Source organism: Sceloporus occidentalis, unplaced genomic scaffold (assembly GCF_023333645.1).
Source record: "Sceloporus occidentalis isolate IW3139 unplaced genomic scaffold, rSceOcc1.0.p SCAF_270, whole genome shotgun sequence".
Lineage (NCBI taxonomy): Eukaryota > Metazoa > Chordata > Lepidosauria > Squamata > Phrynosomatidae > Sceloporus > Sceloporus occidentalis.
In genome coordinates this window covers 68,685-191,766 of record NW_028317250.1, presented here as the reverse complement: position 1 = coordinate 191,766, position 123,082 = coordinate 68,685, and the positions used below count along the sequence as shown (strand labels likewise).

The 123,082-nt window shown below is 41.1% G+C and overlaps 3 protein-coding genes across 4 annotated transcripts; 2 read left to right on the top strand and 1 right to left on the bottom strand.

The window, feature by feature from the left end:
• Window positions 1-1,478: 1,478 nt before the first annotated feature.
• Window positions 1,479-52,173, top strand: LOC149275701 (ATP-binding cassette sub-family C member 8-like). 2 transcript variants are annotated; one of them, XM_089504400.1, is made up of 39 exons: window positions 1,479-1,626; window positions 10,560-10,701; window positions 13,232-13,353; window positions 16,218-16,384; window positions 18,817-19,059; window positions 20,215-20,403; window positions 22,728-22,892; window positions 24,379-24,534; window positions 27,872-28,006; window positions 28,319-28,481; window positions 30,500-30,540; window positions 30,660-30,805; window positions 32,066-32,171; window positions 32,319-32,429; window positions 33,392-33,467; window positions 33,728-33,833; window positions 34,482-34,514; window positions 35,195-35,230; window positions 37,253-37,351; window positions 39,153-39,237; window positions 39,642-39,722; window positions 39,951-40,088; window positions 40,207-40,332; window positions 41,036-41,135; window positions 41,466-41,707; window positions 42,054-42,220; window positions 43,550-43,619; window positions 44,014-44,171; window positions 47,270-47,362; window positions 47,567-47,669; window positions 47,969-48,082; window positions 48,180-48,300; window positions 48,532-48,662; window positions 48,962-49,040; window positions 49,128-49,236; window positions 49,689-49,792; window positions 49,900-50,033; window positions 50,372-50,434; window positions 52,036-52,173. In XM_089504400.1, exons 1-39 carry the CDS (start codon window positions 1,479-1,481, stop codon window positions 52,171-52,173), a joined length of 4,740 nt encoding a protein of 1,579 aa, XP_089360526.1. The 2 variants fall into 2 exon arrangements, with proteins under 2 accessions (XP_089360526.1, XP_089360525.1); XM_089504399.1 differs by having other exon boundaries at window positions 34,479-34,514.
• A 7,682-nt stretch (window positions 52,174-59,855) lies between these two features.
• Window positions 59,856-61,022, top strand: LOC149275700 (ATP-sensitive inward rectifier potassium channel 11-like). The gene has a single exon (XM_089504402.1). The coding sequence runs from the start codon at window positions 59,856-59,858 to the stop codon at window positions 61,020-61,022; it is 1,167 nt and encodes a 388-aa protein (XP_089360528.1).
• Window positions 61,023-104,137: 43,115 nt separating this feature from the next.
• LOC149275699 (nucleobindin-2-like) lies at window positions 104,138-115,159 on the bottom strand. Its single transcript, XM_089504404.1, has 13 exons — window positions 114,806-115,159; window positions 110,530-110,673; window positions 108,724-108,831; window positions 108,365-108,491; window positions 107,074-107,177; window positions 106,674-106,859; window positions 106,272-106,362; window positions 106,041-106,099; window positions 105,750-105,842; window positions 105,550-105,639; window positions 105,134-105,304; window positions 104,912-104,993; window positions 104,138-104,247 (listed from the first exon to the last, which is right to left on the bottom strand). Exons 1-13 carry the CDS (start codon window positions 115,157-115,159, stop codon window positions 104,138-104,140), a joined length of 1,719 nt encoding a protein of 572 aa, XP_089360530.1.
• Between the last annotated feature and the right edge of the window lie 7,923 nt (window positions 115,160-123,082).

Below are 123,082 nucleotides of genomic sequence, written 5' to 3'. Positions count from 1 at the left end.
AACTCGCTGGAAGGTCAGCGCTTTAATATGTAATCGTTTTTTGAGTTAATTCTGTGTTGGGAGAGGTTTTATTTGTTTTATATAGATTTTAGGATGTGTCGGGTTAAATTATTAAACCCCAGTTGCTGTTTTTGGGGCAGAGGTTGCTGATGCCAACACCAGCCCCCATCACTGAATGTTCCATGAATGTTACCATTTTGGAATCCCAAGCAATTCGAAGTCACACGGCCAGAAAATTCAATATAATGCCATGCTGAAAATTTGCAAAGAGGCTTGGATTAAAAGATGGACTTTTAAGTTTATTTAGGTTTCCCTGGAACATTTATGATCTAACTTAATGCACAGGATAGGGTGACCGCTATCCTCTGTGGACCAAGCCTTGGGTGGGCCCTTTCTAAAAAGCTATTTTGCTATTAAAGTTCTTGTCAAACAGACCCAAATGAATCTGAAAATCTGCCTGCCAGCTGAACAACCCCGTCCCAGGAAAGCAGTTTAGTTTTAAATTAATTTTCTGAAAATTCTTTCCGTTCGATTTTTTTTAATAAATGAGTTTGATATAATTTACATGGACACAGAAAATGGTGTCACTCTGGTGTACTGGAACACCCTACATTTTTTGAGCTGTACTTTTTCTACCACTAAGATTGGGCGCATAATTCGATAATGTAGAAACAAGTTGGCTTTAAAAAAAAAAAAAAAAAGCTAAGCTACAGTTCCTGGCTCTCACATGGTTAATAACCTTTTACATTAATCCCCTTTTCTGTGCAGATGAGGGTCTCGTGTTGGCTTTCCCTCTGTTACAATGTATCAGGCCTGTGGGTTAATGTGTATTATACATGCATTAAAAGATGTGTTTTATCTGGTATTATTCATACAACAGATGGCAGCTCAGTGACACAGATCTCTCCCAGGGAGCGCTGCTGTGCATGTACAGTCCTGAGAGGGGGGTACTGTCCCTTTAAGAACAGCTTGTGCTGCTCCTGACTCTTGCAAGACAAGCAGCAAAGGGCAATGTTCTGACAGCTGGGAGGAGGGGGGCAGACCCTGTGCCTCTCCTCCCTCTCCATCACCTCTAACAGGCAAAAAGCATCCCAGCAGAGGGGCAGCTATTTCCAGGCTGGAATTCCAAGCAGACACACAGTACATGCCTGGTCTCTCTGTCTGCCCTCTGCTGTCCCTTCTCAATGGACTGAAGGTGTCTTCCTACACCAGCCAAGTCATCTCACACAAGTGCCTCCTTCCCCCCTCCTCCACTCCACCCCTTCTCTCCCCCCTCCATTATACCAGAGCACTGAGGCTGTGATGCAGGCAGCAGGATTTGGCATCCCCCTCTGACCAGTGATGGACCCTATAACCCTGCAGTCTGCTCCTTGCACCTATGACATGTACCCTAGGTAGTCTCCATCCTTCCTGAAGAGCCTGAGGACCTCCTTGTGGATTGGGTGTCTTTGTGAAGCCCCCCTGAGCCAAGCTCCACCATGTCCTTAGCATTCTGTGGCAATGACAATACTTCTCTTGCATACAATGTGGATAAAGGGGTCCTCAACAATGGGTGCTTTGTGGATGCTCTCAATGTGGTACCCCATGTGTTCCTGCTATTTATAACCTTCCCCATATTATTTATAGGTAAGTACCGGGGGGGGGGGGGGGGTTGTTGGCTGCTGGCTCTGTCATTGATGTCTGTGTGCAGGACCTGGAATCCTATACCTCATACATGCATTAATGTATCTCCATTCACTCTTCTCTTGATCTGTCCTGTCAATCAGACAATTACCCACTTGCTACAGACAGAGGGGCAATGAGAATCCCCTCTGATAACCCAGGTGCCCCTTGTGATTTTGACAAGTTCACAGGGAATTCTCCAAGTTAAAATCCCTTCCATAAACAATGCATATGATAACCCCCCCCCCAGCTCCAGTGCTGCATTGCTCACTGCCTTCCAGGACACATATGGTTAACAGACCCTGTTTATATTTCTGTAGAATAGGAAATAACTGTATCCTTATTATTTGTAAACATTGTATATTTATTTTTATATTGAGTTTTTGGCAATCTTTATATGCTCAATGAACAGGAGTCGTGCATTTCTATACATGGAACAAAGAATTGCAGTTAAATTCTCTGCAGGAAAGTTGATTTTAAGCTATTTATGTATGAAATAATGTATTTTTGGTTGTAAGCAGTCAATGTGACAATGTAGGTGGCCTATAGCTTCTGGGATACTGCATTGGAAGACAATGTGGGTGCTTTGTGTATAACACATGATGGGGGCTCTGAATGCTGCAGTGGGAGACACTCCTATCACTCACAGCCCACATCACCCACATTAACCCTGAGATCGCTCATCCATCACCATATAGGCTTGTAATGGAGTGGAAGCCATGTGTTGGCTGCCATGCCAAGAATATCAATTCCTGGATATGTGAGATGGTTGTTAATTAGTTCAGTTTATGTCTGGATCAATCTGTCCTCAATTCCCAAAGCTGCTCCCTGTGACCGTATCAATCATTTTAATAAATAGTGGTTAAGGCGTGAGCATACCTCTGATCTGTCTTAGGGCTTTTGCCCCAGTCTCAGGATGAAGGGGAAGATTCTCAGGGTCACACAGTCTGGACCCGACTCCTTCTTACCCCCCCCCCCCCGTGATTATATATAGAGCCACAGTTGCCGCTTTTGTTATCGGTATGTCATGGTTGGCATCCCTGCTTGAATGCAGGTGGCTCAATTAAGTATATGTTTAAATAATGACAAGCCAAGGTTTCCACGAGGGCCGGCGTTAGGGCCATTTGGGGAGACGTCTTTCGAGCCACTAAATAGAATCTTCACGACGGGCTATTAAAGGGTTAACATTTCAAGGGTCAGGTTATTTAGAAAGTTGCTTATTTAGAAAGGTATATGTTGAGAACACTCAGAAGTGGCCTAAGGGGTTAACCTCTGGAATTCTAGAAGTGCGTAAGAGATATATATATATATATACATAAAACGCACGTCCTTGGGGCTTAAAAATGGTTAAAAAAAAAAAAAGGTCAGAGCGGCCAAGGACTTCCAATTCTCCATCTGGATGTTAGAAAGCGATCCTGCTCTACGATGACCGTAAAACGAAGTCAGAAGGACAGATTCCCACATTAACTAACGAATCGCAGGGAATTCCGTCTGTGCCAAGAAAGCGAGCCTTGGAAGTTCATATTGTGAACCTTCCAGGAAATTGTAACTTGAAGGTCCGGATTTAACCGCATAATAAACACTTACTGCAGAAGAAATGTTAATTGGTCGGGGTTTGCCAGACGCGCCGGGCCGTATAAAGCGCTTTTAAAGTGATTTTTGGGGGCTGCAGCGGGGAGTCACCTCTGAGAACACACACGCTGCGGCGCCTTGGGGGTCCGGAGACATGAAATCCCATCAAGCGACAAAAAGTTGGGCTTTTTTTTAATGATTTGGGTGCTTTAGCAGAAAGTAACACCATTATAAAGCAACAGTTCTATTCCGCAAGAGGTTCCGCATCAGCGGAGGCTTGGCATTTCTCCAGATCCCCTTTGGAAAAAGGATCTAGTGGATTTTGCTGGGTATACAATGTGGCAGCGCATGGTGACGTGGAATTGGTTAACGTTTGGCCCTCTGGCTGTTGATAACTAAAAAAAAGCATGATGGGAGTTGTATGTGGCTAGCAAAGGTCACTAACAGCAAGCTCTTGGGGCAAATTAGTGAGGGCCTTCATTCTACCAACGTTCTTGCAGAATGAAGGCCATTAACTGGTTAAGCTGACATATTGCTCCGCAACGCGCTTTAAACAGCCTTTTTTTGTAGTAAAATGTATTTAACCCTTTAGCTTTTCTGTCTTCCCAGCGAGGAGACTTGTGTCTGACTATGAAAGACTTGATTACGTCGGCCTCCGAGCAGCGAGAATCTCATCCTTTTACTTTTAACAGCCACGAGGTTTTGGCCATGGCTGGGAACTCTCTAAATGAGACTTCAATATTAACCCTTTAATAGCCCATCGTGAAGATTCTATGTAGCGAGTCGCCAAATGGCTCTAATTCCGGTCGTCATGGAGTCCTTGACTTGTCGTTATTCAAAGATACACTTAATGGAGTCACCTGCATTCAAGCAGGGATATCAACCATAACATACTGGGGTCAAAAGCACCCACTGGGAGTCTTATATATGATCACAGCGGGGAGGATATATGAAGGAGATGGCTCCAGACTGTGTGACCCCGAGAATCTGCCCCTTCACCCTGAGATTGGGGCAAAAACCCTGAGAGTTCCATGCCTCCCAACTGTCCCGCTTTTGCCACTCTATCCGGCCAAGCTCTACCCCGTCCCGCTTTTCTGTAGAGCTCAGCAGGGCGGCGGGGCCGCTGTAGAGATTTAATAAACATAGAACGTTTTAGGGGAAATCTTCCAGACAAAAAAAGCTGGATATTGTGAAGTACAACTCACATTATTTCTGGCTGCGGGTAATGGGAGTTTCAAATAACTGTTGGTACAAAGAGGAATATTTTTATGAATTCCCAGCAGAGGTGGTAGAGGGTAATACAGTGAGGGAATTTAAACATGCATGGGATACGCATTTGGCCATACCTGGGTACTTCTGGGCTCCGGCTACCCGGGGCCTACCCTTGCAAAACGTGGCCAGGGGTGCCCACTGATATCAGTGGGTGGTCCCGCTAACGTCGGTGAGCGGTCCTGCTGACGCTGGGGGTGTTCCCGCTGATGTCACTGGGCATTCCCGCTACCGTCAGTGGGCGTTCCACCACTGATTAAGGTTTGAGTCTTCACAGCAGGAGAAACGGGCGACTAGACGGGGGGCCGAATGGGGCCGATGTGCCAGCAGACACTATGTTTCTACACTTCTGGAATCTTTCTGCTCCATCTGAGTCATAATTTGGCTGTTGCTTGAAAATGACTCTTGATGACCTGCCGGCCGGGCTTCTTCCTTTCCCGTAATATCTCGGCTCCGACGTTCTCCAGGAATACTTGGTGGAAAGAGTCCTAACGTATAAGCGGAGTGGTCACAGTCTGATCCTCCTCGTCATGTTTTCTCTAAATTCAGAAATAAATGTCATTATCGTGATAAACGGCTTCGGTTTGGCCCCTGATTGCTCCTAATTGTTCTCCTTCCTGTAATTTTGTTTTTTCGATGGCGGGGTGTTGTGTCCTGGACGGGTTTACAATCAATATAATACCGTGTGACTTGATTGCGCTCGTACCGTTCGTATGCGCATAGATCTGACGGCCGTATAATTCTGATGAGAACGGGGCCAGCTGAACCAAGAAAGGGGCTTCCAAACCCCGCCGCGGGAAAATCAACATTATTTGTTTAGAAAGATCGTCTGAAATGTGGAGCAACCGACATGCATGCGCTTAGACTTCAACCTTTATGTGCAATTTATATCATACCTCTTTTCTGCCCTGTTTAATTTTTTTTATTCCCTCTTTGCCCCCCAAGTCCACGTGCCTCTCTCTCCTTGCCTCTCTTTCCTCCGCCAATGCCCCCCTTTCCTCATTTGATGCCCTTCTTTTCTAGGAGGTCAGAGTGTTTGCTGGGTATGAGGGGATCGCAGGGTTCTACAGCCCTAAAAGCCCCGATAATGTGTATAGAAAGGGCAGCAAATGGCTTTATAAATTAAACGGGGTAAATAAACCCCATTATTATTCTTTTAAATTCTTTACTTATGTAAACAGCTGTTAATCGGTCACAAAGTCACTTTAAAAGTCATGATAAAGCCCTGGAAGGCATTGAAAGAATGTATCGAGTATCCACTATTAGAAAGCTGAAGACACATTGTAGACGTAGACCGTCGTTGACCGATGGCTATGCCTGGCACTCCATGACATCATAGGGTTAACAGAATCATTAGGCATCATCCCTGAGATTATAAAGTAATGCCGTTTATGGACTTTTGTTTGGGTAATTAGTGGGGGTTTGGCGTGGAGCTGGAAGGAATTTTCAGATAAATTAGCTTATTCTGCATCATTTCACTTCGCTGAGTCAGGCAGGAAGAAAAAAGTTAAGATATTCCGATGAGTGATCGCCGGATCCGAATATTAGAATTCACATAAATTATTTATGTCCTATAAATCTATATTTTTGGGGATTATCTGGACTTTAGGTTAATTCTGATGGGACCACTTCACTTCCGAAACACTTCACTAACAAAAGCAAACAGCAGGTTACCGTTTTGGAGACTAGTTATGTTGGCAGCATCATGACATCATAACAATTTCAGTATTGTTGGCACCCGATTGGGCCAAAGGTGAGCAATAATTAGTTAATTGCATGGAATAGATATGAAGATCGGGTTAAGATCGATGCTCCCATGGTTATTACATCAGATACATATGAAGATTCTTTAATATTTCGACAACGAGGATAATAAAAATGATCTGGAATCGGCTCAATAAACGAATTAACCTGAGCCGATAAAAAACGAAAAACATTTTAATATGTAAAAAATACATTTTAAAAGTTTTAAAAACTGAGCAGCTCCAGGAGTGGTTTTGGGGGTTATTTCAGATGCGTACACAAGGCTTTAACCCATTGCGGCGCTGGAAGGGTTAATCTGTATACATCCACCATATGTTTATAGTAATATGCCGGTACAGGCAGGGAAGGGCTGGCATTGTTAATCCGTCACGACCTCAGCAATAAATAAATAAAAATCTGAGTCATTTTAGGAGAACCATCAGGGAAACTGAAAAAGGCTGCGCAGTTAACACTTTCCGTGCCAGAGCCTGCAGAGCCTGACACAGAAAGGGTTAAGTAGAGTTTATTGCGCGTTTTCTTGTGACACCAGCTGCTGGGAGCCGGTTGCGAAAAATAAACATTCTCGAGTTTTCAGGTGGAAGAAAGTGGGTGTTTCCACCATGTCGATGGTAACCATGGCAACAGATAAGAAATTCCAAGCCTAATTTTATTTTTATTTTTTAAAGTGCAAAATTTGACTAAAATGAGCTGGTCTTTGATTTTGCACCATTGGAAATATTTGCAGAAGTTAGTGTCTCGCAAAGGATTTCAGGGACACTTTGCCACCGCGCAGGCACATCACAGGGGGTAACATTACACACTAAATTACCTTTAAAAGAGTAAAATCTGCTCTTTTTTTAACATGAAAATAGCGTTACGGAGGGACCTGGGAACCTGGAAACAATTTCTAGCGCTAGAGGCGGGAGAGAGAACAGGAAGTGGCTTCCAACTTCCTGTTTAGGCTGATAGGGGGATTCCGATACAGTCTGCACTGAGGGATCACGGGAAATGGGGTATATGTGTGTGGCTCTGTTGGCCAGCGGCCCACCAGCCATTTGTCAGGCGTGCCAGATGTGCCCGTGTACAGTCTGATTGACCCTCGGCGATGGTCATGCGCCATATGGAGATCTAAGACCCCCCTGCAGCTTTCATAGAGATCTGAAAACATTAACGATCACTAGCTGAGAATTCCACTAAAAAATAATCTCATAAAGATATATTTTTACCCACTCGCCACCCCCACTCATTGCCATGTCAATGTCCAACGGCACGTAACACGTTCATGGATCACGTTTCTTGGGGAGGCTCATTGAATTGTGTGATGATGTTAAATAGGGGACTCACTGTATTTCACATACATGACTCCTTTCTGTAAATTATCACATGCGTGACTCCTTTCTGTAAATTATCACATACATGACTCCTTTCTGTAAATTATCACATGCGTGACTCCTTTCTGTAAATTATCACATACATGACTCCGTTCTGTAAATTATCACATACATGACTCCGTTCTGTAAATTATCACATGCGTGACTCCGTTCTGTAAATTATCACATGCGTGACTCCGTTCTGTAAATTATCACATACATGACTCCGTTCTATAAATTATCACGTACATGACTCCTTTCTGTAAATTATCACATACATGACTCCGTTCTGTAAATTATCACATACATGACTCCGTTCTGTAAATTATCACATACATGACTCTGTTCTGTAAATTATCACATACATGACTCCGTTCTGTAAATTATCACATGCGTGACTCCTTTCTGTAAATTATCACATACATGACTCCTTTCTGTAAATTATCACATGCGTGACTCCTTTCTGTAAATTATCACATACATGACTCCGTTCTGTAAATTATCACATACATGACTCCGTTCTGTAAATTATCACATACGTGACTCCGTTCTGTAAATTATCACATACATGACTCCGTTCTGTAAATTATCACATACATGACTCCTTTCTGTAAATTATCACATACATGACTCCGTTCTATAAATTATCACATACATGACTCCTTTCTGTAAATTATCACATGCGTGACTCCGTTCTGTAAATTATCACATGCGTGACTCCGTTCTGTAAATTATCACATACGTGACTCCGTTCTGTAAATTATCACATACATGACTCCGTTCTATAAATTATCACATACATGACTCCTTTCTGTAAATTATCACATACATGACTCCGTTCTGTAAATTATCACATACATGACTCCGTTCTGTAAATTATCACATACATGACTCCGTTCTGTAAATTATCACATACATGACTCCGTTCTGTAAATTATCACATACATGACTCCGTTCTGTAAATTATCACATGCGTGACTCCGTTCTGTAAATTATCACATACATGACTCCGTTCTGTAAATTATCACATACGTGACTCTGTTCTGTAAATTATCACATACGTGACTCCGTTCTGTAAATTATCACATACATGACTCCGTTCTGTAAATTATCACATGCGTGACTCCGTTCTGTAAATTATCACATACATGACTCCGTTCTGTAAATTATCACATACATGACTCCGTTCTGTAAATTATCACATACATGACTCCGTTCTGTAAATTATCACATACATGACTCCGTTCTGTAAATTATCACATACATGACTCCGTTCTGTAAATTATCACATGCGTGACTCCGTTCTGTAAATTATCACATGCGTGACTCCGTTCTGTAAATTCAGGGCAATTTGCTGCTTTTCCAATCACAGTGAAAGGGCTTCTTCTATCAGTCCATTGAAAATCAATAATTCTCATTGACTGCCACCTGTCGATAAGAGACCCAACACACGGGGGGGGCTGTGCTACAATATTCATGACCTCCCCGTTACCCCCCCCCGCACTCGCTGACATGTCCGATGTGATGGGGGTGATGGGGGTTTCCATTACCCAACTGCGCAGCTGATGTAGCTGCACCCCTGTGACGTCCGGACACCCCAGCCCTATAACCTCTGGCTGATGTTATTTTCTGCCGGATAACACAATGCCCTTCGCACGCGTCTAGCAGATACGATCATCTTATCTGGACAGCTGGGATTTTGAATACTATATAGAGAAGACGGACGGGGAAAGGGAATAAGAGATGACGCGTGCCAGGCGATCGGACAAAGGAATCTTAAGTCTTCTTCCAAAAAGTAATTTCTAGTTCTCCGGCATGCATGTGAATTTATCGTCGGGATGTTACATTCCAGAAAACACCGGAGCTTTGTATAAAATGTATACAGCGCATTAGCTTTACGCTGCCAAGAAATGTCCGACGGAGAATTTCTGGGGTTTCCTATTTGGTTCTCGTTCAGCAACCCAATAATCTTGGCATATTTCTACCCCTCGCCTTGTGCTGTAATTGCACGGCCGCCCGTTATTCTGGCCGAGGTCTGATCATTCATCAGACACTGAAAATAAATGATTCTCGATTGTAGTTTATGGATTATCGTACTGGCGACATTCCTGGAAAACCCATTATTTGTAAAAAATGGTTTTCCATCACATGACGAATGGCGTCCATTAATAAGACACAGTTTATAGGCATAAGATCCGATCCGTCTGGGAGGTTCAAGCAGTCCGGGGTCACCAGATGTTCTTCTAGGTACGACAGACGCAAATTTAATAAAAAGTATGACTTTAAGTGGTATAAATTGATTTGCCTTTGGTATAATCCTCGTCCAATAATCTTTCCATCGTGCCAACAAGGGTTTATTTCCTTTATTAACCACGATGCTTATTTTTCAGAATTGATAGCTTAAGGGCTAAACATATCCAATAAAAGGGTTACAGAAACAGAAATTACACCATTATTACCACACTGGGGGGGACTTAGACCCTTGGTTACATATTTAATTAGGTTAAAGGCAAGTGCCCCAACGTCAACCATTCACAAATAATTTGTTAATCCGGGAATCGGGAAATCAGATTTTGTCTGGATCAACATAACTTGTGCTAAACATAATTATAAAAACACTGAAAACAAGTTTTCTAGAAAAATATTCAGCTTTTTCACTTATTTGAGTCAACCAAATAATCGTATTTGGCGGTGAATTCCGCATCTTTACTGCTCTAACTTCCAGTTTCCTTTCCCACGTTGACACCGTTTTTCTTTCTAATCTCAGAGAATTCTCCGTATGGTTTTTAGGTATCTGCTATACATAGAATGATCCGCCGGATATTTGCAAAGCTGTATCTCTTGTGTTCTTTATTTTCCTTCTAGAACGTTCGTACAATTTATATATTTATATTTTATTTACGCAGAGCTTATGTAGCTTCATTTTTTGTTTTGTTTTTGTAGGATGGGGGAGTCAGAGTTCCAAGGTGCACATCCATCACAGTACGTGGCTCCATTTCCCTGGACACAACCTGCGTTGGATCTTGACTTTCATCCTCCTGTTTGTGCTGGTGTGTGAAATCGCAGAGGGCATAGTGTCAGACGGGTGAGTCGAAAAATAGCTTTTCCAGATAGCGGGAACTATTTTTAAAGAGTCTCTATAAAAGCACCAAAGTGTTCCTTAATCTGTTATCCAAAATACTTCGCTTCTTTGTGCGCACGCAACCTGCAGCCCATGTCAGAAAATTCCATCGCCGGTGCCAGCTGCGTGGACATCAGACGTTGTAACAGATTAATTCGGCGTGCCATGGATGGATTAAGTGCTTCTGGACGTCTGATCTCCTATCATCTGTACATGATTTTTTTTAGACTTGTATCCCTATACAATAAGAATTAAAGCCATTGAGCTTTTTATTTTTTTATTGGGGCACAAATATGATGTCATCAAAATATTTCCTTAAAAATCTGCCTCTTGTAGCCACATCGTTAAGGACTCTAAAGATCTCTACGTAATACTAAGTATCTATTTTCGGTGGTTATTGAGTTACTTTTGCAGGGTTTTGATGGATTAAATCATTTTAAGAGACAAACTAATACAGTTCTGATCTTCCAAAACAAATATTAGTTTCCCGCGACCCTCGCCCAACTGTCCATGAACTTCTCATCATGAGATCATTAGGTCTTCTAATTAGACTGGTTTTAATAATTTAAGATACCCTTCCCACTGATTTACTCCTTCAGTTACCCCCTCTATACATGGGTTGTGGGTCCAGAAGGGGCAGAACAAACATTGTCTTCTCTTGTACTCTCAACGTTGTACATCAACATCACGAGAGAGATGGAGCTTGGGTTTAATCTTATGTTTGATGTCATAAGAAGAGGGATTAGAACGAACTTCCCCCCAGTTTACCTACAACATTAAATATGTCGATTTGCTGCCTAATACAGAAATATAAAGCGTAAGATTAAGTTACATGATGATGCCAGCGTTGGCGGCAGGATTGGGTCATCCACCCGGCGAGGAGGCTGCCAGAATGCATCCAAGGAATGGCAAATCAGAATTTTCAAGTATAATTTAGTAAATAAAGATTAAATATTGTTACCCGGCATGTATGACAGTTTGACCCCGGTTTGTTTCCATTTCCAAGCTGAGATTGGAAGACTGTATTAAATAAAAAGCACATTAATAATTCACAGGATACAATGTGGCCCAAAGACTCTCGCGGAATGTAAATCCGTCCAAGGCTCGTATTTTCACAGGTCCAATGTTTGTAAATGAGAAAATAAGGATAAAGTGGCTTTCGGTATGAATACACAATTAGCTCTCCGTGGGAATTCATTGTCTACGGAGGATTGGTAAAGCTGCTGTCCCACTTTCTCCGCTGAATTTAACGGTTTTCTAAAGAAATATCATTCCTAGTGCTGTTTAAAGACTATATTTATTAACTCATGTGTCATGTTCTCCAGGGAATATCTCCTGTTTGTCAACTTCACTCTTTAAATTAAAAATATTTTATATAAAATATATATATGATATATATAGATATATATATATATCGATATATATATATATCATATATATATATATATATTACGATATATATATCATATATATATATATATATATTATATATATATAATTATATAATTATATAATATATATATAAATTTTTACCTTAGCAGGATATAAAATAAACAGAATAAGGTACAAAAATTCTGCATTTAATCAAATCTATTTGGTTAATGTACTGGTTTATTTATTTATTTGTGGTTATTATTTTCCCATGTATTTGCTATTTATGTATCAGTGCTTTAGCTGGTTTCAGACTGGAACCAATAAATGTAATTAAATAAGAATAGACTTTTTTTTTCCATTTTCCATTAAATAAGGCCACAGTTCCCACAGAATTCTGTTCTTTCCATATTGGTCGTTGGTCATGTATGCCATGGAGAAGGATCCCAACCATAAACCGAATAGGATGAGATGTAAATGTGTCCAGATGGATGCATCGAGTAGGATGGAGTGGGGTCCTCTTTGTGGTTGGATGCGGCCACCTGGCTGGTCCTCAACTTTTGTTGGTAAACCGTGGAATTTTGATGTAAAAGGTGTTTAACAGTAAGAGGTTTCTGTCTCATATTAAATCATAATTGGTAAAATAGCAAAGAAACCACAAGGGATTTGAGAAGGTCAGGAACCAGGGTATGGGGGCTTTCAAAACATATGGTCTTGTTAGCAGGTCATGGAGAAGGACCCAAACCATAAATCACATATGATGAGATGTAAATTTGCTCAAAGGGTGGCAACGAGTTAAGAGTAGAATTGAATCACAGTCGTCTTTATGGTTGGGTTCCTCCGCCTTGGCCTTCAAGGTGTGCTGAGAAACAGTGGAATTTTGGCCTCAAGAAGTCTTTAATAAATAGAGGTTCCTACCTTACTAATAAGATAACTCAGAGAAGAACCCACATGGGATTGGAGAAGGGCAGAAACCAGACTATGGTGGGTTCCAAAATGCCTGGCTGACGCAGGTAAATAATAAAAAAATGTAAAAAAAATTATAAGTAAAAAATCAATTTTAAAGGAACCTTTACTGGGCTACAAAAATAAATCGTGTCTTTACATGTCTTTATATTTTTAGGTTTTCCAAGACCCATCACTTGCACCTCTACATGCCGGCTGTCATGGCGTTCCTCGCCGCCGTAACGTCTATCGTCTACTACCATAACATCGAAACGTCAAATTTTCCAAAGTTATTAATAGGTATGTTCCAGCCTAAGAATAGTGTCCGTTGGTCTTATCTGCCCGCTTCGTGACAGAAAGTATGTGAGAGCCAGGATAATATCATCATTTTGTCTTCACCGGGCCAATCGGGTGTTACGTCAGAGCAGGGTTTAAAAAAAAATCTAATTATTTAAAAAATGATACATTGTCTCTTATTTTCCAGCTCAGCAAATTGTAACCACAACCCCGCGTATTCTTTGGACATACTGTTTTCTTGAAGTCATTTAAGGGACCCCCAAAATAAGAAAAAAAAGCTATTTTTTTTGTTTAAAGTAACAAAACATCAGAGAACATAAGATTTATATATTGTTTATATCCTTAAAATTGTTCACCGGTTTTTAATATATTTGAATAGTATATTTCACATGATGCTACTTTTTTTATTGCAATACTACCCTAAGAAAATCTAACTTTATAACTTTAAAAAAAAAATAAAAAAAAATTTATATGAAGAAAAATTGGGATGACGGAGGGGGTACGACGCACCCAAGAAACAAATTACACCATTTATCCCCCTTTAAATAATGCATTATTATAAAGGTCAAGCTGCTGTCATGCTGACATTTAGATGCTAAAAACCTTTTTTTTTTTTTTAACCCTTTTCACTAAACTATAGTATGGCGGGTAAAGGGAATTCATTCGAATGACACGTCTCTCATTTCATCGATAATGGTGGTCTCCGACATTACTGACTTTTATCAATAAATAATGAATTCCAGTATCTCTCTGTACACAGAGGAACCTGTCTGTTTCAGGAAGAGCATAGCAAAATAAATTAAAGTTTTTTGATACACCAGTATTTTTATAAAGTCCCCAAAATTCTGAACCAATATCTTAAAATATTCCGCATAAAATTTAAGTGAAAAATTTTGTTGTTGGTCAGTAAAATGGGGGAAGACATTTTGGACGTGCTTTAGCCCTTGTTGAATAGGAAAAACAACAGGAAGTGAAAAGTGCACTGGCCAATTGCTTCCCCCTTGTCAACAACATCTGTAAACGCAGATATGATATGTTTTATACAGGTGCGCTTGTTAATAGAAACCATAGCATTCGCAGTGATTACTAAATAAAGATAACCCACCTTCTATAGCTAAAACATCGGCTGTATAACGGTTGGCTTGGTCTTTAATGCTAGTACCACCTATCTACATGATAAAAATCGGTAGCATCAAAATACTGTTTTTCTTTTGCAGTTTTGTTATTTTCATGTTAGCATGATATGATAATTACTAGGGTGTTTCAAGATGATTGGCAGGTCTAACCCCAAAAGGGGGAGGAGCCATGCAGATCCTAAACACTGCCTCCCCAGAGGTGGGCTTTGGTGTGCAATGAAAAAATATATAATTATTATTATTATTATTATTATCATCTTTTTATCTTATATATTGTTATATTTTAAAATAATTATTATTATGTAAATATTATAGTGATGAGTAAATAATCTGATAATCTAATTTACCAGACGCTCTCTGTAAGTGTTAAGAAAGCCTCTAAACCCAGTATCCTCCATGATCCAGATACGTTATGACTTAACCACCTTACGTTCTGGATAAAAATGATTTCATTAATTTTTAATAAAGTTCACCACATTCTAATATCCTCTCTGCAGGAAAATGAGTTTAATAGAATTCTGAAGAGATTACATTTAAATTAGAATTTTAGTCTGGGCTTCGTAATTTGCATTAACGATAGGGAGGCTGGTGTGTGTGTAGAATCCGCATCTAAATGAGTAACGAGTACCAATTCCTGGCGTATGGCCAAGTGACACATCAGCCACCAACAATTCATTGATATTCTTTCCCATTACCAGAAGGTAAATGAATGCGACATGAATTACCATTATCGGGATGTCAAAACCAGCCATCAATAGCCATATTTGAACCCAAGTTTGTAGATTACTGTAATTAAGAAGTAATTTACTAATTGACATTTTCTATCAATTACCGTGCGCTAGGTATCAGCTGACAGCCCGGTGTGTCCAGCGTCCGCCGGCTTGATTTGAACAGCCCTGTTCTATGTGCGATATTTAACTAATTGTTAAGCAATGCATTTGTTTATCAATGTAAAGTTATATAGGCTTTTGGACCTCAGAGGTCTCTCCTTCATATGAAATTCTGAAGAAGAAACCTCCGAGGTCCAACACATTGTGTTCTAAACACGCATATAATACATTTTTACTATAGGTCTCTAATTAAAAAAAAGGTATCTAGGAGAAAAAGAGGGGTTTTGTTCTGTTTACTACAGTAAACTTCCACTTGGAAAAATAAATCTTTTTATTGCATTTTATTCTGCTTTTGTAACAGTTTCCAGTTGCTGGGATGCGCTCACCTCACATCATTGCTCTGTGTTATACGGCTCTAAATTAGCTCGTAAAGGGCAGCCGACACATTATTGGTAGATGCTAAGAGCTGCCGGTTCAATTGGCTAATTAAGCTCCTAACGGCCGTGCAAGGTTCCCTGATTAATGACCAAATCACGCAGCCGTCATCAAAACTTCCGCTTCGCCGCGTTTTATGTAGCACTGCACCTTTATATAATTCCAACGAGTTACAGGCAAAAGGGCAGGAAGGATACAATGTATTCGGTGGAATGAAAATGAAAATAAATGTATCAATTATAAAGAATACCAAAATAACTAATTTCTAGCAAAACAAATGCATAACTTAATTTTTGATCATGTTGAACATCCCTGTCGTTGTTATAAAGGGTGATATTCAATAAAATGAATTATCTGGTGGGATTTTTAGAATGTTGCTGACCTTGATGATCACCCGTATCGCCCCTTTTAAAGAAAACAAGAAGATTTCAAAATACTAATTTGTTGGCTTCTGTCTTTTTTTCAGCCTTGTTGGTGTATTGGATGCTAACCTTTGTAACCAAAACCATCAAATTCTTCAAGTTTTGTGATAACGGCGTTGGATTTAACCAGCTGCGGTTCTGTCTCACCGGACTGTTGGCCATTCTTTACGGAATGTTGTTAGCCGTTGAAATGAATGTGATCAGGTTAAGAGTACGTTTTTCTTCTTACTATTTTCGTTCCTCCGGGGTTTTCTCCAGATATGATCAGGGGTTTTATTGCATTTTACACAGTATGGATTTTTCATGTGTTTTTGGAAAAATACTATATAAAATATGAGGATTGTTTTGGTTTTTTTTCCCATATTATCTTGGCTTTATGGGCAACTGGCTCTTCTTCTGGGGAGGAATTTGCCAGGGTCTCTGCAGATCTCATTGAGGGTCATCAAGAGCTTCAACAAGTAGCTCGACCGATAAAAGTGCAAAAAAAGAGCAAAAAATGTAAAAAAGTTTGTGTTTTCTTTGTTTTTTTTAACCTTTGTTCCATATGCTCTGCTTGTATTCCGCGTTGCACATGGAATCCGTGTTAATCTAATTACACTTTGTACTCGCAGACTGTAGATGCTTCTAAAGCACTTGAGTTGTCCGCCTCTTAGGCCGCAGCTCGTGTGCCTTTAATGGATTTGGCGAGCAGTAAATGGCAACGGAAATAACTTACAGATCATTACATGGGAATAATGGAAAAACAGCTGAGGTCCGGGGGTCACCAGCCTCGCAAACTATCACAGTTTTCTCAAAATGTTAATAAGAAAATGTAATTCTCCCTTCTCACCACTTCGGCTGGGTCGCAGATCTTACAAGTATCGTGTTGCAAATCGCTGCTGATTTATTCTCCTTGGTGGTGTCCTCCTATGTGTTATTGGGTTACTGCTCTGAACACACTCAGCCGTCTCCGGCACGCATCTAAAAAAAGGCCTTAGGAGTAATTATTCCCGGTGGTTTCAAAGTGCGGTGTAGCAAAAGTAGCAGGATGACTGACTTTGCAGCGAGCGGTTTTAGCTTATCACGGCACTTTCTAAAAGCGCTGACCTTAAGACTCCTTAAGTCTCTAAATGTAACCATTTAATACCTCATCGCACAGATCCCATTGTAGTGGGACAACCACATGATTCGAATAAGGATCCTTATGAATATTGACTTGCCGGGAGGTAAAGATTTTCAGAACGAAGTCACCTGTATTCAAGCAGGGATTCCAGCTGTGATATAGCAGGGAGAAAAGCACCAATCAGGATGATCATTTATCTTTAAGTCAGATGAGAATATGAGGGGGTCAGCTCCAGGCTGTGTGACCCGTGGAATCTGCTCATTCACCCCAGACCCTAGGATTGGGGTAAAAAACGTGAGAATCTGCTTGTTTAACTGAGACAGGGGGGTAAAAACCCCCGAGACTTAAGCCAGACTCTGACAGCTCACAGATGTGGGTATCGGAGCCCACCCATGTTCGCGTATCATCGGTGAGACCTCAACGCCACGTCCACCTCTGGAGACCTCATATCCAGAAGTCTGAGAATAAAATGGGGGTCACTAACCTGGTCTAAAAACCAAAACCTAAAAAAAAGGGAGACATCCGATTCTTAAAGTTATATTTTGAGAGGCAGAAGACTGAAATGAACTCATTCATCATATCCGCGTAGATCGATGAGATACATTGTAGCACTACGTGGTTTAGCGTTGCAGAAACCGTTTGGTTTATAATGTTCTCTACTGGCTGGAAGGTTTCCATATCTCTAAAATATGTTCAGGAAAACCACACATTTTCACTTAAAACGAGGCACCGTACTGTGTATTCCTCTGTTTAACGAGCTTTGTCACTGACATGATCCCCAACTTATTACGTGACAGTTCATTCCCCCCGGCAATTATTTCTCTCCCTGCAGTTGCTGTCACGTAGCCAACGTCGCAGGCGTGTTAGTGACAGTAATTCCTTATAATTACATCCTTTGTACAGTCGCTGGGTACAAGCAGCAATCGGCTGTCTTTATTACAAGAAAGTCAAGGAAAGTTAAATGTTATTTTTTTAAAAATTGCTTAAAAGATGACAAAAGCCCATACTCGAGTAGGACATAGAAACCTTTAATTGGCTGGCAGATCGGCCCCATTCGGCCCACGTGTAGTCTACCCGTTTCTCTTGGTGTAAAGACTCAAACCTTAATCAGTCGTTGGTCTCGTCTTAGATTCAGGAATGTATCTGATGGCTTCATCGGTGTCTCTCTATCAACTAACTCCAATGGGGGCTCCCGACCCAAGATATTAGGAATATAGAATGGGAAAGCAGAACATTCTCTCTAATGCTTAACAGAAAGTATATATTCTCATGTTGGTCCCACAGAAGAAGGTCTATTTGGTTTCTGATACTTTTTTTAGATACTAATGGACCTTCGAGGTCTAGAACTCCACATCTTCTTCTGTGAATACATTGACCATTCTTTCCTCCGCATTCTTTTGTTCAGCTCTCTATCCATGTTTGTTCTTCATGAGATCCTGATAACCTCAGGGCTTTGTCTTCTAAAATCATTCTCTCTCTTGTTCTGTCAGACACAGATAACCCTACGTCTTTTCATGTGATCTCCGTTCCGTTTATTACAGAGATATGTCTTCTATAAATACCCCAAAGAGGTGAAACCCCCCGAGGATCTGCAGGACCTGGGAGTTCGCTTCCTTCAACCCTTCGTCAATCTCCTTTCTAAAGGAACCTATTGGTGGATGAATACGTTCATAAAGACGGCTCACAAGAAGCCGATCGACTTAAAAGCGATAGGAAAGCTCCCCATCGCAATGCGAGCCATCACCAATTATATCCTCCTTAACGAGGCGTTCGAGGCTCAAAAGGTTAGTCATTAATAAGGATAGGGGAGAGGTGAATGATTAGTATTGATTAGAATGATTAGTATTGATTAGAGACCTGACTACAATCTTGCAATTATGGAATATTGGAATCCGTCTTTATAAAACTCTGCAAATGACATTAAGTGACCTTAATTCCTTGCATTGCGCCCTACAGCAAAAATAATTGGGGTTTTTTTTACCCACTCGGATATTTGGAAATACTAGAAAATATCTGTTTGTTTAAGAAAGGTTTGTATCTTCTTGGTAAATATTAAGATGAAGAACAAGCAGAATTGGCAGTACAAACCCCATGGTTCCTGATAGAATCTCGAATGCAGATACGGAACGGGATCATGGAACGGAGAGCGCTGTCCGTGGTCCTGAAACGCCGGCTTCTCATTCACCTGCCGCACTGCAATTTTTTTTTAATATAATGGAATCTAAAAGGGTTAATGGCTTGGAACCTATAGAGACGCTTTAGCCCTGAACATTACGCTCGTTTTATTTTAATGGAATGCTGACCATCACTTATTTATTCGATGTATAGTAAAAGACTTATATATTAATAGAATTTACTATTGCTTCCTCTCTATATATATTATTTTCCGAATGATCGTAAGTGGAGATTCTGCATGTATTAACCCCTTAATGGCTCTAGATTCTATCGTAGTGGCTTTTTTAATGGTGGCAACCATATGGTTCTAATATGAAACCCAGGACTTGTCGGTAATGAGATTCTGAATGAAGTCACCTGTATTCTAGCAGGGATTCCAGCTGTGACATAGCAGTAATATAGTCGGATTTGAATTTACACAATTAATTATTATTGTATCTGTCTGTAGAATAATATATATATATTTCTATTTCTCTTATATATATATATATATATACTGTATATATTATAAATTTGACATCCCTTTTAGCATCCATCAAACGTATGAATGACTGCGCGAGGCTCCGTTTAGATTCCGAGTGACACGTTTTTAGACGTGATGCGCTATTGCGTTGGAGGTGCCTTATTGCGTCAGCGCATGTATGATCATTTAATATGAACCACTTATTAGACACCGCGATGCATACTAATAAAGAGAACGAGGGAGAAATCTCTAGAGAGACACATAATCAGAGTCTAAATTAACTCTTTCATTCTTTCCATAGAGCAAGTCGTCTCCGTACCCCGGAGGGTCCAAGTCAATCTGGTATGCCCTGTGCCAAGCTTTTGGGAGACCCCTTATCCTTAGTAGCATATTCCGTATTCTCGCGGACATCCTGGGGTTCGCTGGTCCCCTTTGTATCTCTGGAATCGTCCACCACATCAGCCTGGAGAATAAGACTTTCCACCCACGGGTACGTCTTTCATTCTTATCCTTGCTCGCTGTTTAAACATTAAGATAAAGTCTCTGTGGCGTATGATGAATTACATTTTAATCTGAGATTTGATTATGTCAGAATGCCCTGGGTGTCTTATGAATACGTTAGTAGATTCCAGGAATACATTCTGATGTCAGACTCTGTTCCTCGTCTGTTGGGATCTCAAGAAAACATCGGGTTTTGTAATGAGTTTGAGAAATAAATGGCAGCTGGTAAAACTACCCCAGCAACAAATAAGGGACATTTTTAATTTGGGAACAAAATTTGTTACCTGGTGCCCACATTCACTCTCACTCACTCACTCTCTCTTAGGCACTCTAAATTTTTCCATACCTTCCCTGTCGACCGCTTCCGCATCTTCTTGTCCTTCATCTTCCTTCTTCTATCTTCTGTTTTCCATCTTCTCTATCTTATCTTTTATCTTCGGCCCCATTTCTGCGGACATAACCTGGTGTGTCGAGGGAGAGGACGTCAACGAAAGGGCCACTATTTGGGCAGAAGTCCATGCCAGGTTATGTCCAAGGAGATGTGGACGAAGATAGAAGATAAAAGATAAAGGAGAGAAGATGAAAGACAGAAGGTAAAGAACAAGAAGATGTGGAAGCAGAAGTGATCGGCAGACAAAGGTAGGGACACATTTAGAGAGCATGAGAGGGAGAATGAGCGAGAATGAGAGAATGAGATTGTGAGTGAAAGGGCCTACAAATTTCAGATGAAAATTCTGAGCTTTTTGCTTTGTTTTCTTCCGCTTCATGGGGGGTCTGGCCTCATTTTAGTGGCTTTGTACAAATTGCCAAATTTGACAAAATTCAATAAATTTCCAATTCGTGCGAATCCGAATCCATAAAGTCTAATGGATAGATGCAGCCTTGAGATAGGATTGAAACATTGTTACCCATCCATAACATGGATCCTTGCTCCTGCATCGCATACAATATATCAGAAAATATCCCACATAGACAAGTCTCTTTGATTTGCAAGGACCCCCTGAGTTACGGTTCGCACCCCCATTGATTTTCCAGAACATTCTAATTAGGAACTTTATCACTGTCAGGGCAATTGTCTGTAAGTGACTTTATTACTGTGATCCATAACATTATTATTGTATCACCGTGTGAGTGATGACCTTCTCTGTTGGTCACTCTGACTTTATTATTTATCTGCCGGATACTAAAAGCTAAGAGAAAATAGAAAATATATAATTTATTAATTTTGTAATATTGGTAACCCAGGAGCACAAAATATATAAAGTTTCAAATACATAAGCATCAAAAACATTCACATTTTTATTTATAAATAAATGATCTGGTATTTGGTTAGTCAATTTCAAACTATAAAATAAAATTACTTTTTTGAGAGTTTTTCTTTTGTTATTATATATAATTGCTGTATCCTGGCAGAAAATTTACATGCAAAATAAAAAATAAAATAAAATAAAATAATATTTTTTAATAGAGATTCAGCAGGTGCAACAATAATACAGCGCATTAGCGTGAAGGTGAGATGTGCTTTACCATTTGAGGTCACTTAGCTTTTTTCAAAACGAGCAAATTTCTGGCTAACATAATTGCGAAAGGGTTTTCTAACCATCAATTAGCCTTTTAAACTTAAACTTGGATCAGCGAACACAACGTGCCATTGGAACCCAGAAGTGATGGGAGTGATAAAGGGCCATTGGAACCCAGAAGTGATGGGAGTGATAAAGGGCCATTGGAACACAGGAGTGATGGGAGTGATAAAGGGCCATTGAAACCCAGGAGTGATGGGAGTGATAAAGGGCCATTGGAACACAGGAGTGATGGGAATGATAAAGGGCCATTGGAACCAAGGTGTGATGGGAGTGATAAAGGGCCACTGGAACACAGGAGTGATGGGAGTGATAAAGGGCCATTGGAACACAGGAGTGATGGGAGTGATAAAGGGTCTCTGTATGCCTGTGAAGAGATTCCATAAAAAATCAGCCGTTTCCAGCTACAATAGTCATTTACAGCATTAACCCCGTCTGCGCTGGATTTCGGATCCATTTCATGTTATTTTAATGGACAAAATGTGTTGTTATTTCAAAACAAGGACCTGTCTAAGTGACCCCAAACTTTTGAATGGTAGATACAAGCCTGAGGTCAAGTTGTGGGTAACCTGTAAACTTAATGGAAATTGATGGACCCCTTTTTTGAAATTACTATGTGACCCCCACCTCTAATAAGTTGACCAGCAGAGTTTGAGTTTGGGTTCATGTATCTCCACAAAGTACAACGAGGTCTATCAGGTGTCTGAGGTAACCTTGTTGCTTTTCTCTTCAGGTCATATTTTTTGGCGTTTCCTTCATTTCATCCCAGGAGTTCCTGGCCAACGCGTACGTCCTGGCGGTCCTGCTGTTTTTCGCCCTCCTGTTACAGCGGACGTTTCTGCAGGCCTCGTATTACGTCGCCATCGAAACGGGGATTAATCTGCGTGGAGCGATACAGGTGAACGTCTCTCCCAGACCTCCGTAACTCCGAAGGTGTTTGGTGGGAACTCAAGTGATGAAAACGAGTCTCGGCTCCAGCAGCTCCTACGTCAGATGTGGTCGACACAAGTGTTATACGGCAGAATTAGTTAAACTAACTAGGTTTAAGTAACGAGGTAGTCACATAAAATGTTGGGTATTTAAGTTCTTTTGGGTCTCCTAATAGTTACCGACACTGCCCTGGGACTCAAAGGGTTAAAAACGGCCACCCAGCACCCAGCCCTTAAAATAGATGATATTTGATTTACGACAAACTGAAAATGTGCTGTGTGTGCCCGGTGTGTCCCGCGATGAGCAGCAGGCGCTCGGTACATTTATCAGCCCTTCACATGTTCCCCTGTAAGAAAAAAAAAGTTTAAATGTTTCTCTTGCTGTAAAACCCATTCAGTAACCCCTTAATGACAAAATGCATTGTTTTCAATGGGTTTAGGGACCGCCCATTGTCCTTAAGGGGTTAAATAACCAGAGAATGATATACGTCCTCTGATTAATTTTCAAATGCCCCCCCACACACACACACACACCAAATTAAAATCATACAATACCCCCAAAAAACCTTTTTCATAATCGCTAAATTCTGTAATTGCATGAACTGGATGGAGGGGTTTGACTGAGTAAAAGGCTCTGTTGCCATAGCAGCAGAAAACAACTTTTACGCTTTTATGTGGGGTTTTTTTTGTAGTCTTCAGATTTCCTTAAATTTCACATCTGTTTTATCTCTCAGTCTCTGTTTTTTCTTTAAAACAATATTATTATTTTTTGCTGTTTTTCATCTACTAAACAAGGTTTACTATTCGTGCCAAGCACTTCTTCAAATGTCGTTATATTCCGCATATCGCTTTGTGAAAGAGTAAGAAATGTTGTCCCTAATGTGAAGCTCTGTTTACATGACAAGTGACATGCGCTGCGACATAAACCCCCCATTGAGCTTCGGAACAATGTGTACCGGGCCGAGAGACCTTATCTCCAGCGGGAACCTGGATGTGTCTCTCCATCTGTCCAAAATCATTCCAATTTACTGAACAAACATCTAGAAGAACTTGCCAGCGATTACTGTTCTTGCTGTTACTTTGTATCCATAAGTGGCCTCCTCGCCTCTGCTGGAAGGCAATTCTAACTATACCCCAATTCCATAAAAAAAAAATCTTCATCATATGTTTTATCGTTGATCTAATAATCCGTTCTCTGCCGAGAATAAAACAAAATATTTCATAAATAATACAGACTAGAAATAGGATTTTGTGGACAACATTTCATTTTCATTCATGGATTATTAATACTTCATTTGCCCTCAGATCTTAACCCCTTAATGACAAAGCCCGTACACGTTTTCAATGGGTTTAGGGACCGCCCATTGTCCTTAAGGGGTTAATTTTGTGTTTCAAGGTTTTTTAAAGATATTTGCTAAATTTTTAATTATTTTTACCTTTTTTTTTTCTCGCTAGACCAAAATATACAGCAAGATTATGCATCTCTCGACCTCCAACATGTCTATGGGGGAAATGACTTCTGGACAGATTTGTAACCTCGTCGCAATCGATACCAACCAAATGATGTGGTTTTTCTTCCTGTGTCCGAATCTGTGGGCCATGCCGGTGCAGGTAGGTTAGCCCAATAATATGTATAATATAATATATTTCTGTAATTCTTATTTGACTGTTTTATTAGAAGTGTATCCATCCTTAGTGTTTACAAGACATTGAGATTTTTTTTCTTGTTTTTCATAATTTTGCACGTTTATGTATTACAAAAAAACTGACCCTAAAAAACATTGTCTGCCCCATTAAGAGCTTTTTGGTTGCAATGTGCTGTATGAAAATTGACTTTTTCGCAAGTGGCTCACTTAGGTCTATTTACTAAGAGGTCTGAGTGGTCAGTTAAGGGTTAACTCAAATGACAAGACTTCAGTCCCATGGCAGCACTCACAAAAAACACACAAACATTCCCATATCTGGGAGTTGATTGCGTGGCCCCATGACTTTGAATGTTGCAAGTTACAGTGCATGCGATTTCAATGTGACCTCGTATGCCCTCATCCGTAATTTACAAAATAACACCCATTGCAGTAAAATTAAAAATAATAATAAATAAATAAACAAGTTAAACGGAGGTCACCTCCTATTAACCAGGGGGGGGCAACAGTTACCCTCCTCTTTTGCCCCTATCGGTGCATTACATGCAGGTAATTAAATAAACATGGGGTAAATAATTTTAAATTAGAATAATGTCCTATTTATAGAGCATTTAGTGCTTCTTTTTTTCTTGCATGTATATATGTACGGAGGATGTGTCCTCTTTCTGCACCCTTTCAGTGCCAGGGCGATTGTGTGTTAGACGCTGCTGCCCCTTTAAGTTGTGTAGATTCCTGTGTTTTAAGTATAAGTCAAGCTATTAGCCATCCATCCAGGCGTAATACGGGCGTCAGGACAGGAGCAGTAAATAGGAGCCCCGCGGTAATTGGAAACTGATTTGTATCCGATGCGTCGCTGGCTTTGCAGAGACCAGCGTATTTATAGATTGTCGCATGTTCGTGGTTCAGAATTCAAAGATCTTGCCCAGTATAGGTTACATGCGCAGCTACCGATACACCCCCTATCACCCCGTCCTAAATGGAAAGAAATGCTTTGCAACATACGTGTGCGTGTAATGTATACATGTGATCCAGGTTATCCCTAATGGTTCTTTAAGCCCTGTCTGGCTTGTGACATTTATTATAATTATAATTTGAGCCTCTACGCAGACAGCTGCAGTAACTGTTTGTAAGCTATGGCTAAGTGTCTTGAGAGTTGTTAGTCTCAGCAGTTAGAGCACCTATCCCCTTTCTCACCAGTAGATTTAAAAATGAAACTGTATTCTTAATATTCTAAATATTTTTGTTAGAAAAAGAGAAAAGTATCTTTTATATACATTGTATTAAAACATTTAAATACATAAAGAAATCTAATGAAGGACAGGAGGAAAGTTTATTTCAAAGGAGGAAAAATGTTAGACTAAGAGGACATAAGTAGTAGAGGGTAATACAGTGAGGGTATTAAACATGCATGGGATAGACATACGGCTCCTGAATCTAAGACGAGACCAACGACTGATTAAGGTTTGAGTCGTTACAGCAGGAGAAACGGGAGACCAGATGGGGGCCGAATGGGGCCGATCTGCCGGCAGGATCTATGTTTCTAATCCTTATATTTTTTAACCTTTTCCGTTTTTCCAACAAGTATTAAACATCTTGCCTGCTTGGATTTTACATAACGTTACTGAGTTTGTTTGAAGTAGTAGTTCAAACGGCTCATCCTCCCAGAAATGTCTCTGAGCGAAATTCATTCACAGGGAGGACTCGTAAAGATACTTTATCCGCGTATAGAATTTCACTTTTATTGCTTCAGGTTAAAGAATCATCAATCACTCCAGCTCTCCTTGGCGGATTAAAGAACATAATCTAGGAATAGCTAAACAAATTGTTTTTCATTAAGTGACAGCCGGGCTCTGCGCACCTTTGCTTTTTTTCCTCCAAGTATCCAATTAATCTCCAAGCTCAGGCAGAAGCTGCAAGAAGAAGCTTCAAACCTCATTTTCTCCATGAATCTCAATGTAAAATTTACAAAACCCATCTTAAAACAATCATTACAACATTTATTTCTTAGTACGAACAAAACATACTCCTCGGGGGTGGGGTTTCAGCTAACGGGTGTGTCTGGCAACTGCCGGTGCATACGCAGCTTATAGACCTCTACGTTACAGTATACGTTTTTGTTAGGACAGGCAATAGATACAATGTGTCATGTTTAGCCAATGAAGTGCCCTAGAGATCTATAATTGGGAGGATACTACGTAAAAAAACATTTTATTAAAATCATGTTTCTCACCACATTGAACAGTTACATTTTACTAAAAAAAAAGTCTAATTTCCTGATAAGGCTTCCCTTTTTACAATACAAAATACAAAACAATAAATACAAAAAATAGAAGCTTCCCCGTCAATGTTATCTCTCTCTTTCTCTCTCGGTTTCTTTCTCTCTTGTTCTTCCTCTCTCTCTCTCTCTCTCTCTCTCTCTCTCTCTCTCTCTCTTATGTTCTCTCTCTGCCTATTTGGCTCTTTCTCTTGCTCCCTCTCTTTCTTTCTCTCTCTCTCTCTCTCTCTCTCTCTCTTTGTCTCTCTCTCTCTCTCTCTCTCTCTTTCTCTTTGTCTCTTGCTCCTTCTCTCTCTCTCTCTCTCTCTCTCTCTGCCTATTTGGCTCTTTCTCTTGCTCCCTCTCTTTCTTTCTTTCTTTCTTTCTTTCTTTCTTTCTTTCTCTCTCTCTCTCTCTGTCTCTCTCTTTCTCTTTGTCTCTTTGGCTCTTTCTCGTGCTCCTTCTCTCTCTCTCACTCTCTCTCTCATCATTGCCGAGGAGCCTTTGACATTCACATCTAGAAAGTTAATAACAACGAACATGATTAATGATTGTGGTTAAACTCGAAATAAAAAGTATGAAGTAGAGATAGTGATATGAACTCGGCGTAGGTGGCCGTCTGCCAAGAAGCGACAAGCAGGAAATTATTCACATAGTAACATCGCGTTCCATACGAGAGCCGATATCATTCTAGATTTTCTCTGAACCGCGCGACATTCCGCAGCCACCAGATCCTTCAGATTTCCAGATCCGGTTCCACTCTTAAGTATCTTAAGCAGGCCTTAGGAGATCTGTAATTTTCTTCTTTCCTTTATCGATTCTATGGCAACAACCTATCAGTGCCTACTTTTTATCACATGACAATCATATACTATGTTCCGAGCAAACATTATATATTAATAATGGCAATAATGTTAGATTTTGGACCCTAGACACCCTATAGATATTATGCATATGGGATTATACACCAAAAATTGTATAGAGCTTCTTCCAATATATGTTTTATATAGTATCCAGAATAATAAAACGGTGTCTTATTTGCTTGTTTTAGATCATTATAGGAGTAATCCTCCTTTATTATATTCTGGGAATCAGTGCCTTTATCGGTGCGGCGGTCATCATTGTGCTTGCACCCGTTCAATATTTTGTAGCCACAAAACTTTCACAAGCCCAGAGAAGCACGCTGGTAAGTATGGAAATGTGCATTATTTTATTGCAGTTATTTCTAGAATTATCGTACCCTATAGATTTCATTAATTACTTAAAACATAAGATCTGGACTTTTAAAGGGCTAGTAGCCTTTAAATTAAGGGGATATTTATAAGGGGCTATATATATATATATATATATATATATATATATATATATATATTGTTCAGCTTTTTTATGTTTTCTGGATTCAGGGTTTTTTATTAGATTTGTTAATTTTATTTGCGTTTTTGCCAAATATTTACATTTCTGATTAAATTGTAACGAGCCGGATATTGACCCATTCCAGGAATATTCGAACGAGCGACTTAAGAAAACGAATGAGATGCTTCGTGGGATTAAGCTCCTGAAATTGTATTCTTGGGAGCACATATTCCACGGCAGCGTGGAGGAAACCCGGCAGAAGGAAATGACCAGCCTGAAAGCGTTTGCGCTCTACACCTCCATATCCAGTGAGTACCACCAATCCTCAGCGCCTTACGCCGCGGCTTTCAAGATGGTGACCTAATAAAAATATTAAAATATTAACAATTTTTAAACAAAAAATATATATTTTTTTGTTTAAAAATTATTATTTTTTTTTATTTAAAAGAATAAAGTTATTAAATTAAATTATTAAATATAACATTTATAGGGGAAAACCCTTCTCAGCACAAGAATGGAGAATCGTTATAAATAAAACGCAGTAATTTGATAAAGAAAAAAACTAAAAAATATTCTGCACACGACTGGTGAGAATTTATTAAATAAGACTTTCCACCTTCACTCTCATAGGCCCATGAGATCTATAATCCGATGCTGACGTGTGATGCGATTGGCTGAACGTGTTAGCGAGATTCTACGTTTCTCGACATTGTGTTAAAAATCATACTTTGTAAAATTGTTCATTTCCACCACTTTTTCTGCAAATAATCCCGCTCCGATGGGTCAGACTTCACAATACGCTGTATTCTTCTTAACATTAAATGGATTTTTTATGTTTGAACAAAAAACTCTTAGAACCTTTTGTTCGGCTTCTTCTTCAGAAAGAAAAATATACTTAACCCCCGAGCTGATCCGTAGCCCCCCGGAGACTTCCTATCTCACAGTTTAGAGCTCTAAGGCATTAGAGAGTCAGTTCTGTTGACGACCAAGGTTCATAGGCCCCCATAATTCAATCATTGATGTGTTAGAACGTATCTAATAAAATTCCATTTATTGATCATTTAACCCCTGCATGTATTCGAGTAACCAAACTGGAAACCATTTCAATTTTCCGACCATAGAACACGAGCAACATTCACAAACGATACATATAAAACACAGAATAAGTTACTCCAGCGGCCCTAGGGATAAGATTCTCCATTTCATCTCAACAAGGGACCTCTGAGATCCTGAAAGTTTATGAATTTTTTTTGGTGGCCAAAAGTTATTATTATTTATTGATTATATAGCGCCATCATATTCCGTAGCGCTGTACAATATGATTAAATACTCTGGAAAACTAGATTTTTTATTATTATTAGATTTTAATTTATTTTTTTTATTATAATTATTATTATTTATTGTTTTATATAGTGCCATCATATTCCGTAGCGCTGTACAATATGATGAAAGACTCTAGAAAGCTAGATTCTTAATTATTATTATGAGATTTTTAATTTTTTTTTTTTTTAGTTACAATTATTATTTATTGTTTTAAATAGTGCCATCATATTCCGTAGCGCTGTACAATATGATTAAATACTCTAGAAAACTAGATTTTTTATTATTATTAAATTTAAATTTATTTATTTTTAATTATAATTATTATTTATTTTCTTATATAGCGCCATCATATTCCGTAGCTCTGTACAATATGATGAAAGACTCTAGAAAGCTAGATTCTTAATTATTATTATTAGATTTTTAAATTTTTTTTTTTTTTAGTTACAATTATTATTTATTGTTTTAAATAGTGCCATCATATTCCGTAGCGCTGTACAATATGTGGAATATGACTCTAGAAAGCTCGATTTTTTTATTTTAATACCATGTCTGTATGGATGAAAGAATATTTTAGTTTGGTTGGTAAATGTATTCCGGAGCGGTTGTTATTATATGGAACGGTAACTTTTTTTGGCATCGGAGCGCTAATTCATAAGCAAAGAGTTTAATCAGAGATAATTGAAATTCCGCATGGAACGTTCTGCAAGAGATGAAATGAAAAGCTTTTTATTTATTTTATTTTTTTAGTTATTTCAGAATCCGTTACAGAATATATAATATATCATGGTAAAGCCGGTTTATAGGCTCGTGGTAACAGGGCTGGGCTGAGATTAGTGGGAGTTTTGGTTAAATGATGTTTTTAGGAGGTTGTAGTCTTTGACCGTTTGCCATCCCCGCGTTTTATTATTTCGCTCGTGTATCACTGAGCAGTCTTCCTTGTATCATCCCAAAAATCTGTGTTTAATGCCTGTTTTTATGTTGTTTTTTTTTCTTTTTGCCGCAGTTTTCATGAATGCCGCCATCCCGATGGCAGCGGTGCTTATCGTAAGTGTCATGTTTTAATCCGCCTCTCTATGGTCCCTTTAATTACCTTGTAACATCTCGGACCCCCAGCGTTGATGGCGATACATTGTTAACCGGGTGCTCTCTCTTGTTTCGTGAAGACGTTTGTGGTCCACGTGCACCTCCTTAGCCACGATGACTTCTCGCCGGCCGTGGCTTTTGCGTCGCTCTCTCTGTTTCACATCCTGGTGACGCCGTTGTTTCTCTTGTCCAGCGTGGTGAGGTCCACGGTCAAGGCTTTGGTGAGGTAAGAAAGCACAGTGGGTGAAGACGTCCTCCTGATCTTCTAGACAATAACCAGGCCGTGTTTTGACCAGATTCCACCGGAAAATGAATTAATGACTCCGATTAAGTCCCTCGTTACTCTAAACGGCTCCCCGCAGATTCGATTTCACCGGCTGATGGTTATGGACGTGATTGTATTTTGATTGCTGCCTTCTTTCCAGGGATTCGCACAAAATCGAGCGATCCGCAGTCAGTCGCAGAGGGTTGGTAGATACTAATAGAGTTAACTTTGTAAGGAAAGCACTCAGAGCTTGTTTGTTTCTAAACGTTTAATCGGAGGCATTGATTGCGAGGTTTTAACAGTTCCCGTATAAAATGTCATTTATCCAGGTTTATTGTACCCTTCCCGGTGCAAATAGTGCAGGAAACTTTGGTGCTCGATACAATATTTATAGTAGAGACAGGATGGGGAGGGGCATATGCTAAACTGGGTGGAGCTACACTAATGAGCCATACCCAATAAGCTGCCTCTTAAAGGGACAGCAGCATCATAAGCTGTTCTACTGCTGGTTTAAGCATGAAGACGTATTCATCGGACTGCTCTTTTAAATGTAACATGTTAAATTTCCTAACCATAACCCCAAACCCCTAAAAATTACCATAACCCCAAATCCTAACCCCTAATCCATTACCATAACCCCAAATCCTAACCCCTAACAATTACCATAACCCCAAATCCTAACCCCTAACAATTACCATAACCCCAAATCCTAACCCATTACCATAACCCCAAATCCTAACCCCTAACAATTACCATAACCCCAAATCCTAACCCCTAACCCATTACCATAACCCCAAATCCTAACCCCTAACCCATTACCATAACCCCAAATCCTAACCCCTTACCCCTTACCATAACCTCAAACCCCTAATTCTAACCCCAAACCCTAAATGTCATACATTTGTAAACAGGCAAATTGTCTTAATAACTGTTTGAATTAAATCTGAACCCCACAAGCACCTTGAAAATCTGCAAATTATCTTGCCCCCCCCCACAAAACGGACAAAAATCTTACCGTCGTAAACTTCCTTTCATGCGTTTTTTTTTTCTTTATCGGGTTTCTTATATTTGTCACGCTTACTCTTCAAATTTTAATATTTCTATTTCTCGTGTTTTTCATGAGCTTTGTTTTCTGTTAGCGCGATGTGTCGTATTTCCTCATTCCTAATCGCTGCGACGTTTCTAATGATTCCGTGTTCTGATATATATTACTGTTTCTAGCGTCCAGAAACTCAGCGAGTTCTTCTCAAGTGAAGAAATTGGAGAAGAAGCCGACAGGTGCCAGCCGTCCATTAAAGCGGGGATTCCGAACAAATACCAGGCCGTGGTACGAAGCATGCGCGAAGCCCACCGCCCGTGTGTGCGCGTTACCGCTTGCCAATGCATGGGGCTTGTGTGTGTGTGACCCTACGTCTGTGTGACCCTTTCACTGCCCCGTTCACCTGTGTTTCTGTCTCCCCCACTCCTCGCACAGCCCCTCAAAGTTGTTAATCGCAAGCGACCGGTCCGAGAAGATTGGAACCGATTCGGCTGCCACCAGCAAGGAGCAAATAACGGCTCGGAAGGAAATGAGTTTTGTATCAAGGTGAAGAAGAGCTGTCCTCGTAACCCACTTTACTAATGATCCTTCCTGAACCCACGGGACTATATTCGATTACCTGGGATACATCGCACGTATCGTTGGATGATACCTTGATTGTATCTTCTATTCACCTGCTTTCAAGTAGGAATGTGCAGATACATTTATCTCAGGTTATAGAAGTCAGCCCAAGGTCTGATAAGATTATCATCGATGGCTACTAAATACTAGTTTGGGCCACCAGATTCTCCCCAAATGCATTTAACTTGCGTGCCTGGTTTTTTTTTTCTGCTTTTGACTGCAAAAAAATATATTTATTTTATCTTTGGGAAATAATTTTAGAATGAGGTTAGAAGTCATTACATTAATAGAGTTCCAGCAGATTCCGTAGCCTGGTTGTGATAGAGGAGAGTTAAAATTAACAATATACACTGACAACGCCATTAACGCACGTTAAGACATACTGCCACTGAAGGCGCTCCTGGGAGCTTACAATCTATCAGGGGGAATGAGACAGAAGGAGAGGGGCAGCTTGGCTGAAGATGATTCGATTGCAGCGAGGGGGATGGGGAGACGTCGGTGGCCGGAGATCTGGGGAGATGTAGGGAGGATGGGTAGTTCCTTTTAGAGTAGAGGCTGTAGGTATTGGGGTAGATTGTAAGCTTTTCTGAGCGGGTAGAGAATTTCAGAGGTATGGAATGGAAGTAGTCCTGGATACGAGAGCGATAGCGGCAAAAGAGAGACGCTCGTGGTGGGCAGAGTGAAGAGAGTGCTTAGGTGATGAGTTGGAGATATAGGAGGCACAGAGTTCTTGTCGGGCTCCAGGATATCACAAGAGAATGAGTAAAACCCAACCATTTCTAATGAAGTGAGAGGACATACGGTTAATAATACAGAAGCTTCATAAAGTATCTGAATACCATACAGTCTGTATCCTTTTTTGACGATTTTCCCATCAATTTATCCAGATCACCAATGGTTTTTTTACCTGGACCCCTGATGGATCACCCACCTTGTCAAACATCGACATCAGAATCCCACAAGGTAATCATCTGTTTAAAGGGAGAATCACTTTCTCTTCTGGTCTATAAAGTGTTCATCATTTCTGCTTATTAATAGAATCCTAATAAAGATTATTATTTCACCGAATCGGACTGCGTCTCCTCACCCCTGCTGATACGAAGTATCAAGCAGACCTTCTGGGAAGGCCACGAATCTGCATTTTGTAAAGATTGATTTATTAATGGAAACACTGCATGTAGTATATAAGGTGAGACGCCGGAGTAACCTTTGTTTCCCTGAAGGTCAACTGACGATGATCGTGGGGCAAGTTGGCTGCGGAAAATCCTCCCTGTTACTGGCAACTCTCGGTGAGATGCAGAAGATTTCTGGTGACGTGTACTGGAACAGGTAAATGTCTTTACATATTGACTTAGAACCTGGTGGGGTGGACTGACCCTTTTCGAGTCAGGAGACAACTCTAGACGAGAAGCACTTCAATATAGACATGTTTCACCAGCAAGTTTGATACATAGTTGCCTGAGAGTTCCGAGAGTCGCTACATCTAAACAGAACTGCGTATCGACCATAGATTGGAACCAATCGTGATCATGAGCTGGTGGCATCATCACCCAATATCCCTGAGGTCATCTATAAGAGGTCCTTGATTTTAAGATCAGGTCCTCCTACAGAAAACTATAATTCTGAATGAACTTCATGTACTTTTGGGCAAAGAGCATTAACTCTCTTACTACGTCTAGACGGGTTTTGTGTTGTAGGGGCTGGAGACAGACCGTTGTACCAGACTAATGAGCTGTCTAATGGGTAAATGGACAAACAACAATGTATCTGTCCCAAGGCGAGACCCACTTGACAGATGTCCTTTAAAATAACATCGTACACAGAAAAATATCTAAATGTGGAAAGTCTAAGAGTTTAATTACTTCTCCCGAGAACAAATCAGTGTGTAATGTGTTTGTTCAGCAGCAAATTGTCCTCATTTACCAGGATAAATGATACGGCTTTTTTTTTTGTGTGTGTGTTTTCGGCATACAGCAGCGTGCCTGATAGCGAGACAGGAGAAGATGTCAGGTGCGTCTCATGTCGTTATGTTTTATGGATTGTATCTTCATTGTGTACAGTTCCACTTGGTAATAAGGTCCCACGTCATAGCTGGCGTTATAATCACTTCTAAAACCTGTAACAAAGCCAACGACACATTGTTGCCTTTTATAGAAAAATATGTTACTCCGGATTTTCTATAATCCTCTAAAAGACAAAATAGCCCCCGGAAAAGATAATATTGTAAGCTTTTGTTGGTAAAGTCTCTTAAATTCTGTTTTATATAAACAGAACGGAGAATCTTAATTAATACAATAAATAAATAAATAAAAACGAAACATGGACTTTAACCCTTAGTCTTCGGGTTTGGTTGGCCGACATCAGCCGATGATTCCTCTGCAGAGGGGGTGAGGGTCTCAAAATCACATTTGGCCCTATTGTTTTCCTAATTTTTTGGCAATCTGAATGGTCTTTGGCCAATGAGGTCATTCACTAATAAATGGTAAGGGGTAAAATTTGACCCTAGGAGGGGCACAATGAGGTAGTCTCAGCGGCCGTATTCAGAAATGGAACTTCCTGGTATTGTTAAAAAGGCAGCTTTTTAATGTATTTTATTATTCAGAAGAATGAAAAAAATAAATAAATATATCTCTGTTGTCCGCAATTGCCTATTTTTGTTTGAATTCACCCCAATTTTTACCATTTTACAGCCCGGAAAAGGAAACTGCTGTTGACGCAGAAATTAGGTAAACCGATTTATTCATGTGTTGTGTTATGATGTTCCTATGATGACATCATGCATGGACATTGTGGATTTTTTTAAACCATTTTGAATTGTAAGCTCTTGAGAATAGTATAGTTGGATTTGGAAGGAAAGGAAGCAGCCAGGACAGGAGAGAGCTGACACCTTCTGGCCCAGGGGCAAGTAAAACCAGTTGCCCCCTTCCTGAGCCAGCTTGCCTGCCCACCCCGATCCAAGGAGCCCTTGTTATGATGCAAGGTGTTTAACCCGGATAAATGATTGTTTCTGCTTTCCTTTAGTTACAATGTAACCGCCTGCGGCAGTGAAGCCGCGGTAATTACACACATCCGTTTATGTTCATGCATAATAAATATCACATCGCGATATGTCAAGAGCTTTTGGACCGCATTAAACAATCAATACAGACACAGAATTAGTTTCCGTCATACATTTTAACACATTCATTCACGCGCATGTCCATCAGTGCTACATTTTTGTTCGGAGTGCGCCCGAGAGCCGGTTGGGGGGGGGCTACTTTTTGGGTTCTTTTTGCCTTTTTTTTCTTTTGGCGGCTCTGTCTAAAGATATTCATCTCTACACCACACAGTTTATCGATTTTTTTTATTGATAATATAAATTATTGAAATATTCTGATTAATAATTTATGTAACTTTCTGTATATTAACGCATTCAGTAGAAGATCCTAAATGTATTTTATTTCTACTAAATAAATATTTCTAGTAGCCGCCAGTCTACAAGAACTTTCCGTTCCCAAAAAGTTATGTTTTTGTGGTTGTTTTTGATGAAGATGGTCATCTTCCTGCAGGAGTTACCACGGGGGTTTCCCTTTGACCATTTTTTCAACTTTTTGCCCCGTTCTACGGATCGAGCCCCCAGTGAGGAATTTACACAGGTCCGGTCGCCCTCGCACCCAGGCGGCATGGTGCCAGCGTGAGAAGGGTTCCCGAAACCATTGTCCTGTCCGCCACGTTTTAGCGGCAGCCAATTTCCCGGGAAGTGTAGTAGCCTCGCAGACGATAATTGGCGGGATGTCATTGTTACATCTAATCAGATTTATTATCCGATCCCTAAGAGGATTAATACAATAAACTGATGAAATGGAAACCGACAAACATTGGCAAGGACCGCGAGTGTTTCACTGTATCTGTTACACGGTCGCGTCTGATATCATCTCACACGCGGACACATAAAAGCATATTTATAGCAGGCGATGACGTTATAAGTAATGGAGTGTGTGTGTATCGCTTGACACGGACATTCTTAAACCACAACAATGGGCTTCTGTGGAACCCTTTCGGTGCCAACGGGTTTTGCCAGGGGAGAGGCATCTGGACACCATTTTTTGCCCTTTTCCTACATAAATGGGCCATATCTTCCTAAAAGGAATACGGAAATGTTACAAGATGACACCGTAAAAGAACAGTGCATTCTAAGAACAAATCTTTGAATCGGCCCGAGTTTTTATTTGATACCCGGGTTTGGAAAGGATCTAGAAAGTTATGACGCTAATGTTATAGGGCAACGTGACATATGATGACATATGTGTGACATCATATGAAAGGTTATACCCCAATCAGTTCCTAAATACAGCTCAGTACATATATCAAACAACCAGAGGTAACCAAACAAAACGAATCAAAATAATTCCCTAAAAAAGCTTTTATTGGTATTAAAGAAGATTTAAATATTGGGTTTTTTAAGCTTTGTTTGCGAAGGATGGATTTTGGGGCATTTCATCCTGTTGTTAAATTCCTTACTTAACGTTAAAGTGATTTCAATTAGTACTATTAATAGCGCATAAATAGAATGAACACAAACCCCAATTGTCTCAGGAGGGTTTCATTAATTCTGGTTAATTGCTTTTTTTAGAATGTGATTTTTTTTATTTTTAAAGGTTTTTTGTTTAAGAAAAAAGTTTACTAATGTATTCAAAAAAACACAATGTTTGAAAAAAGCAATAAAGTTAAATTCAACATTATAAATGGAACAGCACCTTTAATTTTAGGAGAAGGGGAGCCGTCGCTTACGCCTCCCAGAAGCCCTGGCTCCTAAACGCCACCGTGGAGGAGAACATTACATTTGAAAGCTCTTTCAACAAACAGAAGTAAGATAAATTTATGTTTATTACAAATAAACATTGAGGTGTTTTTTTTTCTTGCTTGTATTTTTTTTTTCCGGAAAGATTTTCCCAGTTACGTGACATTAATTTCCTTTGCCGACCGCCAAAGGCCACGTCTGCTTATTTCCTGTTCGTGTTGTGTGATCCATGTAACGTAACAAGAAAAAAACATTGATTTTAAAACGTACAACTATTACATAGACCCCATAAAAATGATTTAAAAAAGTTTTTGGTTTGTTTTTTTTAGCAGCAATTTGTTTGCACGTAAGAATTTTAAATCTGAATTTTTATTAATGGAATCAGAACAATTCTTTATAAATATGTTTGGGGGTTTTTTATATTTCTTTTAAAATAAATACCTTGTTTTTTTATAGCCCACCTTAGTTCAAGAAAAAAAATATTTTTATATATTTTATTCTCATATAAAAAATCCAGAGGACAATGGAGGAGAAATTTCCCAAATCAAAAATATTAATGTTTAAAAAAAAAAAAAGACTACGTTAACTCTTTCAGTGACATTTTCATTATTTTTTCATTATTTTTTTTATTTTATTTTTTCAAATCAGTTTTAATTAAAAGTTTCATGTCTTTTTTTTAAAATCTGTTTTATATTAAAGGTTTGATGTTTGACTTAAATCTCATAGCGAGTTGGTAGAAAAATCAACAAAAAAAATAAACATAAAAAAATGAATAGAGTAAAATAACATAATAAAGAAATAAAATAAGGGATGCCACCATTGCCAATATCTATAATCCTCCAAGAAATTTTAAGATGTAATAACACCAAGGCTCCACCTGTATTCATTAAGTTTTTTATTGAAGAAATTGTTACTGTAAACTTGACCTTCGGAGAGACAAAGTCGGAATGATTATTTACCCAGGAAGAAGTCCGCTGCTCCTTAGAAGCCGCAGAGTAGAAGAGATACATTAAGACTTGGCTGCTATTGATCTCCGAGAGGTTTCTTTACGCGATGATCAATATTTGACGCTGAGTGTTATCCATCAGCTCTTCCGAAAGAGACATACGATTCATACAATATTCCGTGCTGGAAAAAACGAATTCCGATCGGTCGAATTACCCCCATTTAGCAATAAGAATAAAAAAGTCTAAATAAGCAAAAAAAAATACACTTTCTGAAACACAAATCAATACCATGTTCAAAATAAGCAGTCTTCTGTAAGTCACCCCTTTGAGGGTCATTTGGAGTGAGTGTTGCTTAAAAGACTTACATTTTTCCTTATCTGGCAATTATTCGACCAAAATATAGATTTTTTATTTTTTTGCTTTATTCGTGATGAAAAATCTTCTGGATCACCAAACTCATGTATGTGATAGGACAGGCAAATCAAAAGTTGGATTTGAAATCCATTCAGTACCCCAAGACAGCCTCACCAAAGTAAATACTTTAATATGCATTCTTTAGCTTTCAAAAAAATATATAAAGAAAAAAAAAACATACCTTTAGGAGAAGCTGCAGCTCCAGGGCTGCAGCACAAACACTCCCTCTGTGGTCTAGGTCTCATAAGCATTATAGCTACCTTCAACCAGTCACTGGCAGGGAATCAATGGAAGCTTATGTTGCCCACATGTGTCTGGGGGGCATCTCGTTAGACCCCTCTGGATCTCCTGCTGAGTCAGCACTTGAAGCTGCTGGCTGTGAGGCTAGCGGTGTCCACATTGGCAAGCAATCATCTTTTGGTTTCCCACCAAAGTTAAAGCATTTCGATCTATGCCTGCTGGGTCCTGGTGTAGATGTCCTGCTATATCTCACGTCTCTCTCCGCAGATACAAAGCCATCATAGACGCCTGTTCCCTTCAACCCGATATCGACATTCTCCCCCATGGTGACCAAACCCAGATTGGAGAAAGGGTAGGTGGTCTCGGTAATCGTCTCATGTAGACCTTTGTTTTACGCTGCGATGATGGACGTTGCAGGGGAGCAGCCCATATTCTATAGGCTGAATCCCCATTAATACCATAGAGCAGGTCGTACAGACAGCGAGACTCAGTATAGCCTTCAGACACACGGAGTATCTTCCAGAAGCGTATTAGTTATTGTAAATCGATGTGTTGAGAAGAAACGTTTGTGCACAGAGGCGTGCGGAGACCAGTTGGTTTCCAGTTGACCGTCGGCCATTCACGTTCTCTCGCTAATCTGTGGATCACACGTCCTGCTCCAGTTTATTCATTATCAGGAAAAAGTAGTATTGGAAAAATCGACACATTATCCATCGGTTATTTCAGCTTACAGGTAATCATTTTCTTCCTTTTCAGGGAATTAACCTATCAGGAGGACAGCGGCAGCGGATCAGCGTCGCCAGAGCCCTTTACCAACAAACCAGTGTCGTATTTCTGGTACGTACCCGAAACGATTGATTTCATTGATCGGTTTGATTCTTTTGTTCTACATGTACGTGTTACTTTCATTGTTTGTTCTGTAGAATGTTTACCTCCTTTGTTCGGTGTGGATATATCATTTATTTCTGTGCTCTCTGCCTAGAATGGGGGAGGGGGGTAACTGAATTATTTTGCTCTAGGAATTTATTTGAAACGTGTTTTTTTGTTGGTTTTCCCTTCTTCAAGGATGACCCTTTTTCCGCTCTGGACATTCATCTGAGTGACCACCTAATGCAGGAGGGGATTCTTAAAATGCTAAGAGATAATAAGAGGACCACGGTGTTGGTAACCCACAAACTGCAGTACCTTCCACACGCCGACTGGGTAAGGACGTAGAAGATCCACGTGATGTGTGAAGTGACTGGTGTAGAACATAAAGATCTATCACTATGTCCAATGGATAATTCATTCTAAAGACAAATTTAATTCTAATGTATCTCAGATTATAGCCATGAAAGATGGAACCATTCAACGGGAAGGAACCCTCAAAGACATCCAGATATCAGACCCTGAGCTTTATGAACATTGGAAGACCCTCATGAATCGCCAGGATCAAGAGTTAGAGAAGGTGGGTTCTTTCTTTATATCCACGGGTGCTCTATAGATGTAACTACTATATATACAGTTACAAGAAACAGTGTTTCCACTTTGAGAAGAGAAGAAACGCCAGCCCCTGATGAATATTTATTAAGGTTTTGAGTGAGTTACAGAAATCCCAACTGACTGCACATGAATTCCAAAAGCTGGTTTCCAACGCTGCGCCGTATTCTGCCGTGAATATAAAATCAAGATATTTATTTTGACACAAATACATGTGATTTTAATAAAAATAGTCTCTGACACCTCTTTGTCTGGAATATAAAAACATTTGGCAAAAGCTTCATGTGCATTCAGGGTTCTTCTGATGGGGTCTGGTTGGAGATAAGGGGTTGGATATTCTCAGTTTAATATATATATCACGCTGGATGTAGTTTAACTAGTACAAGCAAATACAATATATATCATATATAATATTACATAATATATAATATTAATTTTCATATATATAAATAAATATATATATATATATATATAATATATGTATAAACTGTATATATATTTATTTATATACATTTATATATATGAAAATTAATATTATATATTATGTAATATTATATATGATATATATTGTATTTGCTTGTACTAGTTGTATATTATACTATTATATATATAATTTTTTATTGGTTTTTTATTTATTTATTTATTTTATTGCTTTTCATTTTCTTTTTAAGGAGATTATTATAGACAGCAAGACAACAGGGGAGAGGAAAAATATAAAGAGGTCCATGTATTCTAGAGATGCGTTTTTAGGAGATGACGAGGAAGACGAAGGTAAATTATTTATATAACTCCCAGCCCTTCCATCTCATGTTCTTAAAAGGAAAATATAGCAAAACACAGCCAGTTGATTTAAAAATCTGTTTTTTGGCTTCAGATAATTTTTATCCAGCGTGAGATATGTATCATTTTATAATTTGTATCAGCCGGGAGAAGATATGGAACATTCCGAAAATCCATTTAATCATCCGTGAGCGTTGCTGTCCTGCGTTTGGAATAACGTGACAATCCCGAACGACGTTACAGTTTTTGGAGTGTTTGTAGGGAATTATTAATAAATAAATATCTCCACGAAGCCCTTCTTTCTCTTCCTGTCCATAGTAGAAGAGCTATCTGAAAGTGATGATGATGATGACAATCTCTCGTCCCTGTCACATCAACGGGCAAAACTGCCGTGGAAGGCGTGTGGAAAGTACCTGAGCTCCGCCGGCTTCCTGTTGCTGCCTCTTCTCGTCTTCTCTCAGTTTCTGAAGCATTCTGTCATGGTGGCCATCGACTTCTGGCTGGCCAAGTGGACATCGGACGCCATTGGGAACGCATCGGCCACGAACTGCGTCCGAGGACAGGTACTCTGCTTGAAGCCAACGTCTTAATGTTCCACCAAATGGGTTACAGCCAGAAATAATTCTTTCATCATTTCAAATTTTGGCTCAATTCATTTATTTTTGGGGATATTTTAATTCCAGTTTTTTAGTCTCGTGACATTAGAAGAAGCCATTGCTTCAAAAACAGTGTTGCCATAGCAGCACAAGTGATAATCTGTTTATGTGGACGTGGAAATTGAGAGTCAGCGGCTCTCGCTCTTCACGGCTCCGGCACGTTGAGAAATGATCTGTTTTTTTACCGTGAATTATTATTTTTTGGTAGCGATAAGATGGAAGCTTCATGTTCTGCCAACGGTTTCTCCTCCAGGACTGCCGGTTTGACCATTCCTCATACTCTATGGTTTTCAGCATCCTGTCCTGTTTTGGGATTATTATGTGCCTGGCCTCGTCCATCGCCGTGGAATGGACCGGATTGAGAGTCGCTAAAAAGTTACACACGAGCCTCCTGAACGCGATCATTCTCGCACCCATGAGGTAGCCTGTTGATAATTCAGAATGTTATTATGAATCGTACGATAATTTGGCAGACGTTGCGATGATAAATGGAAATTGGTTAACCCCTTAGTCCATGTGTCAAGCTTCATTGAGTGATAGGGCCGGAGTTTGTAAGGTGGCTGAGGGTGGTTACCGTGCTGTTGTAATCAAGGGTTGAATTTTGTTTCCAGAATGTTCCATTCATGGAAGGTATATTGAAGCAGGTGCGAAAATGCTGTAAAAGCAATAAGGCACCTGGGCTGGGTGGTTGTGGGTTCACGCTTCGGCTTGTGGATCACACGCAGGGCCGGCCTTAGGGGTGTGCGACCTGTGCGACCGCACAGGGCGCCATGGTTGCAGGGGCGCCTGACCGGGACTTAGATTAAAGCATCGGTTTTTTTTTTTGTGGTTTTTTTTAAAACTTTATTTAACATCATTCATGTTAAATAAAGTTTAAAAAAAAAACGATGCTTAAATCTAAGTCCCGGTCAGGGGCGCCGAGCGGTTGCTCGTGAAGTTCTCGGCAACCGCTCGGCGCCCCTTACTCTCCGTGACTCCGTCGCTGTGCCGGCATCTCATGTTGAGCGCCGGACTATTCCGGCTCTCAACATGAAATGCCGGCACCGCGGCAGAGCGAGAAGACGGATGCCTCCCGCTCTCACCGCAGGACTCCGGCAACAAGGTAAGTGGGGGGGGTGTAGTTTGAAGGGGCAGAGGGGGGGGTGTAGTTTGAAGGGGCAGAGGGAGGGGGGGTGTAGTTTGAAGGGGCAGAGGGAGGGGGGGTGTAGTTTGAAGGGGTAGAGGGGGGGTGTAGTTTGAAGGGGCAGAGGGGGGGTGTAGTTTGAAGGGGCAGAGGGGAGGGGTAGTTTGAAGGGGCAGAGGGGAGGGGTAGTTTGAAGAGGCAGAGGGGAGGGGTAGTTTGAGGGGCGGTAGTTTGAAGGGGCATGGGGGGGGTAGTTTGAAGGGGCAGAGAGGGGGGGTAGTGAGGGGGGGCGCCAGAGGAGTAGTCCGCACAGGGCGCCACAACGCCTAAGGCCGGCTCTGATCACACGCAGCAGAACTGGCAAAAGGGCCGTCCGTGCGTCCAGCCGTTAAACTGGACAATTATTCCTGGTCTGGATCCTCTGCAAGATCTTCCAGAATGTATCACCTCTCACTGCCGTACGAGCGGGATTATTCAGCCGAAAGCAAAAAATACTGGGGGGGCAAACGCAGTTAAATCGAGTTGAGTCCCCGTTATAACGATGTAAAGATCTCACACACGTTGCAGGATAGGATATGTTTTTGTTTTCTTTTATAGTTTTTCTGATGTTTTTTTGCTGTTTGTAGGTTCTTTGAAACGACGCCCCTCGGTAGTATTCTGAACAGATTCTCCGCGGACTTTAATACAATCGATCAGGTGCGTCCAAAACACGTTAATAACAATCATTAATAAGCAATCCCTGGGGGAGGGGATGGTGGCAGCTTTTTACACGATTAAACTTTTTGGGCGCTCAACAGATTCTAATGCCACGCTTATTATTATTTTTATTATTTATTGTTTTGTATAGCGCCATCAGATTCCGCAGCGCTGTACAAAGGGTAGACAAGACATAACAATTAGTATATAACATAACGAGATGACGTACAGAAAGAACAGGTGAGAAGGGACCCTTTAGATAGAAAAAATTCAGCAGGGTTGGTGGGACGGCATCTTTAACTTTCCTGTTACATTGTATCAGCGGAACCTCCTGTTCTTAGGGGCCGGAGTGGCGTATTTAATATATTTATTTCAGATTTTGTGCTTTATCCAGCATATGCCGGCCACACTGGAGTGTCTAAGCAGGTCAACCCTGCTGTGCGTCTCTGCCTTGGCCGTGATCTCGTTCGTGACCCCGATATTCATGATCTCCCTGGTGCCCCTCGCCATCATATGTTACTTTATTCAGAAGTACTTCCGAGTGGCGTCCAGGTAAGTGCTGACTGTGTACTCGGTGCTTTGCTTGGGAGGACACAGGGGTGAGAGAAGAGCACTTAAAGGGTCCATCTACCCCCAAATTAAGTTATTACCCTTATAAAACAGGCTTAAGTATTTGATAAACAGGGTACAGATCTCATAGGGTAGTTGATACAGTTCTGGTTATATTTTAACCCCTTGAGGACAATGGGCGGTCCCTAAACCCAATGAAAACAATGCATTTTGAGCCCGTACATGTACGGGCTTTGTCATTAAGGGGCTAAAGTATTGATACAGTTTATTTCTGGTAACATCATTCCAGTGAAGGTTACATTTTAATCAGACAAGAGTTTCTGAAACACGAAAACAGATTTATTAGAGTCAGTTTGTCCTCGGACGGAAAATAAATAAGATTGAAAGCCAAATCTGACTCATCTCTCCACGCGATGTTTCCTTTTACAGAGAAGATGTCAAATTACGATGTTTATCGCAGTTAAATCTCTCCAAAATCCTAAAAAATCCAAACTAACCTTTAAAAAAAAAAAAAAAATACAAACAGCCTGAATCACATTGTATCATTTCAAGACAAGATGGGATATGAGCTTTAATAAGCCCAATAGAACGCTTGAGTTGGGTCGAGATGGACATCGGGGGTCCCCCAATGAGTTGAGTTGACGCTGCGTTTAGTTCGGCTTCTGTCTCAAGTCTGTCACGAAAGTTGATGGTTCTCGTTTGCGGTCAACTCTGTGGCCGAGCCGGTCATCAAGTGAGCAACCATAATAGGTTTAATGGAGTTCTGGGTCAATTTGAGGAGTCAAGCTGAGCTGGGGCCCCCTTTTCAACTCAAGTGTCGACTCAAAATGTAGTTATTATCATGCTTTTCATAGCACCTCGCTGCAAACTGGTAGTCAAATCCACTTGTACCGTGGCCACGTTGGTCGTGGAGTTCACTTTAGTGAATGTAGAAGTTGCTTAATTTTCAGCAACTCATCGACACAACTTAGGCCTTTATTTATAGACATCCGCATATCAAAAATAAGGAAATGTATTATTACTAATATTATTTTATTATTATTATTATTAATTTATTAATATTATTTTATTATTATTATTATTTTATTAATATTATTTTAATATTATTATTATTATTTTAGTATTATTATGAAAATAAAAAGAAACATCTAGTTGCAGTTTAGCAGTGAAAATTATATTGATCCAAAATATCTGACAGTATTAAAATCTACATTTAAAGGCAAATAAAAAAAAAAAAAAACATTTTGCATTAATACACAATATTACTTAATATGCCTCGGCAGTAACCTCTTGCTCGTCCTTTTTTTCTCTTATGAAGATTATTCCCTAGAAATTGTTGCTCTGACAACGAAAAGATTTTTCCTTCTGAGGACTAAAAATGCTTTGAAGATGGAATTTTTTTGTAATTCTTATTCTTTTAGCCGGTAACAGTAGCCTTTGCAGTCGAGCCGGTTATTGTATCAGCGGGGGGCACGCGTACGCCATTCACGATGTGTTAATGAATCCCCTGTTTTTTTCGCCGGAATGCGCTGGCGATGGAATATTTAGAGCGTTCCGAGCCCGGACCACCTGCCGTCCCGGCTTCATGGATATCGCAGACATGTTTTCATTAACCGGACTCTGAGCGCACATCGCGCTGACTCTAATAATCCGATACCCCCGGCGTGGGTGGGATTCCTCTGTATGGTTTACAAGCCATTTATAAAATTCATTCTGAATTACTAAAGCCACAGATTGGGAGATATTATTTCTTTCATTAAAACAAAATAAAAGACTTTATTTTTTTTTAAATACATAATATTATCTATAATATAATATAATAATATATATAATATACATAACAGGACTTCTATACGTTATATATAAATAGACGGACTCAGTTTAAGGCTGGAGACTGTGCTGGGTACCACGGGAATTTATTACCCATAATAAACATAAACGTTGTCTGGAAAGGGATGGATTAACGGTGCGGATTCCCTGACCTCCCAGCTTTTATATCAGCAGGAAATCAACGTTTTTATAAGATCTGCCTTAAAAATTAATATGTGGGAAACACACAGTTTGGGATAACGCAGGAGTCTCTGATAAATCTTTTCTCCTTGAGCATAACCCCCAGCACTGTATACAGTAATATAACCCCCAGCGCTGTATACAGTAATATAACCCCCAGCGCTGTATACAGTAATAACCCCCAGCACTGTATACAGTAATATAACCCCCAGCACTGTATACAGTAATATAACCCCCAGCGCTGTATACAGTAATATAACCCCCAGCACTGTATACAGTAATATAACCCCCAGCGCTGTATACAGTAATATAACCCCCCAGCGCTGTATACAGTAATATAACCCCCAGCACTGTATACAGTAATATAACCCCCAGCACTGTATACAGTAATATAACCCCCCAGCGCTGTATACAGTAATATAACCCCCAGCACTGTATACAGTAATATAACCCCCCAGCGCTGTATACAGTAATATAACCCCCAGCGCTGTATACAGTAATAACCACCCAGCGCTGTATACAGTAATAGTACCCTCCAGCGCTGTATACAGTAATATAACCCCCAGCGCTGTATACAGTAATATAACCCCCAGCGCTGTATACAGTAATATAACCCCCAGCGCTGTATACAGTAATAACCCCCACCGCTGTATACAGTAATATAACCCCCAGCGCTGTATACAGTAATATAACCCCCCAGCGCTGTATACAGTAATATAACCCCCCCCCCGTCATGTGATATTTTGGGTGACTTTCCGGGCTCAAACACCACACTGAGCTGATGCTTTATGGCGATGCTAATGAAGTCTGTTCCTCCATAGACTTTCATTAGTCAGAGAGTCCGGCTGGGTGATTAAGACTGAGTCATTCTATTGTTTCCCACAGGCAGTATGATAAGGAGTTGGGGTGTTTGTCTAGCAGATTGGGAATCATACAAATGGCTGATATGAAGCTGCACTACAAGTGTTTAAAAAAAGCTTAATATTTTTGAAAATGTATTTTTAATCTTTTTTTTACGATCGGCCGCGTCGTTTCATGTTTCGGTTTGATACATTCTGTATTCTCTCCAGAGACCTGCAGCAGCTCGAGGACAGCACACAACTGCCGCTGCTGTCACATTTTTCGGAAACGATGGAAGGACTGACGACCATACGAGCGTTCAGGTACCGTCCGCGGCTACGCGATCAGAGTGCTGCCCAAAAGTGCCACCCAAAAAAGTGTTGTAGAAACCCAAATGCACGTCTTCTTGGTCTTTTAATTGACCTTTGATTTTCATTTTCCCACAAACTGTAATATTTTCCAATCCATTAAACTCTTTTCCAGCCTTTTCTATAATATCCTGTAAAGTAATCTCTTTTTTTTTTAAGATATGAAGGACGATTCCAGCAAAAACTTCTTGAATTAACGGATTCCAACAACATCGCGTCTCTGTTCCTCACGGCGGCCAATCGGTGGCTGGAAGTCCGTATGGTGGGTGCCGAGGATCGTTCGCAACCTGCGATTGGTTACAAGATCAAATATATAATAACCGGTGGCTTAGCAGAGATGGGGGCCGATTTATTGGTTTATTGGCCAAATATAAGCTTTACACAACCTCCTGGCACCCTAAAGGTTAACAGTGTATCAAATCACTATGATACGTTGACCCGTATTATTAACCGGGCCGACCCGGGATACATGATTAGAAACAAAGCTGCGATAGTTATAGACGGCGCTCGGCTGTGGCTTTTTTTTTGGGGTGTATTTTTACATTTGATTCTTCTTTTCAGGAATATATCGGCGCCTGCGTGGTGCTTGTTGCTGCCGTTGCTTCCATCATGGATTCCTTGGCCAACGAGCTGTCTCCGGGGCTGGTGGGATTGGGACTAATTTACGCACTTATGGTAAAAAAGCGTTGATACTTTGTATATATTAGTGCATATTGAAGAATGAGGATTATTTTCTCCTGTTATCTATTTTTTCCGCTTGTTTTGTGTTTAGGTGTCTAACTATCTGAACTGGATGGTGCGGAATTTGTCGGATATGGAAATCCAGCTGGGGGCCGTGAAAAGAATTAACGGCCTTTTGAAAACGGAACCCGAAAATTACAAGGGGCTTTTATGTGAGTACCGGGGGGGGGGGCATTCAATGATTAATGAAGCTGGGTTACTCGGTAATGGTGAATGAGTATGTTTTAATCCGTTGTGTTGGGTGAATGAATATGTTTGAATCCGTTGTGTTGGGTGAATGAATGTGTTTTAATCCGTTGTGTTGGGTGAATGAATGTGTTTTAATCCGTTATGTTGGGGGAATGAATATGTTTTAATTCGTTGTGTTGTTTCCTCGGACGCAGCTCCGTCACAAATTCCCCAGAACTGGCCGGAGAGCGGCGAGATCCAGATCCAGAATCTGAGCGTCCGCTACGATAGCACCCTAAAACCGGTGTTAAAGCACGTCAATGCTCATATAACCCCGGGGCAGAAGGTAGTAACATTCTACGCAACTCTACATGATATATTTCTAAAAGTAAAAAGGAGATGAGCTTTTTTTATGAGAGGGTGGTAGATAAATGCAACAGCCTCCCAGCAGAAGTGGTAGAGGGTAATATAGTGAGGGTATTAAACATGCATGGGATAGACATACGGCTCCTGAATCTAAGACGAGACCAACCACTGATTAAGGTTTGAGTCTTTACAGCAGGAGAAACGGGCGACTAGACGGGGGCCGAATGGGGCCGATCTACCAGTTTCTCAGATGGAATAAATCACTCTATGATTTCACAGATCGGTATTTGTGGGAGGACCGGCAGTGGGAAATCCTCGTTCTCCCTGGCGTTTTTTAGGATGGTGGATACATTCCAAGGTGAGCTTGAGAAGTTATGCGCAGACGGGACTTATTTATGAACTGAACAACATCTCAGGATTTATATTTTCTTTGCGCTTTGTACAGGCAGGATAATCATCGATGGGATAGACATCGCCAAATTACCACTGCAGACGCTAAGATCGAGACTTTCCATTATCCTGCAAGATCCAATATTATTCAGCGGGACGATCAGGTAAGGACCCCGGCTCCGACACGCGTGTAACCAGAGCATGCGGGAGACTTACAGACGTGATCTGACGGTACAGCGAGATGCTCCCTATCTGCCGTCAGGCTCCATGCTCTATGTGATTTATGCCACAATTAGGACTAGTCTTGGTGTTTGTTCGATCGCCACCAGGCTGGAGAGACAGATTGGAGTTCCTTGAGTTTGATCAATGTTGAGTTCCTTGGGTCTGCTCCACTGAGTTGTCTGGGAATGAGAAACTCATTCATCCACTAACTAAAGCTGGACTACCATCTCGACATCAGTCAAATTTCAATCGACTCAACTGACAAATTGTAGTTCAATTGAAGTTTAGTTAAACTTAATGGGACTTCAAGGTGACTCGACAGATTGCTATAAATATATTTTATCGCTACGGTGGTGGTAATGACATTCTTCAATCCCCGACGGTTCCTCATCAGATTTAATTTGGACCCGGAGAATAAGTGCACAGACAGCATGTTGTGGGAAGCTTTGGAAATCGCGCAGCTCAAGCCCGTTGTGAAAGCTTTGCCCGGGGGGATAGGTAAGATTTACATCTTTAAACGTTCATCGTTACTCGATCTCGGCTCGTAGCAGAAGTACGAGAAATACGAATATCTCATTGAAGCGTCTTCTTTTTTTTCCCTCCAGACGCCTCAGTGACGGAAGGCGGCGAGAACTTCAGCGTGGGTCAGAGACAGCTCTTCTGCTTGGCCAGGGCTTTCGTTCGGAAGAGCAGCATCTTGATCATGGATGAAGCCACCGCCTCTATAGACATGGCCACTGTAAGTCAGAACAGGCAGAGAAGGCTGACAACGGACCATGTGCGGAAACTATTCAATAATAAATAGGCAGTGTTACATTGTAATACAGCCAAATAACCAGAAACCCCAAATCCTTTACATTGTAAAAGCACATAAGTCTGGTTTTAAAGAGCTAAGCAGGTCATTATTCCAGGCATTATTCTAAAATGGTTAACCTTCCTCTGGGCATGAAAGGGTTGGCGTTCTTGATGGTTGACCCATACATTGACCAGTCCTCCCCCATCTCCTGAATGGATGATGTTACAGCCCCGATTCCATGCATCTCGTTAATGGATCTTTCATCTCGTCTTGTTCTCTAGGAAAATATCTTACAGCGAGTGGTAATGACAGCCTTCGACGATCGAACGGTGGTCACTATAGCGGTAAGCGCAGCACCTGGTCCATTTCTCTCCTTTTCTCTGTACCCCCTATCATATGGCAACATCCGGGGTGGGGGGTATCGTTCACCCTCATCTCAAATTCCAAATCCTTTCATTCCTGGAATGTCATAATCCTGTCGAGTATTTTGGATTTATCTAATTAAACATTTAATAAAGTGCCTCCCAAAGCTCACAGATCACCCATCAACGACCTCTTTATGGGTGGCCTTTGTCCTTGGACCAGTAAAACAGCTCGCCAGGTGCTTAACACGGACAGAATGCACCATAATGACCTGTGATCAACGTCAGACCATCTCCGTAACTCAACCTGTGTGGCTCTGTAGCCAAGTCACTCAATATATCAATTACTCTCCAGGACTTCTGATAGGAAAAAAGAATTCATCCTGGCTTTTAAACCGCATCAAAATGTCTTAGTAATAAATGTTTTATTGCGTTTTAAGGGCAATGTATCAACATCGATGACCTGGATACATTTGTATCATATCACGTCCAGAGCAAACAGTGGCTTCCAGTTCACAAGAACCTTTAATGAAACAAACAAGTTTCATTGTTACAATAAATGCTGATCTCCGAGATGAATAGAGCGCAGTGTGTTTAGAAAGAGATAATTCTGTTTATTTAGTGTTAGCGTGTCTGCCTGCGCCGAGCCGTTGCCGAGGTTTAGCCCGGGACGTGAGTCTTACAGAAAAAAAGCAACATCTGTTGGTCGTCTACATGAGTGACCCGGAAAGCTAATCACAGAACAGGTATCGTTAAATGCAGAGAAAAACAAAGGCGAATCCATATCAAGACCATTAAGCGGGGAAAGTGCCGGATATCGACGGCTATCTGGCAATAAAATAAGTTGTTGTGTTGAGTGCCGATGATTATCACCAGGAAGAAAATGTCGCAAGGGAACATACGGGGAGCCGGTTCTGGTTCCATTGTGCATGACGCAGAGAAAATCAGGAATTGGTTGGCCCGCAGAATGAATCCAGAGAAATTAAATGTTTTAATTCATTCACGGTTTAGCGAATGAATGTCTCATCGTCTGCATCTCGAATGTCTTTATTATTATCGAGCAGCTGCTTTGACTTCAGTTTAATCAACGAGCTCTTTAGCTCCGATCTCGCCTCCTGAGCGTAGTGGAGCGGAGCCGGAATTTCGTTTTTTTATGATTATTTATTATTTTTGCCTCACATAATCTGGGTCACGGCTCACGTGACCACCTTCCCGCTTGCATTCTGTGTTAACCCCTCTGCCACCAGCATGAGGCTTCACAGCCTGTACAAGGCAATAACCTATCGCTCTAAGGGCAGGTGCACTAAGGTTTGGTACGTTAGGAAGGAATAAGCATAATAAAAACTTCTGTTTCAGACAAGAACCATCAAAAGACAGAGGAGGGAGCATTTAGATTCCAAATACCCCTGACCACAACAAAAGACACACACACAACACTGCGTATACCTTTAACACACATTCAGAAGCCATATGCCTATCCCATGCATGTTTAAATTCCCTCACTGTATTAATCTCTACCACTTTTGCTGGGAGGCTGTTCCACTTATCTACCACCCTTTCATTCTCTCCTCTTTCTTTGCCAGCACCGGGTTCACACCATTCTGAATGCCGACATGGTGATCGTCATGAAGAGAGGCGCTATCATGGAGTACGACAAACCCGAGCTTCTGTTGGAACAGGAGAACAGCATGTTTGCATCTTACGTCCAAGCCGATAAATAATCGCCCGTATAAACCTTTCAAAGTGCAATTCACCAATCAATTAGTTGTTTTTTTTTCTAATAGTGTAAATAATATGTAAATAAAAAAGAATCTCCATTGTTTCCTAATAGAGGTCGTTGTGTTTTATTTTACTTCTAAATCATTTTCCATGCAGAATAAATCCAAAGAAATCGATCAGGTTATTTGGGGTCTCTACCCCGTTCAGAATTTGTTAAGACACTCGGTAGGATTGGATACCCCAGAGTAACCCCTGGATATAAAGGGGTCTCCATTTGTTATTGAATACGTCCTCTACGCGTATTATCTAGAATCTGGCGGCAGATCGGCCCCCATTTGGCCCCCGTCTAGCCCTGCTGTAACGACTCAAACCATAATCAGTCGTTGGTCTTGTCTTAGGTTCAGGAGCCGTATGTCTATCCCATGCATGTTTAATCCCCTCACTGTATTACCCTCTACCACTTCTGCTGGGAGGCTGTTCCACTTATCTACCACCCTTGAGTAAAGTAAAAATACATAGGTTTGATACACAGAAAGGGCCCCAAAGATAAGAGTTTCCCAAAACAACCTACAGCTATTAAAATGAGGAATTGTACTCTGGATTTGGGATACTACACCCAAATCAATAAAACCAAGGAATGAATGAGGGGGTCGGTTTGAGGGTATGCTGTCCCTTTAAGACCCTGTCTGCTTGAAATATATATAGCACCTATTTTTAGTGGAACACATGAGATCTCTCACACGCGTGATCCGGCAGCACATGGGACTTGTGACATTTTTGTACAGCTGAAGACTCCATCAACCAAGACTGAAACACTTAGAATTGCTCAAGCCTTTGGCATGTAGAGGGTTCACATGCTTTACTGAACAGATCTGATATAGATATATTTATATACACATTACCGTTCAAAAGTTTGGGGTCGCTTAGAAATGTCCTTGGTTGGGGGGGGGAAGCATTATTTCCCATTAAGATAACATGAAATGGATCAGAAATCCAGCACTGACGGGGTTAATGCTGTAAATGACTATTGTAGCTGGAAACGGCTGATTTTTAATGGAATCTCTTCATAGGCGCACAGAGGGCCTTTATCACTCCCATCACTCCTGTGCTCCAATGGCCTTTTATCACTCCCATCACGCCTGGGTTCCAATGGCCCTTTATCACTCCCATCACTCCTGGGTTCCAATGGCCCTTTATCACTCCCATCACTCCTGGGTTCCAATGGCACGTTGTGTTCCCTGATCCAAGTTTAAGTATAAAAGGCTAATCGATCTTCAGAAACCCCTTTTGCAATTATGTTACAGCCACAAATGTCCTTGTTTTACATGAAAACAGCTGAGTGACCCCAAACCTTTGAACAATAGTGTGTCTATGTGCGTCTATGTGTCCCCAATAACTCCATCAATGCATTACAGGAGGATGATTTATTTTTCCATTGGCTTCACCGGTCCAAATCTACTTAAAAGCACGTAGAATCAGAAGGGTACATTTTAAAAACTTGGTGCCTCTTTATGTACTTAAAAGCCACCGTTAGGGGCTCACATTACTTCTTTTTAAGCTACCCATTTTAATTCGTATTAACATTTTTATTTTGATGGGAATAGAAGTGTTATCATGGTTGATAAATTGGTCACCAAGAGGTGCTGCAGCAGCTGAGGCTCCTACTTCTTGTGTTCTAGGCTTCAGATCAGTTGTCCTCTATGTTCAATGCCCCACCGCCCCAGAAAATGGCAGATGCCTGTTACTTATAACTTTACTTAAAGGACAAGATAAACTTTACAGAATGTCAAAACCCTCCAAACCCCTCAGCCTGATGACAGTTTGAAGAGGCCAGTCACTGATCCATACTTAGATTACATGCCTTTATCCATCTCAACAAGGGACCGTTGAGGTCTTGAAAGCTTATTACTTATCATAACCGTACATCGTGTTCTGCCTTTTGTTTTGGCCACTACTAGGAAACACAAACTTCCAGATACTCGTGTCAGGCATTGAAAGTGAGTGATGACTGTCTCTGCATAGCAGGTCCACGTTCATTAATCAGGATTTAGATCCAATTCCCCCCCCCCCCCGGAGGTTCATACGGTCTCGCGTGTTACTGTTGTGTAGCAAGAAAACGTCCTGGTTGAATACAGGTGACTCTCAGCTTCCTGGGAAAGCCTAACGTGAGTCTATCCCGAGACTCTTAGAAGGATAATCCATGGTTACATTGTATGATGAACATTAAAGCTTTTGTTTTGACTCAAAGATCTCACCAATCTTCAAGTAATCACTGACATGCCTGATTGGGTAACATGTTAATGCGGGGGGGCTTCCTGGATATGTCCAGCTGGGAGTCTCATGAAGGTAACTCAACACTCCATGACCCTAAGCTCCTGACCTTTAACTCTGAGACCCAATGGTTGGAGTAGAAAGCTTTTGACCTCATGTCAAGCCACATTGGCTCATTCGTGAATACCTTTTTAATCGAGTTCTCGCAGAGATTCTATAAAGAATGGTTCAAAAGCCAATGAGAACTCAGGGTGGGAAATCTGTGTCTTTGGGGTTAACACTAAGTGAGGGTCTCAGGGCTCATTCAGAGATGTCCCATCAGAGAGTGGAACCAAGTGACTGATGAGTCAAAGAGGATTATTAGCAGTAGTAGTATTTATTAGTAGTAGTGGTAGTATTTATTATTTTTAGTAGTAGTAGTGATAGTATGATTACTATTAGTATTTATTATTAGTAGTAGTGGTAGTGGTAGTATGTATTAGTAGTAGTAGTAGTAGTAGTAGTGGTGGTAGTATTTATTATTATTATTAGTAGTAGTAGTAGTAGTAGTATTTATTATTATTATTAGTAGTAGTAGTAGTGGTAGTATTTAGTAGTAGTAGTAGTAGTAGTAGTAGTAGCAGTAGTATTTATTAGAAGTAGTAGTAGTAGTGGTAGTATTTATTATTATTAATAGTATTTATTAGTAGTAGTATTAGTAGTAGTAGTATTTAATAGTATTAGTAGTAGTAGTACTATTTATTATTATTATTATTAGTAGTAGTAGTAGTAGTAGTGGTAGTTATTATTATTAGTAGTAGTATTATGTATTATTAGTAGTATTAGTAGTGATAGTATTTATTATTGGTAGTAGTAGTAGTGGTAGTATTTAATATTATTATTAGTAGTAGTAGTGTTAGTGGTAGTATTTATTATTACTACTACTAGTAGTAGCAGTAGTGGTAGTATTTAGTAGTAGCAGTAGTAGTAGTGGTAGTAGTATTATTAGTAGTAGTAGTAGTAGTAGTGGTAGTATTTAATATTATTAGTAGTAGTAGTAATGGTAGTATTTATTATTATTAGTAGTAGTAGTAGTAGTAGTGGTAGTATTTATTATTATTAGTAGTAGTAGTGGTAGTAGTATTTATTAGTAGTAGTAGTAGTAGTAGTAGTGGTAGTATTTATTATTATTAGTAGTAGTAGTAGTAGTGGTAGTATTTAGTAGTAGTAGTAGTAGTGGTAGTATTTAATATTATTATTAGTAGTAGTAGTAGTAGTGGTAGTATTTATTATTATTAGTAGTAGTAGTAGTAGCAGTTGTAGCAGTACTTATTATTATTAGTAGTAGTAGTAGTAGTGGTAGTATTTATTATTATTAGTAGTAGTAGTAGTAGCAGTTGTAGCAGTACTTATTATTATTAGTAGTAATAGTAGTAGTGGTAGTATTTATTAGTAGTAGTAGTAGTAGTAGTAGCAGTTGTAGCAGTACTTATTATTAGTAGTAGTAGTAGTAGTAGTGGTAGTATTTATTATTATTAGTAGTAGTAGTAGTAGCAGTTGTAGCAGTACTTATTATTAGTAGTAGTAGTATTTAAAACATTTTCCTTATTCCTTATGTGGGATGACCCTGGAAACCAAAACCATTACTTTGACTTTTACATGATCAAACTGGAAAGAATGGGCAGATCGAGCTAACGATGAACAGAAGAAGAGGCAAGTGCTCTTAAAAGTATCTACATATTAAGTAAATTCCAGATTTTTATGTTTTTTTTTAATATCCCATGATCAGAGATGAGATTTCCGGAGGCCAGATTGGGGGGGCGGTGGAAAAAGCCACAGCTGTGTAAACAGCGGCTTACGTAGAGAGATGCTAAATGCCAACAGAAAGCAGGCGATGAGGACCTCGCCACGTAACTGCCCTGACTACAGAGCCGACCTTTATTAATGATGATGACAAATGGAATTAAACATCATAAGGGATCAGAGACATCGTAACAATATGATAAAGGAATGAGGGCAGGTAAACCGGAGATACCTTTACTGCGGAATGTTCTGCTGAGGTTACGGTTAGTGATGCCTTTTAGTGGATGGACGGTATCTATACAGATGTCACCTCTTGTCTCCATAGCTGGGTTAAGACTCCAAAGCGGCCTCGCCTGTAAGAATTAGGGATCCCCTTCAGTAAATTCTTATTAGAGGGGCCACAGTGAGTAAAATTTGCTTTTATGTCCCTTACATCAATAGAATAGAATAGAAAAAATGTGTATCTATCAATTTGATAGTGTTAGTGTGTACGTGTGTATGCTAGCGTAGTTTATATCGCTGGCACTGCGGTTATCAAGTAAAAGTGTATTTTTGTAAATTCAAGTGCCTCTCTTTGGACACTTTAAATATTAGGAGGTGTTTCTGATTAGCCTTCAGCTCATTAACCCTTTCCAGAGGGATTGGGTAAAATTGAACCCTCTGTAGCGGCCTCAGTCATCCATCTAATGACTTCTACAGCGGTTTTCAGGCTACATGGCAAGCACCTTGCAACTGTATACAGACAGACAGACAAATAGATAGACAGATAGATAGATAGATAGATAGATAGATGATAGATAGATAGATAGATAGATAGATAGATAGATAGATAGATAGATAATAGATAGATAGAGAATAGATAGATAGATAGATAGATAGATAGATAGATAGATAGATAGACAGACAGACAGATAGATAATAGATAGATAGATAGATAGATAGATAGATAGATAGATAGATAGAGAATAGATAGATAGATAGATAGATAGATAGACAGATAGATAATAGATAGATAGACAGACAGACAGATAGATAGACGACAGATAGATAATAGATAGATAGATAGATAGATAGATAGATAGATAGATAGATAGATAGATAATAGATAGATAGAGAATAGATAGATAGATAAATAGATAGATAGATAGATAGATAGATAGATAGATAGATAGATAGAGAATAGATAGATAGATAGATAGATAGATAGATAGATAGATAGATAGATAGAGAATAGATAGATAGATAGATAGATAGATAGATAGACAGATAGATAGATAGATAGATAATAGATAGATAGATAGAGAATAGATAGATAGATAGATAGATAGATAGATAGATAGATAGATAGACAGATAGATAATAGATAGATAGATAATAGATAGATAGATAGACAGACAGACAGATAGATAGACGACAGATAGATAATAGATAGATAGATAGATAGATAGATAGATGGATAGATAGAGAATAGATAGATAGATAATAGATAGATAGATAAATAGATAGATAGATAGATAGATAGATAGACAGATAGATAATAGAAAGATAGATAGATAGACAGACAGACATACAGACAAACACTGGTCAAATTCCACTTTCCAAACAAAAATCATTCCAGTGACCTTGTGTGGGCGACACTTTCAGTTATCGATCTTTTAACTTAGAAACTTGCCTGGTTTTCATTAATCATTAAAAAGTTTCTTCGCCGGATTATTCAGGAAAGAAAGATATTTTATACGCAGGACAGATCAGTACTAAGCATCGTGTAACAGAGCCACACATCTTCCCTGTAACCGAGAAAGACTGGAAACATCAGGGGGAAAGCCACTCCAGCAGAACGTGTGAAAGCGGTTTTATCACTGTAGCAAGCTATAGAATGTTCCCACAAATTGCACCATTCCATTAGTTGCTATGGCGATAAAGCCATTTTACAAACTACGCATTAAAATCTTTGCGTGTATTTTGTTGTTACTCTACACAAAGCTCTTGTGTTGTTGAGTTATTGGCTATAAACACCTAGAAGTTATTGTATTTACCACTATTAGTATTTTGTATTTGTAGATTTATTTTCGATTTAATTCCATATTTAAAAGCACAGAAGATCTGCCCCCTTCGGCCCCCATCTAGCCGCCCGTTTTGTAAACGTCCTGCTGTAAAGACTCAAACCTTAATCAGTCGTTGGTCTCATCTTAGATTCAGGAGCCGTATGTCTATCCCATGTATGTTTAATACTCTCACTGTATTACCCTCTACCACTTCTGCTGGGAGGCTGTTCCACTCATCCACCATGCTCTCAGTAAAAAAATGTTGAAACTCATTTCATTTTTACCTTAATAAATATATCATGTAGAGTTGCGTGTCTCAGCCACACGCCATATGCAAGGCAGCTGGGGGTTAGTATGACGTTCCTGGCTGGTGGGAATTAGTACAGTTTACTGCGGGATTGAAATAAGATCTCCCTCACTAAATAATTGAAATCATGTAGTTAAAAGATAAAGAGAGGCAGGACGTGTAAAGCGATATCATATATCATGTCTGGAACTTGCCCCGCTGAAAGAGTTATATTCACCCCCCGCAGAGGCAAATGTTACCCATTAAACTGCTTTTAAAATTCTTTAATAAACGGTTTCACTGCCTGCAATTTACTTACCTAACGTTCCAAAACGCTTCGTAAAACGACATGCAGAGTGATATAAGCTTTCTAGACCTCAAAGGTCCCCCTCCAGCTGTAAATGTTAATATACGAAGAAGAGACTCATTACTCATTAAAAAAAAATGTATCAGGATCCTGTTTGGATGTCTTACGCATTGAGATCTAAATGTAAACAAATGAAGACATTCAAGATACATTTGAAAATTCAGAAAAAAAGGGAAATATACTGGAAAACAATGGGAAGCTTCTATTGTTTCCTTTAAATGTAAAAATGCTACGTTTTAATGCTAAATTTTGTATGAAATGTCCCCATTTTCCCCTGTATATATATATGTGTGTGTGTGTTTCTGCACCTTGCATTATATATACTGGTGCTCTGTACATAATGATGTAATACAGGGTTACATCTATTAAATAAAAGGGGGTCATGTGACAGCCCAGACCCCACCTCTGCCCCCCCCCATACAGCCTTTTTTCTCTCCGCTTTGTCCCATGCATTCTGTTGGCTTGACCTCATGCGCCCTCTAGTGGCCGCGCCGGGAACTTCACTTTGCTCCCATTATTAACACAGCGCTTGCCGCTGCAGCCTCTGCCTGCTGTCCCTGCGCAGATCCCGTCGGCAGTGCTCGCCCCTGGGGTCCGGTGCTTTGTCTTCAGCCCACCCTTTGCACCTCTGAAGGCCACGGTGAGTCCGCAGCTAAGGTGCAGCAACCCGTTCTGCAGCTGCTACATGCTGTAGAAGGCGCTATTCCTCCTCCCCCACCTCCTTTCCTGTGCTGATTGGCGTGGGCAGATGGGTTTCCTTGCACAGACCGGAGGCAGCAGGGCACGGACACTCAGCAGATCACAGCTCACCCACCAGAGACCGGGACGCACAGACCCCACGCTCGTCTCCCGCAGGTAGACCCCGGAAAACCCTTTGTTATCTGCTTAACTGACCTGGGTGAAGGTGGATTCTTTCATTAGCATGGCATAGCCATGTTATCCAGGAAGGGGTTAATTCCTGAGGAGTACGTGCTGACCACCCGCTTAGCGGAGGACATCAGCGAGCCCAGGTACAAAGCCAAGGAGAGGAGGGCGAGGTTCGTGTCCAAGAATGGCACTTGTAATGTGGCCCACAAGAACATCAGGGAACAAGGTCGCTTCCTCCTGGATGTCTTCACCACCGTGGTCGATCTCAAATGGCATTATACCCTTCTCATCTTCACCATGTCCTTCCTCTGCACCTGGCTGCTCTTTGGCATGATTTGGTGGCTGATAGCCTTTGGCCATGGAGATCTGGACAAAACGGAGGAAGGGTTCGTCCCATGCGTCACCAGCGTCCAGTCGTTCACAGCAGCCTTTCTCTTCTCCATCGAAGTCCAGGTAACCATTGGGTTTGGTGGGAGGATGATCACCGAAGAGTGTCCTGTAGCCATACTGGTTCTCATTGTCCAAAACATTGTGGGGTTGGTCATTAACGCCATCATGCTAGGATGTATCTTCATGAAGACCGCGCAAGCCCACCGCAGAGCTGAGACCCTAATTTTCAGCAAGCATGGTGTGATAGCCCTCAGGAATGGTAGCCTCTGCTTCATGTTCAGAGTTGGAGACCTGAGGAAGAGCATGATCATCAGTGCTTCCATCCGCATGCAGGTGGTTAGGAAGTCCAGCAGTCTGGAAGGAGAAGTCTTACCCCTCAATCAGATTGATATCCAGACGGAGAACCCGGTGAGCACCAACGGGATCTTCTTAGTGTCCCCACTCATTATATGCCACACAATCAATAAAGACAGTCCTCTCTATGATATATCACCCAGCGATCTCAATCACCAGGAGGACCTGGAGATCATTGTCATTTTGGAAGGAGTGGTGGAAACTACAGGTATCACAACCCAAGCGAGGACTTCTTACCTTGCCGACGAGATACTTTGGGGTCATAGGTTTGTCCCCACAGTAGCAGAAGAAGATGGCCGCTACTCGGTTGACTACTCAAAATTCGGAAACACTGTAAAAGTGCCTACTCCTAATTGTACACCCAGGCAACTGGACGAGAACCGGAGTACTATGGACCCAAAATCCTTTTCCCCAAGGAGTACAATCCGGAAAAGGAATGTGTCAATGAGGGTTAAACCAAAATTCACCTTGTTTGATGAGCCCTCCTGACCCAAGGACACAACGGACCCTTTTTAATTCCGTGCCACTAGGCGTCTGGGTGGCCACGAGGAATATTATATGCAGTTCTGGCACACCTCTGTTCATGCAGGGTTGGAGCCAATGAAAAATGTATGCATTGTTTCAAAGATATTGATGTGCACTTAAAGCTATAACTGTTGGGATTTTTTTTTAAATAACTTTGATCTTGTAACCACCGAGGCGTCCGAATTTAGATAATGTTGCCGTGTTTGAAATCACGTTTCTATAGATATTTTTTTGTTTTAAATTGTACTGTTTTTCCCCCGACGATACACTTTGCTACTACTTTTTTTTTTTTTTTTTATTCATTTTATTTGTTTTTTTTTGTTTGTTTTTTATTTTGCAGTAATTGTATCTGTCGGAGGAATTCTTGCAATGTTGCATGTTTGTGAAAATTGACTCAATTAACCACAGAGTAAAGCAGGGCTGAGAGAGGGGGGGCTAGCAGGTCTCAAACATATGGCGTGGAGATAAATTTAGAAAGGGTTACCTAATGTCTTAAAGAAAACACCACTAGCCGGCTCCTCACCACTAGCACAGCCGCCTTGTTTGGCCGTAGACCCCGCATGGGCTTTTTTTCTACTTTTTAAGATATTTATATAAAGAATAAATTGCACTGAATTAAAAGGTGACCTCAAAAATTCAAGAAAAAAAATATTTTGTTGTTTTTTTCCCAATATGTTTTAAGTAATTAACTGTATACAGCAAAAATATGGCTTGTGGAGGGGGGGGGGACTTATGCAACCAGCTGAAGGCCAAATTCTATGCGGTTGATGTTGTTCCAATTGGAATTTTATGTTTATTCCAAGGAAACCTAATCAATGGCTACAAACAAGCCAGGAATTCCATGTATTCTTCCAGGAAAACAACTTAATGGATTTTTAATTGAGACGCCCGTGCTGGGATAGCCATAAATTGTGGTCTCTTTGCGGCCCTCAAGGCCCCCGGTCCATTCATGTTTAAATTCCTTCACTGTATTATCTTCTACCAATTCTGCTGGGAGGCTGTTCCGCTTATCTACCACCCTCTACCATCTATTCAGATCTGTTCTGCTTTTTCAGGACATCCTTTTATGTTTTTATGCGCTGATTTGGCCAGAAATGCTTGACTTTGAACCCAAAGATTGTGAAACCACGTGAGTCGCGTATCTCTGTGTACTCGTACAGAGCACGTGCCCAGGAGTGCGTAAAAATAATGGCTCTGGGAGCGGAGGGCTTTAACTAATTAGTGTGATGGAAATCCCCCAGGATTTGATATCAGAAAAGATCAAATTAGTTAAAAATAAATAAAATAAAAATAAAAATGGAGATTTATTCATTAAGTAATTGGGTTCCGTACTGCATACCCCCCCCCCCGCTCCACCAGACACTTCCGAAAATAATCCTGCTTTATTTTAGCACGGAGTGTCAGGGATGTTATTACGAAGAAGAAGAATGAGGTTTTTATTTGGCGTTTTCTGCAAAAATACTCTTCTCGGGAATTTTACCGAATTCCAAGTGTTTTGTTATTATTCAGATTATGTTAAAAAAATCGTCATTTCCCTTTTCCCTGATAACACTCGGACCTGAATATAGTTGGCCCAAATTCATTTAAATCTGAGTCTATTTAAACATAAAAATCTGATTTTTATTCTGTAAAACCTACGATTATTGGCCACATAAAAAAGCTTTATGATCGATACATTTATGGAAACAAATTTACGGGGGGAAAAAAATTGGTATAATTGGCAAAAAAAAAACATTCTGTGTGTATTTGGGAAAATAAAAATCTCTTGTTTTGTTTATGTCCATCTTTTTATCTGTATTTCGGGATAGAAAGGGGTTTATTTACCCGCCGTGGCCTGAGGATATTATTAATAGACGCAGCCTGCGCTCATCGTAGAGACGTTGTTGCAGGATAAACGTTTGATTTTCTGTCGCTCCCGGCCCGCGGAGGCTTTTGTCTTTCTCCTTAATGATCTCTGGAGCTGGAATTCAGGGCCACCGTTGGAAATATTGAAGCCCAGATAGGTCCTTCTGCCCCATTCCATCTCATGCTCCTCCAACTGCCCCACACCATGCTCCCGATGGAGCCACCATGCCCCGATCGATCTGGGACCTGGATAGGGGTCTGGAAGAGCCCAGTCCTGTATAGTGGCACGTTGGGGGGCCAGTCCTGTGTTGTGGGCCACAGAGGGCATGTGACAGATCGCCCCGGGTCTCATGCATGTAGGTCACAACCCCTAATTGTGGCCCTTTACCTAATATTAATTAAATGAGAAAGAGCCGTAGTTATTTGCCGTTACATCGTGGCTCCCTGAGTCCCTATCAAGAGAGAGCAGGAGAATTATGAGATCACTCGCTGCGCTGAGATATGACATCATCAATGACTGTAGGGTGGATTTGAAAGAGAATCGGAAACCGAGATCTCTGCTACAAAGCCCCCCACAGTCCCTGTTTCCAGCAGGTGTGGGGTCCTGGGTAGATTTATAAATGGCGGCCCCTGCTGCGTCAACCAATAGGATTAAAAGCAAAGGAATACCTAATAACCTCCCCTAGAGCGATGCTTAAAATAAGAAAGTCTTTTTTTCCTGTCTTTATAGATCATGAACATTTTACAAAGTTTTCAGCAAATAGGAAGCAGATTCTGCCCCAGGCTGGGATTTTTCACGAAATAAACAAAATGTTTTAAAATATTTCTGAGAATGACGATAACGTTCAGCAGCTACGATGTTACAACCAGAAAGAACAGAAGCCCTTCCCAAACATTGTATCTAGAGAATGAATCAGAAGCTCGTTGGTTGCTTCAGAATACTAGAGTTTCGTTATCATAATAATCCATTTATTATCTAATTAGCATATATTATATCCCAGCATGCACCTGGCTCTTATACTTTAAAGGACTGGTGCGAGATATGAAGCGCACAAAAAAATGTGAAAGAATTATTGAAAACAAACTAAAAGAACTCTTAAAGGCTTATAGTACGCAACTCACACCGGGCCCCTGGGACAGGCTCCTCAAGGGCCCGAAAAGCATTAAAATGACAGCAGAAGACTTTGTAAATCTTAAAATCTAAATTGACTTCTTCGGGATGATTTTGTAGAATATTACATAGTGTTCTTTTATTCAGTTACAATGTTCCGTGTTTTCTCTTTATTTTTTTTTACAGGCTTCCATTAAATTATTTATTGATTTATAAATCGCTCTCATATTCCGCGGGGGTGGGGGGGGGGGTGTTACACGCGCTGATCCTCCACGGGCTCTGGGATGGTGAAGCCGTTACCGCAGACACATCCGAGGACTCGTTATGTTAATTCTATTTGTTTCATTACTTTCACATTAAGGCCGGTTTTCGAAGCTGCGTTGAGGATCCTGCTCTGGACGGCGGTAATTACTGCTCTGAACGCAGATAATCAGATTTCCCCAGAAAGACTCTTTTTAAATTACTAGAGAATGTGCGCACGCGAGGAATTAGATTCCCTGAGAAAAAGCAGCGAGTGACGGAGGAATGCGATGTATGGGAACTACACAGAAACATAGAGCCTGCCGGCAGATCGGCCCCATTCGGCCCTTCTCGTCTGCCCACTTTTTTGCTGTAAAGACTCAAACCTTAATCAGTCGTCGGTCTCGTCAGGAGCCGTATGTCTATCCCATGCATGTTTAATCCCCTCACTGTATTACCCTCTACCACTTCTACTGGGAGGCTGTTCCACTTATCTACCCTCCTCCCAGTAACGTAAAACTGCCTTCCATCTATGTTTCTGCCCGTCTAGTGTTAGATTATGGCCTCTTGTTCTAGCATTTCTCCTCCTTTGAAGTAAACTCCCCTCCTGTTCTTTGTTAAATTCCTTTTTTTTTCTAATATTTTTGAGTGAATGCTTTATTGTCAGGTGGCTGGTTGTTTGTTGCCATAGAATCAGAAAAGGCTTTTTATCACTTAATCTGTGTTTAAATTGCCATTTAAATTTCCCAATGCTCATGCCACCTGCTTATGCACATAGCCATTGTACAGCGCTACGGAATTTGATGGTGCTATATAAAACAATAAATAATAAATAATAATAATATTCTTGTGCTCTCACTGCTGCCCTCTGGTGGCGGAGAGACCGATTTGCACGTCCAAGAACCGTTATTTGCAGATCCTATGATACGGAATCCAATCAAACGAAAGCGGAAGGACTGAAGTCAGAAGGGATGCCGAGTTCTATTGATAACAGACATTGTACGTCATTTAATAAATAGGAGCTCAGAACTAATTTCCAACCTGATTAATCAACGCGTTCCCAGCCGCCAGGAGTTATGGATTTCCAATAATTACGTGAAATCAATCGGAGAATTTACTGCAAAAAACGCACTTTACCTGAAGAATACGCCATAAAAAGAAGGAGAACTCCATACTAAAGTGGGAATTCTAACGCACGTTGTGTGATCTGATCCATAAGAAAGGAGCAGAAAGAGTAACAATGAGTTAAATTCTCCTTTTTGGTTACTTTTCTTTTTTGGTTACTTTTCCAAGTTATTCACACAAGTCGAACTTTGAATCATTACAGAACATTTGGAGAAATTTTTTTTGTATTTTATTTTAAAGGGAGGTATATAACATATTCTAAGTGAAGAGCCAGATACAGAGGTTCCTGGCGGCTGTAGCAATTCCGCACGTGGCGTCCTCCGCAGCCTCTTCCTCGGAGACCACGGCCCCCTCGGTGTCCTGCAGGATCGAGGGTCTACGCCATTCTTCCTTAGTAAAAATAATCTGAAAATGGAAAGAAATGTGACTTTTCTGCTTATTCCGGCAAAATATTCCATATATCATTTTATTGTTTTAAAATGATATAAAATAATAAAAATAAGACAAACTAATAAGATCCCATTAAACGCGGTGACCTCAGAACAGCGCTCTCACCTCTTCTGACTCTGTCAGGGATATGACGTCATCAGCAGCCTCTTTCCCAGGGTCTACGGCCCCCTCGGTGTCCTGCTGTCCTAAGGCCTTAAGCCATTCTTGCTTAGAAAAAATAATCTGAAAATGGAAAGAAATGTGACTTTTCTGCTTATTCCGGCAAAATATTCCATATATCACTTTATTGTTTTAAAATGATATAAAATAATAATAATGATATCAAGTAACAAGATCCCATTAACCGCGGTGACCTCAGAGCAGCGCTCTCACCTCTTCTGACTCTGTCAGGGATATGATGTCATCAGCAGCCTCTTTCCCAGGGTCCACGGCCCCCTCGGTGTCCTGCGGGATCAAGCGTTTACGCCATTCTTGCTTAGAAAAAATAATCTGAAAATGGAAAGAAATGTGACTTTTCTGCTTATTCCGGTAAAATATTCCATATATCACCTTATTTTTTTTAAAATGATATAAAATATTAATAATGATATCAAGTAACAAGATCCCATTAAACGCGGTGACCTCAGAACAGCTCCCTCACCTCGTCTGACTCTGTCAGGGATATGACATCATCGTTTATCTAGAAACAAAAAAAAAAATGGTTATTTCCAAGTATATAGTTATAAAAAACTCATATCACGTTGTGGAAGGGCTGAGAGGGGAGCAACCGATAAACGGGTTTCAGCTTCTAATCTGAACTCACCCCTTCCTCTGGCTCGGGGGGGGACAGTTTTCGCATTTTATCCAAAAAGCAGGGGAGAAAACCAAAGAAAATGGTGAATAAATATATTATTTGTCGGAAAACAAAACAAATATTAGGAGGGGGTATTAAGGTATTAGCAGAGAATGAATCAGATCATAGCGGGTGGTGAATAAAGCTCAATAACTAAATCATTCACTTACCCCGTAATCGCAGCTGCACCACGACTCGCACCAATTCCCCAAATCCATCCAAAACTGCAAACACAAAGTCATTCATCTCATTTACAATATTCAATTTTTTTTTTGTGCCCAAACCCTCTTCTGCCCCATGTCTGCCTCTTCTGCCCCATGTCTGCCCCACTGATGCCCGAGACAATTCCACGTAAATGACCCAAATCTCAATAAAATATTTTAACTTTGCCGGAGACGCTTGGTGATGTGTAACGTATTTAATGCAAATAGAAATGTTTTAACCTCTATTAATTCGCAGTAAATTAAGTTACCTTGCCAAAAGACATGTTTCTTTTGCAGAAAAATCAATCAATTTAAGCAAATTCCCTGCTTTCACAGAAAAGCCCAACGAACTCTCTGATAATCAAACAGTGAATGAGGTTCGTGCAGCAGACGGAACACTGAGCGTTTTTCTGACATCATCAGGACACTGTGACATCACCGAGGCAAGCAGGCAGATAACTGCCAGAGTCCTGTTGCCATGGGCGACGGATAAATATATGGCTATAAACAAATGCAAGTTGGTAGCCGTCCCCCAATATATATAAATCTATATAATTCTGTGGATGATTTATTGATAAGGTTACATTTTATTCACAAACTAATAAAACTATTTCTAATGAACTGAAACTGTATTTGTCTCATATTTCTATTAATAACAAATGGCAAGGAGCTAAAAAAAAACATTTTAAATTTCCAGTTAAAATCAGGGACTTTATCTTAAAATCATGGTTATGGATCATATTATAAAATATATATAATAATAATGTAATATAATATTATAATCATTCTGGGTTTTTTTGTTTTTTTTTAAATATCTGATATTTCCAAGAACACAAGAACAAAAAGCATGGATTTTCATAAACCTAAAGCCATTTTTGTATTTCAGCCCAATAAACCCTCAAAATAAATATTTATTCATAAAATAATAAAATGTTCTAATTAATCGAAGTGACATTTGTTGATAGATTTCTGTTAAAATTAAAGAGTTTGGGAATAATAGGGCAAAAGAGAAATAAATATCTTAATATAATATTACTGTATATAAATGTCCTTATATGTCGGGCACTCGATGGTTAAAGATCTCTGGTATCGTTTGTCCCAAACCGTGTAAATATTAACCCACAAAGTGCCCTCCAGCGGCTGCTCTTTTATTTAATTTCTATGAAGAAAACTGTTACAAACGCAAACTGCTATGCTCGGGATAAACATTACGGGGATAAAATCAGGAAATGTATCGGGGAAAAATAACGTTTGATCTGTTATGTTATATACTACTAGTCCTGTCTACCCATTGTACAGCGCTACGGAATATGATGGCGCTATGTAAAACAATAAGAAACAGAAAGAAATATCTGCAGTTTTCCCCCATACTAGTCAGAAAATGAAAAGGTTGGCATTAAAACTGGGAGGGGCTTCTACTAGGCCACACCCCTTATCACCAACTGGACATTGTGGCTTTTAAATTAACGGCTCCTGGTTCTGGATGGTAAATCAGGATCCGGACCCCCGTTCTACGCTCACATTTATATAAAACAATAAATAATAAATAATAATAATATTCTTGTGCTCTCACTGCTGCCCTCTGGTGGCGGAGAGACCGATTTGCACGTCCAAGAACCATTATTTGCAGATCCTATGATACGGAATCCAATCAAACGAAAGCAGAAGGACTGAAGTCAGAAGGGATGCCGAGTTCTATTGATAACAGACATTGTCCGTCATTTAATAAATAGGAGCTCAGAACTAATTTCCAACCTGATTAATCAACGCGTTCCCAGCCGCCAGGAGTTATGGATTTCCAATAAGGATCTCGTGTGTTCAGCTAATTACGTGAAATCAATTGGAGAATTTACTGCAAAAAACGCACTTTACCTAAAGAATACGCCATAAAAAGAAGGAGAACTCCATACTAAAGTGGGAATTCTAACGCACGTTGTGTGATCTGATCCATAAGAAAGGAGCAGAAAGAGTAACAATGAGTTAAATTCTCCTTTTTGGTTACTTTTCTTTTTTGGTTACTTTTCCAAGTTATTCACACAAGTCGAACTTTGAATCATTACAGAACATTTGGAGAATTTTTTTTTTGTATTTTATTTTAAAGGGAGGTATATAACATATTCTAAGTGAAGAGCCAGATACAGAGGTTCCTGGCGGCTGTAGCAATTCCGCACGTGGCGTCCTCCGCAGCCTCTTCCTCGGAGATCACAGCCCCCTCTGTGTCCTGCGGGATGAAGGGTTTACGCCATTCTTCCTTAGTAAAAATAATCTGAAAATGGAAAGAAATGTGACTTTTCTGCTTATTCCGGCAAAATATTCCATATATCACCTTATTGTTTTAAAATGATATAAAATAATAAAAATGAGACCAACTAATAAGTTCCCATTAAACGCGGTGACCTCAGAGCAGCGCTCTCACCTCGTCTGACTCTGTCAGGGATATGACGTCATCCGCAGCCTCTTTCTCGGGGTCCACGGCCCCCTCTGTGTCCTGCTGTCCTAAGGCCTTAAGCCATTCTTGCTTAGAAAAAATAATCTGAAAATGGAAAGAAATGGTACTTTTCTGCTTATTCCAGGAAAATATTCCATATATCACCTTATTGTTTTAAAATGTAAAATGATATAAAATAATATTAATGATATCGAGTAACAAGATCCCATTAAACGCGGTGACCTTAGAGCAGCGCTCTCACCTCTTCTGACTCTGTCAGGGATATGATGTCATCAGCAGCCTCTTTCCCGGGGTCCACGGCCCCCTCGGTGTCCTGCGGGATCAAGGCTTTACGCCATTCTTGCTTAGAAAAAATAATCTGAAAATGGAAAGAAATGTGACTTTTCTGCTTATTCCGGTAAAATATTCCATATATCACCTTATTGTTTTAAAATGATATAAAATAATAATAATGATATATAGTAACAAGATCCCATTAAACGCGGTGACCTCAGAACAGCGCTCTCACCTCTTCTGACTCTGTCAAGGATATGACGTCATCGTTTATCTAGAAACAAAAAAAAAATGGTTATTTCCAAGTATATAGTTATAAAAAACTTATATCACGTTGTGGAAGGGCTGAGAGGGGAGCAACCGATAAACGGGTTTCAGCTTCTAATCTGAAGCTGAAACCGAAAACACAGGGGAGAAAACCAAAGAAAATGGTGAATAAATATATTATTTGTCAGAAAACGTAACAAATATGTATATATAGGAGGGGGTATTAAGGTATTAGCAGAGAATGAATCCGATAATAGCGGGTGGTGAATAAAGCTCAATAACTAAATCATTCACTTACCCGGTAATCGCAGCTGCACCACGACTCGCACCAATTCCCCAAATCCATCCAAAACTGCAAACACAAAGTCATTCATCTCATTTACAATATTCGATTTTTTTTTTGCCCAAACCCTCTTCTGCCCCATGTCTGCCTCTTCTGCCCCATGTCTGCCCCACTGATGCCCGAGACAATCCCACGTAAATGACCCAAATCTCAATGAAATATTTTAATTTTGCCGGAGACGCTTGGGGATGTGTAACGTATTTAATGCAAATAGAAATGTTTTAACCTCTATTAATTCGCAGTAAATGAAGTTACCTTGCCAAAAGACATGTTTCTTTTGCAGAAAAATCAATCAATTTAAGCAAATTCCCTGCTTTCACAGAAAAGCCCAACGAACTCTCTGATAATCCAACAGTGAATGAGGTTCGTGCAGCAGACGGAACACTGAGCGTTCTCTGACATCATCAGAACACTGTGACATCACCGAGGCAAGCAGGCAGATAACTGCCAGAGTCCTGTTGCCATGGGCGACGGATAAATATATGGCTATAAACAAATGCAAGTTGGTAGCCGTCCCCCAATATATATAAATCTATATAATTCTGTGGATGATTTATTGATAAGGTTACATTTTATTCACAAACTAATAAAACTATTTCTAATGAACTGAAACTGTATTTGTCTCATATTTCTATTAATAACAAATGGCAAGGAGCTAAAAAAAAACATTTTAAATTTCCAGTTAAAATCAGGGACTTTATCTTAAAATCATGAGTTATGGATCATATTATAAAATATATATAATAATAATATAATATATAATATATTATAATCATTCTGGGTTTTTTTGTTTTTTTTTCAATATCTGATATTTCCAAGAACACAAGAACAAAAAGCATGGATTTTCATAAACCTAAAGCCATTTTTGTATTTCAGCCCAATAAACCCTCAAAATAAATATTTATTCATAAAATAATAAAATGTTCTAATTAATCGAAGCGACATTTGTTGATCGATTTCTGTTAAAATTAAAGAGTTTGGGAATAATAGGGCAAAAGAGAAATAAATATCTTAATATAATATTACTGTATGTAAATTTCTCTATATGTCGGGCTCTCGCTGGTTAAAGATCTCTGGTATCGTTTGTCCCAAACCGTGTAAATATTAACCCACAAAGTGCCCTCCAGCGGCTGCTCTTTTATTTTATTTCTATGAAGAAGACTGTTACAAACGCAAACTGCGATGCTCGGGATAAACATTACGGGGATAAAATCAGGAAATGTATCAGGAAAAAAATAACGTTTGATTTGTTATGTTATATACTACTAGTCCTGTCTACCCATTGTACCGCGCTACGGAATATGAGGGCGCCATATAAAACAATAAGAAACAGAAAGAAATATTTGCAATTTTACTAGTCAGAAAATGAAAAGGTTGGCATTTAAACTGGGAGGGGCTTCTACTAGGCCACACCCCTTATCACCAACTGGACATTGTGGCTTTTAAATTAACGGCTCCCGGTTCTGGATGGTAAATCAGGATCCGGACCCCCGTTCTACATTCACAAACAGGCACCTGGGTTTTGGTGAATTCCCGGCAGTAATAGGCGACTCCGTATATATATGTCACCCGAAATAAACGGATAAATACAAACAGCTTAGAATAATGGAACCCGGGGGACGGAAAATAATCGTTTCAATAACATAAAAAAACCTCCCCAGATCCCCAAGACAGCGGCTGGAATTTTTTTTTCTTTTTCTGGAAAAATTAGATCATTCAAAAAAATAATGATTATAAGATATATATATATTTTATAACAATAACTCAGTATTTTAAATTCCCTGATATAATCTGTAAATCTATCATCTATCCATCCATCCATCTATCTATCTATCTATCTATCTATTTTATCTCTATTTCTGACGCTTTCCATTTCTTATTAATAGAAATATGAAGACAAACACCGTTTCACTTAATTATAAATGATTTTATTAGTTTGGGAATAAAATGTAAATCATCCATAGTATGATACAGATTTATATATATTGGAGGTAGATTGGGTTGTAATGAAGATTTGCATTTGTTTATAGCCATGTATTTATCCGTCACCCATGGCAACAGGACTCTGGCAGTTATCTGCCTGCTTGCCTCGGTGATGTCACAGTGCCCTGATGATGTCAGAGTCTGCTCAGTGTTCCGTCTGCTGCACGAATCTCATTGACTAGTGCGCTTGCTGAGAGTGAACTCGGTTCCTGCGATCGCAGCTTATTTATTGATATATTTATTGCTGAAAAAAGGACGATGTTTTTTCGAAAGGTAACAATTTACTGTGAATTAAAAATAGCTAATGATTGTTATGATAAGATTGCTGAAAATTAGTTATTTCCTCCCCAAAGTAGGACTCCCCAAAATCCTTGTTAATAACAATTATACCCCGAAGGTCCCAATCTATCCTTTTTGTATAAGAGGAACAGCGTCCGTCTATTAATGGAATATAAATTTCTTTTTAAAAAATAGTTTCTAATTCTCCCAGATGCTAAAACTCTTCTTACCTCTTTATACCACCTCCCCCTAAAATCTGATTCAGTCTACACTAATACCTTAATGACCCTTCCTTAATACATGTAATCTGGTGTGGTTATTTTAACCTGTAAAATGTTTATTCTGTATCCAGATATTTGAAATAAACATTTTCTTTTGATTTTTTTCCACAGTTTTTTCGATATTTTATGACATTTTTCCGGTCTGATTTTGAAGAGGAGGTGAGTTCAGATTAGAAGCCGCTAAATCCCTCAGATCCCCGTTTATCGGTTATTTCCCCAACGTGATGTGAGGTTTTTATAACTATGTATTTGGAAATAACCAATTTTTTTATTTTTTGTATAGATACCGGATGACATCATAATCCTGACGGCGTCAGACGAGGTGAGATCGTTAGTAAATACGCAGTCTGTAACCCTCTGGTTTTAGGCTGATATCGCGATGTTCTGAGATTTTTGCATTTAATGGGATGTTTTCATTTATATCATTTTAAGAAACAACGTAAAATACGGAATATTTTCCCGGAATAAGCGGAAAAGTCACATTTCTTTCCATTCTCAGGTTGTTTTCCCAAAAGATGAAGTTCTGGAAGTAATCCGCCGCCGTTACATCGAGGAGGCCGCAGACCCCGAGATGGAGGCTGAAGATGGCGCCGCGCGGCAAATAAGATCACGCTGTTTGGCAGGATTTATGAAAAGCCTCCGCACCTGGCTCCGGGTGAAGAAATTGTGAATCAGACCTAAAATTAAATTGTTTATTGTTCGTTTCGAATTATTTTATGAATGGTTGTGGAGTCGCAATACGAGCCTCGGCTCACCCTATGGGCTTCCTCACCCGGGCAACGGGGTGAGAATCGACACTTAATAAGAACGGTGTACTCATTCTAAAAATTCTAAAATACTCAAACACCTGATATACGTCACAAAAGATAATTTATTTATTAAGATAATATCGTCGTATAAGTATCTCTTACATCTCATCTCAACATAATGAATGCTGCGATACTCTGCGAGTGATCGAGACTCAACATCCACAAACTAAGTTTAACTCTCCCTTTATTGGTTTATTTAAACAAATGATAGAGGGTAATACAGAGAGATGATTTAAACATGCGTGGGATAGACATACGGCTCTTGAATCTAAGACGAGACCAACGACTGGAAACCTGAATGAATTCAGTTAAATTTCCATAATATAGGGTCTAAAATGTCCCCAAAACCTTTTAGTAACAGCTTTACATATTAAATGTTTATTATCTTGTTATATTGTAACAGTAACCCGAATACTTAATTTCTAAATAAAATACTTGTAATAAAATGTTATTCTGTTTGCGAAGATTCCATTAAATGTCCGGCTTTGTTGTATGATGTTCTGCGCATGTAACTCGTTATGCTAAAGAACATAGGCAGCTTCCCGTTGCACCGAAATGAAAGTTCAGTTTAAGGAGAAAGTAAGAAACGGCATCATCCCAGATAAATGTTAAATGTAGCGCTCGGTGCACGGCCTCACGTGAGTTTCAGAACGTAGGTCTCCTCGACTGTCTCATAGTTGAAGGACGCTTCGAACCTGACGGCGCATTCTGTCTCTTCGGGTCTGAAGGTGATCGTGGAAGTGCAGCCAGAGCCGTCCGGATTGTCGGAGTTTTCTATGTCGCCATCGATTGGGAAAATTCCGCTGCACCAAGAGAAATTCCCGTCTTCTGCTTTGTGACCTTTAACGAAACAGGATAGCACCGCGTCTTCTCCAGATCTGGGACTGTCCGTCAGACATCGAATTTTTGTTAACTGTAATTTCTCCTGTTCCTGTCCTTTAAAATAAAAATATTTTTGTTACACTCTTAATGTCCCTGTATATGCGGCCAACATTTTCTCCCATCACTCCCATCACTGGCAGGAAGGTGGGACTGAAAATCACATTTACTCATTTTTTTAATAAAATACGGCTTTTAGAATTTGAACTCTTGTTGGAAATTCTAGACATTTTGGCAAAACTGTTTAAGATATGCAAAGCAAGTGGGTGGATCTTACATGTAGCCCCTCCCCCATCAAACCAAACCCAATAAGAATTATAACTTAATGGGTCGAGTCCTTACTCTTGCCAATACATCGACACTGGTGTCTCCATCCTTTATAGTAATTATTAAAGTTATGAAGACAGGTAACTTTCACGACCAAAGACAGCGAACGACCCAACCACCAAAACTGAGACCCAATGATTCTGTATAATAGAATGACTTATATTAATGTTACAATCCCATTATTTGCTTACATGGCAGGAATATATATTCCGAATAGCATTGTGAGTTATAGACAGCATAACATTTACATAGAAGACAAGTTATAATAAATGAACTAAAGCTCACTGTTGAAGCTTCTTGAGCTGTGGATTCAGATAAACACCTGGCGCTTCCTACAAACACAAATCAGAAAACAGGCGTGAATTCAGAGTGAAGACAACCAGATTAAATTAATTTATCTAACAACAAGAAAGGATCCAACAAAACTAATAAAAATTAATGTCAACACAAATTTGTCTTTGTTGCGCATGTTTTGAGATGGTTGCTAGTAATTACAAGATGTTGCTTTATCTGGGGTCAGACAGGCTTAAACAAGCTTTGTTTAGTATTTTGGGCAGAAATCCCAGAAAATGTGGTTAAGGTTCAAAGTGGGTACATGTGTTAAGCATTCAGGAGTCCAATAAATCTAACAGGTGCTGCTTATTTAGTATCATCAGATGCAAACTCCACAGGAAAAAATTAAGGTCAGTGTGAAATCTATCTACAGCAAAAGAAAAAAGACGTCTATGGATAACCATTGCAATGCCAGAGATATCTATACTGAGAAAAACCTGAACTCAGATCATTCTAAAACTTAACTTTTTATAATATTGTCCAAAATCTTCTGTTGGGAGGTTGTTCCACATATCCCCCACCCCTTCATCAAAGGAAATCTTCCTTATATTAAGTAAGACTTAATTACATTAAATAAAAGTACAAATCTCAGGAGGAGCATAATTAATGTGCAAATAACGATTAACCATTTTAGTTCCTATAAGGAAGGGTGTGCATTAATTTACCTCTAAAGACAAGCAAGGATTATATTATAATTTAAGGCTGCTGCTATTGCAGGCATTGTGTGTTTTCACTGCAAGTCCCATGTTGTTTTTTAATATGAAGCAGGACACTGTCTCACATACTGAATCCCCCTCCTCCCCGCTCCCTGTCAGCATGGTCTCTGCATCTGCCTAGAGATCAGAGGATATTAAAAAACGGCTGTAGAAGGTAAGTAAGCAGGTGAGGGGGGCAGATACAAGGCAAGGGGAACACAGAAAAGACTGAGCGATAGAGAGAGCGCAACAAATTTTGTTTCTGAATTAAAAAAAGCCCAATACTTTTGTCAGAACAGAAAGGGCAGGAAACAGAATTAATTTTCCAAAATCCAATGTGCCAAAAACGAACCAAAAATATTATTTTGGGTCTCTTGCATAAGTCTTGCTAATACAGTAAGGGGATTTAAACATGCATGGGATAGTCATATGGCTCGTGAATCTAAGACGAGACCAACGACAAATGGGGCTGATTTTCTGGGTTTCTGCCCACCCATAATAACTTGCTTACTTTAAAAAAAAATCTAAATCTGTGAGATTGTTGTCCAGTTGCTCTGTTGGTTTAGATATATTAAATATATAAGCTGAAATAAGAATCATTAACAGCTCCTACCTTTGACATCTAAGATGAAACATTTTTCTGTTGTTGTTCTGCTGGGTCTTTGGTTCATCTCACAACAAATCCGCACCTTTACATCTCTATCACTCGGGGTGTATCTCAGTGTACTTGAGCAAAGAAATAACCCATCGCTTCCGATCAGCGGTTCTGATGTTTGGGTGTTTTCATTGAGCTCCTGGAATTCTCTGAACCATTTCACTTGCAAAAATTTTGGTGCAAAACCAGAAATTTTTATGGCAAAAACGGCTTCTTTGTTAACTTCAGGCCTCGCCGGATGAACCGTAATGTCAGAGAGCGTTGGTACTTTTACTGGAAAACAAGTATGTAGAAACAGTATGTAAATTCATTTTGTCACCACTAATAACAGCCAACACAAATTAAAAACACATTCTCCTGATCTATTTCTATAATAGGACAATATAAAGATAATTTACATGTTCTTCGTCCTCATTACAAACACTATTTAGGTGTCTGGCACCGCCAAAGCTACAGCTGAAACCCACTTCATTACCTGGAAGTTTTAGAGAAATACATTTCCTTATCGGTTCTATCATGTCTTTGTGTTTCACGGAACAGGTGAAAACCCTGGCGAAGTCTTCCGCTGTAGGCGTAACGATCAATGTGAATGTTTTTGATCCCGTCTTGCTGTCCTCATGAGTTTCTGCCTTCACTCGGCTTTTCACATCTAACCATTCGCCGCTGACGTCTCGAGGATCAGAATTTTCTACTTTGCAGGAAAGGGTTAAAGATTTTCCATAAGTTGGAGATTCCGTGTCACAGGCGAGGTCAGGAAAGATCGGAAGTCCTTAAGGATCGAGAAATACGTTTAGTTAGTAAAATAATCACAGAAACTCGAAAAGAGAATAACAGATGGAAATTAAGTTACAAAATGTTAAAATGATACAGAATGTTTGTCCAATCAGGAGAAAGCAACCAGATGCATCCTGGGAAATCTGACCCAAGCACTACTAATATTAGGTATTCCAAGTATCTTAAAAACTGATGGACGTTGTCATAAAGGGGACACTTATTTCCCCTGTTGGAGTAGGACCCACTACGTACCTTTTAATGTCATCACAAATGTTCTTTGAGTCGTCCTCCCGCAGTGAGTGAATTTCATTATAAATTTTGAAGGGTTATCTTGTATTCTAGGAGTCAACCGCAATTCAGCGATCCTTGAGATCAGCACTGGAGTGTCTTCTTCGTGTTCGTCTTCTATAACTTCTTCAGAATGAATCTCCTCCAAGCCCCGGTACCACTGAATAGTGCCAGCTTTGGGGTAGAAGTCTTTGATCGCGCATGATAACACGACGGGCTGCTGGCACTCAGGGAATTTGGGAATACATTGAATGTTACTTATATTGGGGGAAGAAACTAAAACAAACAAAAAAAAATATTTTTTTTAACTAGAAAAAAATAAAACACATTTGCAGCAACGTCCTCCCTCGATAAGAGGATCGGGAAGTGACAGAATGACAGTGTGTTAGGTGACGTCCTCTCCCCTGATTGGAGGATCGCAAAGAGGACGCTACCACATATGCCACCATTTTGACAGATGTTTCCCCAGTTTTATGTCTGTGGAGTTGTGGATGAAGAGAGAAGATAAAAGGTAAAAGATGAAGAAGATGCGGAAGTGGTCAGCAGAGAAGGTAGGGAAAGAGACAGCATGAGAAAGAGAGTGAATGAGAATGAGTGTGAGAGAGTGAGTGAGAGTAAATGTAGACATTGAGCAAAACATTTCTTCCTGAATTAAATAAACCCCCGAACTTTCAGCCGAACAAAATGGGCAGGGAACAGAATTTGTTGTCCGAAAACGAAAAAGAACTGAAATATTTGTCCGAGTCATTTTTGGTCCATTTGCACGTCTAAAATTTATATATAGTTTATAAAATAAATCCACATATTGGCTTTAGCTGCTTCCATTATAAATAAAAGTCGTTCCATTTTACTTACTCAGACTTTTCATTTCCCAGATTACGCTTTTAGGGGCTTCGAGAGTCCGGTGTGTGATTTCACATCTGATGGCCTTCCTTGCGTCGGTTATTTTGGGGATAAACGATAAACGGCTGGTGAAAGATAACAGGCCGCTTCCGTCAGTGAGCTCTTCACCGGTTTGGCGGTCCGTTTGGATCGGATCGCTGCCTTTATACCAGGTGACGTTCACAGGTGTGGGGTGAAAAGAATGAATTCTACAAGAGAGGTCTATCTTGTCTCCTAAATTTATCACGTCTTCAGTACCTTGTATCGGATCCAGTACAGGAGGAGCTGAAACAGCAAGAAGTTTTTTTGTAAGTTGTTTTGGTAATTTATTACTTCTATAGAATTATTAATGTAGCAAATCTATATCAATCACTAAGTGATACATTTTTATATTTCTAGCCAACCTGTGCCCTCCTTGGTTGATTCAGAAGTCATCCATGGCATGATACTTAAGGTGATATCGGAGCCTCTAATCTTTGTATCAGTTTATTGGGCTAAGACATTGTAATTTGTCTACAGTCACATTGTTTGCCTAGTAATTATGTCCTTTCTTCTTCTTGAACCCCCAGAAACACAAGGAAGAGCTGCTAGGACACTTTGCTGAGTTTGGTCCTGATCCTGCGCAGGTGTATGTTTATGGAGGAGTGCATGCGCAGACACCCAATGTTCGCTTCACTAGTCCCTCACACAGCTGTCCCTTTAACCAAATAGCGGCTTCAGCGATAGAAAAGGAATTTAGTTTCATCATTTAATGGAGCAGCCGCTTCATCCTCAAGGACAATGAAACATGGCTGCTCTTGGTGATCTCCGCGGATCTTGTTCCTTAATCGGCTACAAAGATATTTCTATCTACACGGATCTGTAGAGAGTTTAGAAATTCAACCACAGCAGAAACGTCCCGGTGACCTCCATGTCCGTGGATTGTTCCTGACGGCTGCCAGTCGCAGGGTGGGAAACCCGACAGATGTATTTTGCCCCGTGATCTTCTTTTATGTTGGGCTTTATCCTCAGAGAGCTTAAAATGCTGAAGGATTTGTCCTCATTTCTATTTTCACTCAGTTGATGAGAATATTTGGGAACGAGGACCTCGGTTTCACCAGAAGGCCATCTCAGAAGTTCTGTTTCGTTCCCGGCGGCGTCTCGTTTCAGCCATGTAATAATTAAAGGCCTCGGTTTAAATCCAGAGATGCAACAGGCCAGAGCCGCAGAATCTCCATGGATTATATGTCGCGGAACCACGATTTCCGATAACTTTGGAGGAACTAAACAAAGAAAAAAAAAGTTTCTAGAGGGAAAGACTTTTAATTTTAACAAAGATTATTCTAATTTACAGAATAATGCAAACAGTGAAAACAAAATATAATAATAATAATAATAATAATAATAATGTTATGAAAGTGAAACTGATGCCAGGGTTTGGAAAAAAATCTGTTCCCTAAAAGTTGACAGACAGGGTTGGCTGCGAGACACAGCAGGGACAATTATTCCCAGGATCCCCAATATTGTGTAATAATAATATTGTTTCTGCACTGACAGTCAATACTGAAAGGATTTCAGTAAGTTGTAGTTTGTAACACTGAGGAGAGTTAAAGGAAGCCCCTCGGTTACCAGCTCCATAAGCAGTGGATTCCAGAGCTTTACGGCCCTCACCGCGCAGACTGACCTTCTCTGTTTGAGTTGGATAATATTTGGGACACAAAAAGCAACTGGCACAGATCACTACTTTTTACATTGTAGCAACATGTAACTATATCTCCCACAATCTTTACTCAGCTGAAAATTTTAGCCGATTTAACTCTCTCTCAATGCGTCCCACCTCTGGATACATTATTTTTCTTGGTGGTTTAAAACCCAGTATTCTTACCTCCGATCACTTTCAGGGTACGGGTTTCAGAGATGGGGTGGTTTAGGGAGTCGTGTCTGACGCTCACTGTAAGTTCTGCTTCATTATCGACTTCTATGTCAGGAGTTATAAGAATGGAGCAACAATAATCATACAAACGCTTTCTTCTGACAAACTTCCCATCTAGAATCATCTGCATCGGTAAAGAGGAAGAAGCTCCGCGTTCCATTAACTGCTCTTCCTCGTCAGATTTCATTTTCTTCTGAGATGAGGTTTCCGTTACTTCACATTTCCGGGTTATAATATCCATTTTTTCACCTCCTCTTCTTTTTAGAGATACACAAATTTCAGTGGATCTTTGTCTGACATTCATTATGTGACATGATAACGCTGCTCTGTCCATGTGAATCAAGTTCTTATTTCCTGTAATCTTTGAAAGCGTTGGGGTTACTGTAACAAAAATATAAATGTATATGCGAGTTATTGATACAAAGATATACAGAAAAACAGCAATTGTAATTATAATAAACTAATGCCTAAAAGTCAGTCTATTAAAGTTTTTTTGTTATCTAATCATGTTTTTCTCAGATAAATTATCAGAAATGAATGCCTGGGTGCAGCGCTACGGAATCTGCTGGCGCTATATGAATAAAATGATGATAATGACGTTTATCCAAAGCAAGAGATTCCAGCAGAGGAGAAGCATTTTTCTAAATGATGAGAGACAGAAAGAAAAAATGGGGAAGAGACCCCGAAATATTCCTGTTCGGGATGCCTAACGCTTTGTGCCCCTTTTCTAGCTGGAAGGACGGATTATATCTGAAACTTGTTGATATTTTATTATTACAGCAAAAATATAAACCACAACTTCTTACCTTTTTTAAACAAGGACAACCAGAGATAACCAGAAAGGAAAATTATTAATAAATTAATGGGTAAAACTACCCAAACTCCAGTACTGACAAATCTGTTGCCTCTTGGCTCTGAAAGAAAAAAAAAAATGAATGTTACAAAAAAGGAAAGAAAATAAGAGATAATAAGAAAAGGCAATTGTATCTCTTTTTGAGAGTAAAATTCACGGCTCGTTCTTCCGTCAGGGATCTGTGTTTCACGAGACATCCATAGGTGGTCCCGTCGTCACCGGCGCTCTGAGGATGTAACATCAGATAACCGGTTACATTGTATGTTCCATCCTTGTTTAGAGCAGCGCGGCTCATGGAGACATTTCTCTCTAACAGAACAGAACCGCGTCCATCTTTCAGATACTGAATCTATCTTACGTCAACAGTCACGGGGTAGAAGTTGATGACATCACACCTGACAGACTTTTCCATTCCAGTTAAAATACTTAAAGCTGGAGGATTCACTTCGACAGTCGGTTGAACTGAAATGAAGGACATTCCTAGAATTACTGGATGTTGGACTTCGAATGTTATGTTGTGTCCCAATAATAATGCTCTTAGCGGGTAGTGATCCCATTTAGTGGTCATCTTATTCATAGCACCAAACCAGATTTCAAGGCCTCAAAGGTTTCCTCCTTAGAGCTCATCAGGGGACCTTTGGGGTCTTGAAGGACGAAGGAACTTATTTTTGTTCTCTGACTTCACTGGACACTAAAAGCTATAACTGACTTCTGAAGACTCTTTTAGGACCAGTTTGTTTATACCTGTTTCTTTTGTGTAGGTCCTCCGCTCTTGTTGTGTCTTCATGTGTCAAGGTACATTTGTGTTAACCAGTAACCACGCCGTTTAAATTGTACAGCGCTGTGTAATATATTGGCACTTAATAAATGAAGGATAATAATAATAATAATAATAATAATGTACAGACATTATATAGTAAAACACAATGTAACAGATGGACTTGGTAGTAGCCGTAGGATGGTTTTTACTAGAGCAGGATGAAACTATATATTAGACTTGTGTGTTCATACAGCTCTCCGATAACGAGGAGAGACCCCAACGAAACAAACAAAAGCAAGTGGCAAAACCGCCGAAATTTCGTTAATTCGTTTGTTTCCAGTGATTACAAGATGTTACTTTTTCTGGGGTCAGGCAGGCTTAAACAAGCTATGATTAAGATTTCTGTCAGCATTCTCAGAAAATGTGGTTAAGGTTCAAAGTGGGTACATGTGTTAAGCATTCAGAGTCCAATAAATCTAACAGGTGCTGCTTATTAAGTATAAGCGAATTCAAACTCCACAGGAAGAAATCAAGGACAGGATGCAAGAGGCTACCTACAGCAAAAGAAAAATAACAAGGCCATAGTTAACCATTGCAATGCCAGAGACGTAATATCTAATAAGATTTTATAATATCTTTAAAAATCTCAACGAAAACACCAACTTATAAGAGGTACAAAGAAAAATATAAGTCTCAGATGTTCTGTGGACCTCAATTTACTTCTGTTTGGAGGCTGTTCCACATATCCACCACTCCCTCAGTCAAGTAAATCTTCTTTGCATTAGTAAGTAAGACTTTATTACATTAAATAAAAGTATACATTTCAGGGGTCCTGTGAACCTCAAGCTTCTTCTTCTGGGAGGCTGTTTCACATAACCACCACTCTTTCATTAAAGTTCCTTACATTAGGTAAAAGTTTGTTAAATTAAATAATCAGGAGGGGGCATAATTAATATGCAAAGGACAATTAACCATTTCAGTGCCTGAAAGGAAAGCTGTGTATTAAGGTACCTCTACAGACAACTGTAGACACGACACTGTCTCACATCCGGAGCTGCTCACCTGACACATGGAGGGTGAATGAAGCTTCTTTTTTTATAAGGTGTATAAAACACACTGCAGGTGTACTCCCCGTCATCAGCGACCTGGACCTGCGGGATGTATAACCCAGCGTCTCCTTTTATAAGGTCATTTTCTGATATTTTTGACCCCGGTCCACTGGCTTTATGACCGAAAATGACTGGTACAAAAAGGGTTAAAATGACATTTATAACGTGTATATCCAGAGGCTCGTCTATACTGTAAAATACAGGGCGACTAAATGATATAAGGAAAAAAGGAGATTAATCCTGAAAATGAAACAAAAATCCCGGGTAATTGTCAGGGTGATATAAACTAACCCCAGAGTAGGGAGCTAGGGTGACCACATGTCCCGGATCGCCAGGGACAGTCCCGCAAGTCCTGGGTCCCAGAATGAGAATTTGGAGTGAAGGATGTCTCAGCCAATTAGTAGAGACTTCTGAGTCCCTCCTTCACACCAAGCTCAGTGTGTGGGACTGTGTTTGTGCGGCTGTGTGTGTAATGTCTGGTTATAGAGGGGTTAATTCTCTGAACCTGCTTATTTCTGTAATGATTGTATGTAGATTATATGTATATAATATACATATATCATTAAATCTGAAATCAACATGGTTCCCAAGGCTTCATAATAATCAATATAAAATGTATTTTATGTGTGTGTGACGGTGTGTATATGTGAGAGATATATATATATATATAATATAAGATGTATTTTATGTGTACGTGACGGTGTGTATATGTGTGAGAGAGATATATATATAAGATGTATTTATGTGTATGTGACGGTGTTTGTGAATCAGTATGTGGCACACCCAGTAAAGTCCCCCTTACCTGACCAGTAAACCCAGTAAAGCCAGTTCCCTGATGAGTAAAGAGCAGACGAGGCCGGCAGACACTGAGAGGGGGAAATTCTCTCTCTTCCTCTCTCCTTTTCTCTCCCATCTTTTTCTACAAACCTTTTTAGCTTAATTTAACTATTTGTTTCCTGCTTCATGGGTGTCCTACATACATAACATATAATTAACGCATGATTAATTACATAGAGCACAGTATAAATAGTTACATAGTAGCGAGATAAATAGATCTCTGAATGACTGAAGTGCAGTAAATGCATACACGGAAACACGACTTTTGGGAGGAGGATTATTTTGGTGCGATTTGCAGATATTATTAAACGTATAGAATATTTACCTCCTAAATTGATATATTTTTTAATCTTTTAGATGCCTTTACAGTCACAACAAATAACCCAGTAAAATCCCCCAAATTAAAAATAGCAATCCCGCGTCTTCAAGAACATCAATACTGCTTTTTTCCCTGTTTTAGCTCCTTCTATACCGGATCTAATACAGATTTGGGACGACGGGATAGATTTAAGACACAAGATTTGCCTGCATAAAATTGGTTCATTTAACCCACAACCTCTGGACGTTAACCGTTACGAAGATGTTTGGAACCAGGAACCAGACGGACACAAAACGTAAAGCGCAAAACACCTTTTACTGTAATTATCAAGAAAACAAAGCCAAATCATGATCCTGGAGCAGATACCAAAAGACAAGCCGGGGTCAGGAACAAGGAGATCAGCGATGTCAGGAAGGAGTCAGGAATCCAGGAGTGGAGTCTGCAAAAGCAGGGCCAGTTAGGGGGAGATAATGGATCTCCTGCTGAAGGCCCAAAACAGTGGCGTAATTACAGGGGTCCCAGGCCACACCTGCCCAGGTCGGAAAGGCCCTTTATTAAGAATTTTGACTGGCATGGGGTGACAGGAACCTATCGGGGGCCACGTTACATCACGTGAGCCCGTGTTGAACCCGAGGCTGCTCGCACAGTGACACAGATGTAGGAAAGGTAAGGAAACATTGTGACAGTGTTAAAAAGCATGAAGCATGTGTGTGATGGTGTTACATAAAGTGATGGGTGTTAAGGTCTACAGTGCACTTTAACTACTATCACTATATACTAGACTTGTGCATTCGTCTTCGGGCGAACATGAAAACGAGCACGAAGAGGCCGTTTTTTTGTTCGTTCCGAAGGAACGTAGAACAGAATACAGTGCCGGCAAACCGTAGGCGAAGACGAAGACTCACAATCACGAAGAATCGAAGATTCTTCGTGATCGTCTTCGTTTTTGCCGCGCAACCGCCAAAATTTCAAACAGGAGTGAGCTGATCCTCGTCTGTCCAATCAGCTCACTCTTGTGACGTAACGCTAAGGGTCTCGTCCAATGCCTGTGCTGCTGTTTTTTGAATTCTGAAGGCGCCTTTATAAGACCAGAGCTTGCCTGAGAGATCCATTCATTTTTCGCTGTGACTGCTTTGGCAACACTGCTGTGCTGCATCCGAGCGTTACAGAGAGAGATTGTTCTGTTCTGTGTGAGACTGGTAAGCCTTAGCCTGCCATTTCTCACTGTGTACTTCATCCTCACTTCAGTGCTACTTAATTAATATATTTAATAATAATAATTTGATTAATTTAATTTTTTTTAAATTAATTTGTCATCAACTTTAGTGTAAGTGCTGTTGAGTTGACAGTGCACCCAGTGCCTCAGTGGCACTGGGGTGCCCTTGCCCTGGGCTGGCACTAGTGCCTATTGCCTGTCCTGCTTAAATAAATTAAATAGAATTTATAAATTACAATTTAATAGAATCTATAATTTAATAGTTCATTATAATATTATATATATATATATATATTTGTCAGTCATATATATATATACTATAGTATACTAGTGTAGAGTGTACTGTAGACATTCATCTACTAGTGTCTAATTTAAAATCAGTAATATTAATTAATATAATTAATAATTGAATTCATTATAAAATTATATATATATTTGTCAGTTATAGTTAGTAATAGTATACTAGTGTAGAGTGTACTGTAGACATTCAGAACATCTACTAGTGTCTAATCTAAAATCAGTAATATCAATAATTCTCTAATTCTTTCTTATCTTAATAGTTAATTAAATTAGCTATAAATAAAAGTAATAATATTAATTAATTACTACTAGCGTATAGTTCAGCTAATCTTATTAGTACTGGTGCTGCAGCTCTATAGTTTGTGCTTTGTTTTAGCAACAGTAAGAGACCAAGTCAATTTTTCTTAATTAATCTTTCATTTTATTTCATTTGTTTTGCTCACCTCAGTCCATCAGTGAAGTGAACTTGTTGGGCTAGTGAGTGCAGCCGCATAAGTGCTGTGTTTTTTTTTGATCAGCAAGCAGTGACGTTAACTGTTTTGCAAAGATTTTCTCATTTATTTTACATTTTATTTCAATTTTATTAAAAGTACCCTTAGTGTTTTGCTCACCTCAGTCCATCAGTGAAGTGAACTTGTTGGGCTAGTGAGTGCAGCAAGCAGTGAAGCTAACTGTTTTGCTGTGACATTTTATTTTATTTCTAATTCTTTTCAAGAAAAATTGACTGTGACGAGCTGTACTAAGCAAAGCTTCAAGCTACTAGCTGTAGTACTAAAATAATTCTAATCTTCTTTAATCTTAATCTATAATATATTATAAATAATAATATTCTAATTCATAATCTATAATATAAGTAATTCTAATTCTAAATTCTAATTCATAATCTATATTCTTCTATCTATAATACATAATATATAAGTAAATTAGTTCTAATCTATTAATATTATATAACTTAATATTAATTAATAAATCATATACTGAATCTGATTTAACCTCACTTTAGCTTAGTGGGTTTGAGAGCGTCTGCCTAGAGGTAGACTTATAGTAAGGAAATATAGCTTTAGGCTAGCATAGTGGTAGGCTAAGCTCTTAGGCCCGTGTAAATTCAAATTAAAAATAAAATACTGCTAGTTATTAAATAGTTAATCTTGAGTTAATAATTTCAATAACTTTAGGATTTTGGCAGATTGCACACAGCACAGTGCAGTAGTGCATAGTTTTACTTTTTAAGCAGTAGCACTGAAGAGAACTTCCTCTAATTTTTTTGTCTTTAATTCGTTTTTCCTTTTTTTTATTTTTATTTTTTTATTTTTTTTTTTATAGTTTTTTAAACACTACACTACACTACACTACACTACACTACACACACAACACAAAATTTGAAATGGATCCTCCTTTTGGGACTAAGGAGGGACAAGCTCCATCTACCACCACCACCACCACCACCAGCACCACCACCAGCACCACCACCAGCTCTAAGATGCAGCCTTTGCGTCAGTCTAGTCGGCCAAGTAGGCCAAGCTCTCGCTTATCATTTGGGGAAGCATTGCTTGAAGGATCATCAAGTAAAGGAAAGGCACCAAAAGCAGGCAGTAGTAGTGCGGCTAGGCCCACAAGCTCTATGGTTTTTTACGGAAAGCCTAAAGCACCAGAAGCACGTTCAAAGTTAAAGGGTAGCACAAGTAGTACCAGCCCAGTGACTAAAAAGAAGTGCCTTTTGCCCCAAGCAGCATCTTCCCCATCCACCAGCAGCATGCAAGGTACCAAGCAGAGCCAAATTAGCAGCAAGACTCAGAGGGGTCCCAAACCAAAGCGATCTCATTCCTTTGTAGGGAAAACCACCACCACCACCACCCCCGCCTCTACCACCACTAGTGCTGCGCCTACTGTTCCCACTGGTACCGCCACGCCATGTCCTCCTAGTACCTCTAGCAAGCCACCAAGTCCTTACAAAATTTTTGTAAAGACAGTTAGAGAGAGGGCTACACATAGTGGAACTCCACCTAGCGAGGTAGCAGAGGAGCCTGAGACTGAGAGGCCAAGTGCAGAGTCTATTCTTCCTGCTCGCACTACTACTAGTCACGAGTCTCACGACGATATCAGTCTTAGCTCCAGCCTAGCAGGAATTCCATTCGATCTGGCTAATGAAGAGCTAGACTATGAGCCAGAGGAAGTAGAGGAGATGAGTGGTCAGGAATCAGATTCCTCAGGGAGCAGTGTCCAAATGACTAGTGCACAATTTTCCCCTGAGCCTCCACCTTCTCCGCTACGATCATCACCATCACCACCACCAGCAGCAGCAGCAAAACCTAGCAAATCTAAAGCAATTAGCAGTCCCACTATGGCCAGTACTGTTACCACCAGTCCCACCACCACTAGTTCTGCCTCTGTTCATCCACCCCGAGCAGTAAGAGCAGCACCCAAGGCACACTCCAAGGCTATGCGCGCCCCAATTTGGGAGCACTTTGAAAATGTTGAAGAAGGGCGCTATGGAAAGTGCAAACATTGTGGGAAGCTAATAAGCAGAGGGAAAGTGTCTGGCCATTTTACCAGTGCTAGCATGAAGCATCACCTCAGCACTCAACACAACGCTGTGCTATTGGGGAAAGATGCAGAGGTAAAACTTAGTGCAGGCAGCATAGCTGGTGGCCGTGGAAAAACCCCAACAGCTTCTTCTTCTGAGCCAATAGCAGCAGCAGCAGCAGCAGCAACTAGTGCTGGCAGCCAGAGACCAAGGCAGGTTGGAGCACTGCATGCCCAGCCCACCCTGGAAGAATTTGGGGCATTCCACTCCAAGAGAACGATGCCCAAACAGCAGGCCAATAAAGTAACGCGACTTATTGGTCAGTTCATTGCTGTTGGAGGGGCATCCTTCTCCATGATTGAAGGGGAGCCTTTCAAACAATTGATGGCGGCTGTGGCTCCACAATACACAGTTCCGTCACGTTCCACTTTCAGCAGGAACATTGTCCCCTCGCTGTATCGGTCCTGTGTTGCAGCAGTGAAAGAGGAGCTTTCCAAGGCTGCTGGTCAGTGTGTTCATTTCACTACAGATTTGTGGAGTGCACCTAGCGCCCAGCATGCCTTTCTTTCTTTGACAGCACACTGGTGGCAGCCCGGTGTGTCTAAGGAAGTTGCTGCAGCAGGCTACCGATCATTCCTTCTCCATGCAGAAGTGATGGATGAAAAGCACACTTCCCAAAATATTCTGCATGCGATTAGGAAAATGTTTAGCCTTTGGGTGGGAGCAGAGGCGGGCACCAATGTTGAAGTTGGTTTTGTGGTAACTGACGGAGGTGCCAATATGGTGAAAGCGCTGCGAGATGGTCATATTGTTGGTGTGCGCTGTGCAGCCCACATCATCCATCTTGTAGTGAAGGCAGCAATGTCAGAAGGAACTAATGTGGCAGCAGTAGTTCTGTCCCGCTGCAGAAAGATCGCTGGGCACTTAAACCATAGTGTTAAGGCTAGCCAACTTTTGAGGGAAGAGCAAGAGAGGTCAGGTCTTCCCGTACACTGCCTACGTCAGGATGTCAGTACACGGTGGAACTCCACGTTAGACATGCTAGAGAGGATTTTGGAGCAGCAGAGGGCAATCCATAATCTTGCCTCAGAGCACAATATTGGGATTACCTCTCCATTGAATAGGGAGGATTGGACAGTGATCGCCCAGCTAGTGGCAGTCCTTAAACCATTCAGGGATGCCACAGAAAATTTAAGCTCAAACACTGCCAGTCTGGCCCAGGTAATCCCAGTGTTCTCCCATCTAGGCAGCAAGATGGATGTGTTCCTTGGAAACCGTGAGGCTGTTCAAGGTGGCACTCTACATCCTGACGTAGCAGCCATAGTCAGGAAGCTGAAGGATCTGCTAAAAGTACACCTTCGCAAGCGAATGGAAGAGAGTCCCGAAATGATGCTAGCGTGCCTTTGTGATCCAAGAATTAAGGGAAAGCTAGCTTTGAAATTCAATGTTCTCAGTAGCTACCGGGAGCAATTGGTCAACAAGGTGCGTGACTGGCAGCGTAAAATGGGAATGCTGTCCGAGGAGGGTGAGGTGCAGGAGGAGGAAGAGATGATGTGGTCTGCTACCCCTAGCAGCAGCATCAGCAGCAGTGCCACAAGCAGCACAACACAGCTGAGTGGAGCAGCTGCGTTTTGGGAAGAGGCACTTGGCAGTATAGTTGGACCATCTGACAGAGCTAGCAGCAGAAAGGAGAGTAGTGCTGCTGAAATGGTCAAACTTTACCTCTGTGAAGTTCCTTCTGCTCCTAATGTTGATCCTCTTAGCTACTGGGATGAAAAGAAGAGTGTGTGGCCTGCACTCTCATGGGTTGCGCAGCAGCTTCTATCATGTCCGCCAACCACTGTTCAAAGTGAGCGCGTGTTTTCTATGACTGGAAACATACTGAGTCCACAGCGCTCACGCATGGCACCTCATCTGATGGAGCAGATTGCCTTTCTTAAATTCAATCTGCCCAAATTGGGTTACCCAGCTCTTAGCTTGGAAAGTTAAATTTTTTCTCTCTAATGTTTAAGGTAGTTTCTCCCCCTGGTTGCACTTGCTGCGGTGTGGCAATGCCTGCTACCTCCGCTGGTGTAGCCAATTTACGCTAGGGCCTAGTGTCTGAGCTCTGTAAGTCCGCTCCCAAACGCCTAGGACTGACAGTCTTTGGATGCTTTGCCCTGGGGTGAAACAGGTGAGTGGGTCGTCAATTGCCCACTCATTCACCTTTTTCCGTTTCCAACGCTGCTGCTGGTGGTGGTGCCAGTATCTTTTGCCAGTTCGCTTCCTGGCTGAAATCATGCCTCAGATGTCCCTAATGGAAAGGGTAGTTTCTCCCCCCTGGTTGCACTTGCTGCGGTGTGGCAACGCCTGCTACCTCCGCCGGTGTAGCTAGCTTATGCTAGGGCCTTGTGTCTGAGTTCTGTAGGTCTGCTCCCAAACGCCAAGGACTGACAGTGCTTGGATGCTTTGCCCTGGGGTGAAACAGGTGAGCGGGTCGTCAATTGCCCACTCATTCGCCTTTCCCAATTCTGCTGCTGCTGGTGGTGGTGCCAGTGTCTCTCTTCAATGCCAGTTCGCTTCCTGGCTAGTGTCATGCCTCGAATGTCCCTGATGGTAAGGGTAGTTTCTCCCCCCTGGTTGCACTTGCTGCGGTGTGGCAACGCCTGCTACCTCCGCCGGTGTAGCCAGCTTACGCTAGGGCCTTGTGTCTGAGTTCTGTAGGTCTGCTCCCAAACGCCAAGGACTGACAGTGCTTGGATGCTTTGCCCTGGGGTGAAACAGGTGAGCGGGTCGTCAATTGCCCACTCATTCGCCTTTTCCAATGCTGCTGCTGCTGCTGCTGGTGGTGGTGCCAGTGTCTCTTCTCTGCCAGTTCGCTTCCTGGCTAGTGTCATGCCTCAAATGTCCCTTATGGTAAGGGCAGTTTCTCCCCCCTGGTTGCACTTGCTGCGGTGTGGCAACGCCTGCTACCTCCGCCAATGTAGCCAGCTTACGCTAGGGCCTTGTGTCTGAGCTCTGGAAGTCCGCTCCCAAACGCCAAGGACTGACAGTGTTTGGATGCTTTGCTCTGGGGTGAAACAGGTGAGTGGGTCGCCAATTGCCCACTCATTCGCCTTTCCCAATTCTGCTGCTGCTGCTGCTGGTGGTGGTGCCAGTGTCTCTTCGATGCCAGTTCGCTTCCTGGCTAGTGTCATGAATCAAATGTCCCTAATGGTAAGGGCAGTTTCTCCCCCCTGGCTGCCTCTGTCTGCGGTGTGGCAACGCCTGCTACCTCCGCCGGAGTGGCCAGCTTACGCTAGGGCCTAGTGTCTGAGCTCTGGAAGTCTGCTGCCAAACGTCTAAGACTGACAGTGTTTGGGTGCTTTGCCCTGGGGTGAAACAGGTGAGTGGGTCGCCAATTGCCCACTCATTCGCCTTTCCCATTTTTCAATGCTGCTGCTGGTGGTGGTGGTGGTGCCAGCATCTCTTCTCTGCCAGTTCGCTTCCTGGCTAGAGTCATGCCCAAAATGTCCCTAGTGGTAAGGGCAGTTTCTCCCCTCTGGCTGCGTCTGTTTGCGGTGTGGCAACGCCTGCTACCTCCGCCGGAGTGGCCAGCTTACGCTAGGGCCTTGTGTCTGAGCTCTGGAAGTCTGCTGCCAAACGTCTAAGACTGACAGTGTTTGGGTGCTTTGCCCTGGGGTGAAACAGGTGAGCGGGTCGCCAATTGCCCTCTCATTCGCCTTTCCAATTTTTCAATGCTGCTGGTGGTGGTGGTGGTGGTGGTGGTGGTGGTGCCAGCATCTCTTCTCTGCCAGTTCGCTTCCTGGCTAGAGTCATGCCCAAAATGTCCCTAATTGTAAGGGCAGTTTCTCCCCCCTGGCTGCCTCTGTTTGCGGTGTGGCAACGCCTGCTACCTCCGCCGGAGTGGCCAGCTTACGCTAGGGCCTTGTGTCTGAGCTCTGGAAGTCTGCTGCCAAACGTCTAAGACTGACAGTGTTTGGGTGCTTTGCCCTGGGGTGAAACAGGTGAGTGGGTCGCCAATTGCCCACTCATTCGCCTTTTCAATGCTGCTGCTGGTGGTGGTGGTGGTGGTGGTGCCAGCATCTCTTCTCTGCCAGTTCGCTTCCTGGCTAGTGTCATGCCTCAAATGTCCCTAATTGTAAGGGCAGTTTCTCCCCCCTGGCTGCCTCTGTCTGCGGTGTGGCAACGCCTGCTACCTCCGCCGGAGTGGCCAGCTAACGCTAGGGCCTTGTGTCTGAGCTCTGGAAGTCTGCTGCCAAACGTCTAAGACTGACAGTGTTTGGGTGCTTTGCCCTGGGGTGAAACAGGTGAGCGGGTCGCCAATTGCCCACTCATTTGCCTTTCCCATTTCCTTTTCCATTTCATTATTTTCCTTCTGATACACAACCAACCAAACATAACACACACAATAACACATATAACACATATAACACACAGTGACATCACACATAACACACATACACACACACTTACAATGCACAAAACACAAGGACCTTTTCCTTGTTATTTGCCCTGGCCTTCACTCACTAATAGCATTACATTAACACTATAACTCACACTTCACCCTATAACATTTTTCCATCCACATACCTGCCAACAGACCCAACTTTTTCAGGGACAGTCCTGCTTTTTTCCAGTCCTGTCCCATCTAATTTAGCTAAACTAGGTATGCAAAATGCAAATACACATAGGTAGTTATAGCTCGGTAGGTAACGCTACTATAAACATTTAATAAATATAATCAAGTACTAAATAATAAATCTAACTTTAAAATACATTTAAATAAACCCCTATTTTTTTTTTAAAAAAAACATTAAAATTAAATTATTATTATTTAGACATAATCCATCTTTAACCAAACCAGTGCACTGCTACTAATCTTAAACATAACCGTACATTAACCCTAAGCTATTTTTTAGTTCTTGTCCAACATTTTTCCATCAGCATACCTGCCAACACACCCAAGATTTTGGTGGACAGTCCTGCTATTTTCCAGTCCTGTCCAATAAGTAAGTTGGGTTGTTGCAAAGTATGCCATTGTAAATAGGTAGCAAATGTTAGGCATGTAAAGTGGTCCAAAATCAATTTAAAAATGTAAAATATTCCCTATTCTTTTATTAAACATCTATGGACAGTACACCTCGGTATGTGTGTGCAACTCTATTGGTCGTTTCGGCAGGGGGCTCGCCTGCCATCAACGAATGAAGTGCATTCTGCAGTTCTGCAATTCACTCGTTGATGCCAGACCAGCCCCCTGCCGAAACGACCAATAGAGCTGCACACACGTACCTTCACGGCAGCTGCTGCTGCTGTGATGTGTTATTAACCCCGTATTAACCCCTGCTAGGCAACCAGGAGGAAAACGAAGATTAAACGAGCACGAAGAATGTCCGCGAATATTCGCCCGAAGAGAAGACAGGAACGGGCGAATATTCGCGGAATACGAAGATTTTTTTTTCCCCGAAGACGAGCACGAAGACGAACACGAAGAGCCCCCTGGTGCCCAAGTCTACTATATACTGTGCCAGGCACTGATTATGGTACCACTGTCAGTGGTCAGTTATGCTGTAACACCGTCAATGTCTGGCTAAGGGAGAAACAACACAGGGCCCATGAACATTACTATCTCCTCTCCCCTCTGTCTATCTCTTCACCGGCTGCTCCTCTGGAATCAACCAATGAAGAGCCGCTGCATGCAGCACTTGTTGATTGCACGCCATGCATTTTAAGCACCCCCCTCACCTCACAGTCTATGTATTTACCGGTATACATTGACACAAATTCCTGATAAAGCAGGAAGTGTAAACTGAAATTTAACGTTTGTAGAAAACATTTCTAGTAAGATGGGAGAGAAAAGGAGAGAAATGTTTTCCCTCTCGGTGTCGGCCGGCCTCGTCTGCTCCTTACTCCTCATGTCCATCGGTAAGCGGGGGAATTGGCTTTACTGGGCAGGGAAGGGGTGACTTTTATACATACTGGGAGCTGGGATCATGTAACTACACCGTCTTAGGGTTTAAAATACCACACAAGGTTAAATTCCTTTTAGCAATTATAGTCCTTTTATAAAGGGTCTGGCAAACAAACAAATAAATATAAAACAAACAAAAAGAAAAGCCTTGCTCTCTGAGCTCTGACTAACAATTTCAACTATCGTTGGACGGCTTACCGGCTACCAACAAAAAAACATTTAGCACAAACCATTTCCTTCTTTAGAAATCGTTCAGCAGACTGATTCACATATACACACCGTCACATACACATAACATACATCTTATATTATATATCTCTCACACACACACACTGATTCACATACACACACCGTCACATACACATAACATACATCTTATATTATATATCTCTCACACACACACTGATTCACATACACACACCGTCACATACACATAACATACATCTTATATATCTCTCACACACACACACTGATTCACATACACACACCGTCACATACACATAACATACATCTTATATTCATTATTAGGAAGCCGCGGGAACCATGTTGATTTCAGATTTAATAATATCTTTATATTAAAATATACATATAATCATTACAGACATGAGCAAATTCAGAGGATTAACCCCTCTATTACCCCTCTATTTTACTGTATAGACGAGCCTCTGGTTATGCACATTATATATATATATATACCGTATATATATTGACACTTTTTGTGGCTAGATATATAATAAATATAAATAAAAATGAGGATTCAGAAGATTAGTTTGTTATGAGATGCAGACACTAAAATGTGCAGATTATATATAAATTAATATTGTTTCTTTAATCTTTCAGATGCCTTTAGAGTCACGACAAACGAACCAGTGATTGAGAGATTATTGGGCCAAGATGTAAAAATCCCTTGTTTTTTATCTGGATACGAATTCCCAGAAGTGGATCTGAAATATATTTCAATTCGATGGATCAGGAAGTCGCCAAACGGAAACGTGTCGGATGTTTATAGATATGAAGTAATTTTCGGTCATAAAACCAGCAGACCGGGGTCAAAAATATCAGAAAATGACCTTAAAAAAGGAGACGCTGGGTTATACATCCCGCAGGTCCAGGTCGCTGATGACGGGGAGTACACCTGCATTGTGTTTTATACACCGGATAAAGGAGAAGTTTCATCCACCCTCCATGTGTTAGGTGAGCAGCTCTTGTGGGTTGGTTTTCCAGAACTAAAGGTCCCAGTCCCCCCCAATTTTGGCCGTGCTCAGTATTGTTCAACCCCCCCGTTTTATCTTTAAGGTTCCATGCGTTCTGAGGTGTGAGTAGTAAATAGGAATCTCAGGCTGGGATACAGGGAACGCACTTAAGTCCTTCAACTGCAACCCTTGCCAGGCTGTCCCTAAAAGTAATAACGTTATCCTGGTCCTCAAAACCAGCTCTGTCAATGACAGAGTTTTATGTCTAAAAGATGTGCATCTTGGTGAGAGGTTTACGTGGAAAGACACCGGCAGGCCCCGGTTCCCCTGTCGCCAGTGAACAAGATGAATCCCTTCAGCCTTCAAGAACTTAAAAGTTCCTGATTATCTGAGGACAAGACTTCTGAGGTCTTAAAAAGCCGGTCTTGGCCACTAGATGGTGTCACAAACCACAAGAATCACAAGCCAACATTTTGTTTTGTATTTCAGTTCAGCCAATTGTCGAAGTGAATCCTCCAGCTTTAGGTATTTTAATTGGAACGGAAAAGTCTGTTACGTGTGATGTCATCAACTTCTACCCCGTGACCATTGATGTAAGATGGATTCAGTATCGGAAAGATGGACGCGGTTCTGTTCTGTTAGAGAGAAATGTCTCCATGAGCCGCGCTGCTCTAAACAAGGATGGAACATACAATGTAACCGGTTATCTGATGTTACATCCTCAGAGCGCCGGTGACGACGGGACCACCTATGGATGTCTCGTGAAACACAGATCCCTGACGGAAGAACGAGCCGTGAATTTTACCCTCTCTGTAAAAGGTAGAAAAAGTGAACAAGAACAAAAAGAGATACAATTGCCTTTTCTTATTATCTCTTATTTTCTTTCCCTTTTCTAACATTCACTTTTTATTTTTCTTTCAGAGCCAAGAGGCAACAGAATTGTCAGTATTGGAGTTTTGGTAGCTTTTGCTTTTTTAATAATGTGCATTTCAGGTTTACTCTGGTTGTCCATATTCAAAAAAGGTAAGAAGTTGTAGTTTATATTTTTGCTGTAATAATAAAATATCAACAAGTTTCAGATATAATCCGTCCTTCCAGCTAGAAAAGAGGCACAAAGCGTCAGGCATCCCGAACAGGAATATTTCTGGGTCTCTTCCCCATTTTTATCTGTCTGTTATCGTTTAGAAAAATGCGTCTCCTCTGCCGGAATCTCTTGCTTTGGATAAACGTCATTATCATCATTTTATTTATTTATTTAGCACCAGCAGATTCCGTACCGCTGCACCCAGGCATTCATTTCTGATGATTTCTCTGAAAAAAACTTGGAAAAAAAAAAACAAAAAAAATAGTTTAATAGTGTTACTCCTACCGTGCCCTCCCAGGTTCTGTGGAGTGCATCCTCCATACCACGCGCCATGCTGCTGCTCGCCTGCGACGCTTGTGGGATGACGTGCTTGTTGACGCTGCATGGCCACGGCGCTCGCGGGGTGACGTGCACACCAACACTGCTCACTCACGTTGCTCCCGATGACGTCATACCTCCCTTCTTTCCTCCTATTGGCCCTTGTCTGTAGTTTCCCTTCTTGCTCCTATTTAAACCCTGAGTTCCACTTCCTTAGTGCCCGAGTCTTACTGTTGTTTGCTCTGGGTATTTGTGTTTTCTTTTTTATTGTGTGTCTTCAGTGTCTACCGTGGCTTGTCTACTGACCTTAATCCTGTGCCACCAGCCCCAACCTTGGATATCCTTGACCTTGCATCTGTGCCGTCTGCCCTGACCTCTGACTTTCTTATACGACATTGGCTTACTTGTACTCCACCACTTTGTTAACCTTATCTACCATCTCTGCTACGTGGGTCCAGCTCTCCTGTGCTCCCCACGGTCCTGCATAACAAATAGACTGACTTTTAATCATTTTTTTTTTAAATTAAAATTAGAATTGCTGTTTTTCTGTATATCTTCGTATCAATAACTCACATATCCATTTATATTTTTGTTACAGTAACCCCAACGCTTTCAATGATTACGGGAAATAAGAACTTGATTCACATGGGCAGAGCAGCGTTATCATGTCACATAATGAATGTCAGACAAGAATCCACTGAAATTTGTGTATCTCTGAAAAGAAGAGGAGGTGAAAAAATGGATTTTATAACCCGGAAATGTGAAGTAACAGAAACCTCATCTCAGAAGAAAATTAATCCTGATGAGGGAGAGCAGTTAATGGAACGTGGAGCTTCTTCCTCTTTACCGATGCAGATGGAAGTGATTCTAGATGGGAAGTTTGACCGAAGAAAGCGTTTGTATCATTATTGTTGCTCCATTCTTATAACTCCTGACATAGAAGTCGATAATGAAGCAGAACTTACAGTGAGCGTCAGACACGACTCCCTAAACCATCCCATCTCTGAAACCTGTACCCTGAATGTGATCGGAGGTAAGAATACTGGGTTTTAAACCGCCGAGTTGTAATAATAAAATATCAACAAGTTTCAGATATAATCCGTTCTTCCAGCTAGAAAAGGGGCACAAAGCGTCAGGCATCGCGAACAGGAATATTTCTGAGTCTCTAGAAAAATGCGTCTCCTCTGCTGGAATCTCTTGCTTTGGATAAACGTCATTAACATAATTTTATTTATTTATTTAGCACCAGCAGATTCCGTAGCGCTGCACCCAGGCATTAATTTCTGATGATTTATCTGAAAAAAAACTTGAAAAAAACGTGAAAAAAGATAACAAAAAAGAAATAGTTTAATAGTGTTACTCCTACCGTACCCTCCCAGGTTCTGCGGAGTGTATCCTCCATGTCACATGGTATGGCTCGTACCACGCGCCATGCTGCTGCTCGCCTACGGCGCTCGCCGGGTGACGTGCACACCGAGACTGCTCACTCACGTTGCTCCTGATGATGTCATACTTCCCTTCTTTCCTCCTATTGGCCCTTGTCTGTAGTTTCCCTTCTTGCTCCTATTTAAACCCTGAGTTCTACTTCCTTAGTGCCCGAGTCTTACTGTTGTTTGCTCTGGGTATTTGCGTTTTGTTTTTTATTGTGTGTCTTCAGTGTCTGCCGTGCCTTGTCTACTGAACCTCGATCCTGAGCCGCCAGCCCCAACCTTGCCGTCTGCCATGACCTCTGACTTTCTTATACGACATTGGCTTACTTGTACTCCACTACTTTGTTAACCTTATCTACCATCTCTGCTACGTGGGTCCAGCTCTCCTGTATAACAAATAGACTGACTTTTAATCATTTAAAAAAAATAGTTTCTTAAAATTAGAATTGCTGTTTTTCTGAATATCTTAATATCAATAACTCGCATATACATTTATATTTTTGTTACAGTAACCCCAACGCTTTCAAAGATTAAGGGAAATAAGAACTTGATTCACATGGACAGAGCAGCGTTATCATGTCGGATAAAGAATGTCAGACAAGGATCCACTGAAATTTGTGTATCTCTAAAAAGAAGAGGAGGTGAAAAAATGTATATTATAACCCGAAAATGTGAAGTAACGGAAACCTCATCTCAGAAGAAAATGAAATCTGACGAGGAAGAGCAGTTAATGGAACGTGGAGCTTCTTCCTCTCAACCGATGCAGATGGAAGTGATTCTTTGTCAGAAGAAAGCGTTTGGGAAAATTGTCACAAGAAAGCGTTTGTATGATTATTCTTGCTCCATTTTTATAACTCCTGACATAGAAGTCGATAATGAAGCAGAACTTACAGTGAGCGTCAGACACGACTCCCTAAACCACCCCATCTCTGAAACCCGTATCCTGAAAGTGATCGGAGGTAAGAATACTGGGTTTTAAACCGCAGAGAAAAATAACGCATCCAGAGGTGGGACGCATTGAAAGAGAGATAAATCGGCTAAACGTAACAATCTACAATGTAAAAAATAATGATTTCTGACAGTTACTTCTTTTGTGTCTCAAAAAATATCAAACAGAGAAGGTCAGTCTGCGCGGTGAGGGCTTTAAAGCTCTGGAATCCACTGCTTATGGAGCTGGTAACCGAGGGGCTTCCTTTAACTCTCCGCAGCGTCACAAATAACAACTTCCAGATTTAGGGATCACTCAAATCCTTTTAGTATTGACTGCCAGAGCAAAAATGATGTGAGATTTGTCCCCTCTGGGCATCCTTACTGGCATCAGCTTTCATAACTTTTATTATTATTATTATTATTATGATTTATATGTTGTTTGCATTATTCTGTAGGTTAGCTGTGGACGTTCTCAATAATCTTAGATAACAAATGAATTATTACTTATGAATAATCACTGTTCAAAGTCTTATTTTCACTCTACAAATATTATATTTCTTTGTTTAGTTCCTCCAAAGTTATCGCAAATCGTGGTTCCGCGACATATAATCCATGGAGATTCTGTGGCTCTGGCCTGTTCCATCTCTGGATTTAAACCGAGGCCTTTAATGATTACATGGCTGAAACGAGACGCCGCCGGCAACGAAACACAACTTCTGAGATGGGATTCCGGTGAAACCGAGGTCCGCGATCCCAAATATTCTCATCAACCGAGTGAAAATAAGCATGACGACCACTCCTTCAGCATTTTAAGCTCTCTACTAAGGCCAAGCATAAATGAAGATCACGGGGCAAAATACATCTGTCGGGTTTTCCACCCTGCGACCGGCAGCCGTCAGGAACAATCCAAGGACATGGAGGTCACCGGGACGTTACTGAATTTCTCTGAATATCCGCGGAGCCAGGAAAAAGCTCTGTGGCTGTTAGGAAACGACTCATATGAGAGTCTGTATGCCCCTTCGTGGCCGTGAGGGCACAGTTTATGGGGGGGGGGTTACTCTCCATCGGGTCAGGACTTGCAGGACAGAGACCTCTATGGACAGTATGTGTACCTGGATCTGATCTCCAGCAGGTTTCAGACAGAAGTTAAGGGAACGCCCGACTCTACCATCCTCCTGTTATTTTTTATTTTATATTTGTATATTTTATATGAACACAAAATCAGAAGTCAGAACCATTTGCTTCCTTAATCATATAAAGGATTTTTTTCTGTCATTTTTGTCTCTATAATTGAGAACAAAGAATATTTTATGGATATAGCTGCTTCAGCAAATATTTCCTAATCAGTGTATATTCTATGAGAAAGTTTAAGGAGTAGAAGCCGCTTATCTCTAGGAATGTAAATTGGAATGGGGGGTACATTATAAGACCCCCGAAACTGATTTACTACCTAGGAGGTAACTTCTAGAGATATGGGTGATCAAGGACAAACTCCAGGTGTAGACATAATTGTCTTAAAGTTATTTCTTAGACTGGAGCGTCTCTTAGAGGTAAATGATGGAAATACAACGCTGCAAATATGCGAAGAAGTCCTAATTATAAGGGGGAAAACCCACAATTATGATTAGACAATTTCACTCAATAGGTGGAGAATATGATAATAAGCCCTGTCTTTAAAAGCTTCTGTTCCAGACAATTTGAACCGGAAAGACAATTGGAAATTTGGAACATCACAAGATCCTGACACCATATTTTACTCTTATAATTACTTTGAGTATCTAACATATATAACTTTAAGAAACTTATAACCTGTAATAATGACAATGATATAAAATGTATTTTTACCTGTGACTTAAGTCTGACATTATTTGCATCTATTAGAAATTTCACTAACACTCTTTAGACATTATTACATTATTTTTAACCCCTTCGCGACCTTTGCCGGTTCAGGACCGTCATGACATGAAGGTCACTAAACGACCTTTGACGGTCCTGAACTGTCAAAAAGTTAAATAAGCTTAGAAAGTGATCGTTGATCACTTTCTTCGCTTAAACGGCGTTACTGTAATGCCTCGATGTCGAGGCATTCAGCAAGGCCGAGACCGGTATCGGGGGCCATGTCTGGCCCCTCCCCGGGGCGTCAACAGCCTTTTAAAAGCGTTTAGGAGGCGATCAACGATCACCTCCTAAACTTAAATGGTGTCGCTGGAATGCCTCGATCAGGAGGCATCCAGCGACACCAAACACTTACCTCTGGGTGGGCTGTGACCGCTCCAGAGAGCGGTCACAGCCGCAGCTGCCGGTGTTCTTCGCCATCAGCAAGATGGCGGCCGCCCTGTAAAAGAAACAAACAAGTTTTAAAAGTTCGCTAGATGGTCTAGAGAACTCTGGCTCCACCTGCAGGTTGAATACAGGTACTGCATTCAACCATGCAAGTCAATGGAGCCCAGCTTTCTAATCACAATGTGATTAGTAAAATATTAAAAAAAAAGGGGCTAACATTTAAAAATAATTATGCAGTGATGTCACTAGATGAACCATCCAGTACCAGCAAAATGTGTAAAAAAAAATATAAAAAAATTAAAAAAAGTATTAAAAAAATAAAATAAAAAAATAAAGTTTATTATTTTGAGCAAGTGCTAAAATTTCTCAAAAATCTCAACAGAGTTAAAATAAAAGCACTTCAAATACCCAAGGGGTGTCTAATATAAAACAAAAATGGCTGATGGGGTAAATTGGAGTGGCCGAGCTCAAAGATAGGGCATAGGTACAGACTTTCCAAAATGGAGAAAAAAAGCGCACTTCCCAAATGTGGCATTTTAAATCTCAAACAACGCGACAAACCCATGCATGTGGGGTATCACTGCACTCAGGAGATGTTCCTGAACACACATTGGGGTGTTGTTTGACAGTGGCATATACCAGGACCTGTATATCTATAACTAAAGTACAATTTGTGTGAAAAAAAAATAAAAAAAAATTACTATTACAAAGTTTGACAAAGTGTAGTTGTATAATTGGTGCATGGAAAGGGTTAAAATAACAGCATTTGGAATACCCTGGGGTGTCTAGTTTATAAAAATATATGGTTTGAATGGGTTAAATTGAGTTAACCGGCTTCAAAGATGTTCCAAAGAGGAGATGGAGGCAGAATGACCGGATTTGTTAAAAAAGATTTGGAAATCATAAAAACGCTGCTTGTACTTATTGCCCTATAACTTACAAAAAACAGCAAAAAAACATAAAAACATTGAGTATTTCTAAACTCAGCACAAGTAGTAGAATCTATTTAGCTAGTTTTTTTACTTGCTTTTTTAGGTAAGTAAAAGATTTTTCAAATAAAAGTCATAAAATGTGTTTTTTTTCAATTTTTCACCATGTTTTTTTATTTTTTTTTATAGTAAATAAGATGATACGATCAAAATAATGGTATCTGAAGAAAGCCCATCTTGTCCTGAAAAAAACAATATATAACTTATGCGGGTACACTAAATGGGTGAGGAGAAAATTACAGCTGAACACAAGCACCACAAAAGTGTCAAAACAGCCTCGGTCCCACACGGTACAAAACGAAAAATGAGCCCGGTCCTTAAGGGGTTAATTGTCGTATTAGTAAAACTGATACAGAGAGATAGCGATCTTTTTGTTACCCCCCTGATTTTTATTATTTTTGGGTTTTATTTTTGGTTGCTGATTGGATTGGAAATTAATTGATTTGATAATAAATGCTGTTTATATATAAGGTGATATCAGTTGATGGAGCTGGGATGTTTATGTCATGTGTTTGTTCATCTGTTGCATTTTGTATGTTACACTCATAAGATAATGATTCATATCTGATAATTAATCAACAATACACTGTGTTTTGGACTAATTTTGACATGTTTTGAAGATATATTTTCTGTGTTATCTTGTGCACTGCATGACTTGCATAGGTATTTTGTAGATCGTGTTTTTACAATAAATAATATTTTTGATTGACTATCGTGATGATAAAATATCTCATTTTGAATTATAATTTTTGGCGCGATCTGAAAGGATTTAGGATCAGAGATAAAATATAGGGGATCTCTTTATATTAATATTGTGGTCCTACAATTATTAATAGGGTCAGCATTTTGTGTATGTGATAAAATAGGGCAAAACCAATATTCTATCATTAATATCCCTAACACTCCCCACAGACTAGAATAGTGACCCGCTACTGGGCTGAGGAGGGCTCAGTGCAAATACAGAGCCGCGTGCAAAGGAGGACCTGATGGAGAACTTTGGGGTGGGCTGTATATAATTTTATATATATATATATATATATATATATATATATATATATATATAATTATATATACTGGTATATCGGCAGAATTAGTCATGGTGGGCACTGTGCTGGGGTAATTAAGGGTCACTGGCTGTCTCCATTGTTCCCATGGACGGTCTTTGTGGATTTGCACCGACTTAACGCCATGAGTTTAACCAGTTTACCTGAACCCTGAATTTTTTTTTTAAACACACTTAACCCTTTAGCGCTCATTACTAGGTATACGAAGGATATTCACTTTATTTATTTTTTTATTTAAGAAAGGACCACAGAAATAAACACAAAATACTCGCCAAGCACAAAGAGGAAAGAGAGGGTGGAATTAAATCTCCCAGATCGAAAGGAAAATGTTACTGCCTTGGCCAGGACGGAACGAGGGGAACACAACAAGAGCGGCAGTCCTATAGAAATTCCAAAAAAATAAAACTAAACAAAAAGAAACACCTCACTATAGTGCAACAATCATTAATTCATAATTCACTTTTATTTGCTACTTTGGCCCAGATCCATGGAATCCCAAATTTGGGCTCTCCTGACAGATGGAGTTTCTTTAGTTCTTTTAAAAGCCAAAATGTGGTGGCAGCGCCAGGAGGACGGGCAGACGCCCCGCAGTACGGTTGCCTTATCAGCTCCTCGGAGTAGTCGTAGACGTTGAGAATGATCGTAGCGGTCTCTCGAAGCAAAGCAAGAAGTATCTGTAGGGCAGTTAGGGCACTTGGTGGCTCTGTGATACCCCAGGCTCTGGTAGGTGTCCTGGAGGCAAATGCTGAGGATTTCCAACTTGCTGAGATCCCAAATGGACAGCTTGGCCACCGGCTGAAAAATAACATTAAACTATTACATCACTTAACATCTAAACTGTCTTGTGATGTCACGTGATGAGGAATGACCAGAACATGCTATTTTTTTGATGTTTGTGGGACATAGCGCCAGCTCATTACACAGAGTGCCCCTGATGCCCACTGGTGGGGTGTTTTTCATAATCTAGGGGTGAAAGTTGGTGGAAAAGTGATCATTTGAATAATTTTGGCAATTTGTTGCTTTTAGCAGGAATCTGTGTCTAGTTAATACGGCCCGGTAACTTCCAGTCCAGCAGGGCAAAGTGTCTCATAGGATCCACAGGGGGTAGGTAGACTTGGCCACACATTTACCCCACCAAGTTTCATATATTATACCCACTCTCACACTTATGCCACTCTCAAATGTTACGTCATACAATAGCTTGGAAGAACTTCTCACCCCAACCCGGGTAACAGGGGTCTAAGAGGATAAACTACCCCTAGGCTAGGAGGTAAAAAAAAAATGAAAGCTAGATTTCCTGCTCGCCCCTGGCTGTCAGGCTAACATTGATTTGATTAAATATGTACAGATGTTCGTTAACCAATTATAACTCTTGGACTACAAACGAAGTTGAGGATTTACAGCTGGTCCTTCGAGATGGTCAGAAGCTCGGTACGAGAGCGCAGCGCGTTTTACACACCTGGCTGGAAACTGAGACTGGCGTCGGGTACGGACGGGGGGACGGATTGCTGCATTTTTTTCTGTTCCATTTGCTGTACGACCTGGGAAACAGAAATCATTAAACAACAAGGCGAGAGCACAACATAAGGCGATGGGGACCCTTTCTTTTTCAATGCGTTCGTTTCCAGCGGCAGCCCCGCCTTGTCGTGCCTCGGTATAAGTAACCCCGCCCCCGCGGTACCTGCTGCAGCTCTTGTTTCTGCGCCTGAATGTGCTCGTGCTGTTTCTGCAGGTTCTCTCGCTCTCTGTACAGCTCCTCCGCTCGCTTCTTCAGCTCTGCCTCCTTCTGAGAAATCTGGTTTTCAAATTCTCGTAGTTCCTCCTCGGTGTAAATCGGCTGTTCGTCGACCGTCTGTAAACCAAGGCATGGAGAGATCTTGAGTCATCGTGACATCAAGCGATGCATCGATCGGAATTAACTTTTTATAATACCCCTCGCTGTATCACAAGGAATATAATTAAAGATGGCAAACGTTCTGCGTAATTCTGACCCGCAAAAATGCAAAAGGGAAAAAGAGTTGTTTAACCCTGCGAGTTCTGCGGGGGTGGGTAACTAATGGTTTTACATTATTTCTTTATTCTTTGAGAAATGATTACCTCCCAGCCGTCCGGCTCCAAGAATTCCCTCTTCTCTGTGGCTCGGATGAATTCTTCCAAGTTGATCAACCGGTCCTTGTCAATATCAACCTTTACAAAAAAAAAATCCAGTTAGTGGGATAGTATACTTAACCCCCCGGGTGCCGAGGAATATTTTCCAGGCTTGTGGAAGCAGGAGGCCAGGACAGGAACGCAGTTACCTCGTTCATTACGTGCTCTCTCATCCGTAACCTCTCTTCCTCCATTTCTATCATGTCATCCTCTTCATTTGTGGGATCGTAAGCTTTCGCTAACTGCCAGGATATAAAATAATTATTAATTAATTATAATAATAATAATATAAATGATAATTGTTGGAATTTTACTGGATTTCATGGGGAGACCTTTATTGGAAAACTTTTGTCCCAAATCTTTGTGTTTTACTGTTGTTTTCAAAACTTTACATAAAAAAAGAAACTGTGTCTCGTTACCATTCCAGGAAGACGTCTCACCTCTTTTGTAAATAGCGCTTCTAGTTCTTGTTCGTCGATGTAACCATCGCTGTTGGTGTCTGCAACGTGAAAGGATTTGTGAGTATTTGTTTTTTTGGGGGGGATACATGTTTTTATATACATAGAATAAACAGCAAACTCCCTGAAAGCGGGGTCCTTTGGCCTAGCGTTGCGTTGGGCACCGAGACGAGGATCCTGAAATTAATTTATACATCAAGGAGTTTTACTTACCGTGTAACTTAAAGAACGTCTTGGGGTCAAAGTCTGATGGGTCGAGTCCATCGGTTTCCTCCCACACTTCCTTCAGCTGGTCTTTGCTTCCCTACGATTATAAATACAATAAAAAATCACTTGACTTCTCCCCTGCCTGCCAAAGTGATTGCCCGATCACAAGAGCAGGGCTGTCAACTATATCTTCCAAGTGTCCCTGTTTAGATAGCCCAGTCCTTCTCTCCTCCCCTGATGGCCCTCTCTCCTCTCCTGATGCCCCTCTTTTCTAGGAGGTCAGAATGTTTGCTGGGTATGAGGCTATCGCAGGGTTCTACAGCCCTAGAAGCCCCGCAATAGGGCATAAAATCACATCAAACACCCAACTGCACCTCCTGGGTAAAAGCACCCCTCTCTGTCACTCACAGGATGGTTAATTTTGGGGTGTTCCTTGTGTTTTTTCTTCATCTCCTCGTACTTGGCTTCCTCCTGCTTTCTCTTCTCCTCGTCGAGGGTTCTCAGATACTCTCTCCTTTCGTGCTCTTTCATCATTTCGTACCTTTTAAACTCTTCGTGGCGCTCTTTGTCGTAATTCTCTAAATCTTTTGTCGCCTGAAGACAAATTTAAATGAAGACGTTTACATAAAAACGATTCCTAACGCATTTACCCCACGCCCGCGTATAACCTTATCAGTAGTCGGTTATTAGCAAACATATAATTAACCAATTTAACCCTTGGGCTTCAGAAGGTCAGCATGCGAGAACCGTTTGCCCCGTCTAGTTACCCACCTTTCTGATAACGGAAGAAAGTAAAGGGAAAACTCACGGCTCTGATCAGCAAGTCTAAGTCCTTCGGTTCAAAGGAATGAGGGTTGTTGTGGTTAAGATGATCAAACTGCTTGAGCAGCGCCCGGTGATCGATACCCGTATCTGGAATTGGAAGGCGTCAATAAGTTAGGATACAGCCTGATACTAAAAAGGGACGTTCACAACAACAGACTAGTTAGTTAGTTTGGTCCATTTGTTTTTTGGACAACAAATTAAGTTTCCTCCCCTTTCGGTTCGACCGAAATTCAGGGGGGCTTATTCAATTCGGAAACTAAATTTGCCGTCACTCACCTTCATTCATGCTCTCATTCCCTCGCGCTTACTCTCAAACTCTCATTCGTGGACGAAAAGAGAGAAGACACAGGGAGAAGCGGACAAAGAAAGAAGAACAAGTAGAGGCAACAGAAGAAGTGCAGCTGTGGGAAGGGAGGTTGGAATACCGAATCTGTCGGCGGGGAAGGTAAGGAGACACCGCAAGATTACAATGAAACGCAAATGAAAATCCAGAACTTTTGCTGCTCTTCATTTTTTTTTCGTTGGAGTCTTTCCCCGTTTTTGGGCTGAAATTGTCAAATTTTGTTAAAATTTAAATTTGCATGAATCCGAACGTGTAGCAGAGATACATTACGATACAGAATACTTTAAAGTGGTTTACAGAGCTTCTATAATACAAAGCCAGAACTGTGCATTTTATGAAGCACGCCTGATGATTTCCCTTTATTTTGTATAAGAACGGGAAATATTCCAGGCGTCTCGCATTAAAATGAAAACGGGGCAGCTAAGAAAAAGAAAAATGCTGGGATTTAATCCAAGATAAATCTGGCCGGCATGAAGTAACTTGGGATCTGCTGATCTTCATGTTCTGTCAAAGTTTGGCCAATGCGATCGCTCCGTTAGCGATACCAGCGCATGGCGGCTGCCAGTCCTTGCTAATATCCCCATTCCTGCAGCATCAGGTCACGTTCCCACAGACGGGTGTGAGGAGATACTGTTCCTAGAGGTGCAGACGCAGATAAGTAGCCTTTTACTAACGTCTATTCAGATAAAGGTTATTTTGGGATAAGAATGTGAAATGTTACGTGAAAATCCATGCTCGGAATGTGCAGGAAATTCCAAGCGACCGTGAATAACGGCCCCTGCATCGCATTTGGATGACCTGACCCCCTAATCTTCCATACCAAGAAGCGAGTTGTAACGCGATGCGCGCCGTAGCGTCAGCTCTCAGAGTAGCTGGTCAGCCATCGGCACCGTTACACATTTCTCATGTATGTACAATACGTGGCTCTCACTTTCCGAGGCGTCCATCTTGGCCCGGATGAGCATGCGGAGTCTTGCCACCTCCTGCCTCTTGAGTTCGTCCAGTTTGGTTCGGATGTGGTGACTCACCAAGTCCAGCTCCTTGCTGATCTTTCCACTCTGTGAAGGGTTAAAAACAATTTGTAATGATAATTAATGAAAGAAACGCGGGTCACGTCTAAGCTGCAGAGGCGTCCAGAGCTACAGACCACCATCCAGAGGTCCAACCTACCATGCGCTGCCTCTTACCCTCTGCAAAGCCTCCGGCACAGCTCTCTCTCACACACACACACAGCCTCCATCCGCTCAGCAGGGTCTCCGGCGCATGCCCACAGTGCCCACCTCCACAAACCTTGATATCTTCAATATCCGCCGACTGGATCTTCTCCCTAAAATGCGGGTCAGTTTCCAGAACCTCCACCACCTCCCTGAGATATCGGTCATAGTATAATCCAGTGTCCTGTGAACGGGAAGGAGCAGGAGGGTCAACACCTTTCTCTGCAACGCAGCATCGCTTACCGTCCGCAGCACCCAATTATTTCACCCAGCCTGCACCCGAGGCATTCAGAGATTAAACAGACGCTAACGTAATGGCACCCACCATGAAAGAACCTTCACTGATCTCATTCATCTAAATAATGAGTAATGATTGTGATCGGCGTTCTACGGGTTGCATAACGACCCCCGAGACTTGGGTTTTGTTTTTTTGTTAAAAATTAAGCTGTCCTCTTCTAAAGCCTTTGCCTTCCAAACCCTACTGTACGTATTCTAACAATTCATATATATATATATATATATATTATCTTTTTTTATTTTTACTATTATTATTTTTATTATTATTATATTATGTTATTATTATCTTATTATTATTATATAAAAGATACATTTTATTTATTTATTTATTTTTATTTATATGGCGCCAATAATTCCCGCAGCACTTCTTACAGTCCCTACATTCAAAGGGTCTGATCAAACCAGACCCGACGGACTGAGACGAGCCGATACGCGAGGCTCCTGTATACGGACGCATTATATTAAATCCTGTTATGCCGGCAATTCATTTTTTCCCCCTGATTATGCTAATTTTATTAAGCCCGCTTTATGCAAAAATAACTAGAAATATCCGCAAATGATTATAATAAAAATTCATGAGAAAGCGGCAGCCTGTCCTGCGTCATGGAGGGGTTAATGTGTCATTCGGATGGCGGAGCCGCTAATGGACGTGATATTTAGTTAATGTCTTCCAGGCGGTGCTAATTGGTGTTGTAAATGCCATCCGGCAGTCCGCCTTCGGGTCTGTTTGCAAAGATAAGAACCCCGGTGATCCGCGTAACATTAACGGGGGGGGGGGGGGGGGGGGGGATTGTGGGGAGATGCAACATCCGGTCACTTCCTGAGGCTTTATTTATAGCGAAAAAAGGGCTGATTTCAGTAAAAGTTTCCATTCTCTTGACGGATACATTTAAATTGCGCTTAGAAACACATTTTATCGCCATGGCGAATAAAATTATTTAATGGTGTGAACACGAGTCAACAGATTCTTTTTCTGATTTAAAAAAGTTTTAAAAACCACAATTCTAGGTGGAAAATTTTGAAGCGGTGTTATCACTATGGCAACCAAATGCTGATTGGACCATTATACCGGTTGCTATGGTGATAAGAGCCCTTTTAAAGCCTTGCACCTTGCTTGTTTTATTAATCTTATACATTACGTAGCAAAACAAACATCAGTAAGTAGTATTAGTAGTATTAATATTTTAAATATATATCGTCAATAAAGATTGCAAGCCTGCGAGCCGAGCCGTCTGTACCTAACGCATCGGGTCGTCTTAGTCTGTCAGGTCTAGTTTGTTCAGACCCTTTGAATGTAGGGACTGTAAGAAGAGCTGCAGGAATTTTTTGGCGCCATATAAATAAAAGATAATATTATTAATAAAAACATGAATAATAAGAGCAAATAAATAAATAATAATAATGTTAAAAGCACGCTGGGTTTTTGTTTTACTCAATAAGTGTCTGATATCTGGAGTGACGGTAGGACAGAGCGTTAAGTTAGGGGCTTTTCTTAGGAGTGTTGGCAGATATGAAGAGATAGAACCCTCCGGTTCCGTTGCCCTCCGTTGGCGTGTGAAAGCGCGTGTCAATGTGGCGTACTCACTGTGTTTTGAGGCTCCTGGTCCTCCGCGGCGGGCTCCTCCGTCGCTTTGGTCTTGTCTTTGTCTATAGGTACCCCGTTTACGGTAATTAGGATATAGACGAGCAGAACGCAGGACTGGAAAAACACCGCCCGCCGCCATCGTACCTGGAAGGTGAGAGCCGGAGCTGAGCAACAATTTACTGCCACATTTCGTGTATCCATCAAAAAGAACATTCCGCCGGTTGCTATGGCGATTACTCCACATTTATAACCGGTCTGTGAGAAATAAGCTTAATTTTCACAGAATGGTTTTGCTGCCTTTAACCTGAAAATTAGAAGACACGGCACGGAGCGGCTCGGTAACCGGCTCGGTAACCGGCTCAACGCAGGAATTACATTCAACGCCATGGCCTGGAGATACAGAAGTCTCTTAAATGTTACCAGGTGGCTAAATTTGTCCTAATTCTATTCATTACTGTTCAAATATATATATATATATATATATATATACACACACACACCACTATTATTAAGGAAAACATATATCATTATTAAAATATATATTTAATTATTAAGAGAAAAAGTATCATTATTATTAAAATATATATATATCACTATTCATAAGAAAAAATATATCATTATTAAAATATATATATATATATATATATAATTCTTAAGAAAAAAAAATTATATATATATACATACACCACTTTTAATAAGAAAAAAATATATCATAAAAAAAACAATTAAGAAAAAACTATAATTATTAAAATACATATATTATTAAGAAAAAATATATATCAATATTTAAAATATATAATTATTATTATTAAGGCAAACATGATCATTATTAAAATAAATATATATAACTATTATTAAGAAAAATATAATTATTATTAATATATATCGCTATTAAGAAAAAATATATATCATTATTATAAAAAAAAAGGGAAATGCTACCATAGAACACAAAATAATCCAAATTATGAGAATTAAAAGTGTTGTAAAACTTTTTAACACTTTAATAACTACATGAAGCGTCTGAAACATGATTCCTGATGCTGCTGAGAACCTCAACCCTTCCCAGAAGACTTTTTTAATACTAATATTTTTTTTAATTCAGATTTTTTTGCCAGGAACCCTTAAATATCATGTGAAATGTCAGATGCGGTGTTCTTACACCAACTAGGTGCAGCCAACACGAGAAGAACTGCAACGTGTAAACGGCACCCCTTACTCGCTGGAGTAGATGTTTAAAGCATTTTTTATAATTTGTGGAGATGCCAAGAAAGCTTGTTAATAAAGAGGAGAGAAGGGGAGAGGAGAGGAGAGGGGAGGGGACCAAGCATGGTTTATGTCTTTTATCTCCCTGGCGAGTGCCGGTTACATTAACCTTTAAAATAAACCCTGCAGGGCTGATATTCCGTGAGCTTCATTAAGGTGAGCGGACCCCAGACCTGAAGACATTTAAAGGCTTCGTCTCCTAAAGCAGCCACCAGCCCATAAACACGAGAGGAGGGGTACGGGGCAAAGACCGGCTCCGAAGCCGACTATTGCAGCTGGAAATGGCTGATTTTTGATGGAATCTCTTCATAGGCGTACAGAGGCCCTTTATCACTCCCATCACTCCTGTGTGCCAATGGCCCTTTATCACTCCCATCACTCCTGTGTTCCAGCGGCCCTTTATCACTCCCATCACTCCTGGGTTCCAATGGCCCTTTATCACTCCCATCACTCCTGTGTTCCAGCGGCCCTTTATCACTCCCATCACTCCTGGGTTCCAATGGCACGTTGTGTTCGCTGACCCACGTTTAAGTATAAAAGGCTAATTGATCTTCAGAAACCCTTTTGTAATTATGTTACAGCCAGAAATTTCCTTGTTTTCCATAAAAACAGCTGAGTGACCCCAAACCTTTGAAGTGTAGCACATGTAATACCCCCCCCCCCCATAGAGAAGGCTATAATTACCCCAATACCTGTGTTGACGGCTTATCCATTTCTGTGTTGATTTGGGCTCCCTTTGTCCTCAGCACAGAAAAGGTTATGCTGAAAACACTATGCTCTGAGATAAAGCGCGGGATATTATGATGCAGGCGGTTAGGGTTTGGTAACGTTGTATCTGTGAGGGCCGCATCCTGGCCGTTTACGACATTATTTTCTTAAAATCCTAATCTTAATAAGGCGAGATATGAAGATATCCGTTACTCTGCAAACACTCCGTCCGTCTGTCTGTCCTGCCGAAGGACAACGTGCTGTTTGGGAAACTCAAAATCAAACAAAAAAAACGTGGGTTACGTTAACCTTTTGCTCGTTTTGATAAAGGTCACCGTGATCCGGTTACATATAATCCAACGCTACGGCTTTTAACATCTTTACAGATGACGCAGAGCCGGATTTCTCATTACGGACCCAAAACCACAGAACCTTTAATCGCGTCAAATGTTAACTCTTTTGCTATTTTTTTCGGGGAATGATGAATTGTCACATGATGCGACAGCAGGCACTGATAGTGGAACAGCACCTCAAATCCTGGGAGTGTTACTTGATACACGCTTTCCCCTCGTCTCTTTGAAAAAAGAATAGAATATAATACAGGGCTGACGTGTCCGATAAACCCGACGAGGGCCGGGGCTGGGATTAGGTGGCGATCGGGCTTCACCTGAAAGGCGGGTACCTGCGCGAATTACTCCAGGTGGAAGAACAAGTTTAGAAACACAGAGGGACCTGAGTTTACGGGGAAAGGCGAATCCTATTAATCCGTGAAATCGCATTTTAGGCTATTGTGCAAACCGATGGGGGGGGGGGTTGGTTAAATCGCGGCTGCACGCACTGCAATTATGGCCGTCAGTATCAGATTCCCTGCTGTGAGTTTACTCATCATACTGTGGGGTAGTGCGTACCATGCGCTGACTACACTGAGAGATGGGTAGATAAGTGGAACAGCCTACCGGCAGAAGCGGTAGCGGAATTTAAACATGCATGGGACAGGCATATGGCTCCTAAATATAAGACAGGACCAATCAGGAATTAGAACGTGCAGGGATGACATCAGAGATGCGCGGCGATGTCATCGGAGACGCGCGGTGACTAAAAGCCACTTATTGATTAGAAGGTCGAAGTTCTGTCCCTAAGCAGAGACCAAATCCTAGACATCTAACGCTAATAATGGTCGTCATGGAAACCCTGACTGGTCATTAAAGATACACTTAATTGAGTCACCTGCATTCAAGCAGGGATATCAACCATAATATACTAGGAGCAAAAGCACCAACTGGGAGGCTTAGATATCATGAGATCTGTATGAATGAGGCACCAGACTGTGTGGCCCCAAGAATCTGCCCCTGCACCCTGAGATTAGAGCAATAACCCTGAGGTTCGGGGTCAGGGCCCGTCATGCTTGGGCGGCAGATTAATGACGCTTGTCACGTCTCCCTGGAGAATCTGCCCCTGAAACCTCATCCAGGAAGAGACCGCGGTCCCTGATTAGATTGTAAGCTCCTTTGGCTCCCCCATTGCTTCTAGGGGTTTAGTTTGGCTCCCAGGAAAACCATGCAATCCGTTTAGGTGGAAAGCGCTGATCGGGGTGTAAGGAATAATTCCTCCGGGGCAAATAACGTTACTGCTGCAGTAATTCCCCAACGGCCACATGACGGGCCGGCAACAAACGCACCCCTTATTCACCAACGAAACATCTAAACACCCGGGATAAATATTTACCGCTACGGAATAAACAAAGTATGGAAAGTAACCCGAGGGGGGGGGGGGGGGGGGGACAACGTCGCCTCAAATCAATCATTTATTACAAGTCATTTAAACACATAGATACAGTGTCACCACGGTAACCGCTATCAGCAGACGCAATAAACTTCATTTACTTTGTACCCCGCTCAGTGATTATTAATGAGACGAACTAACAATAATATACAAGTACACTGCATACAGTGACACGCACAGCTACACACACACACTGCATACAATGACACACACTGCATACAATGACACACACTGCATACAATGACACACACTGCATACAATGACACACACCGCTACACAAACACTGCATACAATGACACACACAGCTACACACACTACATAGTGACACACATCTATACATACACTGACACACACCGCTATACATACACACAAACACTCCATACACTGACACACAGCTACAAAACACTGCATACAGCGACACACATCTATACATACACACATACACTGATATACACTGACACACAGTATTCAGAGACACAAACAGCCTACGAGTAGCTGAGTGTGCTGGGAGTTGCGGCCTTACCGTGCTGCCGGTGCCGGTCATGCTGTGTATCCCCGGTAGGTGTGTTCGGTGATGTGCACTTGATTCACTGCAGGCTCCGCCCATATCCCAGGGATCAGCCACGCCTACCAGTACTCGCTGTCCCCGTTGTCGTGGAAACAAGCTCCGCCAGCAGCATACTGATTGGCCGACGGTGCCGAGGTTATCAGGTCGCGGTGTGCTGTGATTGGCTGTCCCCGCGGGCCGGTTTAGGCTGTCACTGGCATCGGGAGGGTTGGGTGAGGTGTGGAGAGACGTGGCGCAGGGGGGTGTCCTGCCTAAGGGCCCCGGGGGCCACACGGGGGTGGGGGCATCAGCTGGGGTATACGCTGGCATATACAGGGACAGCTACTGCATGGTATATAGAGGGGCATCAGCTAGGGTACCTGCCTGCTGGGGGTAAATACGAGGGCGACTACGGCCTAATATAGAGGGGCTTTAGCCAGGGTAGCTGCTGCCGGGTATATATAGGGGCATTAGCTGGGGTACCTGCTGCATGGTGTATAGAGGGGCATTAGCTGGGGTACCTTCTGCCGGGTGTATAGAGGGGCTTTAGCCAGGGTACCTGCTGCCGGGTGTATAGAGGGGCATTTTCTGGGGTGCCGGGTGTATAGAGGGGCTTTAGCCAGGGTACCTGCTGCCGGGTGTATAGAGGGGCATTTTTTGGGGGTGCCTGCTGCCGGGTGTATAAAGGGGCATTTGCTAGAGTACCTGCTGCATGGTGTATAGAGGGGCATTAGCTGGGGTACCTGCTGCTGGGTGTATAGAGGGGCATTTTCTGGGGCACCTGCTGCCAGGTGTATAGAGGGGTATTAGCCGGGGTACCTGCTGAAAATCACTAAAAGGCTGAAGTTGGTTGGGCTGAAATAGTCTGCATCGCCCCATAAAATCACCCGCATCGCGTCACATTGCCCTGTAATATCACACCCGTCCCTCTGCCGGGGAATATTTGTGCCGCTCGTGTAATTGTGAAATCGATACTCTTACTGGGCCCTTTGATGCCGGTAACGAGTCCTGCGGGTCACGGCGTCCCGGAATCACGTGATTTCATTAAACATACGCAGGGTTCTAGCGCCTTAACCCCTTCGTGACTGAGGCTGTTTTAACATTTCTGCTGCGCTCCTGCTTAGATGTAGTTTTCTTTCTTAGTTACCATTATTTTGATCATATCATCTAATTTACTATAAAAAATATATATTTACTATATATACGGTATATAAATATGGCGAAAAATAAAAAAAAAAACACTTTTCTGACTTTTATTTAAAAAATCTCTTACTCGTCTACAAAGCTCATGAAAAAACTGCTGAATAAATTCTACTATTAGTCCTGAACTTAGAAATACCGGATGTTTTAATGTTTTTTATGCAAGTTATAGCACAATAAGTACAAGTAACGTATTGCTATTTCAAATCTGGTCACACTGCGCCCGTGTCCTATATGGGACAATTCAATCCACCAGTGGGTTTTTAAAAACGTGCCAAAATGTCCGATTTTGCCGCAAAGGAGCTCAGGTAGCGGTAACCCCATCACGGGCAACTGGTGCACCAGGGTCCTTCAGGGTCACAAACTTCCGGTTCAGAAGTCCAGGGACGTGCCGGCAGTATAAATTTTTTTTTATCCCACGAAATCTGTCTGTCTCCATCTTCTGTTCGGGAAAAGTTCATCCAACGTTTTTGTTTTAGGAAATCCCATTCGTCCGTCTGGTTGCCATGAAAACAAGAAATACATGCGTATTAAAAATGGCGGCCGCGGCAACAAACGAATTAATGATTTTTCGCAATGCGCACATACGTTTTTCGTTTCTTTTCGCCCAATGCTGCATTCATTATTCGGTAAAATTTGGCACGAAAACACGTTTGCATGAAAACGAATGCGCAAGGCTAATGGTAACCTTAGTTAAAAGCCCCGATAATGTGTATAGAAACTGCAGGAAATGGCTTTATAAATTAAAGGGGGTAAATAAAATCTAAATGCCCCCCTCAGTTACACAAATACCCAGCGATAGAAGACAAAAGTCACATAAAGGGTCCAGGTAAAGCCCTGACCCCAAAACCAAGAGCCCCCGACACTGGAAACTGCCCCGAGACCTGCAGGGGTCACCTCCATTGTTTTGGTGACTTCATCCGTAAGGATTGTGCCAAAGCCGTGACTATTATTGCAAAATACATTCGGTTTCCACCCTTAAATACTGAGTATTTGGCCCAAAACTCCGGCTTCAGAGGATCTCGAGAGAATTCTGAAACAAATTACGTAATTTCTAAATTATGCAGAACGTGATAAACCCAGCGGCCGTGATATTTATGTCTTATGTCCGGAACGGGCTTATAAATAGGAGGTGAAGGAAGGATTGGGGCCGAAACTGGCGACTATCGTTATACCGGTGAATTTAGGGAGGTTTCATTATCTAACGAGTCCGATTCAGTCCAACAATATCTGTGAAAAGGGAATTTCTGTGGATGAAAGAGAATTTATTCCGGAACCCCAACAGTCCCAATTTTGGAAACGTCCGGGACTTCCTGTGAAATGTGTTTTGGGGTTAAAGTTTGAAAAGTGGCCTTATTACCATAGCAACCATTGGAATGACCCACTGAGCAGGAGTGGTTGCTATGGCAATAAGATCACTTTCCAACTCATTTTTTTATGCGATGTGATCAGCTACGTGGGAAGAGGGAAGAGACGAGGAACGCGACGGTCTCATGCGGGAACGTTATTATTGCATCTTACGGGTCACTGTAAGGGACATTTTGCTTACAGCCGTGATGTAGGATTTTTTTTACCCCGGCTTTCCAGAGAAGCTGCCTCCAAGGGGATGAAGAGGATCATCCTATACAGCGCTATATAAAACATTAAATAATAATAAAGACGATGGGTCATCGTCCTCGGAGGTTGTATCCAGAGACTCCCAAGAGATTAGTCACAGACTGCGAGTCATTTAACAAACTGAAAGGATATAAGAGCCCCCATTGTCCTTCAGACTTTGAAGAGTTTGTCGTCATCTCTTGGTTCCGGATTGAGTTTAGGATTAGGAGACAAAGGGACGACCTGCAGAGTGAAAAAGGCGACCAGCAGCAAAGGACGGATGCATAGATGTGCTTTTGGAGCAGAAGTGGTAGTCACGGGCAGGGTGGCCGGGAAGTAGGGTTACCAGGGTAACAGTAAGAGGTCAAGGGTCGAAAAACTGGCCAGGGTGAGACCCTAGACCACAATGAATAAGAATAAAGCAGGGACCGCGGTGAACATTCCATAGAGAGAGAGTGAATGCAGCTATCACTCATCTGATGAGGTCATCATTTTCATATAACACTTCTTTATGACAAACAAAAAATTCAACTCATTCTTTTTTGTAGTTTTTAGGAGAAACTACCATATTTTAAATAAAGTGAATATTATAGATGATATGAAAATATAACGCGCCGTATTCTGGTTTCTCGTTTAGCCGCAGATCTTGCCCCATCCTGCCCCCGTGGGTGGTTATTGCATGTGTTCTGGAAGAGGTTTGCACTCGCAGCCCTTATCTGTTTGGGTGCAGTTAGGGTTATTGGTCACCAGGTGGCAGTCTGGGCTATGAGCCGAGGCAGAGTCCAGTACGCATGCGTCTTGTTGTACCGAGCTAGTAGCGCGCACGCGCACGTCTTTGGTTGGTGCGGGAGCGCGCCTTACGCTCGGAACTCAGTTCGTTGGTGAGCGGAGGCCGGTAAGCGGGCGGCACGGTAAGGGGTAACTGGATCAGATCCCTGGGGAGAGGGAGAGGGTGGGATGAGGTAACGGTAACTGCTTCTGTTAGGGGGGTGCAACTGTCAGCGGCACAATGGAGTATGCAAGTGTGAGAGAGGAAATAAAGGGAAGGGGGGGTAAATGTCAGGGGTGGCATGAGGGGATAGTAGTTGTCAGGGGTATCATGGAGAGGCAGTAGCCAACAGGGGTGGCATGGAGGGGCAGTAGCTGTCAGAGGGTAACATGAAGGGGCAGTGGGTGTCAGGGATAGTATGGTATATCAGTAGGGGGTGGCATAGAGGGGCAGAAGATGTAAGGGGTAGTATGGAGGGGCAGTAGCTGTCAGGGTAATATGGAGGCACAGTGGGTGTAAGGGGTAGTAGATGTAAGGAGTAGCATAGTGGGGCAATAGCTGGCAAGGGTGGAGTGGAGGGGCAGCGGGTGTCAGGGGGGTACTATGGAGGGGCAGCGGGTGTCAGGGGGGTACTATGGAGTGGCAGCGGGTGTCAGGGGGTACTATGGAGGGGCAGCGGGTGTCAGGGGGTAATATGGAAGGGCAGTAAATCGAAGATCCAATTTATATGTAAAGTTGGACACTGGTAGCCCTGGGCCACATTAGTTCATATGCTCCTGGGGGTTAAGTGGCTGATAACCTACCTCCATGGAACCTGTATATGTAAACTGCACACAAACCCCTCTTCATTAAAATTACACCAAAATAACGAGGGGGCCGTGAATCCCAACGCGTTTCTTGTGTATAAAAATAATGCAGGGGAGCGAGCAGTTTAGCGAGCATGGGCTGGAAAATTAAATAGCCTTCAAACCTTAACCGTTTCTGTGCCGTAGAGGCGCATGCCACCCAAAGTCGGTCAAAACATCATAACCCTACAATATACTCTCATGCCATTTTTTTGCCATTAAGAGAATGCTTCTCCTATTTTGCTGCTTTGGCAGATAAGGGGTTAATGCAAATTAATTGTACGTTTTACCGTATAGTTACAGTAAGAGTGACGGCCGCTTGTGTTGTATCATTTCCTGCGGCTGTTTCTGTTAGTAATTTGATGACTTTGCACTTTAATATTCATCTATAACATGAAATCGTGTTCCGAATTCCGGCAGGAAATTGATGGCGTAGAATAATTGCATTTTTCATATATTATATGTAAATAAATAAGTAAACGTACATTACAAATTCTCTTTTTTTTTTATATTTACATATTAATTATTCAAATAAAAGAGAATATATATATAACTATAACAATAAAAAAGAGAATATACATATAAATGTTAAAATAAGAGAATATATATATAAATTATATATATTATTTGGGAAATTAATGGAGAAATGTGTATTTATCGAAAATAAATTGTTTTTGTATTGCCAAAAATGAGGTGGCGGTAGTAAAAATGTGGGCTTTGGTTTAAGGTTTGAAAGTGAATTCATTTTACGAGTCCTGCTCTTTATACCGACTTTTGTGTTTATTTCTGCTGATATTATATATTTTATATATATATTTAACTTAATTATATATATATATATATATATATATATATATAATGTTATTTATTATCAGGTGGAGGTAAATGTATACATTTATTGGCGCGTATTATTTTTTGGCTTTTTACGTTAATATGTATCACACGGACGTGCAGTACCGAGGATGATGGCAGCGAAGATGTTTTTCTGCGGGTTTTTGGGCCGCGGCTCATGCTTGGCAGGGTGTGTAGATTTTTTTTATTTGTCTCTTAATATGCATAATTTTCATTTTACACCCCGGAATAAATATATAGTGTTTTGCGGGAAGTCTTGTTGTCGTTCTGGGGGTGATGAGGAACTAGTCCTGTCTAATATCTAATGTGAGTTTATGCTTGGCTGAGGGTGACGGGATAGCAGACTTTGTCCCGTGGATCTGTTAATTAGTAGACCGTAAATGTTCCTCGTTATGTTTTGTCTATAGAGCTCCAACATATTCTGTAGTGCTGTACAACGAGCATTTTCTAAACTCACCATAAAACATCTTCCATGCCCAGAACCCCGCTGGGCGTACATACCTCCCAATCTCATACCCACCCCCGGTGAAACGGTGTCCCGGACCCTTGGAGAATGAAATCGGGACCAGTGAGCCCAGAAAAGCGGGACACAGAAAGAGAGAGCTTGGGAGGATAGAGCGGCAAAAGCGGGACAGTTGGGAGGTACGGGCTTATGTATTAAGAATGATTTTGACGCAGAGACCAAGAAGTTGAGCCGTCACCGTAAATATTGGGTTTCCATGGCGATTTCTCCATTTTTATCACAAAATATCAGACTTGCTCTTTGTATCTGATTGACACCTCGGAGACTGGTAGTGTAACCGGTGCAGGACTCTGGGCCTGAATCTCCGGTGGCAGATAATGAAATATAACAAGTAATATAAATATAAACGACATAAGATCATTTTTTCCGCCATTTATTTTCTAATAATATTTGCAGCGTTGGTCACTCTGTTCTGATTCTGGGTTTTTTCACCGCCGGAAGATAAGAGGCAAATATTTGGGTTTTAGGAAGGTCGTTGCGGTTGTGTTTTTGGACGTTGGCACGTAGCGGCCGTCGGCTCGCCGGGTCTTGGACGAAGCTGCGGAGTTGCGCAGACAGCAGTTTGCCGTTAATGTGTAGCTGAGTGGTTGCCGAGTCCGTCGCCGCGGCTCGCACGTTATTCCGGCCGGTAGCCGCCGATAATTCCGCTAATGTTTTGGAGAGCTTCTTAAAATAGGAATTCTGCAAATAGTTTCCGCTCTTTGCCAAGATTTTTGATGCTTGAAGACGGAATGTTTCTGGGAAACGTCTGGTGGGCTGAAAGTTTAAAGGCTGAATTTTTAACCCCCCCTCTTCCTTTTTTATTTTAACCCTTTCTCTCGCACTCTTTTTAAAGCCCCTATTCGTTCCGCTCTTTCACTATCTCTCTTTTAACCCCTCTTTCGCTTATTTTTTTTAACTCTTGCTCTCTCTCCCCCTATTTTAACCCCCCTCTCTTTTTTAACCCTTCTATTTCTCTTTTTAAACCCCCTCTTTCTCTCTCTCGTTTAACACCCCCTCTCTCTTTTTAGCCCCTTCTCCCTTAGGCCCTCTCAATTTTAACCCCCTCTCTTTCTCTCTCTCCCACTCTTTTTTAACCCCCTCTCTTTCTCTCTTTTGTGACAGCAGTTAAAACCATAAAGGTTCCATGGTGTTTTGTCTTGAGATGAAATAGATTTGGACTTGGAATGGTCTGTGTATAAACTGCCCCATCTGCCCCGGGCAAAATGTCAAATATTCACATGGTAACAATTAGCTACCGCCATGCCATGGCTTCGCTCTCTATTGTAGGTCGCTTAACCCCCCTCGTTACTTTGTATCTGCACGCCGGCAGCAAACCAGCCATCAGCAGCGTGCCGGCAGCCGTTTAATGACGGACGGCAGCATGAAATACTAAACGATTGCATAACGTTGGGTAAGTCCAGGTTCTAAATGTGAAGGGGTTGCCTTGGAAACCACTGGGATGTTCTGTCGCTTGCTCCAGATTTATCACTTTGCACCAGAATTGCCCTTTATAAGTTACCCCCCCCCCCCCCCCCCCCCGAGTCTTCCACCAGAAACGTCCCGCCGGCCCCATTTAATCCGTCGGTGGTGTGTTGTATTCAGGCTTACCCTTCCTCGGTGTAAATTATAGAGACTGTTGCCTCCTGGCCAAAACAACTATTACCCCAGAGTTCCAACAGCCCCCCCCCTTTGGTTCCCAGAACGGCCGGCATTGTCCTCTCCCCGGCACGTACGGCTCGCTCCGGGTTCCTTCCGCGTTCGCTTCCTGTCCTGGGATGAGAGAGGGGGAAGCGAGCGCTCCCTGCTCGACACACACAGCTTCACGTCTTAACAATGGGGGCCGTTGTTTATCCGGCAAATTCTTCACGGCTTCTGTTATAGAGGGCCGACCGCCGGCCCCGCGCTGCGTCCCAGAAGCCCAACTCATACGCTGGCGTTTGTGGGTCAGCTGAGGTAACGTGTGTGTTAGATAAGCCCCTGCAATGTATAGTTGGCGACGCAGTCGTGTTTTATACTCTCCTGTGGGATCCAAAGAGTTAATCGTGTTGTGTTGGGCGAGGGTACGTGCGGGGTTAACCCCTATGTTGTTTTTGGGGCCATGGGTTGCGGTGTATTGCACTCGGATACTTTTGGGTTAATGTTTTGGTGTGATGTCATTTTAGGGTTAATATGTGTTGTTGGCCTCTGCCGTGGTACTTTAATGGTTAATCTTGGCTGTTGCAGTGCAGTTTGGGGCAACTGGTGATACCCTGGGCAGCTGCGGGTTTCGGGGAGCTGGTGCCCCCCATCCCTGCTGCATTATACCTATTATTTATTCACTAACCGGGGCTCCTCGCGCTGGATGGCTGTGCCCGGTGATGGTGCTCCTCTCTGTTATAAATGTTATGTTTCCATTATTAACGTTTGTGAACGGACGGGCTGTTCCCTATAAATGTTCCCAAAATAACTTTTTTTTTCATTAAAGTTCAGGCTGTGATCAGAGAGCC

Excerpts from the sequence above, each read along its gene's own strand:
- LOC149275701 (XM_089504399.1), top strand. The coding sequence starts at position 1,479 with ATGTCCTTAGCATTCTGTGGCAATGACAATACTTCTCTTGCATACAAT. Across the intron at positions 1,627-10,559 it reads CTTCCCCATATTATTTATAG|GATGGGGGAGTCAGAGTTCC; the intron begins GTAAGTACCGGG and ends TTGTTTTTGTAG. Across the intron at positions 49,041-49,127 it reads GATGGTGGATACATTCCAAG|GCAGGATAATCATCGATGGG; the intron begins GTGAGCTTGAGA and ends CGCTTTGTACAG.
- LOC149275700 (XM_089504402.1), top strand. The coding sequence starts at position 59,856 with ATGTTATCCAGGAAGGGGTTAATTCCTGAGGAGTACGTGCTGACCACC.
- LOC149275699 (XM_089504404.1), bottom strand. The coding sequence starts at position 115,159 with ATGCCAGCGTATACCCCAGCTGATGCCCCCACCCCCGTGTGGCCCCCG. Across the intron at positions 110,674-114,805 it reads TGACCGGCACCGGCAGCACG|GTACGATGGCGGCGGGCGGT; the intron begins GTAAGGCCGCAA and ends CTCACCTTCCAG. Across the intron at positions 108,832-110,529 it reads ACCAGGAGCCTCAAAACACA|GACACTGGATTATACTATGA; the intron begins GTGAGTACGCCA and ends TCCCGTTCACAG.